The sequence below is a fragment of the Tachysurus vachellii genome, chromosome 13 (genome assembly GCF_030014155.1).
Source record: "Tachysurus vachellii isolate PV-2020 chromosome 13, HZAU_Pvac_v1, whole genome shotgun sequence".
NCBI classification, from domain to species: domain Eukaryota; kingdom Metazoa; phylum Chordata; class Actinopteri; order Siluriformes; family Bagridae; genus Tachysurus; species Tachysurus vachellii.
Window position 1 is genome coordinate 13,992,848 of NC_083472.1, and position 144,179 is coordinate 14,137,026.

A 144,179-nucleotide genomic window follows, 5' to 3' on the forward strand; every position below is an offset into this window, starting at 1 on the left:
GATCTGTTAGACCTTAATACCATTTTAAGTATTGCATTAAATGCTTTGCTGTTAAAAGAAAGGCTGTTTCTCACCCATATATTTTTATCTACACACTAAAATCACATAAAATCTACACATTTTTTTGTATATCATACTGCCATCCATTCACAAGCATTTTTGTACATTATAGCATAATTTTCTGCATATATGTTCTCTTGCTTTATATATAATTCAGAAGTATATAATTTTTGTTTCCAAGCATAAAATTATATACTTCTGAATTATATATAAAGCAAGAGAACATATATGCAGAAAACTATGCTATAATGTACAAAAATGCTTGTGGATGGATGGCAGTATGATATACAAAAAAATGTGTAGATTCCACACCATCATTACATCTTATTTAGTGTTTTAGTCCATCCTTTTTAGTGTGTTATGTGAAAATGAGACTGGCCTATTTTATTTTTTCAATCAATCGGGTTTTTCAGTACTTATTGTTAATAAAAATAAACATTTACCAGCCATTAAGCACTTAATTATGCAGGTCAACAGGAAATTCAATATTGCAAATAAAATATGTACATACTGTTTTACTGTTAAAGACCGTTTTGTGATTTATGAAAAATAAGAATAATGAACAATAATGATCCCCTCCTTGAACCGCCACCTTATTGTGGTGGAGGGGTTTGCGTGCCTGAATGATCCTAGGAGCTATGTTGTCTGGGGCTTTCTGTCCCTGTCCCTGGGGCTTTCTGTCTCCCAAGGCAAACAGGTCCTGGGTGATGGGCCAGACAAAGAGCGGTTCAAATCCCCTTATGATGGAATTAAAATCACGGTCCGTGACGTCGCCTGGTATGGCACAACCGGGGCCCCACCCTGGGGCCAGGCCCGGGGTTGGGGCTTGCATGTGAGCGCCTGGTGGACGGATCTTACCCCACGGGGCCTGGCCGGGCTCAGCCTGAAGGAGTGACGTGGGGCCGATCTCCAGTGGGCCTACCACCTGCAGGAGGAACCGTAAGGGGGTCAGTGCATTGTGGAATGGGTGGCAGTCGAAGGCGGGTGCCTCGGCGACCCAATCCCCAGACACGGAATCTGGCTCTAGGGACATGGAATGTCACCTAGCTGGGGGGAAGGAGCCTGAGCTGGTGCGGGAGGTTGAGAGATAGTTGGGCTCGCCTCCATGCACAGTTTGGGCTCTGGAACCCAACTCCTCGAGAGAGGCTGGACTTTCTACTACTCTGGAGTTGCCCGTGGTGAGAGGAGGCGGGCTGGTGTGGGTTTGCTTATAGCCCCCCAGCTCATGATCGACTTTGTGCTTGTTTCATCTGACCTCTGGCCATATGTCTTGGACACTCGGGTAAAGAGCGGGCGGAGCTGTCAACTGATCACCACCGGGTGGTGAGTTGGATCCGATGGCGGGGGAGGAAGTTGGACAGACTTGGCAGACCCAAACATACTGTGAGGGTCTGCTGGGAATGTTTGGCAGAGTCTGCGGTCAGAGAGATCTTCAAATCCCACCTCCGGCAGAGCTTCAACCAGATCCCGAGGGAGTTTGGAGACATCGAGTCCGAGTGGACCATGTTCTCCACCTCCATTGTCGAGGCGGCCGCTCGGAGCTGTGGCCATAAGGTCTCCGGTGCCTGTTGTGGTGACAATCCCTGAACCCGGTGGTGGACCCTGGAAGTAAGGGAGCTGAAGAAGGAGTCCTATCGAGCCTGGTTGGCTCGGGGGACTCCGAAGACAGCTGATAGGTACCGGAGGGCCAAGTGAGCTTCAGCCCGGGTGGTTGCGGAGGCAAATTTGTGGAGGAAATTCTGGCAAACATCCGGCGCCTCAGGAGGGGGAAGCAGTGCCCTGCACACATTGTTTACAGTGGGAGTGGGAATCTGCTGACTTCGACTGGGGACATCCTCAGACGGTGGAAGGAGTACTTCGAGGATTTCCTCAACCCCACCGACATGTCTTCCACTGAGGAAGTAGAGGCCGAGGGCTCAGTTGTGGACTCGTCGATGCCCCAAGCTGAGGTCACTGAGGTAGTTGAGAAGCTCCTCGGTGGCAAGGCTCCGGGGGTGGATGAGATCCGCCCTGAGTACCTCAAGTCTCTGGATGTTGTGGGCTGTCTTGGTTGACATGCCTCTGCAACATCGCGTGGCGGTTGTGGCATTGCCTCTGGACTGGCAGACTGGGGTGGTGGTCCCTCTGTTTAAGAAGGGGGACCGGAGGGAGTGTTCCAACTACAGGGGGATCACACTCCTCAGCGTTCCCGGAAAAGTCTATGCCAGGGTAGTGGAGATGAGAATTCGGCCGATAGTCGAACCTCGGATTCAGGAGAAACAATGCGGTTTTCGTCCCGGTCATGGAACACTAGACCATCTCTATACCCTCGCAAGGTTGCTGGAGGGTCCATGGGAGTTTGCCCAACCAGTCCACATGTGCTTTGTGGATCTGGAGAAGGCATTCAACTGTGTCCCTCGTGGTGATCTGTGGGGGGTGCTCTGGGAGTATGGGGTCCAGGGCCCTCTAAGGGCTGTCTGGTCCCTATATGACCGGAGCAGGAGTTTGGTTCGCATTGCCGGCAGTAAGTCAGACTTGTTCCCGGTGCATGTTGGACTCCGGCAAGGCTGCCCTTTGTCACCAGTCCTGTTCATTATTTATATGGACAGGATTTCTAGGCGCAGTCTGGGGCTGGAGGGAGTCCGGTTTGTTACCACAGGATTTCGTCTCTGCTTTTTGCAGATGGTCCTGTTGGTTTCATCAAATCAGGACCTTCAGCCTGCACTGGGATGGTTTGCAGCCGAGTGTGAAGTGGCAGGGATGAGAATCAGCACCTGCAAGTCCGAGGCCATGGTTCTCAGCCAGAAAATGGTGCCTTGTCCTCTTCAGGTTGGTGGAGAGCTCCTGCCTCAAGTGGAGGAGTTTAAGTATCTTGGGGTCTTGTTCACAAATGAGGGAAGGATGGAGCGGGAGATCGACAGGCGGATCGGTGTATCCTCTGCAGTGATGCGGTCGATATACCGGTCTGTTTTGGTGAAGAAAGAGCTGAGCCGCAAGGCGAAACTCTCTATTTACCAGTCAATCTACATTCCTACCCTCACCTATGGTCATGAGCTTTGGGTCATGACGGAAAGGACAAGATCCCGGATATAGGCGGCCGAAATGAGTTTCCTCCGTAGGGTGGCCGGGCGCTCCCTTAGAGATAGGGTGAGGAGCTCGGTCACCCGGGAGGAGCTCAGAGTAGAGCTGCTGCTCCTCCACATCGAGAGGAGTCAGCTGAGGTGGCTCGGGCATCTGTTCCGGATGCCTCCTGGACACCTCCGGGGGTGTTCCGGGCATGTCCAACCAGGAGGAGGCACCGGGGAAGACCTAGGACAAGCTGGAGGGACTTTGTCTCTCGGCTGGCCTGGGAACGCCTCGGGATTTGAGGAAGTGTCTGGGGAGAGGAAAGTCTGGGCATCCCTGCTTAGACTGCTGCCCCCGCGACCCGGCCCCGGATAAGCGGTAGAAGATGGATGGATAGATGGAACAATAATGATAGTAAAATGTATTTCACAAAAAATCACTCATTCCAAAAGTAAAAATGTATGTTTCAGGTACTCCTCACATGCATCATTTATTGACCTGCAAATATAAGTACTGTATGGGTGTTTGACTGAAAATGGAATTATACGCTAACATTTTTTCTAAATTCATCTGTGCTACTATCAGGATCTTGCAATATACCTACAAAGCCAGTGCATTCCTGAGTTTCGAAGACATTCATTGAAGTTTTTAAATGTTCTGGCCATCTTGGATTTTCACTATTTTTCAGCCATTTTATGTTACCAGGCACTAAATAAGGATGCTGCCTGCACATGATTATTTGCCAGATGTTTTTTCAGTCCTGCTAAGTCATCCCACCATTGATCCTGTTCCTGCCCTGTTTGGTTTAGTCTCTGAACATACCTGGTTCCTGATTCTGTCTGCCCTATAATACTTCTGCCTGGTTTGACCCTGCCTGGTTTTCTAGTTGCTAGTTTCCTGCCTGCCCTGTACTGCCTAGTTTTTAGTTTTGGATTTTTGGACTGTTTTCTGTGTTTGCCTGTGTTTTCAATTATTGCATTGCCTGAATTATTGAACTGTGTTTTAAGCCAGCTCATATTAAAGATTTTAAATTGAAATTTGATCTGTGTCTTGCATTTAGGTCCTCGCCTGCCACCCCTGACAGTACCATCTGACCAAGACAGGGACCCAGCAGACAGACACTCAGAGCATTTGCACTCTGTCCCAGACTTCTGCCACTCTTGAGAGTCATCTCCAGGACTTAGCTGCTGTAACTCAGCATGTTTCCTGCTGCCACCTCAGCTTTTTCCTCTGCCCTTTTTCCTCTGCTCATCCCAAGCAATTTGCCATTGAACCAGGACTCTGTCGGTCATTTATAATGCAGGGCTCTGTGATCTTCGAGCTCCAGCCAGCGTCCTTTCCATCTGATCATTCTAAGGTCCTCTACGCTATCTCCCTGCTTTCTGGAAAAGACAAGCTCAGACAGCCGCCTGGTTCTCATTCCACACCTTCTCCAGCAAGCTGCGTAAGGTTTTTGCCTAGACAAGCCCAAAGCTTAACGCCACACAGACTTCTGCTAGTTTCAGCGGCTGAGAACCACCAAAAGTGGCTGTCCTAATCTCCTAATCCCATCCCCTCAGGCCCCATCATGTTTGGTTTGCCAGCTAAGGGAAACCAAACATGATGGGGGCCTGAGGGGATGGGATTAGGAAATTAGGACAGCCACTTTTGGTGGTTCTCAGCCGCTGAAACTAGCAGAAGCACTAGCAATCCTGGGCTGGGGAACACACTGCTACACCCACTGCCTCATCTCAACCTCTCCAGACCCTGCTCAAGTTTCTGATATACCCCCTACTGACCTCTCTTCTGTCTCCACCATTTACAATGATCTTGGACAAATCTTCAGTAAGGCCAGGGCTGGATCTCTACCACTGCATCATCTCTACAATTGCACTATTGACCTCCTGCCTGGTTCCATGCCCCCACGGGGTCACCTGTACCACCTGACAGCTCCCGAGATAAAGGCCATGAGCAAGTACATCCAGGAGTCTCGCACTGCCAGAATGATTCAATTCAATTCAAGTTTATTTGTATAGCGCTTTTTACAATGGACATTGTCTCAAAGCAGCATTACAGAACATAAACATAGAACAGAAGATAAACAGGAGTAGTATAAAGAATTAATATAATAAAAATTCAAGATATATATGGTTTTTATCCCCAATGAGCAAGTCTGAGGTGGCTCAGGCAGCAGTGGCAATGTTTATAAACATAACAATAGCATACAAACATATAACAATGTTTATGCGTGGTTAGTGAAAAATGAAATATTTTACATCACTTGAATAAGGCCATAAAACACATACAGAACATTGGTTCACAAGACTTTTGAGAACTGGATCTTGTAGCCTAGAGTTTTTGCTTCAAAATTATGTGAAAATCATCTTGTTTACTCGCTCACAGAAAACAATATATTGATTTAAACTTTCTACGACACTTTTTGTTTGTAAAGGGCATATGCGAGTGGGCGTCAACTATCATGAATATTAATGTGATTCACACATGAGAAGACAAAGGCCAGCATAATGAGCTGCATAATGAGCCTTTCAGGCAGGTATGTGACTGAGAGAGGAGTTACAAGAAAGAATGTGAGGACAAAATAAATGTGTATTTTTTGTTTGTAGTTTATTTAGAATATTTAACTATCACACAAAATCACTTTAGAAGTTAGTAATAACACAGAAGACACAATCAGGAAGCCCACTAACCTACTCTGTCACATAGTACCCAGAATTGAACAGTTATACATCTTTATGCCACTCTAGGAAACAGTTCCTTTTCAGCTAAACACACAAGTGAACATCACATGCCTGGCATTTCCAAGTAGTGTCCTGCCTCTTACCATGCTTTGCTTTGCAAAGCACACAGGTCCGGATTTCATGTTCTGTGTCAATCCTGTGTCTCGGGGGTGTGTACGTGGTTACCTGAATCTCATCAGTTCATTTGCATATGAACAGCGCGCTCAGACGGAGGCGGGAACTCATTATCTATAATGAGGCGAAACAGGAGAAACCGGACCACTCCTTACTTTCATACGGATTACATAAAAATAGATTATTTGTTTTTGACTTGAATTTGTTTATTTAAAAGTAGACATTTCAAGCTTTCTATGCATATATTTATCTTGTATTTGAGGCAAGTATTCGCTGAGATTCGGGTTGTTTTATTTGTGTGTGTGACGAGTGGTGACCGAGACCGAGATGGCAGAGAACGCACTCTGTTTATTTTCTTTATTCTACAAAAGCACAGTGTTTTGTTGTTATTATGTGTGTATACAAATAAAAGTAGACCCTTTACAGATTTGATTGATGTATTGCTCTTGTCTGTACGATCGAAACTGAAAGTGTAATTTAAGTTCTTTTTGGAATTAACAGGAGATTATGCCACAAAACGCGTATACGAGTTCATCGACTCCAGAGGGTTAACTGGTAGTAAACTGGAGGGTTTACCATCTAATTCTACAAAATGGTATCGGTCAGATACTGTAGGTAGGATCTAAACCAACTTAAAGCTTGTCCATGAATGCCTGTGTAATTTTGTAAGCGATCTAGGAGAATGTTGTGATCTATAGTGTCGAATGCAGCACTAAGGTCAAGTAGGACTAATAGTAACATACAGTCTTGGTCCGAAGCTAAGAACAAGTCATTTGTGACTTTCACAAGTACAGTTTCTGTGCTATGATGGGGCCTGAAACCTGATTGACACTCTTTGAAGATATTGTTCTCCTGTAAGAAGGAGCTCAGTTGAACAGACACAACCTTTTCAAGTATTTTAGACATAAACGGAAGGTGTGAAATAGGTCTGTAATTTGATAGGTCATTTGGATCTAAATGAGGTTTTTTGATGAGTGGCCTAATAACTGCCAACTTGAAAGACTTAGGAACGTAACCTAAAGATAGCAAGGAGTTAATAATATAAAGAAGAGGCTCACCAGCTTTATTTAACACTTCTTTCAGTAATTTAGTTGGAATGGGGTCTAGTGAACAAGTTGTTGATTTAGCTGTAGTAATAAGCTTATCTAACTCTTCCTGTCCTGTACTTGCAAAGCAATGTAGTTGTGTGTCAAGTGCATAGGTCACTAACAAGCGGACCACGGTCCGGGTCCGGACCCAGAAGCTGTCCAATCCGGACCCGGACTTACAGCCAAAACAAAAGGTTATGATTTAAAACTTGACGAAGCGCTTCTATTTTAACCAGCACAGCTTTTGTTTTTTCTTTATGGTAGTGGTAGTGGAAACGCACAGACCAATCAAGTCTGTGCATTCCTGAAGTAAACACTGCGACTCAACAGCGCAAGACAGATGAGAGAGAATTAAAGTAAAGTTACACATGAAAGAAAGATAGCGATACATGTAGAAAACAAAAGGAGAGAAACAGACGAGTGAGACGGAGAAAGAGAGAGAAACAGACGAGTGAAACGGAGAAAGGGAGAGAAACAGACGAGTGAAACGGAGACTGATTTCTGTTCGCACTTCACACTTCCCACTTCACCAGTGTGTCTCATATTAAAAGTGACAATGTGAAATGCCATTATGAGACAAAATATAAAGGTTTTGAACAAACATATCCACTCAAATCTGAAGACAGCGTCCCTGAGACAGCTTTCCCAGGTCTGAGGAAAGTAGCCCTATACATCCTGACCATGTTTGGCTCTACATACAACTGCGAGGCAGCTTTCTCTACAATGAACATAATCCAAACTAAATATAGTTCCAGGCTCACTAATGAGCACCTCCACATGTGTATGAGAATGGCCCTGACTCCATTCAAGCCCAGGTTTATCCCTAACCCAAGCCAAGCTAGAGCTCAGTTCTCTCACTCAGATATAAAAGGGAAAGTTAAGCACTTTATTTAAATATACACAATTCTCTTATTTTGAAATGTAGCCCTACTTTTATTTATTTAATGAGAGAACATTATACATGTCTAGAATCATACATATGTTCAGTTCTATGTTACGTGACAATAAATATTGGCAAAAGGTTTTTGAATTGTACTGAATTTATTTGATTTGACAGTCAGGTATTGATTTCTTGCAGAGGTTGATACAAGTACTAGGCTACTTAAATATATATCACACTAACTAGTTGGACATTATGATCTCCCAGACCTTTGCTTCAAGAAATTTTCTCTTATTGGACCTCTTAAAATTTTAGTTGAATACCTCTGGTCTAGAGCCTTAGGTGAGACTGGGTCGCTAGTTGCTCTCATATGTTGAGCGTCACCTATTTTATTCCTGATATTTTATCAGTGAAGAATCTCATAAAATCCTCACTACTGAACTGTGATGGAATAGTGTGTTCAAATTTCTGTTTTTTTGTTAATCTAACCACTGTGCTAAATAAAAACCTGGGATTGTTCTGGTTATTTTCTATGAGTTTGCATGAGCAGCTTTTAGAGCCTGTCTATAGTTGGACATACTTTCCTTATACGCAATTCTAAAAACCTCTAATTTAGTTTTTCTCCACTTTTGCTCGAGGTTACGGGTTTCTCTCTTGAGGGTGTGAGTATGACTATTATACCACGGTGCAAGTGTTTTATCTCTAACCTTCTGTAATCTGATTGGGGCATTGCGAGTGAATATAGTGAATATAGCGCCTATGCTGTTAGTAATTTCATCTAGATCGTCTGTGTTTAAGGGTACAGTAAGAAGTTGAGACAGATCAGGCAGGTTATTTGTGAATCTGTCTTTAGTGGTCGGAATAATAGTTCTACCGAGTCGATAACGTGGTGAGACACAGTTAGTCTGTTCTACAGGTAGTGTGTACATTATGAGGTAAATGTCTGTGATGTCATCACTTTGAGGAATGATATCTATATCAGTGACATCTATTCTGTGTGATATTATTAAATCTAGTGTATGATTACGACAGTGAGTTGCTCTAGTGATGTTTTGTTTAAGCCCGAGTGAGTTTAGTAAGTCCATGAATGTGAGTCCTAACACATCATTTGTGTCATCAACATGAATGTTAAAATCTCCTACAATTAATGCTTTATCAAAGCTAACAATAGGTCAGAAAGAAAATCTGTGAATTCTCTAAGAAAATTGGTGTAGGGCCCTGGGGGTCTGTACATGGTCGCTAGAGCAAGAGACATCAGGGATTTTTTCGTGTGCATGTGCGATAGTGTAACATTAAGGACAAGCACTTCAAAAGAATTAAATCTATACTGTGTTCTCTGGGTAACAGTAAGGTAATCACTAAAGATAGTGGCAACACCACCTCCACGACCAGTCTGACGAGGCTTGTGCTTATAGATATATCCTGATGGTGTAGACTCATTTAGACCGATGTAGTCATTTGGTTTAATCCAAGTTTCGGTAAGGCAGAGTGCAGTAAGGCTATTTTCTGAGATTATTTCATTTACAATAAGTGCTTTGGGTGCAAGTGATCTAATGTTCAGAAGCCAAAACTTTAGGAACTGTTTTTGTTTGTTTCTTTGGCATTTTTCTTGTCTAATTAGAGTAAGATTATTTTGAGAACTTCTCACATAATTACTTTTTAATCTGACTGCTTGGGGAACAGACACAGTTTCTATAGGGTGAGCTATGTGTGCATTTGTGTCAATGTATGAGGTGAAGGATGGCTATTGAAATTTAAATTTAAAGCGTAGTTTACCAGTCAGAAGGTGTGCAGCTCCCTGGAGATGTGGTCCGAGAGGATCTCCGCTCCAACTCTGCTGGGGTGCAGGCCACCAGCGCGGAACAACCTAGGACGCTCCCAGAAAACATTCCAATTATCGATAAAGAGTAGATTCTGAGCCTGACACCATGACTGAAGCCATTCATTAAAAGCAAAAAGTCTACTGAACCTTTCAATTCCTTGCTGGTACATTGGAAGTGGTCCGGACATGATGATCCACGATTCACCTGTCCTCTTCCCTAGCTGGAGCCTTTTTTGTTTTTAGTGAAGAAAGACAAGTCACTCCATCCATGCATGGACTATTGTGGGTTTAATGCCAATAATCAATCTCGACAACACCCTAAACTTTTCCTGCTCACTGAAGGAACATCAACCGTGTCTGTTCCATGCTCCGGCTCCTGCTCCAGAATCATCTTTTCGTGAAAGCTGAGAAGTGTGAGTTCATGTTTCCAGAACTTCCTTCCTGGGATTCATTATCTCATTATCTATTCATTATTCATTATCATTATATTAGTCAGTAGTGTACTGATGGACCCTGATCGGATAAAGGTTGTGAAGGACTGGCCATGTCCAGAGTTACTCAAACAACTCCAGCAATTTCTGGGAAATTCCAATATCTATTGGAGGTTCATCCAGGGCTATAGTTCCATTTCCACCCCTGTACATCATCTCACCCCCACCTTAAAGCTGAACAGTAAAGCTGAAAGTAGCCTTTATCAGACTCAAGGAACTGTTTACCTCTGCTCAGATCCTGACCCTGCCGGAGACTGCCCATGAGTTTATTCTGGACGAGGATGCTTCTGACCTGAGACCCCAAAAACAACATACTCATCCCCGTGCTTTCTACACACAGAGTCTCAGCCCTCCAAGCAGAACTATGCTGTCGATGAGAGGGAACAACTGGCCATCAAGTTTACCTCTAACATTTGGAGAGAATCTTGCCAGCTTCTGGGGCTCACCATCAGCTGGTCATCATGGATCCATCCTCAATATAAAGGACAAACCGTGTAGCTGGATCAGAAACTAGAGATGGTGATTCCCATTCTGTGTGCTGAGCAACCTGCACCCTGGTCCTCCAATTTTGTGTTGGTAGGATATGCCCACACCTTCCTGCCATCATCTGCCATGGGTCTCTCTCCCTTCTCAGCTGCCTATGGTCACCAGGCTCGGCTGTTCTCTAACCAGGAACTGGAGGCCTCTGTCCCCTCCACCATTGCCCTGGTCAAGAGTTGCTGACAATTCTGGAGAAAAGCTTGTATGGGCCTTCTTCAAGGAGATATGCACAGTGGGCATCTCACAAGGGCCATCTGGCACCCCAGTCTGGATCTCATTTGCAGGAAGCTTGTGCCATGCTTTGTCGGGCCATTTCTCATCTCCAAGGTGCTCAACCCAGTGGTGGTCCGACTCAAGCTCCCCAGCGTCCTGCGTATTCACTTCCATGTCTCCAGAATCAAACCTGTTCAAGCATGCTTGCTGGTGATTCTGCCTGCCCTATGATACTTCTGCCTGGTTTGACCCTACCTGGTTTTGTAGTTGCTGTTTCCTGCCTGCCCTGTACTGTCCCGTTTTTGGGTTTGGATTTTTGAACTTTTTTTCACCCTGTATTGCCCTGCTTGCCTGTATTTTGATTACCATACTGTTTTTTCTTTCAGTTTCTGCCTGCTTATTTTTCATATTACTGGACTGCTGCTGATGTTGTTTAATGTCTGCCCTACATTGCCCTGTTTGCCTGTGCTTTTTTAATTATCGGACTGCCTGAATTATCAAACTGTGCCTCCCCTGTTTTAAGCTATCTTAAATTAAATAATTTAATTTTAAATTTGATCTGTGTCTCTTTTTTGAGTCCTCGCCTGCCATTCCTGACAGACATCCTGATGTAGGTTTCTTCTCTACAACATCAAAAGGATTCAACAATTTTCATTTACACAGGATGCTCAGGTGATTTTTCAGTTTCTTGTCATTTCAAGACTGGACTACTATATATACACTCCTGAACAAAGACTTATGACTGGGGGAAACATTCCACATATTTGCATTTTGTGCTGGTGGAATATAATTAGTTTGTTAGAATTGCTACAAAATCTCAAAAGAGGAAAAAGGAGCAAAGGACATAAAAACAGATGTTGCCAATTTATTGAAATCTACACCACTATGAACTAGATGGAAGAAGATGCTGCCTCAGAGCTGACACTATGGGATTACCCATGTCGCCATGCACCGGTCGATGACTGTGCCAGAGGCCATCAAAGAGCATGAGCAGACTGGGAACAGAACATCAGAGTGGGGTCCAAGTCTAGGTTATAGAACTTGATAAAGGTGTATGGAGAGGACCAACAAAACCGCAGCACAAATATCTTCAAGGGGGACACCCCTGGCTAAGGCAATGGACAAGGCTATACCCATAGTAGAGTGAGCATTGATGCTGAGAAGCGAGGCAAGACCACATGCCTCATAGGCCTGAGTAATGGCCTTCACTACCCAGTACGCCAGGCACAGTTTGGAAACTGGATAACCCCGTTCCAGCCTCCAAAACAGATGAAAAGGGTGGAGGAGTTATGCCACGAGCTGGAGCCATGGACATAAGTCCTCTAGGCCCTTAATGGGCAGAGCAAAATGCAGCCCCTCCTGTTCCACCGACTCATGGGGTGGGGGACAGTAGGCCTGTAGGATGAGATACTTCCTAAAATGAAAGAAAAATTTTATATTAAGACCAACAATATATTATTATGAATTTGCACTTTGCATCAACATTAACCTCTGTAGTGTTGTCTTGCTTGTCATGGTCTATTCCCCTGCCCTCTTCTGGCACCTTTAGAGAGAGTTGGTGTCTGCAACAAATTTGTTTTTGAAACGTGGATATATATATATATATATATATATATATATATATATATATATATATATATATATATATATGTGTATATATATGTATGTATATATACGTATATATATATATACATATATATACGTATATATACGTATATATATGTATATATATATATATATATATATATATATATATATATACGTATATATATATATATATATATATATATATATATATATATATATATATATATATATATATATACGTATATATATATATATATATATATATATATACGTATATATATATATATATATATATATATATATATATATATATATATATATATATATATGAAAATACATTTTTTTTTAATTTAGGTCGATGACAAAGTCTCTTAACCCCAAATACCATCCACCATCAAGGGACTATTTAGCCAATCAACTTATTGATGAATATTATATGATAGATATTTGTTATATATATATATATATATATATATATATATATATATTTCCTGTGGGCCCACCACCTGCAGGAGGAACCGTAAGGGGCAGGTGCAATGTGGATTGGGTGGCAGTCGAAGGCGGGGGCCTCGGCGACCCAATCCCCGGACACGGAATCTGGCTCTAGGGACATGGAATGTCACCTCGCTGGGGGCAAAGGAGCCTGAGCTGGTGCGGGAGGTTGAGAGATACTGACTAGAGATAGTTGGGCTTGCCTCCACGCACAGCTTGGGCTCTGGAACCCAACTCCTTGAGAGAGGCTAGACTCTCTACTACTCCGGAGTTTGGAGTTCACCCCGGGGAACGAGAGGGTCGTTTCCCTGCGCCTTCGGGTCGGGCATAGGTCTCTCACTGTTATTTGTGCTTACGGGCCAAATGGCAGTGTAGAGTACCCGACCTTCTTGGCATCTCTGGAAGGGGTGCTGGAAAGTGCTCCGACCGGGGACTCCATCGTTCTACTGGGGGACTTCAACGCTCACGTGGGCAGCGACAGTGAACCTGAACCCGAGTGGTGTTCTGTTATTGGACTTCTGTGCTAGTCACAGTTTGTCCATAACGAACACCATGTTCAAGCATAAGGGTGTCCATCAGTTCACATGGCACCAGGACACCCTAGGTCGGAGGTCGATGATCGACTTTGTGGTTGTTTCATCTGACCTCCGGCCGTATGTCTTGGACACTCGGGTAAAGAGAGGGGCGGAGCTGTCAACTGATCACCACCTGGTGGTGAGTTGGATCCGATGGCGGGGAGGAAGTTGGACAGTCTTGGCAGACCCAAACGTACTGTGAGGGTCTGCTGGGAACGTTTGACAGAGTCTCCAGTCAGAGAGATCTTCAACTCCCACCTCCGGCAGAGCTTCAGATCCCGAGGGAGGTTGGAGACATTGAGTCCGAGTGGACGATGTTCTCCACCTCCATTGTCGACACGACCGCTCGGAGCTGTGGCCGTAAGGTCTCCGTGGTGGCAATCCCCAAACCCGGTGGTGGACCCTGGAAGTAAGGGATGCCATCAAGCTGAAGAAGGAGTCCTATCGAGCCTGGTTGGCTCGGGGGACTCCGGAGGCAGCTGATAGGTATCGGAGGGCCAAGCGAGCTTCAGTCCGGGTGGTTGCGGAGGCAAAAACTCGGGTCTGGGAGGAGTTCGGTGAGGCCATGGAGAAGGATTATCGGTTGGCCTCGAAGAAATTCTGGCAAACCGTCCGGCGCCTCAGGAGGGGGAAGCAGTGCCCTGCGCACACTGTTTACAGTGGGAGTTGGAATCTGCTGACTTCGACTGGGGACATCCTCGGACGGTGGAAGGAGTACTTCGAGGTTCTCCTCAACCCCACCAACATGTCTTCCATTGAGGAAGCAGAGACCGAGGGCTCAGTTGTGGACTCGTCGATCTCCCAAGCTGAGGTCACTGAGGTAGTTGAGAAGCTCCTCAGTGGCAAGGCACTGGGGGTGGATGAGATCCGCCCTGAGTACCTCAAGTCTCTGGATGTTGTGGGGCTGTCTTGGTTGACACGCCTCTGCAATGTTGCGTGGAGGCTGGGGACAGTGCCTCTGGACTGGCAGACTGGGGTGGTGGTCCCTCTGTTTAAGAAGGGGGACCGGAGGGTGTGTTCCAACTACAGGGGGATCACACTTCTCAGCCCCCCGGAAAAGTCTCTGCCAGGGTACTGGAGAGGAGAATTCGGCCGATAGTCGAACCTCGGATTCAGGAGGAACAATGCGGGTTTCGTCCCGGTCGTGGAACACTGGACCATCTCTATACCCTCGCCAGGTTGCTGGAGGGTTCATGGGAGTTTGCCCAACCAGTCCACATGTGCTTTGTGGATCTGGAGAAGGCATTCGACTGTGTCCCTCGTGGTGACCTGTCGTGGAATATGGGGAGTATGGGGTCCGGGGCCCTCTGCTAAGGGCTGTCCTATATGACCGGAGCAGGAGTTTGGTTCGCATTGCCGGCAGTAAGTCAGACTTGTTCCCGGTGCATGTTGGACTCCGGCAGGGCTGCCCTTTGTCACCGGTCCTGTTCATTATCTATATGGACAGGATTTCTAGGCGCAGTCGGGGGCCAGAGGGAGTCCGGTTTGGGGACCACAGGATTTCGTCTCTGTTTTTTGCAGATGATGATGTCCTGTTGGCTTCCTCAAATCAGGACCTTCAGCGTGCACTGGGACGGTTTGCAGCCGAGTGTGAAGCGGCAGGGATGAGAATCAGCACCTCCAAGTCCGAGGCCATGGTTCTCAACCGGAAAAGGGTGGCTTGCCCTCTTCAGGTTGGTAGAGAGCTCCTGCCTCAAGTGGAGGAGTTTAAGAATCTTGGGGTCTTGTTCACGAGTGAGAGAAGGATGGAGCGGGAGATCGACAGGCGGATCGGTGTATCTTCTGCAGTGATGCGGTCGATATACCGGTCTGTTGTGGTGAAGAAAGAGCTGAGCCGCAAGGCGAAGCTCTCTATTTACCAGTCGATCTATGTTCCTACCCTCACCTATGGTCACGAGCTTTGGGTCATGACCGAAAGGACAAGATCCCGGATACAGGTGGCCGAAATGAGTTTCCTCCGCAGGGTGGCTGGGCGCTCCCTTAGAGATAGGGTGCGGAGCTCGGTCACTCGGGAGGAGCTCAGAGTAGAGCCACTGCTCCTCCACATCGAGAGGAGTCAGCTAAGGTGGCTCGGGCATCTGTTCCGGATGCCTCCTGGACGCCTCCCTGGGGAGGTTTTCCAGGCATGTCCAACCGGGAGGAGGCCCCGGGGAAGACCTAGGACACGCTGGAGGGACTATGTCTCTTGGCTGGCCTGGGAACGCCTTGGTATTCCCCCGGAAGAGCTGGAGGAAGTGTCTGGGGAGAGGGAAGTCTGGGCGTCCCTGCTTAGACTGCTGCCCCCGCGACCCGGCCCCGGATAAGCGGTAGAAAATGGATGGATGGATGGATGGATATATTATATATATATATATATATATATATATATATATATATATATATATATATATGTATAGGTTTTTTTTTCAAGCTTTAAAATGAACAAATATCTATCATACATATTTTTTACATCTGTGTGGGGTGGAACACCGGATTAGAAAAGCAGCGCTACATGTCACGTCTACTCGTACCGGCACTCCAGCCCAAGTTTATGCTATTTCATTTCATTTACTTATTACATTAGTAATTTCATTACATATCGGGTACTGCGACTCGAGTCATCCAGGCACATCTTAATCCCTAAATATTCATAATTAATATGATATTTTATTTACAAACGATTAACTTCTCTGTGTTGTTTGAACTTTGAACGCGTCTGCTTACAGCCATTAGGAAACAGCTTTCCTCAAGGTTTGCATGTCTTTTAAATGAGCTTATAATCAAATCAAAATTTTGTGTCTATATTTTTACTTGTATAGCAAATAGCTATATGTAAAATATGTAAAAGCATAATTAATTACATGTATGAGATTTTATTTACAAATGAGTTGAGTGCACAGATGTGTGTAGTAATCCAACAGCATACCTAACCACCTACCTAAACCATGGGGACTCAACTGTGGAAAAGGGATGTAACCCTTTTGCCACAAATCTGGGGACTGCCCTGTGGCACTCTTCAACTCTCTCTGTGGTCATTTTGCCTTTGCTTGCTAGGGTAAAAGGGGTAACCGTCTCTGAAGGACGAGGCGGCGGCAGCGTGGGAAATTGTGAGGATTCCGCATCATTTTGGACATCTAAAATGTAAATTGATATTTTGAGTCACTATGTAATTTATTTATGTTGAAGTACAGTAGTCCTCGTAAGCTTTCATACCTGGTGAAGTGGACATGTTAGGAGCAGTGGTTCTCAAACATTCAAAAACACTGCATGATTTCAGATTTATTCGGTGCTGGAGCAAGGGTTTGATCATATTAGTTGTACAGCCGCCTTTGCAGGATATCATTTTTTCACACGTGTTACACTTTGCTTCATTGTTGTAGCTTTGGAAATGAATCCACACTTTAGACTTTTTTTAGACATGTTTAACAGAAAGCATACCTCAGCACTGCGGTGATTTCTGTGGTAAGCTGCGTTAATTTGGTTGCGTGACTGTAAACAGTGTAAACAATTAATATTCATGAGGTAAGACATGGCTATTTAAAGTGACCACTCCCAGTGCTTTGCCCATCATCGCACTGGAACCGCGAAACTTTCAAAATTCCGTGCGGTTCCGGTTCCTGCTAAAAAACAGAACCGGTTCTGAATTATAAATAAGAACCGGATCTCGGTTCCCAACCCTACAAATCACTGTAAAGTAATGCGACTGACACACAGCTTCAGTAACAAGACATGCACGGTTCTTTACTACTGTAGGTGCTGCAGTGCATATACAAAGTAGGAGGAGTCATAGCATCAACTACGGAGCACTTAAAGAAACACTCCCAAAATGACAATACATTACATCTCCCCTCCTAAGCATGAAACAAAACCATGCTAAAATAATCACTTGTATATATACAGACATTACAAAAATTAGACATTGTGGTGTTTGATCTTTAACTCTGTAATTTGCATAAACTTGCATGTTCACTTAAAAAAAGGGATTTTAACACAGCATGCATGCAATACATTACAATCACCAACTCTTTATAGAGAGGCCAATGCTAGGAACAGAGCCATCTTCAGGGTCAGAAACTTCTCAGAGGCTGACTCCATGGGCTCAATGGGGGCTTTCAGAACCCCCTCCAGGACCACAGAGAGGAAGGAAGCCGCGGTCTACAGGAAGGCCTCAGCTGCCTGACACCACACAGAAAGTGAGAGACCAGAGGGTGCCTACCCAAGGAGGCCCCTAGGACAGGTTCGTGGTTTGCAGCGATGGCGGCCATGTACACCTTTAAAGTAAATGAGGACAGGCCCTGAGAAAAGCAAGACTGCAGGATAAAAAAAAGCCTCAAATTCAGAGCATACAATGTCTTAGTGGAAGGAGCCCTAGGATTCAGTAGAGTCTCTGTCACCTTAGATGAGAGGCCTGCCTCTAGGAACTGGTCCCCCTCAGGGGCCAGACCAAAAGCTTCCACATCTCTGAGCGGGGGTGTAGGATTGCCCCCTAAAGAGGAGATCCTTCCTGAAAGGAACCTCCCATGGAGTGTCATCCAGTAGGGAGACTAGGTCCGTGAACCAAACTCGAGAGGAGCAACTAGGAGAAGGTTGGCTGGGTTGTAGTGCATTCTGGCTAGGACTTGGGGGAGCAGAGCTACCGGGGGAAAGACATACAGACAGAAAATCAGAATTGGAGGGAAAATCACAGCGGACAGTGGGTCGACTCCTTGGAGGCAAAAAGATCCACTTCCGCCTGGCCGAAAATCTGCCAAATTCGCTCCACCACATGGGGGAGGAAACGCCACTCCCCGGGCCTCAGCACCTGCCTTGACAGGAAGTCTGCCTCCCAATTTACATGCCCCAAAATGAAAAAGCTGTCAGCAAAAGTAATCTGGTCTCTGCCCAGAGCAGAATCTGCTGTGCCAACCTGAACAGGGGGCGCAAACGCAGACCGCCCTGATGATTGATATAGGACACCACCGCAGTGCTGTTTGTCCGTACTAAGACATGGCAGCCCCTGAGGTGTGGGAAAAAGTGTTTCAATGCTAGAAACACAGCCTTCATCTCCAGGCAATTCATGTGCCATGAGGCAGACCCTGGGCAGGGTGGCCATCCAAGGTCGCTACCCAGCTCGAAAGCGAGGCATCTGTCGAAAGAGTCCTGCAACGGTGAAGCGACACTAGAGGGACCCAAGGCCAGGAACCGGGGTCTTTTCCACATAAGAAGGGTATGAAGCCCACGGTGTGTAACCCTTATAACCCTGAGGGGATGTCTGTGAGGATGAAAGCGCACACCCCTGACCCAGAGCTGGAATGGATAACATGAAGGCCGAGCACCCTCTGTGCACTGGCAACAGAGAGGCCTCCGCCTAACCAAATAGCTTTCACTGCTGACAAGATGGAAGCCACCTGAGTGGAAGACAGATGTGCCCGCATCATGGTGGAGTACCAAACTACCCCCAGAAAGGTGGTTCTCTGAGAAAGAGAAAGCACATGCTTTTCTGGGTTCAACCTGAGGCCTAGAGACCTCATATGTTCAAGCACAGTATTTTGATGACTGGCCGTCATAGCCTTCGACTGGGCCAGAATTGAGCCAGTTGACCAGGTAATTCAGTACACAGATGCCCTGGAGATGCAACGGTGCCAGGGCAGCATCTATGCACTTTGTAAACGTGCATGGTGAAAAGGAAGAACACAATAACCTGAGGAACTTCCTATGCTCTGGCAGAATGCCTATGTGAAAATAATCCTCTTTGAGGTCGATCGTCACAAACCAGTCCTCGTACCTGATCTGGGACACATTAACCTTGAGCGTGAGCATCTTGAACTTGTAAGTCTTCAGAGTACAGTTCAGAGCCTGCAGGTCCAAAATTGGACGCAGCCCCCTGTCCTTCTTGGGAACAAGGGAATACCGGCTGTAAATGCCGGAGACCCGCTCTGGGAGGGGAACATGCTCTATGGCTCTTTCCTCAGGAGTGAAAGAAGTTCCTCTTGGAGGAACACCACCTGGTGCCTGTCAACGATCGTAGGCAACACACCCTGAAAACGTGGAGGATGGGAGGAGAACTGGATCCTGTACCCTTTTTCTGCAGTATACAAAACCCATCGAGACACCCCCGGTAGAAGTTTCCATGCTGCCAGGTTGTCTGATAGTGGTATCAACCTTGCACAGACCTCCCGGGTGCCCTGAAACAGCACACTGGCAAGTGCTAACCCAGGGAGATCCGTGCAAGGGAGAGGGCAGGCACAGACACTACTGCTCCGAAAAGCCTGAGGCAGCGGGGTGGGCTGTAGGGGGAGGTTTGATGAAAAGGCGCTCCTTCGTAGCCCGCCTGGCTGAGATGATGGACCTAAGGTCCCCTCTCACCTAAAGGGTCTGGGCCTCGGCTGGAAGATGAGGCTGCTTTCTGCGGTGAGGGAGAAAATCCCTGAAAGCCACCGACTGGCATTTCACCTCCTGATGCCTGTCAACGACAGTACTCACTGCGTTGCTGAATAAGCCCTGATGTGAAATCAAGGTGTCCAGGAGAAAGGACTTATCCTTATCTTTAATACCAGTCAAATTGAGCCACAGGTACCTCTCTGTGGCAACCAGCACAGCCATTGAATGGCCTATGGAGCGGGCTGTCTGCTTTGTGGCACGGAGCGCACAGTCGAGCTCTGGCAACATGTCAGCCTGGTAGGCCTGCAAAACTGCCATGGTGTGCAGGCTCGCACTCGCTTGTCCTGCTGCCGTGTAGGTCTTACGCACAAGGTCTGAAGTAGCTCTACAAGGCTTGGTTGGAAGGGCAGGTTTCCTCCATGCGGGCAATTTAGGTGAGAGATAGCCCGCAAGCGTCTCTTCAATCCCAGGCATCGCCCCATACCCATGACTTTCAAGCCCTATAATGCCTGAATAGTCAGACATGGCAGGGGCAAAAAGACACGCTGAAAATGGATTTCCCCTAGACCTCAACCCCTCGGCATGGAGGTCTGGGAAAAATGGCAGCCACCTGCTTGAAGGTAGCCTGCAGCCTGAAGTCAGAAAGCGGTCATCTAGCTTAGAACGGACGACACTTACCTCCTCTTTTGGCATATCTAAATTTAACTTAGACACAGCGCATTTCACCACCTCGAGGAGCTCCTTAAATGCCACTGATTGCATCGGCAGTTCAGAGGGGGAAAGTCCCTCCCGACCCGTGTCGAGCTCCTCAGAGCACGATGCGGAAAGCAGCATACTCTCTTCTGGGTCTGGAGAAATCACAGTGTGAGCACCCGAAACTGAAACTGAGCAAACGGAGTCAGGGGAGAGGGCAAGAGAAAGGGAAATACCCATCTCTTTGCTCTCTTTGCTAACTCAACCTGCGAACCCCATTATCGAAGCTGGCTTGGCAGACACGGGACCCAAACCATGCGCAGCTGTAGCTGAAAATACAGCCAAGTGGGATCGGAGAGTAAGCAGAGGGAATCCCTCACAATGCACACAGCCGGCTACCTTGAGAGCCGACACATACACAGAACGCTTCCTGAAGATAAAGAAACTGGAGTAATGGGACTTGGATGCCCTTATATGGACTTACTGGTGTGTAATAACTTTGTCACGTGTCCTTCCTGAGCCATTAAATTGGCGTGTGTTCACGCAGAGCTTCAGACACAACTTCCTCACAGAAGCATTCCCATAGCATCAGCTCTGATGCAGCGTCGAGTTCCCTCCAAAGGGAACTACATATTGTGTTTACTTGTGTGATCTTTGACTAATATTTAAATTAGTTTAATGATCTTAAACATTCAAGTTTGACAAACATGCAAAAAAATAAAAAATAAAATAAAACCAGGAAGGGGCCAACACTTTTTCAAACAACTATATGCGTATATATTGATCCTGGAGAAAATTCTAGAATATATATATTATGAATAAAGTGCACATGTGTGCAATTGTAGTGCAATATTTGCAACAATTAAAGAGAATTAAAAACAGCAGCAGGAATGAGGAAGAAATAACAACTCTAGATAGATCTCACCTCTTACCATGCTCTCCTGCCAAAATTCTATTCTAAAATGACTTAAGCAAAAACTGCCTTCTACAAAGAAAAATTGAAGGTTCTGCAAAAGATCCTTGTAAATTCTGACAGAAGAGATCATTTTATCCTGCAATCCTAGCACCAATCCAATCCAAATTGCACAGCGTGGACATTGTGTCTTCATTAGTTGATGGTGGCTAAGCAGACTTCACATACGATTGTGTTTTTTTTTTTTTATAATGAAGTTTGTCATTCGCAAAGCTAGATATTCTGAAAACCAGGGTATGGAAGTTTTAAAAAATTGTTTAAATTAGTAGATTAAAAACATAATAATAAATTGTACAAAATCTTGTCATATTTCTTGTAGGTGCACAGTAACAGTAAGTAAGATTTTATTTATTCTCACAAATTGTATAATTATACACAGTTCCCTGCAACCCAGTTTTATAAGCCGTATAGAGATGGATGAATGGATGGATGGATGGAGGGATGTTAATACAATTTTACTGATAGATTCTACATATTGATGCATTCTCATACTTCATGCATGTTTCTCATACTTAATGTGATACTGATACATACGCCAAAGTTAACCTATGACCTTGATATTAATGGACCTTGATTTTAATGGGGCTGTTGTGAATAAGGAAACTGTTCTTTTGGTGAACTTATTAACTGCACAAGCAAAATTATGCTTCTTGAGTCAAAGCATTGAGCAAATTGTATTATGATAAGCTGGAACTCAAATATAATTAGCTACAGAGAATGTTCTTTAAAAACACTAATTTGTGAATTGGAGCCTCATAGAAGTCTCAAATTAGGAACATACATATCCAAAGCAATATACTCATATATGAAAATTTGCAAATGCAGATATAACAATTAATTCATACATGTTGAAGTAATTATACTGACATACGTGTCCTTTAGTGACACATGTTTTTGGATTGCGTAGGAAACCCTTTCACAATCCCACTAAAGGATGTGTCCTAGTTTGCACGGGTTAGTATTGAAAACACAAGATCAACAATTAGAGTTGCTCTTACCTTGAACGCAGGTATCCTTCGAAGTCCCTCAGTCTTCTAACAAAGGTTTTGCTCCAAGTTCTTCTACCTATTCTATTGATTGAATCTTTAGATGAAGGAGGCAGACTTAGACCGTTTTGTCTTTTCAGGATCCTCACAATGGGAGGCCTTGTTTTTATTAAAAGTAGTGTAATACAAATAGATGTGTGTAATATATGTAATGTAAAAGAAAAGAAAATTACAAACAAAATCTCCTTCAAATAGTCAAACAATTCTAAGCCTGCGTTTGTTCTCCTGATGCACCCTCTATAAGAAATAACAGAGTATAACACAATGAGCTTGCCTCAAGGTGAATGCACACTGATAACTAGTTCTAAAACCCTATTTATAAAATTTCTTAGTATGATCTCATAACGGTCATTCTGCTTCTGTCAGCATCCTATCAGGTCTCTCATGATCTCATACCTTTGCAAAACATCCTGAGAAGTCTCCTAAGCTGCACGGCTGACTGTGTGTTCTTATTTGGCTGACACAAAGCTGCTGACACAAAACTTGTGATTTCTTTTTTAAGCTTTCACTGTTACTCTCTATCTTAATATCTAAACATACTAATGAAAATTATATAATATCTTAATCACACAATGGTTACATAAATTCATATATAAAGGTAAATGAAACTTATCATTCTATAAAATGGAAAAGAAAATTCATATAAAGGTAAATGAAACTTATAACAATTCTATAATCTTCTTTCAGCGAGATGATGGGTCTTGATCCAATTGTCTAGGTACAGTGTCTGTTCCTCTTTGGGTTGACTCAGGTTCCTTCTAGGTCTTTTTCTTCACAGTTCTAATCAGATATATTCAATTTCTTTATGTCATATAACAATTTCCCCATTTCTTTTAGCTTCCTTTTTCCTTGCTCTCTGTCTTTGTTGTCTTTTGTTTCGTTTCTCTCTTTTTGCTGCATTAATTTCACTCTGTTTCTTTACAGTATTTGATGAGATTGTCACATAAGGATAACCAGGTGCACGTTGTATGGCAGTTTCATGTAATATGGCAGTTACTCCACTCCTAAAATTTCTATTCACAATGTAATGAAAATCCAGAATTTACAAATATACGTATGTATCTATGAATTATATTTTGCATTTTTGCATCATTGTAATATCTTTTGTGGACACCCATCTTACCAACTGCCAGAGTGAGCTTTCTTTTAAAAAACTGAGCACCATCACTTACTCTTGGCTCATTTCCTGTTTCCTCATATACTTAAACCCTATAATAACATTGCGTCTTCATATCAAATTTCTAGTTACCATGCCTAACAAAACATTCTTCATTGTTTATCATGATTTTCAATTTGAATGCTCATATTTTTGCCCATTATGCCTGTTTTTTGTTCTCAATTTCATATTGTGTATTTGTATTGTTTGCCTGGTTGGACTATTTACTTGTTTGTAGATATCTGCTTTGAACACTACCTACATCTTTCTGCCTAAATATTTGGATTTATATGCTCATCTCCCTCATTAAACCTCTGCACATGGTTTCTCAAGCTGCTTCCTTCTCTAGTCCCTTACAGAATATTTTGCCTACATTGAATCCAGTGGAAGTTTCACAGCTCCAGTCCACTCTTGCTTATCAAAGTGAAGCACTCAGAGGCTATCAGGGACAACTAAAGGACCTAAGAGTGGCCAACAAACACCTTATGCAGTATATCCATTCCCTCCCATCACAGAGGGACAAATCATTAAGATTTGTACCTCCAGATAAATTTGATGAAAATAGAGGGATTGCAGGGGATTTATATCTCAGTTCAAAATCTATTATCCTTGGTCCTATTAGATAGGAGTATGGGGGAAATCAAAGAGGAAGAGCAAACCTACTGGTCCACACCACCACCTTGCTCTCTTTTTACACAGTATATGCCTCAGATGCTATGCTAATGTTTGTCTAATGGTCCATAATTTCCTCAGTGCTGGACACCCAGGAATTCAGAGAACTGTTACTCTGGTTCAGAATGTATTTTGGTGGCCACCATTAGTCCTGGATGTTACTATGTATGTAAAGTCATGTCCAAACTGTGCCCAGTTAAAAACCTCCAGAGAACTTCTATTCCCATTCCTATTCCCAAAGGACCATGCCCCATTTATCTGCCGATTTTGCAAACAACCTACTCAATGTGAATGGGTTTACAACCATGCTGGTACTCATCAACTGATTCTCTAAAGCCTGCAGACCCAATATTCCAATTAATTGTCCACCTACTGATATAAAAACTACTATCGCCCTGTTTCAATATGTTTTCAGAATCTATGGCCTGCCAGAGTACATTGTGTCGGACTGAGGACCACCTCCAGTTTACCTCCAGGGTTTGGCAGGCCTTCTTCTTTAGGCAACATAATATTACTGTGAATTTAACCTCAGGCTATCATCAACAGGCAAATGTTCTTGTAAAAAAGCTGAATCAAAAATAAGACAATATTTAAGGTTGTATTGTATTAAAGAGCAACAAAGATGGAGTGTATGTCCAGAACACCCTCAACCAAAGATGGAGTGCATGCCTAGAACTCCCTCACCCATGCATCCACAGGACTTTTCCCTTCTGAAGTGTGCTGGGCTATCAAACTTAAAGCTCCATTGTTAAGCTGAACCATTTACAGTGCTGGCTCACTACTGTAACTGGTCCAAACATTGCCTGCCCTGAGTATAATGGATCATGAGACTCTTCTCCCATTTCAGACTAAAGGAGCACCTGTTTACATGGTCAAAGCAATCATGGACTTTACTTGGACTTTACATCTTTACTTTAGGACTTTCACCAAGCTCATCCCAATTGTCTGACATTGTGATTCAGAGTGATGCCCCCACAGAAAAATACCTTGAGGGTACACAGTTTACATTGCTTCTTTACAATATATTGCAAGTTACCTTGCCTTACAAAGTGTTCTTCATTGTTTATTGCCTCATGTTTTCGACCATTGTGCCTTTTTTTTTGGATTCTTGTCTTTCACATCACGTATTTGTGTTTGCCTGGTTAGATCATTTGCTTGTTGCCAAATGTCTGCTTTGAACACTGACTGCATCTTTCTGCCTAACAATTTGGATTTGTATGCTCCTCTTACTTATTAAGCTTCTGCACATGGATTCTCAAGCTGCCTACTCATCTGTTCCATTACAATCATACTTTGAAGTTAAATTTATTTATGCTTTTAAGTACCTCAATCTGTGAGGGTAAATTCAGTGTAAATTCAACACTGCTGATACAATCCAAGGTAGAAATGATTGTTCTGCCTCCTCCAACTAGTGATGCCACTCCTCCGCGGTGAGTTTGACGGCAGCAGCTCTCGTTCTCTAATAGCATAGTTCTGTTTGGAGAGGCTGAGGCGACCATAAAAAAATGCACAAGGTTGAGGCTTATTGTCCTTGTGGTTCCTCTGGGACAAGATAGCTCTGATGAAGTAATCAGATGCATCAACCTCTAGTAAAAACTGACACAAGGGGTCTGGCAGGGTTAGGATGGGTGCAGAGGTGAAGAGTTGCATGAGACACAAGCTTGCTCGGCTTCAGGGTTCCAGGTATAGGGTCACAGGGAGGAAGAGAGCTGGTGCAGAGGTCTTGCCATGGAGCTGTAGCTTGGCGATCTCTAAGAACTGCTGGAATTGCCTTCAGTTCAATTTGATTACTCCCTGGTGCCAGGATAAAACCCAGGAAGGTATGCGCTATTTTGAAATTTCTTTGTTTCCATATTTTTGCAAAAGCATCTATGATGCCATAAGGACATTTGGAGTCTGTGTATATAGATACTACTTTTCTCTCAGATAAGTAACATGCTCTGCTGCTTGTGCAGATGTATATGGCAATAATTGTGATTCAACTACTTTGTCAGGCAATTTTACAACCACATTTCCACATAACTACACCCTGTCAGATGGGTTTGAGCATGAAACATCAAAATATATATCAGACTATACAGCACTTTTCAAGGTTGCAAAGCTTTCAGTCATTACATGAGGCCAGACACTGGGTATGTGGTTGAAAAAAGCAAGTACCTAGCTAGACTCATACACTTCTGATAGGTAGCACAGGGAGCACTTTTTTTTTTGCTGAAACAGGGCCACAGTATTCTATTACAGCAATGGAAGAACAAGTAGCACCAGTGTCAACAGGGAAGCAATAGTCTTTGTCATCTACATGCAAAGTTAATTAGTGATTATCATACAGCAAAGTTATTATTGAATGATTGTGCGGTTCATGCAGTGTTCTTTTATTTTGAACTACACCGAAATCATAACTGTTTACTGGCACTTAACTTAAACACTGTTTGATTTTATTTTAAACTGTTCTGTGATGATTGTAGAACCACGAATCCATTATTTCAATCTTTTCAAAGGATGTGAGACTTCAGCACATGTAGTACATGTAAAGTAATTTTGTCAACATTATGCTCACAACAGTAGAGAACTAGTTAAATCAATAAAAGCCGTACAGACTGATATATTTAAACTCCACGCACTAACATTGATCAAAATTATATGAAGTTCCTCTCTAAGAGGAAGAAAGACCCGAATAGATGATATATTAGGGATAAAAATTAGGGATTGGCTCTGCTGGCTTGCTAGTTGATGTTGCCCAGGACACTTTGGCCTTGTCATCGTGACCTGCCAATATCCCTTCATGAGGTCTAGTGTAAAAATAAACCGGAAACTCCCTAGTATTAAGGTTGTCACACAGATAAAAAAAAAAGTTTACACAGACTACTTACCAAAATATGGCAATGGGTTCATCTATCAGCCTAAGCTGATAATGCATTGCATTCTGCAAAGGTAAACTGGACTGTTGTTTGTAAAAAAAATATAGAGGGGAAACCAAGCCTCCCCAATGGTCTGTCCTGGGGAAGAGGAGGTTTTAAATATTTATGTTTGTTTTAGGGGAGGAGGTTGTAGGGAAGTTTAAAGGCAGACCTGAAAAATGGAAATAACTACCAGAAATGTCTTATAAAGGGTGCACATTAATCACTTATAATCTACATCTGCTGGCAGACATATATGTGGTTCTTTTGGGACAAGCTGTACTGGATGCCCCAGTGTGCTCATGCTGTAAACAAAAAAGGAGGGTGGACATGGACTGATACGCCTGCAAAGCAGGACAGTGGCCTTTCATCTGCAGATCATACAAAGTCTTCTCAACAGCTCATCAAATTTTAGCTGGCACTAGCTACATGCACCTTATTACAGAGCATTGAAGGCCTGGACAGGAATCTTTTCTTGATGTAATTGTGTAAAGTTGAATACAAGCATGAAGCCAACGTTCTATCAAAGCCTGTATAAAGTATTAAAAGAACTTTTTCACGCTGCAGAAGGACAATACCCACTCTCTTCACTTGGCTTCTTTAAGAATTGCTGATTCATGGAGCACAAATTGTGTGAATTCTTGAATGTTTATTGAAATGTACTACAAAAACATCCACAACTAGTCCCTTGGAGAATGCAAGGGACTAGTTGACAGGTGGGAGGCAGATTATCTGTTCACGAATATAAAGGACAGACCTGTTTGTCTTGTGTGCGGAGCTAACGTGTCTGTAACGAAAGAATATAACATAAGAAGACACTAATCGAAAAGTTGGATTTTCATTGAATGAAATGATTATTTTTGGTTGTTTTGTTGTTGGTTTTGAAAAAGATCCACTTCAAAAAGGAACTTAAAATGATACAGTGAGAGGCATAATTTATTTTATTTATTTAAATAAGAAATGAACACCACTGATGTGCCTTTAATTTTATGTCTTTTATCAAGCTCTGGTTGTTCCAAATCCTGTGTTCTAAAAAAACTAAAGTTTGTTTCCATATGAAAAAGGTTGAACATTACATATCAGTTGCAGTTAATTTTTCAATAAATATTCAGTTTGGCCCATGACTTTATCTCAGTTTTATATTTTGGCCCACTGTAAATTTGAGTTTGACACCCCTGACATAAGGTCTCGGTGAGACATCACCATATTTCTCCTTCTTGGGCTTCAACCTGTGTCATGCCCCAAGGGAGTTTTGTTCCATCTAGTTCATTAAGCATAGTTCTACACCATGTGGTTTTATAGCAGCTTGGTATTTGGTATTATGGTGGTATCTAACATAGTGTCTTTTTTGGAATCCTCTCAGCTGGAAGCATTGGAACACAGCCCAACCACCTCAGATGGCATTGCTGGAGCATGATGTTGCTTTATTGTCATATCTATACAATAATAACAACAGGAAATAACAGGAAACCCCCTTGACCACAGAAAACAGCACTAGCCACAGGTCCACCAGTTAGGAAATAGAGAGGGAGTGTAAAAAAAAAAATCATTAAATCAAAATCACTTCAAATCATTAATGCAGAGGGAGGCTCATCACGGGAAAAAGGAGGGTAAGATAAATACTTTTTGACCTTGTTTATTAAGACTGATACCCCATCCACATGGTCATGAGGAACCAACTTATCTACAAACCAATGTATTCTGAATGCGTTGGTGGTCAAATTGACCTAAGAGATCTTCTGATAAATAGCATTCTAAGGAACATTTGTGGTTAACATTAGTCTTTGAAAATTAGCAACATCACATGGTAAAGGATAGTTTTGAGGAATATGACATTTAAACTTAACATATGAAAGATCGTCAGATCAAGATGAAAAGGAAAAGGGGTTCACTTTTACTATAAGCAAATTCAAGGCAATGTAAAGTAAATTAAAATGTATGTAAATTTAAAGTATGAAGCGAGTGTGGATGTGTTAATATTTTGTTGACATGGTTGTTTGAGTATTTTATATCCTTGGATTTTTACGTACAACAGTCTCTATAATAATGTGAAAAACAAAAACTTAAAAGGGTCTTTATGATGAAACACCTTGTTGATGAAAGAGCTCATATTAGAATGACCTGGATGGTTTGAACTTACAGGAAGTTTATAGTACCTCAAATAATCACTCTTTACAACACATGTGAGCAGAAAACATGTCAACATGAACAAAAACAAAAAAGTGGATAGGCTAAAGCCATGGACGACCACACCAGGTACAAAGTGGATGGTGAATGTAAATGGATGTATGCTTATTTTAACTTCCATTGTGAATTCACAAATTTGAATCTGAATTCACAAATTTGATTGTATAAAAACTGCTGATTCATTATAACTATATACAATAAATAACTTTTTTTTTGTTTTATCTCATTCACAGGAACTTTTATTAAACTTTTGAGAAGTAGTGTAATAAATCTTCTGCAACAGTGCATATCTAAAAGAACATGAACAAGAAAAATACACAAGAACATCAGTGAGTCACAACTTTATTATAATGTAAGCACAATCAAGATAAACAGAATAGGCCATTTTAATAAATTAGCAAATTATAAATTGTGCCTTTTTTATTTGTCAAAAGATGTCATCACACTAATCAAATGAGCATACCTTATCCCCTTTGCTTGTTGAACCAATAATTAAGGGTTCTATCTGCTGATTCATTAGAATTTTATTGTTGTTAGTCCTAGTAAGAGAAGAAATATACAGTCTTTGCTCAGTAAGAAGCATGCAAGAATTTCTGTGTCAGAAAAAGGGTGCCTCCATGGAGTGAAAAATCAGACACAAATGCAGAGAAGGCAAGTAGCAAGTGTTTCATTAAAAGAAACTCGACTGGCCAAACACAGGGAAACATGAGGGAAGAAGGAAAAAAAAATTATAGAACTACAAAATAAACAAGATACAACAAAACCAAAAACAAGCGCATAAAACAAAAACAAATCCAAGAAACATTTAGGCATGCAACAACAAGGACACTGTAAAAAAAACAGATGCAGGACCACAGGATTAAGAGGGAAGGTAATTGGGAAGACATGAGGAACAGGTGTGCAGAGGTGGGAAGAGGTAAAGTATAGGGTGGGGTAAACACATGTGATAGCAAAACAAATACAAGGACATATGTCAAGTCAAACAAAGCCTGCCAGAAAGTCCCCCTGGTGGTCAGACATGACATAGTCCAAGCCATCAAAGACAATACCCCCCCTCAAGGTGCGGCGAGCGAACACGCCAACCCTGAACCACGCCCAAAAGTCCAAAGAGGTAATAATCCTGGCTAGAATCCTGGCTAGAATCAGGGTGTTTATCCCCCGATGCAGGGATAAAAACAGACCCAAACTGGTTTATTAACTAAAAGACACAAAACAGGAAAAAATACACGACACAAAACGCAACAAGGGACGACAAGGATTCCGCGCCGCCATAGGCACGGCTAAATACACATGACAATTAGACACAAGGAACAGGTGTTCAGAGGTGGGGAGGAAGTGACAAGGGTGGGGCAAACACGTGAAAACACAAAACATTAACAAACGCACAAGGCCAAAGTCCAGGCTGGATCCTGACACAGGGAAGACGGTATAATAAAATCTACGGGTAAAGTATAGGGCGGGACAAACATGTGATAATGAAACAAAATCAAAGACACATGGCATAAGACAAAGAATGCCTGCCAGAAAGTCCCTCTGGTATTCAGGCATGGCATAATCCAAGCCATCCATGACATTCTGTGTTTGTTTACAATTTATATAGTCGTAGTTCCATTTACCCAGCATGCCAACCCCCAAAATGCATGCACATATACAGCACACAAATATAAGTAAATATAAGACACCACAGTGCACAAAATTACATAATACTTTTCCTGCTGGTGCTACAATTATCCATAACCAGACTGTCCACATAGCCTAAATGTCTATCAAACTGTCGTATTTTGTAATGGGCTTTGCAATAAATATGTCCTACTGAAATAACCTCTAAAAACATTTCCTATTCCTTTATTTCCTATGGTACTTTAGTATTAAGTAGAAGAGGAAGGAAAAGCAGAAAGGGTTGGGCTGGTCATAGTCATTCTACTTCTCTCCCTCTTTCTCTCTCCCTCTCTCTCTGATAAATCCACACCCTGTTTGAGATGCATAAGCACAGACATCAGCAAAGACTTCCTTCACACACACGCACAAGCTCACTCTCTCTCCTTCCCTGCTTGTGGAAACAGCCCTTTTGTACCATACGGTAAGGCCTCCTCTATTTATATCATGCTTATAAATCTAAATGAAAATGTGCAAGAAAGAAAAAAAATCATACAATCAGGGACCCAAGATTGCTTTTCCAGGAAAATGCGAATTATTTTAAATTTGGTTGAAAGGCAGACATGAGAGGCAGAGAAAGAGGAATGAATGCAGATGCAGGAGTAGGAGAGTCAGGCAATGAGCAGGTTTTATGCTTTCTGCACTGAGGACAGACTCTGCTATGTATCACACTAGAACTAATGACTACTTCAGCAGGGAAGAGTGAGGGGTGTTACAGAAGAATGTTTGGTGGCATGAATAAAGCAGAATATATAGAGAACAATGGGTTATATTTAAAAAAAAAAAAAAAAAAAAAAAAAAAGAAAGAAAAAGAAAGAGAGAGAGATGCAGAGAGTTAGATAAGTGAGAAGGCATGCATGTGTATAGCATACAATAGCCAAAATCCAGCACAGCTTACTTAGCTTTGTTTATTGTGAAACATATCACAGACCAGAACCACAAAATATATTATTTAATTAATTATTTACTTGAATAATTCCAACCAACATTATGAAAATACTACTTAGAAATATTAACAATTCAAAAGCTTTTTGATTTCCAGTAAAATTTACTATTGGCAATCTATTGACAGCTAGCATGTCCGACAAGCCAGATCTCACAGAGATTGCAAGGTTTGACAAAACCAAGCTGAAGAAGACGGAGACAAAAGAGAAGAACCCTCTGCCCACTAAAGAGAGTGAGTAAATTCCAGAGAACAGCATACAGTATGTCCTTTTGGTTTGGGGTGTGGTAGGGAGCTCTGCTGTAGCATTCTCCCTTCAGCTGAAATGTTTTGTCCATCCTGTCACTTCTCACACGTTAGCTTCCTCAGTTGTAATATACCTCCAATATTGCCCCTTTCATCATGTTTTTTTTTTTCTTCATTCAAGCACCTCTCCTTCTCTAATGTAAGTCTGCACTCTGTATGCACATTCTAGCCCCTTCAACCACATACTCTCATGTCAGCAGATAGATGTCAGTAGAGAGGTAACAGCTCAACTTCTGCCAAAAAAAACATTCCCCAGCAATGCAGCACAGACTCTGGCACATTTCCTAAATATATTTATATAATAGATAATAATTTGTTATAATGTTCCATTACCAAAACTGAAAATGGGGACTGTGACACTGTACTTACTAATTCAGACAAAACTCACTTTGTTTCTCAGCTATTGAACAGGAGAGAAAAGGAGATACAAGCCCCTAACCTGATGGAGAAGAGGAAGGCCAAGCACAACAGATGCACCTTTGATGGCACATTAAATATTATTTAGCTATTATCTATTTATGTTTTCTTTTTAAATTTTAAGGGTATTACTGCCCCTTGTGATGCATGGTTACTATGGTAAAGTCACCTTCAAAAAACAAGAGTAACAGGATAGTGCTTGAACATGGATCTTTTAACAAATTTAATTAATAGCAACTTTCTTAATAAAAATCTTCACGAAATAAAGGCAAAATATGAACACACACAGCGCAATGTGTGGTGACTAATTTTTAAAACCCACAGTAGTAAAATGTGTCAGTAATGTTCTTAAATTATTTATGAACTAATAGACTTGGGAATGTAATATGACAACACTGTCTTATGACTTTTTTTGCAATTTTGGTTGAGTTTGTTAGTCATCTAGTCTTATAGCCTGCTTAGAAATAAGTAAAATCAAACTGTTATACTGAGTGTCACAGCTATTATATTAGTAAGCTGCAGCTGTGTTATAAATTGCCAAAGCATCACCCAAAACAATCTACAATGAACTGCACAATATATGTTTCCAGTAGATATAACAATGGGCAGTTTTGCCTGTGAATATTGCATTTGTTGATAAAAAGCACAAGTCAACATAAAGACCAGAGAGCTGTCAATGGGACAAAATTTGAAGATAAAATCGGAAATTCTGAGCCACTGCATAAGCACTGGACAAAGCCACTTAAATGACAAAATAAAAATAAAGAATAAGGTCGGTCAATGAAAACAGAAAAAGTTAATGGCAAACATTGTGAGAATGTTATGAAGGAAAACCCTAAAACAACAATCAACAGTAAAATCACCAGCAACCTCCACAGAGCAGAGGTGAAAGTATCACAATCTACTTTTCACATAGACTAATATACATTTAAGAGCTAATATAGGCAATAATTAAATTGTGGATTTGATACAAGCATACAATCTCATTGGTCAAGCATGACAGACAAAGTGTCATATTTTGGGCTTGCATGACTCATTCTGGAATGGGCTTGCTAATCTTTATTAATGATGTAACATATGAACGTAGAAGCAGCATGTGTTCCTTTGGTTTGCCAATCTACAGAGAAATGCATCCAATCTATCTGAGAGGAACTTCATCATTTAGCATTGAAAATCACTGTCAACACAACAAAGGGGACTAAAGTGGAAAGTTTTTTATTGGTGAGGTTTCCACTTTGTTGCCAATGAGTTTTCTTTGTCAGCAATAAATGTGGAAGATTTTAGAGTGTACAAGTCGTTAGAAGGTTTTAGATTGTAACAGACCTTAACCCAATTGAGTATGAATTTCACCCCTGAAGGAAAATCTTCACAAAAGAAGAATGAAATATTTTGCTGAAGTCAGTAGGTTGCAGTGGGCTAAACACCTAAATTTTAACAGGTGTCATATTCTAAGTTGCTTGAAAGGAAATTAAAGCTGAAATTCTAAATCAGTGCACAGCAAAAACAAAATAGTTGGTCTTGCCTAAGTAGTTGCTTGTTTTATATAGTGACTTCTAATTAAACTGGCATTTAATTTGATTTTATATGAGGACACAGTGGCAAAACAACTAAAAGGCAAAAATTGGCATTAAATAGAGCTAATTAAAGAAGCCCCCGTTGGCTGGGATTCCACGTCATCAGAGGGCACCCAACTTAGGATCGAACCAGGAACCTTGAACAGGTTACTGTAACCGTAATTCCAAATCAAGCTTTGAGAAGTATTAAATGCTTGGAAATCAATTGCTGCTATATTGAAGTGAAATCTTTTATCTTCTAGTCCCATTATTCTTGAAAGTTACATTCCTAAGGACTCACTCCCAACTTTAATTGCAACTCCTAACATAATACCAAAGCAATAAAGGAAAAACTCTCTTTCAGATGGAGTATTTCCAATACTCTTTGAGTTTGTATGGAAATGTAGATCTTTTACCACAGCATGTTGCCAATGAGTCCAATTTAAAATTTATTAATGAATAACATGTTAAGATATTTAACTTTTTAACATTATATCAGGTTTACAAGATGCAAAGTTGTTTTCCTTTTATACAGGTAGCTTTTTTGTCACATTAACTTCAGGAAGAAAATAAAAGAGGCTGATGAGGGATTAACTGTTCATAATTGCTTTAATGTAAGAAATAACAGGAATTAATTTCCTTATTGGAAAACTAAGACTCCTAAATGTTAAAGATATCTCAGTAAACTTAGTAAACTTCTCCATATCAACAATTACAGGCTTTTCTTTGTTAAAAAGCATGCATTAATCTGTGCATTAAACTAATTTGAGCATTAACCTGTGCTTTTATCTAATCTTAGATTAAATGCAGTGTCCTTCTCACAATTTTGTGTATGAACTGTTGAATAAATAACATTAGAATAAGCACATTAATATGAACATATCAATTTAGGTTGCAGTTGTACCATTTAGAGCCATGCTATTCATAAATAATGAAAGAACAACTAAATGGAGAACCACTGCACAGCTGGATTTGTAAATCACTTGCAAAAATGCCTGCGAAATTATTAAATATAAATACATAATAATAAGCTCTGTACTCTAATTTTATATATATATATATATATAAAAATCATAATCAAAACAAATATTGTATACTGAAAGGCTCACTGAAATTTTAAAATGGTTAAAAAGACCTCTGGTTGAACAACATTTGAGAACCACCATACATTTTCTGCAATCAACATTTGAGTATCTAGTCTAAATAAAATTATAATCCTCTAATACATACCAGAAGTTTAACAATATGTTACTTTTTTATATCAAAAGGAGGGGAGATGGAGGTAGATAACAGTCTTCAGCCATACTTAGAACAATGCAAGTTATGGTTTATACCATGAACATTGCAGGAAATAAATAAATAAATAAAAACTTCTAATGTGCTTCATGTTATTACAAAGACAGTCAAGTAAAGTGCATTTGTCAAAGGCAACAAGTCTACTAGTTTAGTCTCGCTCACAAACCCCCTTATAGATTAACCCAATCATAAGTCTGCTTATTTATTTCAGTCCACACCTTAAGGTTTGCTAATGACTTGTAAGGAATCGCACCTTGGGCCCCTTTGATGCCTGCACTGTGTGTGATGGTTTAATGAACGCGCAGCGAGCATGGCGTCAGAGCTTCAAACACACACTCGGTCGTCTGGGCTCAAGACCCGCGCCAAATTCTCTGCGTTTATCGTGTTTTATTACCCGACTTATCAGACTAAAAGTTCCCGGAAATATTGCCCCGAGAGCGCGCTTAATGGAAAAGATAAAAGACATTGTTTCTAAAACTTACACCATGCCATAATGCTAAAAGTACTAATATGGCAATAACCACGGACGCTTTGCTGTGGTACTCACATGAAGGTAGATTCAAAAATAGATAACTTTTATACAAGTTGCATTTTGGTTGAGCTACAAAGAAGTACTACAATGCACAATACCGTCACTTTCACTTAATTAACCGCACCTGAGGTTCTCGCTGTGTATAGACAAAATGGAAACCTTTTGCCTCAAGGTAAGCTCAGACATCCGTTACTTCTGTTGCGTAGACACGACTAGTTCCCATTGCTATCGCTGTAGATGTCAACCGATAAATCTAAAACGCCTCGGGCGTTACACTGTTATTTCGTAGTTTGTTGCCCCATAAATCCATTCAAAAACGATGGCTTGTCGGCAAAAGTGTTTGCTTGTTACAGCGCAATGGCATCAAAGATCACGGCTTAACAGGTCCTTATGTTTTTTTGACAAGTAGGTGTGGGAGTTTGGGTTTCAGCCGCTATGAGAGCTTGATGTCGCCGATAACCAATTAGTGCGGATTATCCTCACTTGCGCGTCCCACCATTGTTTGAAACGGGCTGAGCCAAGTGGCTCGGGAGCTTATCTATTGTCTGACCATTAAATCAATGCTGTTCTTACAGTGATTTTGATTGGCTCATGATTTGTGGTTTCTGCAATTAATCTTTTCATGAGAGCCGATATGAAGTCACATTTCCATATAGAAATAATTACAAAAGTCATCGAAAGTAGTTAGAAGCTAAATAATTTTGTCGCTGTTATCCATTGGCCATTAATCTATGCACATATTCCTCTATGCCCTATTTAGGTAGCAATATTTTCGGTCGTTGGATCTCCTCTTAGAGATTAGAAATTTCGGTCGTTGGATCTCCTCTTAGAGATTAGAAATTTCAAAACAAGTCGTACTTGGTGGAAAATCTGCTCTATGCAAACAAGGAGAGAAGTCCAACATACAAAACTAAATTCCGGGCTTATAAACGTAAATAGACAATGCACGATACCATACTTTATATTGACTGTTATCAACAGTGAATTATCAATACAAATAGAAATGTAATGTAAATTTAAATATTAGTGTTTCAGAATCGCGCCAGACTGTTCCCCAAGTTATTTTATTGACATCCACGTGACAAAGTTATTTATGTTATTTATGTGGTCCTTAGCGTGCCGTTTTGATTTTTTTTTTTGGCGATTCGTAAATGACAGAAGAGCCATTTAAATGCTATTCACAGGCGTGAGCTAACAGAAATACATTGTAATCTTTAGAATTGAATTCCCAAGTCAATCCTAAAATACCTGTGAAAATTACAGAAATATTTGAATAGTGAGAAATATTGAAAGGCAATGGAATTCGCCCATGATTTTAATGGAAAATGCTAAATCTGAAAATCCGAAGCATGTGCATTGTCTAAGTGGACTACACATCTCCAACAGGCATTATGCCAATTCATGTGCAGATCATTGTACACGTTAACACATCTTAATTGGATATTATCAAGTTTAAATAAATAAATAAATATACAAATAAATATCATTACCATCATTGTCGTTAGTATCAGGAGTAGTAATAGTTACACTGCATAGCATAAATGTTCCCGCGTGGTAAAAGTAGAATATAATCAGGGGCTATTAAGCGTCACTTTGAAGTGCGGCTGCTCCACTGTTTCCTATGTCTGAACAAATCGCCATCGAATCACTAGATTTCACAGTATAACGTCAAAGTTGGGAAAAAGCCTGTAATTCGAATTCGTCGAAAGGTATAAATACCGTGGCCATTCGAGCCCGTCGTCAATTGTTTCTATCTCTTTCTGGATTACTCCATCAGTATTTGAGCCCTGGGTCACTGAAACAGGGCATCCCAAGAGAGTCGGAGGACGCATTGGTAAAAATGGACTTTTGCCAGCTCCTCGCATCTTTGGTCCTGTCTGTATGCTGCCAATTATTGTCCACAGCAGCATGGTACAGTCATATTAATTCTGCCTATTCATGTTAATTTAATATTATATTTACAAATATGTACAAAAAAAATTATCTATACTTTACAAGGAAAATACGAGTTTAATGATCGTTGTTTTATTTTGCGTATTTAGGTCAGTGAATAACTTCCTGATGACAGGACCCAAGGCATATCTTGTGTATGCAAGTAGTGTGCAAGCAGGGGCACAGCGTGGAATTGAGGAGTGTAAATACCAGTTTGCATGGGACAGGTGGAACTGTCCTGAGAGCGAATTGCAACTGTCAACACATAAAGGATTGCGAAGAGGTATGGACAATAATAACCGGCATTATATTAAATATTTTTAAAAAAATGGCTGTATTTTAATAAACACACATTTCTTTCTTTCTTTCTTTCTTTCTTTCTTTCTTTCTTTCTTTCTTTCTTTCTTTCTTTCTTTCTTTCTTTCTGCATTTAGCTACCAAAGAAACGGCTTTTCTACATGCCATAAGTGCTGCTGGAGTTATGTATACATTGACCAAGAACTGCAGCATGGGAGACTTTGATAACTGCGGCTGTGATGACTCAAAAACTGGAAAAATAGGTAAGCTTGATTCGGCCCAAATATTACTGCAGAAAACATACACAGAATAATGAAACACCTGCCTTGTAGTCGAAACGATTCTTATAAGGCTTCTTGTGTGCTTTGTGTGTTTACAGGAGGTCGAGGTTGGATTTGGGGTGGATGCAGTGATAACGCTCACTTTGGTGAGAACATTTCTAAGCAGTTTGTAGATGCGCTGGAAAATGGACACGATTCACGCGCTGCCGTAAACCGTCACAACAACGAGGCTGGCAGACTTGTAAGTCTAAATATATTTGTCTTTTGTAAATATAAATAACCATTTGTTTTTATGCATTACTAGAAGGTATGTTATTAATCAATTCTAACGCGTACGATGACATCTTGCCTGATTATATTATATTATATTATATTATATTATATTATATTATATTATATTACATTATATTACATTATATTGCACATTCAGGCTATCAAATCGACAATGAAGAGATCATGCAAGTGTCACGGCGTGTCCGGAAGTTGCAGCGTTCAGACGTGCTGGATGCAACTGTCTGACTTCAGGGAGGTTGGCAACTACCTGAAAATCAAATACGACCAAGCACAGAAGCTTGAGTTGGACCAGCGACGCATGCGCACTGGGAACAGCGCCGAGAACCGTGGCGCGATCTCAGACACGTTCAACAGCATTGCGCGCAGCGAGCTCATACACCTGGAGGACTCCCCAAATTACTGTATGAAAAACCTGAGCCTCGGACTGCACGGAACTGAAGGCAGGGAGTGTTTGCAGAGTGGTAATAATTTGTCGCAGTTTGAAAAGCGAAGCTGCAGAAGGCTATGCCACGAGTGTGGCCTTAAAGTAGAGGAAAAAATGATAGAAATAGTGAGTAGCTGTAACTGCAAATTCCACTGGTGCTGTACGGTGAAGTGTGAGAAATGCACACAATTCGTAAAAAAATACATTTGTGCAAAAAGGAATAAGAGCAGTCGGTTACGTAACGGTTCCCGAAGGAGGCAACGTGTAGGAAGTTAACCTTCCCTTGTCCATCTGTAATATCCAAAGTGTATATTTGTACATATTGACATTATTTTAAAGCTGACATCAAGAAAATGGTATTCCTAACTCGTAAAAAAAACTCACTTTCCTTGGCTAACTAATTTTCAGTACTTATGTTCTATATGTGCACTTTTATTCTTAATATCAGATCACAGATTGTTTGCTAAACCTTAAAAACGTGTTCCTTATTTTGAACACAAAGTTGCTTGACTGAGTGTTTACTGCACCTGGGGTTAAATGTATTTGTTTCATTTTATCTTTAAGTGTGTACCATATTTTAACTCAGAAAGCATTAAATATTTCGGACATATGTTTGGGTGTGTTTTTTCCCTCTGACCTACAAAAAGTTTACTGTAGGAAAAGTGTATTGGCGCGCGGTGTAAACCTTCTTCAGGGTCCCTGGATCAATGCATTACTATCAATTACCATGCACTGCTGCCCGCAGAGAGAAATAAACACGTTGATATTGATATCCTTTGAAGTTCACTAGAGGCGTTTCCTCCACTCCGACGGCAGCTGTGGACCAATAGTATGTCAGGAATTCTGTAACAAAAGGTGACCCCCATCAGACACGATGTGGATTGTATAAATTTCTAAATCCTGTTTCAACTGATAGAACAGATCATCATTTTCTCAGACAACTACGTGATCTTGAAAAAAATGGCTTCCCCCTTTTTCTGGGCCTCAATATTCCTTATTTATCACAAAACCCTCTTAGGACACACATGGTAAGAACAGAGAAAAGCAAAAGATTATAGTTTATTGCAGTAATACAGCGAATAATGCTTCTAACATTGTTTGACTTCTTTCTTCTCCTTTATAGGCTTGTAAACAATTTGCTCATGACTGGACCAAAAGTAAGTAAAAATCTTATGTCTAATGTCATTCTTTACTATAATAAGAGTTGTGCTTTACTTCAAACTCTTAATGATGAAGTGTCTTTTCAATTATGCAAAAAAAAATTACATTCTCTACAACGCTTGATTAGCAATATTTGGTATAACGTGTTCTTTAAGACGTCTTGTTTTTCTTTTATCGACAGGCTTATTTAAGCTACACGAGCAGTGTTCTCGCCGGAGCCCAAAACGGAATGCAGGAGTGCAAGCACCAGTTTGCGTGGGACAGGTGGAACTGCCCGGAGAGCACGTTTCACCTCTCAACTCACAGACGGCTCAGAAGTGGTAAGATGCCAAATGTATAGAACGGCTGTGCCTTTACATCGTTGTTACTTAACGTTAGGCCAGGCGTAACTTTAACTTGATTTCATGTGTATTCTTGTAGCGACGAGAGAGACCTCGTTTGTCCATGCGATAAGCGCAGCTGGTGTCATGTATACTTTAACCAGAAACTGCAGCCTGGGGGACTTGGACAACTGCGGATGTGACAACTCAAGAAATGGTAAAATTGGTAAGAATAATTACAAATATAACATAATTCACTATTTGTACACGTATAGTTCAATCCAACATTTACATACATGTAGTTTTTATCACTTTGATCAATCAAATGATCTAGCAATTGTCTGAGGTTCTGAAACTCATTGGCTAATCAACACTTATCTTAGGGGGCCGTGGATGGCTTTGGGGAGGTTGCAGTGATAACGTGGATTTCGGAGAGAGGATCTCCAAGCAATATGTGGACGCGTTCGAGACTGGACAGGACGCCCGTGCTGCTGTCAATCTTCATAACAATGCAGCAGGTCGTCTGGTACGTTTTTAATCTTGATTATAATTGTGGGAAAAAAGAATGTTCTAAAAAATAGAAATATTATAATTGTTATAGCCAGCTGACAGCTAATGAGTTCTGTGTTACAGGCAGTAAAATCGACTATGAAAAGGATCTGCCGCTGCCACGGCATGTCGGAGAGCTGCGCGATGCAGACGTGCTGGATGCAGCTGGCCGAGTTCCGTGAGGTGGGCAATTACCTGAAAGTAAAGCACGATCAAGCACACAAACTTGAGCTGGACAAACGGCGCATGCGTGCGGGGAATAGCGCCGATAACCGCGGAGGCGCTATTACGGACGCGTTCAGCAATATCGCACGCTCGGAACTTATCTATTTAGAGGATTCCCCTGATTACTGCGCAAAAAACTTGAGCCTCGGACTTCACGGCACGGAAGGCAGGGAGTGTTTGCAGAGTGGAAAGAATCTGTCGCAGTGGGAAAAGCACAGCTGCCGAAGACTGTGTCACGAATGCGGTCTGCGCGTCGAGGAGATCCGCACCGAGACAGTGAGCAGCTGCAACTGCAAGTTCCACTGGTGTTGCACGGTGAAGTGCGAGAACTGTACGCAGGTTATAGTAAAGTACGTTTGTGCACGGAGACAAAGTGGCCAGGGTCATAACCGACGCAGATTTCGAGGACCAAAATGAATGCGACAATGTTTGGGAATTCATTTGCAACAGACTTCCCTGCACTTCTCTGTAATATTCTTTCTACCTTTTGTACATACCATAAAATGTTATTTAAATATTATAATAAATTAATGAAACAAATAATGTATTTTCTGTTTTACTCTTAAAGGTAGATGACTATATATCAAATATATTTATATTCGGATTTAAGTTATAATTCAATTCAATTCAAGTTTATTTGTATAGCGCTTTTTACAATGGACATTGTCTCAAAGCAGCTTAAGTTATAACGAAGTGCACTTCACTTTAACCATGGTACGAAAATGCATCCCCAAGAGGAAAAGCATACCTGTAAGCAGAGCTTTCCAAATTTACAAAGGTAAAGAAGGAATTTCTGGATAAAAAGCCAACAAGAGGGCTCAGTGAGTAATACACTACGGAACACACTTTGAGAAGATTAACGTGTCACACTTTACACATCGCCCTGGGCGTTCTTCTACGCTGACTTAGCGTAAGGTTACTTTGATATGCAGACAGCACAGGACAATATGCATTCCACTGTAGAATAGGCACTAAGGCGCGTTGTCTATAGTCGCTCTTAAAAAAACGCAATGGATCAGTTTGTGGACATTTCACGGGCTTATGTGAAAAAGCAAAAGTGCTATAACTAGTAGTTAATATTTCATAAACAAAAACGACTCTTTGCCTTAAAGTGAGCTATGAGGGGAAAAAAAAGCTAATTATGACATTGATTTACATTAAACTTATCTTTGGGATTTACCCCTAACTAATACATAACTAATCTCTTTTGCTCAGTGGGACGTGCCATAAATCTGCTGACCCGCCTGACCAGATAAGTGATGCTATGCTGGAATCACTGGGGGTCTGAATCCTGAGGAGACTGTGACAGTGGAAAGGGAATTTGATAGGATGTTTTGTGTTTCCTTTTAACATTGGTACTCCAGTGATCTAATATTAAAGATTTGCAATCACTAAAACATCAATGATAATGGTCTTATGCTGGCATTGTTTTGCACATTCATGACAGATTTATTGGTATTAACTATCTAAAAGTTAAAGCATACAGACACTTTGTCCCTTATATAAACTTTCTGTGAGGCTTCTATAGAGTTTCATGAGACACTGGTAAAACTGGGGGTTTTTCACCTTTGATTAAGTAAGTATTAATAGGTAATCAAACATATTTATGATGCTACTATTATTCTCACTGACTTATCATCATTTATCCCTGAAGGGGTTTTAAAATCAGAGACAAAAACAATCAATGCAAAGTTAATTTCTTCCAATGTCTTCTTTCTTTTCACACAAATTTACCAGGTTGTCAAATAGTTCTTCCTCACAGTTTGCCTGTTTTGCCTTTAGGGATACCATGTTTTCCCAGGCTGTCCTGCTGTGCTATAATGAATGAGGAACAAAATGGCCATCTTTCTAAATACAGTGCCAGGTTGTTATTCAAGTTAGCCACAGCCACCCAGAACACCTCCTCCCTTTCTCTCAATGGCCATTCATATGGGTAGAATTAGACTGTGATCTCTGTAAAGCCCTTTGGTTTTCCCCCTCTTCAAAACGCCAGCATGGAGGGTAAGCCCAGTCTGTTCCATTCCACAAAAGGCCCATTTCCTTTATGCTTAAGGCCTCCACATGCGCATGACAAAGATACACAGTGCTTCATTGCTTCATCAGAAACCACTGCTGTGGCAAGCATACCCTCAAATGAAGTAGTGACAACTTATTCCACAGTATTTATTGTTCACCACAAGTCAGCAAGGTCTGAGTCAAATTCATATTAACTGATTAACAAGCAAGAGAGTTTAGATTTATACAAGCAATGTTTTAAGATAAGCTGTAACGTAAATGGGTTTAGATTTATATTATTTTTACAATTATGCATTTGTTTTAGGAAGTTCAAATCAAATATATGTAAAAAATAAAATTAATAAAATAAACAAGAACATATATTCTTAAACACAATATTTGGAAAATAAAAATGAAATTAAATGGATATGACAAATTAAATAATTTTATTTACGTGAGTACATGACAATATAATGTAGTATCATTGACATGTTGTTTTCCTCAGATCTATGAGACAAGACCCTCCCTTCTTTATGGCCTCTTTGTGGCTAAAGAGTGATGCAGCAGCCTTGTGCAAAACCCCCTACAGTTGCAGTTTTATTCAGTGGGAGTCCTGCTGGCCTGGAGGTGAGTGATGAGCCTCCTCACAACTCTCACCTTGGTGAGAGGACAGGATGGGCTTAGCAGCTGGCCCATAGTTTCGTTCCCACTGGGAATTTTCACCAATTTTTATTTGGTATAGGCCATGCATAATAGAATGATTAAGGGCTGAAGAGTCACTATCTTATATATACAAATATCTAACCTATTCTTCAAGGTTGAAACCCTTACTTTCTTTTTAAATATTTACCACCATATGTCATGGTAAATTTCCTTTATACATTAATTGCACATAGTATATTAACATAAACACAGTATTAAAATTGAAAAAAAAAAATAATAAATTATTTTAAAATACTGATGTAACCAATAATAAAAAAAAAGTGGTGGATGTATTTTATTATGATGCTCGTTCAAATGTTTGACTGTATACAATAACTAAATTCAAGAAAAATAATACTTACAAAAACTTAAAAAATATTCTGAAGTGTTTGAATTGTAGTACATTCCTTTTTTTCACAATTTTTCCTTGCAGACGTTGCTACCAGTTTATTTATAAAATATGAATGTACATGATATTTGACATTTGACAGTCCAACATATATGTACATAAATATTGTGTTAAAGACTTCAGGCCTGTTATATTTGTCAGCTAAAACAGGCCAGGACCCATGGTGGGAGGTTTTTCTTTTTAAATAATCAATATTTGATTGATTTATTCTACCAATAAAAAGACTTTAGGCCAATTAACACCAACAGCTTTGTACATTTATGGCATTTTCGCAGACACCCTTATCCAGAGTGACTTACATTTTATTTGAATTTATTCCAGTGACCAACTGTGGGTTAAGGGCCTTGCTCAGGGGTCCAGCAGTGGCAGCTTGGTGGACCTGGGATTTGAGAAAAAGAATCTAGACCAAGACATGGTGAAACAAATGAGCTTAAATAAGTTGACCAATAAATTGGGGGCAATGTGTGTGTACTTTTGTAATGGGGTGGGTAAAGGGAGGGTCAACATTAGCAATCAACAGAATAAAGCTGTCTGTATTATAATAATGGACAGTAAAAGCAGAAACAGCAACCAGGTATTTTGTGATGGCGCAATCATTTTAAGTGGAAAACTTCAAACCACTTCTCTCTTTTTTTTTTGATAGCCTCTGGCATCAGGAGTACATGTAGTTATTAAGATATTTATATGGGGATATCAGCTAGGCCCACAAACCATTGAATTGTGCCAACCATGAGCTGTCCTTAGGCTAGTTCTTTATATAATAATAAAAGTATACACACTGTTTGCAATATTGTCTAGAAAAGTCAGAGTGAGAAGTGTCTTAAGACTAATTGCTATTTTAATATTTTGTAATAAGATTAAAATGACATTTAGCATAATATAGAAAGCTACAACGATTTTCTCAGTAGCAGTGTAACAGTAGCAATAGAATTACTAATACTGCCTTGATGACTATTAAAATATTCCTGTCCCAACTGGTTTTCATAATACCATGAATTCAGCCATGCAATTGTCACAATGTTCCCACCACACATATATCTTTGTGGTCACACAAACTTGTCACTGAAGTAAAGTGTCTGTTGCAAGGAAGGGCAATAGTTAATCCTATTCGTCTAGCAAGATTTCATTGAATAAAAATGGATGGACACTCTTCCCTTCTGATTTGTTAATCCTTTTGTTGTTGTATGATATTTTTATTTAAATAAATCAGTCCTAATCAAAAAACCTACAACATTCCTTGACTGCTCAACACTCTAATAGCTTAAACAGAGTGGCACATAATTAAGTGTCATCCCCGGAGGGCAGTAACTTTTTCCATTATGTGCCATGTCTCAGTACGTGAGTGACACGACCTTATCCACACCTTTACAAGAGCTGAACCAGAGTAGTGCTAAAAGGTGTGTACGGATGTCATGGATGGCTTGGACTATTTCCTGCTGGTGCACCAAGGGGCGTTCCAGCAGGGGTTTGTTTGTCTTGTGCCATGTGTCTTTGTTTTTGATTTGTGCTCACATGCTTTGGTTTATCCTCGCTGCTACTGCCATTCCTGACAGGATCTTTTACAAATTTCAAGATTTATTCTTACATATCAGCTTTAACTAAAAAAGTAATTTTGTTATAGTTACACCATTAAAAGAAGAAACAGAAAAGGAGTATTTGAAGCTATCTAGCAAATTATGTATGAAGTCATTTTGTCAAAAGTAACTGTAAACCAGTTAAAAAGTGTGTTATGGTAACTGATGCATCTTGTTTATGACTAAATATAATTACTTTTTGGAGATTGACATTAGTTAGATTAACCACTTCTGCACTGACATGAACAAACTTAACTTATGAATTAATTTATTGTCAATAGCAATTAGCTATTTTAGTTTCTTGTTATGCACCATAAGTGCTAATAGGCTTCTAAGTGTTCCACTATAATATTTCTGAGTACTGGGAAAAGAAATTACGTGCCCTTAAACACCCCATCCCAGATCCCATAACACATAACAGGCTAGTGGTGCTGCCAGCTGTTATCTTCCACTGCTTCATTATTACTTAAAATGATTTGTTTGAACATTTTGTGAATACTGTTGTGATAATTTCTTAAAACAGCTTACCTATTCTTTTGCAACAGTGGTGACAATTGATAATTGGTTCCTTCCATTTATTATCACTTACAAAAGTTTACATCAAGAAAAGTATTTATTTACTGATTAACATTAGTCCTGATAACTGTATTCTAGAAAAAATGCCTTTTGCATTACTTAAAGCAGTTGCATTTGCAGTCCAGCAAAAATCTCACAACTTAATGAATTCTAAAGTGCTTGAGAGTGAGCAGCACATAGTTTTTGCATAGCAAACATGTTGTTCTTCATTGTTGCATGTCATGTAATGTCTACAATAAGTTCATCCCTCAGCTCATGTTCATAAAGAACTAGTTGGAAACCATGTTAGCTGACATGCAGAAATGACTTGTCATGCTCCACATGTGCCCAAGATGTTTTTCTTCAGTAAGTTTCCTGAAACCTCATGGCTGGGAAACATTTCCTCATCAACTCTGGTCCACAAATCCACCCACTCAAGAAACACACACACACACACACACACACACACACACACACACACACACACATATATATATATATATATATATATATATATATATATATATATATATATATATATATATATATATATATATATATATATATATGGTTATTGTTGTAACAATAAGCCACACCTCCAAGTTTCTGTGCCTGAACCTGCTTCCAGCATTTCTCACAACCTTCAAAACTGTAAAACTGCTATTTTACTGTTAATTTATATTTTCCTATTCACAAAAGACATTGTGTCAGATATAGGCCCCCATTTCATTTACCAGCTATGGAAAGTGTTCATGAAAAAATTGAGAGCTTCTTTTAGTCTCACCTCAGCATATCATCCAAGTATATCAACCAGTCAACCAAGGCACTGACCATAACTAATGGGTTGGAAAAACCATAAATTCATTAGCTACCCCATGTATTTGGCCATATTGTTTCATACACAAAATGAAGTGTATGAAAAACAAAGGGTGAGGATTTTGATCTGAAGAACACCATCCCAACTGTATAGCAATGATGAGGCAGCAGGGGGTGTTTGCTAAAAAAGGGACCAGTGCACTTTAGAAAATACATGGTATCATGAGAAAGAATGATTATTTACCTATACTGAAGCATCAAGTCAAGACAACAGACAGACAGTTAAATCTTACACAACTCGGTTTTCCTAAGTGTAAATCAAAAGTTGTAACAAAATGTCTAAAAACTTGTGAAAGTACTGGAGTGACCCTCACAAAGCACTGAAAAGCCACCTCCATTTGTCCATTCTGGGGTATACTTCACAACTACCAGTTTCTTCCAAATTTTAAGGAGTGCAATTGAATCAAAATGGCTGAGCACAGCATCAGAATAAACAAAGTGGCACTTTAAGTATTTGCTTTAGAGCCATCAACATGCAGACATATTCACGTGTTAGATCTAAAAAATTCATTGTACACTTCATTAGTAAATGTCAACAAATACTAGCAAAATCTGCACCAGTTGGAGCATGTTATGTTTCAACACACATATCAAAGGAAATATTTTTGCTCTGCCTGGTTATTGCCTTATTGTTTTATTTTGTCAGTTAAACCCTATTTGCATTTGGATCCAAAAATTTCCACTTCACAACATAACCGTTCCTTAACAGCTTAATTTCAAGTCAATATTACTGTTCAACAAATGCAATAGTCCAAAATTCCAAAGCGGTGCAGATAGAAACAGCTATGGGACCATACATAAAACGCAACACCAAAATAGCATAATACCATAAAAAAAAGAATAATTGTCCTGGTGTGGTATTAGTGTAGCACTTATCTACAAAACCACAAGATGGCAGTATTGTCTCATGAATTTGTGCATGCTTAAGTCCAGCATGCTCGTGACCCAAAGTGAAACTATGAAATATTTAAAATAAATTCAGAGATGTTTAGTATTTGTATTTTTGCTTAATTAATAGAAGAGATAAAGCATTTTAAACTTTCACCTTGTCTACAAATCAGTTATCATGGTCAATATCACAAGCGTGTTTACATTTAAGGACCCTATAAAACAACAGAGAATATTCAAGATATTGAGCATTTCTTCGTTTTAAATATTTAAAAATTTGAAAACTTTTGAAATCTGTTTGTTTCCTATTTTAATTGTCCAAATTTAATTGTCACAAGCTTGGAAAAATCATTTCAGTTTAATAACAATAATGTAAATAATGTAAAATAATACATTTATTGACACTTCAGTACAATACAACAAAATCGTGCATGGAACAAAATAAAGGGATACATTAACAAAATATAAGCAGTTATTTGTAAAGAAAATGGTGCATTCAAATGCAGCTGTAGCAGAAATGTCAGTCTGAACCCTATCTTTCAAAAGCTTTCAGCCACTACCAAATTATTATATACAGTCAAACCAAACATACTATTCTTTTTTAAAGAACTTGTCATGGTACATGGAACATATCAAAACAACTATTAAAATATAGTATTACAACTTTTACATATAAATTATCCCAACTATAGTATATAACAAGTTACATTTATAAGTCTGTAATTTTATAGCTAGTGCATTTAAATGCACATTTAATTTCTTTTAATACCATTACCCCTTTACTCCACCAATTCTGGAGATATTAACCCTGCTGGGTCTTCTACACCAGAAAGCAGACATGCCATCTTATCAGGGTGTGTAACACAAACAGTTAAATTAAACTGCAGCAACTGAGTCTTCACTGGAAGAAAAGAAGGAAAAATAGTTAAAAGTTAATCAAAGGTAATCAAAAAAACATAATGCGACAATGTGTCTGATTCAACTTAACTGTAATAACTGTAGGGTAAAAGCAAACAAAAAGTTTGTATTTGTAAAATAAGGTGTACACAATGTAAAAATCTACATTGTGGTGCTGTGTAATAGCAAACCATTGGATTTGGCAGCATGTTGTTTAGCTTTCTGTCTCATCCATTAAGTTATGTGCCATATTTTAAAAATTTGCCTCCTATTTAACTTTCCTCTTTTTCACAGCTAAACTTTACAACCGATAGTCATCAGCAGATTTTAATCAGGGACTGAGCACTTTTTTCAGAAGTTGCGCCCAAAGCAGTTTGCCAACCTGTGACCTGTGCTGTATCTGATCACCTAAAAATTTACTACCCCTAGGGTAAACACTGTCAATTTCTTACCACGCCTTTTTTTAAGTCAAGCTGTGTCCTCTTTTGCAAGTTACCACACCCAATGCGACACACTCATTGCAATGATATCATTGCAAAATTGCAAAACACTCAAACCAAACTTTAAGCTTTTTTTGTAACACAATGATAGTTTGAACAACAGTTGTCAAAGTCAGTGTAAACCTGCATCACATGCATGCATGTGTCATTACTAAAACATCTTTTAACACATTTTTAATTATAAGAAGGCACTTATGTACAGTTCCATTGATAAAGGTTAAAAAAACTATTCCTACATATTGAGTGCATCAATTAAATATAAACACCTCAAACAGACCAGAGCTTTGTGGACTTCATGGTATGCAAATAACCTATCATTTATTTATCTGTCTGTTCTGTTTAAAAGAAATGAAGTCTAAATGATAGTTTTGTTCAGAAATTGGTTTATAAAGATTGGCTATAGGCTAGAAACATTTAAATGTTCAATTACAATCATTTGTTATAAATTTTAGACGAATATCAAATGTTAGCATATTTAGTTCCACAATTAAATAGGTCTGGTGGTTATTCGGCTTAGTCACCATTAAAAACTGCATTTGTGTTTAACGTGTTATCAAATTAAGAATGTTGTTGATGTTGTGCTTTCGGCTGCTCCCTGTTCTGGGTCAGGTTATCAAATTATGCAAATTACTGAATTTCTATATTTCATACCTTCCAACTGATCCAAAGTCTCAGAAATAGTATCCAGCTGCATCAGTATGTCATCCAGATCAGCATTGGTAGCAGAGAGCACAGTACCTGTGGACACTTCCATTTTCTCCATCTGGAAGAAAAAAAAAAAAACAAATATTTAGTAAATGTTTTTAAATGTCACAAAAACAAACAACCCTCACACCGCTATCACAATAAAACTCCACTTGGCCCAGTCTGACATTCTATACATAGTGTCATAGATATGTGTTCTATAGAATATAAACCATAAGATAATTATAAACCAATTATTTTGGCAAAAAAATTAAAACGTACCTATGCCACAAAATTATAAACCACACTGAAATTATTTTTCATTCTGTTTTTTTTTTATTATTGATATCAGTAACAAACAGATGTCAATCAAACCTGCATGTGTTTAACAATATTATAATAGCAGATTAAATCGAAATATTTAAAATATTACAAACATCGTCTACTCAATGGGTGTTTTTTGGTTTGCAACTGTAGATTGGTCAACTAGTTTGCCTCCAGAGCAGCAGATAACAGCTTTACACTGGACGAATTCGTTCTCCAGCCTCTTGATGGACTTTGAGAGCTGAGGGTCAGTCCTCAGCACCACCATGTCGTACGCCATCCAAGTTAGATTCACTGGGAGCGGACAAGTGAAATCCGTTACTACGCTGAAAGGATCTTTCTGTCACAAAACACTACCAGCTTCTCATTTGCTGTATATGTGTTACCTGAAATGTTCTCCATCTGCTCGGTCATTCTGTCTAAATCTTTACCGAGTTCAAATGTTTCACGACCAAAATCTTCGCCAGCATTAGCATCGTCAGCCATCTAGAAACCGATATAGCATGCTAACAAAGTTAGGGAGAGCTAACCGAAAACCGCAATATCCAGCCATATATACGTACATCTTTTATACAAGGACCAAATTAAAGCTTGTGTGTCGCTACGAGTTATCCCTAATAAATAAACAGTCTAAAATTGTCTGGTAAATTGACCGACTCGATTACTACTTACGTATTTGCTAACCAAAATCTACCTAGCAACCGTTATAGGTTATCGCAAACAGTTCGATTGTTAGCTCCGATACCTGCTAATAATATTCGATATTTTCGATATTTAGATAACCTGTTTATCTGTCTCGACATTGCTTAAGTACAGATAAGAGTATATACAATTCGCAGTAATAAGTTAATCACCTTGCTAAAGTTACTTTCGGTGGTTTAATTCAAACGCGAGTTTTTTGAACGCCTACTAAGGTCTGAAGTGTTTTTTTGTTGTTGTTGTTGTTGTTTTTTTAATACACCGAGGGAACGCAAAGCCCCCATGAAGCACGCGCATAGATTTAATGAGAGCAGAAACGTTCTGTTGCGTTCACAGTAAATGTGCTGACAATAAAAAAAGTGAATAAGTCAATTAATAATTTTTTGGTGAAAATGGGTAAAAAAGTTAGTGGTTGTTCCTTTAATCATTAACTGTATACATAAATCATAAACTATTAGCCTCCACTGTGTGTGTGTGTGTGTGTGTGTGTGTGTTCATGTTTGTGTGTGTTCCTGTGTTTGTGTGTGCCTGTGTTTGTGTGTGCGTGTGTTCGTGTGTGCCTGTCTGACCTGCTTTCCCAAACACAGTCAGAGCTGGGCAAAGCCCATAACATAACAGTAAGACAATCAGAAAATCTCAAACATTTATTTATTAATTCAGCCAAAGATTAGGATAGCTGAAACATAATAAGGGCAGTGGTCACTTAAATGGTTAAGGCTCTGGGTTGTTGATTGGAAGGTCAAGTACAGGCATTCACAAACTGGGATACCCTGTGCTCTGACCCTAACTTCCTAAGCTGGGATATGCTTTAATGTGTTTAAATGTATATGCAATGTATATAATTTTTTAAGATCTACCACCGAGCTGGATTTTCCCACCATACAAATCAACAAAATGTCTAGTTTTGTTATATGAAAAGCCTACATTGCCTGCCCTCCAAAACAAATGTTAAAAGAGAAATTCTATGTAGACTTTATAAAAAAAGAAAAAAAAAGAAAGCTGATATAATGAAAAGCTAAAAGAGTTCTCTTACCTGCTGTGTTTAGGGCTTACTGTGGGTGCTTTTTCTTGATTGCACAAAGAAAATCTGTTAACACTTTAGCATGTAAACTGTAGACAGAGATATTTTTGCTAACCTAAGCTCTTTAATACTAGTCAGCTTTTTAATAAAACTATAATATGCTAGGTAAGTATTTATGCCTGTTTGTTTGCATTTACATTTTTTGCATGAATATAATCTTTTCATTTGTATTGAAAGTGGGATCATACTAAAATTATTATTCCAACACATTTTTAATATTTGGCTACATTTCTCCACATTAATTTATTAAATGATCTATCTATCTATCTATCTATCTATCTATCTATCTATCTATCTATCTATCTATCTATCTATCTATCTATATGTCTGTCTGTCTGTCTGTCTGTCTGTCTGTCTGTCTGTCCATCCATCTGTCTATTTGTTTGTTTGTCTGCCTATCTATCTATACCTATCTACCTCCTCTCATGCTTTGTCTCACTTGTTATATACTATTTTAGTCCTTGTTTCATTATTTCCAAAGCAGTACGCACACATGAATCATCAGAAGGATCCAAAAGCATATAAAGTACTGTATGTAGTAAACACTATAAAACAAATAATGTATGCATGTTTAAAAGCATTCTGCAAATATTTAAATGAGTCCTTTATCTGACAAAATGCCTGACTAAAGAGTGAAAACAGTCATATATCTAGAAAGAGAAAGTAACCAATAAGAAGAAAGATGGGAGGTGCCAGGTATGCATGAATAAAACAGGTGTGACAGGTGACAGAACTGACAAGAGTGCAAGGGCAAACAATGTCAGAGTGAAGAACGATATTAGACCTCTCAACTACAAATCTGTTTTTAAAAGAAAAGAAAGAAGGACCATAGAAGAAGCAGTGTTTAACATCTGGAGCCACCTGATCCATTTGAATCCAGATAGGAGAATCCTATGAAACAATAATTATGACATCTTATGAACAAGGTCAGTCTCCAACTCGATGTGGTCCACAGTTTCCAAGCTTGGGACAGGAGCCTCCAGAGCTGAGCCTTTACAGCGATAATTACTATCCTCCTCCATCATTGCCAAGTCCACAGAGGGCAAACCCTTCCTCATATGATATTGGGGAATATGCAACTCCATCTTCTAACCCATACCTGTGGTTCAGTGGTACCGGGATCAACACTTCTGCATATCTGGGTGGTGCAGCAGGTCCTGCTGTTCCATCCTTTGTGCCACAGCACTATGGCATGCAGCGGCCCTACCTTGGACAGGGAGGTCCTGGGGGTGCTAGTGGAGAACTGGGTTGGTTCTCCATACCTTCTCAGGAGGACCTAATCAAGCTGGTCAGACCACCCTACTCATACTCTGCACTCATTGCAATGGCAATACATGGGGCCCCAGACCGGCGCCTTACTCTGAGTCAGATTTACCAGTATGTAGCAGAAAATTTTCCTTTCTACAATAAGAGCAAAGCTGGATGGCAGAACTCAATTCGCCACAACCTATCACTGAATGATTGTTTCAAGAAAGTTCCTCGGGATGAAGATGATCCTGGTAAGAACTCTTGAGTGTGTTTTTCATTTTAATTTCCTAAGCACTTTTGAATATATGCGGGTAAGGATTTCTAGGAGGTAATTTGCTTGGTATCACATTCCAGACAAATTAATGTCAAATTATTCTCTCTTACTTTTAAGGTAAAGGTAATTACTGGACCCTTGATCCAAACTGTGAAAAGATGTTTGACAATGGCAACTTCAGGCGCAAGAGGAAGAGAAAGTCTGACAGTCTTGTTGGAGAGGGCAGCGCTGGAGGAACTAGTATCTCAGAGGCAGGAGATGGAAGTGGGAGCCCCAAAAATGCAACGCTTGACATTTCAGCTTCACCTGAGAGAGCTCCAGCCATTGGTCCCCCCCCTTGCCTGAGCAACTTTCTGACAGAAATGTCTGGGTTATCAGCTGGATCAGTGGAGGTGGGTGGAGAGCCCATTAATCGCCCCATTCCTCTCAGCATGCCAGTGGATGGCACACAAAGAGCAGCCCAAACATCAGGTTTCAGCTCCTACTCCCCTAGTTCTACAGTCCCTGAGTGGGTATCTCCTCTCCCACCACCTCCTCCCATCTCCCCCTCAGGATCTCATGCCAATTTAGGCTATAGCAACCCTGCTCTAAATCAGTTCAGTGGCCATTTCTATTCTGGCTTGAACTCAACTGGCATTCTGTATCCCCGAGAGGGCACAGAGGTGTGATAGAACTGGACAAAAGTCAACAGTCAATAAAAAAATCTACATAGTGAACTGCAGGAATAGACTGGTGAGAGAAAAAAAGCTTCACATACACTTAATACCAGTTGACTGGTTTTGGTTGAATGGCGAAATGGCCCTGTGAGTGTGAGATTACAGCAGATTCCCACAGGAACAGCTTACTCAGCATCATGATCTGCATGATACTAACAAAGGCCACCAGCAGCTTCAGTCTGAGGTCTGTTGCTGACATTATGCCATTCCATCCAACAATCTTTGCTGATCATATCACTAACTGTGAGCATTTGTACTAAAACTGAACATGGCTTAAAAAAGTCTTTATCCAGCAGAGTAAACTTAGAGAAAGTGCATGGGGTGCAACATTCTCTATTGTACACCTGTAATTTGATCCTTTCAGTTTTTTACACATTGCCATGTATGTTTGCTTAATGGAAAGTTGTGATGTCTTTTTACTTCTAATGGTGTGAGTAAATGCTGTACAGAGTTTTGTGTGCCTCCTGTTACTTTTTTAAATAAAAATGTAATGCATTAACTATGCAATACTTAATCAACTGATAAGTTAAGCTTATTAATAATAAACCTAACTGATTTCCCAGACTTTAAATTTTAAATATTTTATTTATTTGAATTAATTGTTAGTTATAAAATGTATACTTACTGGAAAGCATATTTAACTTTAAATGTGAAATGCAGTAATATGTTAATTTGCTATCATGACATAAATATAATATAACGTTGTTTAAAGTGGATTAGAATAGAAAAAACATTATCAGACATGACCAGATAGCAAAAAATATATATAGCTGACTATTTTTTTACCTCTTGATTTTTACCTCTTGAAAGATTGTAATTAAAGCATTTAGTTTTAGAAAATTGTTTAGACAAAAGAACATTAACTGATCTGCAACATTTTTATATGGCCAAAAAGATAGATAAATACTTTAAGGGAGTATATGTCCTCTTATAAAGAACAATAAAGATGTTCTTCCAAAGATCACATACTTTAACAGATTAAAAAAAATTAAATACAAACTAATTTATCTAGTAATTCATAATAAATTACTAATTAAATGGACAATTTGGTTAAACTAATTAAACCTCAAAGTTTCTGTCGTCAATATTCAGTAATAAAATAGTTATAGTTAATAGTTAATAGTAATAAATAAGTATCAACTTTATATTCCTGTTGTAATGTAACACATTTCATGACATAAAAAATACACAATTTCCTAATATTTAACAAGCGTATACTAGGCCTCCTTTCCTGAGTGCCTGACTTCACACAATCTTCAATTGGATGTTCAGCAAGCAAATATAAGTTTGATTGTTCTGGTGTCATATATATATACTTTTGGCCATATATTGTATTAATTATAGGTTTCTCACAAATTTGGGATATTTACATTATTTAAAAAAATAAAAAGGTACAGGTGCTGTTGAATTTTTAATTCAATTAAGTAATTTATAATAATTTCAGTAAGTTATCTTATACGTAAACAGTGTAGCTAGGCACTAGTCACCAGGAATTTTTATATATTACATAGTATAGGGTTTTGCAGGGCACCAAAAATCAGGCTTGTTTTTAAAGCAGGTAAGTGTGACTCATTACTATGCAATTGTAGCAAAAAAGATGAAAGCAAACAATGTAATACATACAAAATTTAAAGTGTAAAAGCTGTAACATAAAGTGTAGAGACACTTTTTTTTTTTTTTTGGGCTGACTTGAAAGTATGAAGTACAGTTTTCTGTTTGATATCACTCTTCCTTCTGGTAAAGCTGATATTCTGCTTACATTTTCTCTATGCCATAATTACCTGGGCATAAACTAGTGGTCATGATTCTACATGTTCCCTGTGGTTAACGTAAAAGAAAATCAATTGATAGAGTCAGCAAAATTAAACCGCAGTGAAGTCACCAATAATAAGAATATCTGGCAGATTACAGAAATTTCACCTGTTTGGTGTGTTTACAACCTGCATCCTTCACCATAATGCCTTAAGGACATTATTTACCCGTAAACATAGGCAGTACTCTTGCAACTGAAGGGAAAAGTAAAGACGTTGATCATAGCGAGCGTTCTTCTCAGAGAACCTGAATGTAGTTTTAAAAAAGGCCTGGAGCACATACAGGAGAACTGATTAGCAGATATTATTCTAACCTGTATGCATGACAAAGAGCTTAGATTATTCACTTTCACTGAGTCGTTGAGATTACTAACAGATAAAATGTCTAATCATTTGGGTGTCTGTGACTGTCAGTCATTAGGTGTCAGCAAATGCAAAAGGGTTTCTTCAAGAAACTGATCTGTGCTAAGACTCATCACATCAGATCATATAGCAACTGTTTTGCATAACAGATCATAACATACCTGTTACTCAGTAGCACAACAGCAGGAGACTGATAATATGACTGATTTGTGGCTCCTGTTTAGCTCAGAGCTGCAAATGGCAAGAGTGAGATGGTTATCATCAAGCACTGTTTTGATGGAAAAAACAAATGCTTTGAGGACATGGAAAGAGAACAGTTCTCTCTTAAGAATATGTGCCAATTCAAATGGAAGTTGTTTTTGTCTGAACATGCAGAGCTACTGTCATTGGCACATGATTTATCTTAACTTGCCAACTTCAATGATACTTAATTGTCGTTTAGCACTTTCTTTGACTTAAGGTGCCAAAAGTGATAATGGATATGAATGTACCACCACTGTCAGACACTAATTTACAAAACGTTGTTGTAACCTGTAGCCCATCACAAACTGTTTTCACACAATGCAAATTTCCAACTGTTTAACACAAATCTATACCATGGTTTTATTATCATTCTGCTTCTTGTTCTTTGTGTTGTCTGTTACAAATTTGGGCTCTTCCATGCAAGCCATAATTCAGAACTTTGGACTCTTATAAATGCCTGCTGACATTTCATAAAAATGTATGCTTAAGTCTTAATTAAGTCTCAATTATTAAGCAATCTTTTTAACACAGCTCAAAGATTCACTCTGTAAAATAATCTGTAAGACTATATGATAATGAAATAAGTTAAAATATCATTAAGGGCCCCAGCATTCATTCCTTGATTCTTTGAGCTTTCCAATGCCGTAGGGGTGGAGAATCATTGCTAAACATGATTAAATCTATAAATCTCCAACTAGACCTGCTGCCTGTAAATAGTGCACACACACATGCACGCACGCATGCACACACGCACACACACACACACACACACACAGTAAATGCACTAAGATATTAGTACATTCAGAAAATGAAGATTACATTAATATAAATGATTTAGAAGTAACATGAGTATATTTTTGTAGCTAAAAGTATTTACTGTCATAGATCTGAGTGCAGTGTGGCGACAAAATTATGTAATTTTTGAGAACTTAAGATTGATTTGTATTTACCGGTCTAAATTGTACCAAAAACATGCACATCATTACACAACACGCAAATGTCTGGACTGTTGACACAAGGCAGGTTGAGTCCATGGATTCATGCTGTTGGCACCAAATTCTAACATCGATGTGCCTCATCAGAGATCAAGCTTCATCAAACCAGGCTACATTTTTAACTGTTAGGTTTAGTGAGCCATTACCCACTGCTGTCTCAGCCATCTGTTCTTGGCTAAAAGCGGCTAAACCATCCACTTCATGGTTCGACATTTTGTGCATCCTGTGATGCTTTTCTGTTTACTACAATTGTACAGAGTGGTTATCTGAGGTACTGAGGAGTTTGGCCATTCTTCATTGACCGCTCTCATTAACAAGGCATTAGAAGTTATAGAAAACTCAAAGCATCCCCTTTGGCATCAACAGTTATTATGCAGTTAAAAAATGACTGAGATTGCTTTTTTTTATCTGATGGGCCGTAGCTGCATGATTTTATGCTGTGCACTGCTGGCATATGATTGGCTGATTAGAAAATTGCATGAATGCATAGGTGTACATGTGTTCTATTGTGTTCAGTGAGTGTATGAAACAACCATGAAGTCTCCCTTACTCCTATTCTGTTGGATTGAAAAATCTTCAAATATACAAAAAGTTAACTACAATATATCCATGGTCTTTTTAAAAAGATTGAAACTGTTGATTTGATTATGTTATAGTGTCATTCATGTCACAGGCATACATGTTGACACTATAAACTCCAAAAAGACAGGTCCAAGTTAAATACAAGATAGAGAACTAGGAGAGCAGAGGGACCCATGAGTGAAATTGACTTGATATTGTTTAATTACATTTAATACAACATTTTATGTTGTTTCAACAATTTTTTAAAAATAATTTTAGTCGCAATAACAATTTTGCTTTGTATTACATCACCATAATATAACCCAAATTGCCATGCTGCCAAAACAACACCAAACAGGGCCACACGCTGCAGTGTTATGAGTAAAACAGTATTGGCCTTTTAGTTGTGTTTACTAAACTCAGATTGAGAACTCCAGGAAGAGATGATGGAAGAGGCAGGCCTTCTAGTTCCAGTGTTCTGTTGTCTGTAAATACTTGCGCACGCTTCAGACACATTACGTGAGGAAGTGTTGAACAACTTTAACTTTGCCATCAGCCCCTGCCCCCTCCATTCACTCATGTTTTCATTGCATTATTCATATTTGTAACATGATTCTAACTAAGATATGCCAAAGTACAAGAAACAATATAGTTTTAATACAATACTATATCGCCCCGAATAAACTGTAGTCATATCACAAAGACAATCATCATAAATCTATAATTTTAACATAATACAGAAGCACAACTAAATCACATAAATCATATACTAGAATATATTACACAAATTATGATGATTGTGAAAACATCATATTGACAATAGAACAATAAACTGTATATTTTCTAGGAACCACAAAGCTCTTATCTCCAAAATCTACAGCTCATTTCATGAGCTGTATGAAATATACATATATATATATATATATATTTTTTTTTTTTTTTTTTTTTTCAATAAAATATGAAGTGGGAGTCTGGAGAACTTCTGGAATCATTCCTGGTGTTTTCTCATGATCTTTAGATGCATAGAACAAAATTCAAGCTTAGCTGAACAGTCTAAATTTACAAAAGGATAAATAAAAATTAGCACATGCACTTTCCCTTTAATCCCCTATTCAAGTTTCTTATAAAAATAAAAAGTTTAAAAATAAAAAATAAAAAATATAAAGTTTCACGTTATTTGCTTGTATATCTCAGCAGTCTGACTGTGTGACATGCTTTTAAATAATATTTAGGTAAATAGTGATGGGAGTCAACAACAGGCTACTACGAATTATTCTATTGTTTCACTCTAAAATATTTGATATGTCAAAATGGTACAAACAAAAGCATGTGGCAAAGTTTTTTTTTTTATAATCAAAAAACAATTTTAGGAGTTGGTTACAGTAAATTTGCACTTGGAGTGAGCAGTGTAAATTTCCTTGTGATGGGCTCAGCAAAAGTGTGCTCATATGTACTATTATGTTCCCTTACTGTGGATATACTGAGGATTTACTTTTTAAGTGTTGACATAAAGATGATTTTCAAATCTCAACTCCAGAAATATACATTTGACTAAAAATGTCCCTGCTGTGCCTCCCTGTGGTTGAAAATGTGTGATGGGTGACAAACTGTGTCTTAGTATACATCTTATATGCCTATATATGTATATGTCTTAAAATGAGCTCTTGGTTTGAATATAATTGTAAAAGGTTTCCAAAGACAATGTTTTTAGGTTTTCATATTCATGTAAAATCATAATCATATCATAAGGTATGGTTTAGTTCTGGTTGTGCATCATATTTTACTAATAATAATTATTTCCTTTATTTGAACCTGACTAGAGTTTATTCAGGAATAAGTCTTATTTACAAGAATTTTAAAAACATATTTTTATTGCACTTGGATCCTTACTGAATCTGCAGTCTTTGTTAAAATCACATTAGCAATAAGAGTTAGGCAGTGAGGGATACATAAACAAAATAAAAGTACTACTTTTGTGTTCAAAGCACAGATTAAACACAGTTCAACTGTGTTTACATTTTGAGCAGGATCAAAAGCTACCGGTAGTTCATAAGTTGAAGTGTAAGTGGGCCTAAAGTAAACTTTGTGAGGAGACGGCAGGGGAATAGGACTGTTAAGATTCACTGGACTGTGACTTAGGCATGCACGGTCGGGAATTTCCATGGTAACATGTAGCATGCTTTAAATATATTCAATCAAATTAGCTCATTAGTCATTATGCTTGAACTATGTCTCCAGGGAACAGACTAACAGACTTTGTTGTCATATTTGGTTTTTATATGCTTTATCCCACATCGTTCTTGTCTTGCAATCTTCATCTCTCCTCTAGCATTTGATTTTGATGGCATTTAATATGCAGGTATCCAGAAAATGCCTGCTGAACAAAACACACTCTGAGGGGAATAGACATGAGGGGACTGTATGATCTAGTTGTGCTTCTGTATTATGTTAAACTTATAGATTTATAATGATTGTCTTTGTGATATGACTACATGTTATTCAGGGTGATATAGTATTGTATTAAAATGTCTATACATGAGACAATAGACATGAGGGGAATAGGCCCTCAAAGTTACATGACCAGAATTTTGAGACACCTCTCTCTCTCTCTCTCTCTCTCTCTCTCTCTCTCTCTCTCTCTCTCTTTCTTTCTTTCTTTCATAATTTTTGTAGTTCTCTATTTAGTCACTTTTAATTCAGAAAATTATTCAAGGAATATTGAATGTCCTAACGTACAGTTAATTTTTGGCCTGAAAATTGCTGCAAGACCTAAATGTTGTCATCATATCAATACTCTGGATCAATAATTATTACTCTGATTCTGGATATGGAATATTTGACCTTTGACCAACTTCCATCTGTAACTGTATATGCATAGCTTTATTTGGTATGATTCTTTATTGATCTAAAAAAATGGGACACTAAAATCTACAACGTGCAATTAATACCTAGTGTGAAAAACACACTGCAATCTGCAATGTCAGCCTTCAAATACTATTTATGTACCCTACCGTAGGCTTAAAATCTCTGGCCACACAGTGTCAGTATCATACTAACGAACACAACTAAACATACCACAGAAGAAATCGAAATGCTCTCGAACCAATCAGATCGCAGGTTGCCTTTTAAAACCGGGGAACTTGAAGTCAAAACATACACGTTAGTAACTGAACAAAAACAAAGTGCTTATGCAAGAAGTCGATATATAACTATTTGGTTGGTAAGTTGACAGTCCCATTTGTCACACGCTAATCAAAAAATGTTGGGTGAAAATCTAAATTACTTGGTTGTTGAGTTTGTAGTAAGCAATAAACCGTCAGGTGGCCAGTCAGAGAGTTTGTTTACATTTCTGCTAATATGCTAATTGCTAATGTTAGCTAATAACTCATTCTCCATTCGTGATTCCGCTTCTCGGGATTTGGTAAGCTTAATAATTTCCGTCACTATATGAATATAACTGCAAAATATGTTTAATAGTTTTAGGGGAACATTTTTACGAAGAGAATCTTCATCATCCTGTGTTTCTTCCGGTGTCACTTCCTAATGTCACTGCGAAAGTGATGGGAAGTTCGGTTCTTTTCCGCGAACCGGTTCTTTCGGACAGTTCGTTTTAATGAACCAGTTCAATAATCCAGTTCACCATTTCTTTTACGTCCTGATGTAAAGACGTAAATTCATTCATCCCGCCGCTGCCGGCAGATATTAATACAATCAATTTAACACATTTGAAAAGTTCTTTTTAATCATAACTTTAGTTGAATACGTTTCTTACATTTAAGTTTTGCAACTAAAACACCCAGTACAGGCATTGATGTGCAAACGTGGGTGTTTTACGTGTCTTAAAGATATAAAGTTAATAAACTAAACATCAACTTACAAAAACTTAAAAAAAAAAAAAAAAAGCATAATTTTGAAATGTTTCTTTCGCTCCATCAGTTGTCTAAAAAACTAATGCAACTGAGTTAAACACTCATACGTTAAGACATTAAATCATAACCGTTTACATTTGTTGCTGTATCAGTTCAGTGATTTACGCATGCGCAGTAACAACAGCTCATCGGTTCTCAGTATGTTGGACGCGTCCGAAAGAAAGTTCTCAGTTCAGTGTACTGATGATTCGCTGTATCAGTTCAGTGATTCATGCATGTGCAGTATCAACAGCTCGAGCTCACAGTTCTCTCAGCACAACATGTCTCAGTTCAGTGTACAGGAGTTACATATACTCCGGGATATTAGTTTATTTAGAGCCGGACCGACTGTCAGGCATGACCGAACGCGAACTGTTTAGAACGAATCAGTCCTTTTTGATGAACTGGTTCATCCAGTTCACTAAAAAGAACCGGTTCAAAAGAACGATTCGTTCACGAACTGCCCACCACTACACTGCGACCAACAATCTGTCCTAATCGGATCCTCTGAAATGTATCGGCTTACAGAAGATATTAAACTCTGACTAATGACTCAAACAATTTAGTGTATTAGTTGCTTGTTGACATAACTCTTATATGTAGCGATGTACCGCCTTCCATCACAGAATCTGTCCTAAAGTGTTTTTTTGTTTTTTTTTCCTGCTCCAACACACCTGTTTCAACACGGGGAAGAAGATTAATGCGCTGAATGTGACTCACACAGGTGTGTTGAAGCAGGGAAAACATGCAGATGTGCATGATGGAGGTTACTCCACAATCCAGATGGGAAACCTGTGTATTAGACTGTGAAAATGTTTCTGTTCTAGAGAGTCAGAGGCCATGGATATTAAGGTGTACCTTGATCAAGAAAACGGCACACTCGCCGCTCCATCCATAAAATCACGCCAGAGGCTTCAGTCTGCTCCTGGTGAGCTGGACCAATTTTACACTAACTTGACTTTGATGAAACATGCTTTTTTCAACAGTCTATATATCTTTGTTTATAGAGCGTCTCCTAAAAACTCCACTGAAGACATGGCTTGGAGTGCCTGTGCATTCAGGCCGCAAAGCTTTGGGAACAGTTAATAAAATTGTATCCACACCAACAACCTCTCATAAAGGTGATGTGCTGAATAAACCCCTTGCAGCCCAGGTTGGTTATTAAAATATAATTTACTTAATCTTTATTGATTCCGGAGTGATTACCAATTCCATTTATTTATTTGTTTGTTTGTTTTTTGTTATAGCAATGTAAAGTGGCTTCTCAGGCGGTTGGTGAGGACTATCCAGAGATTGAGAAGTGCTTTCCATATGACCCGAGTGGTAGGTCTTTTCCAGAATTTAAATTTGAACAGTAAGTAAAGTCACAAGCATGTATGACTCTAAAGTGCTTTTAACCAACATACACTAGCAGCCCTCTGGTACTGCACGCTAAATGCTGCATCCATTTCTGCAAGTTCAGCCTGAAAGCATCTGAATATTTGACTCCTAATATTTCTTCCATTTGACATCCTGATGTTTCTTGGATGTTAAATGCATAATGTTCACTTGGTTCCTATGAGTTTTTGTCAGTTCTTAATGATTTAATTTTCAGTTGGTCACTATTTTTCTAGATTGTTCTTAATATTCTATGAATGACCTCAAACAGGATCCAACACATCAGTTCTTGGCTATAACATTTCTAAATTTACTTCAAGTATGTAAATTTTTCATAGTAAAAATAATGTGGTAACTCATACACAGACCAGTGTTGCAATACAGGCAAAGCTGTTCTCTTTAAAATAACTTAACTGATTGTATTAAGAGTTAGTGTATATGAATCATGAGCAGCAATTTGTTACCTAAGACATAAGTGATTTAAAAGTCATTATGCAATCACTATTTCAGAATGTTATGCCTGTAAACACTCATGAATGGCCATCTTGAACCATCTACAGACTTTGAAGACTACTGTGTACCAGAAGAAGTCTGCCTCAGCCGGTTTTCTTTGGCTGGATTGGGAAAACAGCAGTGGCCTCTAAATGTGCTTGAAGAGGATTTTGGTATGATTGAACCATGTTTACCACCATCTCCTCTCAAGATGCCTTCAGGTATCCTAACCTGCTAACAGATTTGTCTAAATAACTACATATTCATGATAATCATTTGTAAACTAAATGATGTTTCTTTATATAGTTCACTGCAGAGATGACCTGGAAGCATTTCTAGAAACCATCAGTGAACTGACTGTTTGTTTGCCACCCGAATGTGACTCATGATGCTAAAAGTTTTACTTTTTTTATACCAAACTTGTTTTTAGAATAAAGTTTTCTTTTTTTGAAATATATAGATGTTTATGTATCTTTGCTGTCTTTTCTAGTTTTGTTGGATTATATACCTGAAATGCATCAGTTTATCAGGTTTTTCCTAAGTTTAAGGTCTGAGTATAGTACAGTAAAGAACATTATAGTTGACTTGGGCACCTTCATTTGATATGGAAATTCTACAGTACGTACCACTGCTAAAATAACCAAAAAATGTGGACTGGAAAACTGATTTTCAGTGTGAAATCATGATGTATAACAAGTGTTGTAGTACACAACTCAATCTTTTTGGTAAGAGTCTATAAGCATGGCACATCTTTCATAAACCTCCTAAGTATTCAATGTAATGTTTTGTAAACTTTTATACTCTACTATATTATTCTCAACAAGGAAAGTCTCATTCATGTTTTGTAAGCTTTTTGCAGGCTATGGTTTCAGCAGCCAGTAGATGTGAAGACAATCCTGCAGAAACAGCCTTATCTTTATTTGGGGTTAATCAGAATAAGTGTGTCAGACTACTTTTGAACATGAGGTTTTCAAAGGGATGCAACCAGGCTATTGTAACTTTTTGTATGATTTTAATTTCACATTGTGGCTGGAAAACATTGACAAAAACCTTACCCTTTTAACAGGTGTTGTATATCCATGTGTATAACTGGTGTGCAAAAGTTGAATACAAAGCTTAAACACAGACTTTCAATATACCTTTAAATGATAAGCAAAGCATGGAACTTCCACAGTCTCATCTCAAGTCTGAAGGTAGGGACCTTCAGCAGTATCCTCTTATAACTGAATATAAAGCACTGGGAATTTCTCATTTACTTTTTGTTAGTAATGAGTAGTTAATACTTGCCTCTGGAGTAAACATACATGATTAAAACAGTGGAATCACACCCAAAAGAACCTGTATTTTAGAGCAATTTATTATGAATGACATGGAAGTAGAATAAGGAACAGTCCATAAAGTGCCATTGTTATTCCTGTTGAAATTGTAGTCTTGGAAACAAAGTGAGAAATGTGAAAATATCTGTAAATGTCTTGTTAGTGTTGCAGCCTAAATTAAGGTACAATATAATTAGCACCATTTTTTTTTTACAAATACAAAACATAAATGAAGACAGCAGTCATCTGAAAGGAGAATAAGTAAATGCAAAATTCATGTGATTTTACACAGCTTTCTTCATTATGCTCATTAACCAACATACCACCCTTACTACCACTTTCTAAGAACAATCAACTCCCACTTTCATATTCAACATTTAATGTAAATAGCCTGTGAAGCATCAAACTTAAAGGAAAATATTTCTGTTTCTCTCCTATGATAATGTTCGTATTGCCAGTGCTGCACATAAAGGATGCTGCGGATTTTTGTGTTCAGGTGCACAAAAAAGTCCAGGAAATCTTCAGCACTTCCCTTTTTTAGATTCCCATTCCTGAAACAAAAGCCACATAATTTGTGTCTCAAAGAATGGTAATGAGTCATGCATCTTTTGTAATAAAATTGCAAATATAACAAGAATTTAATTTATCTCTGTGATTATACAAATTTATATTGGACACTTCTCTCAGAACTCTAAAAAAAAAAAAGATTCTACTGATTAACTATTTATATTAAAATCCAGTTGGAATCTGGGTGTAAATATAATCTCACTTTACAGATGCAACAAGCTGCATGTGTTGCATTGTTTGATTAATACAGATTAAATTACGTTACAGAAAAAAGGTTTGTTTACCTTGGCTTTCTGCATAACGTTTCCCTTTGTAGATGCATAGATGGATAGGGGGCGCTTTCTCATTTCAGAGGCACAGTTGACAGGAATTAATGACTCGGTGTATTGTACCTCAGTTCTTGGAGCCTTTTTTATAAAATTATCAGTTAGAGCAGGTAGATTTGACATAATTCTGAAGGTAGTGCAGTTTAGACAGTGTTTGTGTTTTTGTACCTTGCCTAATGGTTTGGTGACTACAGATGCTCCTAAAGCTCCACCAACAAGAGATTTTCTCAGATTCTCTTTAACCTGGATGAGTTTAAGTTCCAAGTCAACACGCTCACTTTCCTTTATTTGGCACCTCTCCTCCAGCTGGGCCACACATTCCTCAAGTACCAACCGTTGTTTATCTACACCAAATACACTATTATTATTACATCTTCAGGGGAAAAAGATATTAACAGTCATTGGAAATGTGCATACAGTGGCACTGTCTTTCTTATTAACTAAAAGTAGTAATAAAACTTAAAGTCTCAAATTCAGCATAAATCATGTCAACAGAATGAGATGGCCTTAGTTAAACTAGTTAGTTACCTCTCACCCGAGTAAAAGCTTTAAAAAAGTTTTTGTTTGCTTTCCAAGTATACTTTGTAACTCTGTTTACTACAGCCAGAAGATGGAGCTACAGATTCAGTTTCCATTCCATTTCTAGGAGGAAACATATTTATTTATAAATATAAACAGGTTCTGTAATTTCAGAATGTTTCTATCCATTGAAATTGTAATATTCCCCAACTCTGCTTTATTAAACTATAAATCTGTAAGCTACACAAAACCACAAATAAAATAGTTGCACGTGTTGTGATTTGTTGAGGTAAAGCAAAGCTTAAATTATTTGTTCACCTGTTGCCACCTTCATTCTCTCTTTGGCTTCTCGTTTTTCCTTTCGCAGCAACACGAGTGCATTCCTGATGTGATCTTTCTCTTTTTCCAACTCCTCTTTCTCACTCAGGTAGCGGCGTGCATCCTCCTCAGCCCGTGTCTTCCCATACCTTCCATACTGATTCGCGTCTGAAAGGTAAAAGGCCAGATCTCAGGTTGCAGACAAGTGTGGGAGAAGGGAAAAGTGACAATGCTGTGGCAATGATGAGGGTGTTAATGGCAAAGACACAGGGTGGGGAAAGCCATATATCAGACTCAAGTGCCTTATAAATCTCAGGTTGCATCATTTGCCTGGGCCATGCTGGAGAGGTCTTTGAAGTGACAGTGTGGGAATGCTCTCTGACTGCTTTGAAAAATGGTGAGAACAAGAAGCTTTGAGTATGCTTGTTAAAATTCCCTAGGTCCAGGCATTTTAGCATATATTGCACCCTTTAGTTTGTCACCCTTTGCTGACCATGAGAGAGCTGAAACCTCCAGGAACATACACCAATACTTTAATAACATTGGCAATTATATACAATATATAACAACTATCCAAAACAATCACTGAGAATGTAAACTCACAAATTTCATAAAAATAATAGAGCAGTACATAGATAGTTGATATGACTCACTAGAGCCGTGGCGCTTAACGGTGATCTGTGGCTTGGCCATACTTCTGTCGCTACTAGCAGACCGGCGCTTTAATAAATATCCATTCTTCAGCCTCTCATTCTCCTGCTGTATGACAAATCAGAAAAGAAAATTGTCAATGATTATGATTTTAAGAGCAGTCTTTGGTGTAGTGAAAATTAGGAACTTGGCTGTTTCTGTCGAAAAGTTCAGCAGCCATCACATGCATGCACATGTTCAGGGGAGATTGAGGGCATATAAGATGGGTGTTCTTTTCTTCTTTTTTTATACATCTAATTTCTATTTTTTCTTGGAAAAACAGGTAACTGGTTTCATATTTTGATATATGCCTGAGCTGTGCTGTGAGACCTCAGTCAGCTGCAGACAGGGAGGGATGGTATATGGTTTCATACACTTCAAAGAGAATTCTCTGCCTACAATCATGCTCAATATAACATTTTACACACCTGCGTGTCCTCATAAGGCACCTCATCATAAGTGCTCGACTCTGTGGAGGTAGCCCATCTGAACAGAAATGAAAAATTAAGCACTCAGTGAATGACAGTTTCCAACAATTCATCAATGATTCATTGAATCTATTTACATGTTTTTTGGTTACTCACAGAAAAGAGTTACGGGCAGCTGTACGAATATTGGCGATGGTCTCCACATCCACGTAGTCATAATGCAAGCACTCTGGATCAGCAGAACCACTTTCTGCTAGAAGAACTCCTAGCCAACGGCCCATTTCTTCTGAGCAGCTTGCCTGACACAATAAATAACTGACAAATGAACCTCAGACCTTTCCTGAAAGTGATAATATGAGATGGTTCAAATAAAAGTATTTGCCTCCAGGAACTCTCTGTACCTCCAACACTGCCACCTCAGTGCCACCTCTTAGTATTCTGAGTGCGAAGGGGTGCTTGGGCCCAAGGCCTGGCACCACTTCACAGCCACGTAGGATAATAGAGGTGTGTGGGCTCCGCCATACATCAACTTTCTCCTGGTGAAGGTGGAGTGAGCCGCATCTTACACGGCACCACTGTTCCTTCCAGCACTTGTTCACCAAAACACTCAGAGAGCCTGCCAGAAACACATAATATATAAAGCAAAGATGTGTATACAAACACAACTTAATGGTTTTATACCCCATTACTATTCTCTGCTTACCCAAAACAGTGTGTTATTTTATTAAATGACGTTATTTCCTCAAAAACTGTCAGTACTCTCTAAGGACTTTAATGAGCCTAATAACCTGTTGCCATTCTACATTTTATTGTTAAATAGTATTTTTTGATTTTTTTCTTACTTTTGGCTCTATGCTTTTGTATTTCTACAGGATCAAAGTGTACTCATATACACATAGTTCCTAAAAAGATAACGCTGATATGCACAAGATTATCCCTAGTTATCAAAGGTCAAGCACAGTGTGGAGAATTGAATCATAACTGAATGAATTTCAGTAATACAGCAGCTATGAATAGTTTAACAGGAATAACTGAGTCTTCTTACCACAACGAGGGTCCTCATCCAGTGATGAGGACTGCAAATCTCCAGGTAGAGGTGGCTTCCTTTTGGAAAAGCTAATGATCCTAGTAATCTTGCGCCCTGCTGCTCTGCTCATCGTGCCTGTTAATTCTGACAGAGCAACCCGCTTTGGCTTGCCTAAATAAATTGATAATGTTATCAAGAGGAAAAATTTAATGATGCTGTAAAAAAAATTATAATTTATACAGAGCTCTTGGGATGTACATATACATCTGAAGCAACCCCTCAAATTGAAGCAAGTAAAGTAATACCATTCTAAGTGTTACCAGAAGCTATTTAATCATACTATGTATATGTATAATTTAAAAGTTGAAAATAATAGAAGTAAAATTTAATTGCAGAGTTTTTAAAGAAAGAGCAACTTACCATTCTCCCGGCTATCTCGGCTACCTTCTCCGTTAGGGATGCTATCTGAATCTGAAGCATGTTTCTCACCCGACAATCTCTAAAAGGCAAAATCATGTCATGTTAAATGCACACTAGTTAAACTACACTCATCAGGAACAAGCACAAGCAAACTCAAATGTCTCATCTCAGTGTGTCTAGAAAAAATTGTCTTTGACTGAGAAAGAGAGACGGTAAAAAATAATGCATGGCTGAAGGCTACAGTAGTGAATCAGCTAAAGAGATTGTTAACTGGGGTGCAAAATAATAGCGCTATCTTCCATACTTTGATATTTTATACTTCCTATACTCTCAAACATGTACATAGGGACATAAACGCTCTCTGCCACCCGCATTAACTCTGTATGGAATCTTCTGAGCAGTTAACCTCCCAGCCACTGTCACCTTACACACCAACACACAACATTGAATTTAACATTAGAGCTCTAACTGCACACATTCTCATATTCTTGAACACAATAAAATGTTGAATATTAGATGTAATATTGACAATAAAATGTTTAGGCTGCTATAAACAAGAATAGATCTTATAGAGAAAGGTTGTTATTCGATTGTTTATGGTGGTTTCAATAAAATCATGATTCGGAAGATATTGCATAACTAAGACAAATAACTCTTAGGACTTCATTGTTATTCTTTGGGTGTGGTTCTTAGCCAGGACTGTGAAAAAAATTGAATAAACAATGTATACACCAAAAGCCAAATCAAAGCTTATTGAAGCACACTAGAACCCTACCTTGTAGAAGTCCTTTTCTGGCTCTTTTTCCCTTTTTCTTGGGATCATTGGAGAAGCTGAGATGTCTAAAGTATTCCCCAGACTGCTTACTTCATGCACCACCTACATCCCCACACAGAGAAGCAGCACATCAGCAGATTTAGGATATGAATTGATTTGGCTACAGATGAGGAGTCTCCACCAAAGGAATCCTTTCTTGTGCAATATTATTTCTGGCCTGCATTCAGCATATTATGCTGTATGTGTATTATTAATACACAGTTAAACACAGTTCCGATTGTATGACCTGAAAAGTCCTTTTTAATGACATGAAGAAAAACATGCTCACCCGCAGCCACTTTTCAGCCTGTTCTTTGCTTTGTACAGCCAACACCAGAGCCTCTCCACCTGGCAGAGAGAAGCGAAGCTCGTGCTTCTTCTTCCTTCCATCCTTAGGCACATATATGACATTGCACAGATTAAGCGGCAGGTCCATATAGGGAGATTGGTCTTTGGAGCTTTTGTAACACTGGAAAGAGAAACCAGCAATGTCACAGTTCAATAAATCAATAAGTGTACATAAAGCAGCATCCAACACAAAAACCATGCCAAAATGCTACAATAGCTCATAAAAAAAGATCACAGGATTAGGTTTCTCGACTGACTTTGCAATATCCTAAAATAGTCAATATAAGCTAGCAGTAATCATTAGTGCTAACTGGAATTTCAGTTAAAGTATTACACAAGCAAAGTTCAGCATTTCCTACCTGAAGTCTGTTCTCACGAATAACTGTTAGTTGTTTGGCCCACTGACCGAAGCGCTTCTTCTTCAGCAAAAAGGCACAGATTCGGCAATCCCTTACAGGGGCCATGGAGTTCTCCTCTGAGGGCCACTTGTGAGTTAGACGCTGATTTCTTTCCTCCTCCTCTTCATCATATGACTCATAGGAGCTGCTCAGAGCATCTGAATCATTATCTGGAAATCAAATATTTATAATCAGAAAACAATCTATTATCGATAAATACATGCTCCAAACTTATGAATGTAAATGTAGTTTTGTGAGGAAAAAATGTCTGGAGTGAGTCACAAGGTTGGAGGGAATATAGTTAATAAGAAAATTCAGTTTTAATTTCTAAGCCATTCCTGTGTAGGGGAGGCTTGTCTCAAACATTGCTTGTAAACATTTTCTGGCTACCAGAAAAGTACAGTACAAGACACACTAATGTCTATAGACTCATTACAAATCAGTAAAACAAATTTCATTTTTAAAAAACTAAATAACTTTGAAGACTGCACTAGATGTTAAAACTGGGATAGGTTTTAAATAATTATAGATAGTTATAGATAGTGTTTTATTGAGAATAAACAGATAATCCACAATTACATGAGTTTTTGCGCTGCCGGTTCATGCTGACATTGTGACAGTTGTTGTCTGTGTCTTCATAGTATCCATCCTCAATAGAGTTAGGAGGACTGGAGCTACCTAGATTACAGAGAAATTAAGTGGTAAAAAAAAAGTGTTACACTTAAAAGGTAATGAAATGGTATTAACCCAGTATATGGTGTATATGTACTGCTTAATGAATATAATTACAAATTGCTACCTAGATTTACCATTAGTTCATGCATTCAAGAAACTACATGACCTAAACCATATGACTGATAATGTTTATTTAATTTCATGCAATATTTCTGGGTAAGCAAAACTCACTGCGGCTGGTTATGTATTCTGGCACAGTACCAGGGCTAAGAGGTACAGCCTCCTCATAGTAGTCCTCTGGAGGTGGTGTGGTAGGTAGTGGAGGTGCTGAATCGGGTGTAATCTAGTCAAAAAGCAAGGGGCAATAATTCTACCAGAAGCATTTACATTTCCAACATTTAGCAGACACCCTTCTCACAACCTTCTGCTTCAATTACAACAAAAAACAATAGGTTACTTTCGTAACCCCGGTTCTCTGAAACATCGAGTGGAGAGATCCACCTATGGGAAGGGCATCCGTACCTGACCTCTGCAGAAGCATCCAATTGCACCAAGTCTGGCTTGACAGACAGGAGCGCGTGCCCAATGGCAGGTAAGGTAACGCCCCTTACCCGAGTGCATAATGCACCTGCATGCGCTACCTTTCCTCAGTGAGCATATTCGCTTCTCGTGCAGCAAACAGGGCAAACTTGGTGGATCTCTCCACTCGATGTTTCAGAGAACCGGGGTTACGAAAGTAACCTATTGTTCTCTTTCATCATCTCGTGTTCGAGATCCACCTATCGGAGATATAGACAACTCCCCGGTTGCCCAATACACTCACAGCGAGGCCCTGTAAGCCAGAGGACGGCCAAAAAGGTGGTGCTCGGCACGTCACAAAGCAGCAGACATAACATACTGCGCGGGGCAAAAAACCCAGCAATGAAGAAAAAGAAAAACACGACATGTGGTAACACGCATGTTAGAACCCCGCTGATGTCCAACAAGCGGGCTGCCTGCAGGAAAAGGAACATGTTTATAAACATGTGAATGGACCAACCTGGGTGTCCGGAGAGGGGAAGACTATATGCTCGAAACATGCATAACCAGGCCGGGCAGACGGGGTTGAAAGGAGTGCGGGCCTAGAAGCACGTGGCTACGAAGAGACCTGGTGACCGGCAGGGAGCGGCATGCACCCTTCATAAATCTACGGATAAGGGTGTGCTGTCCCACCGCAGCGATAGCCGCTAAATAGACCTTGATCATCGAAAAGGTTCTGCCATGATCAATAAGGTCCTGCAAAAAGCCCAGAATATCAGGGACTGAGCACAGATATGAAACTAGCTGGTGCTCCTTGCACCACTCCTCAAACACATGCCATTTGCAATCATAGAGAGAGAACTAGTGGAAGAGGCCCTGGCACTCTGAATTGTGGCAATAACACAAGGGGGAAGCCCCAGAGTGCTTAAATTCGCCCTCTCACAGGCCAGGCCCAGAGAGCCACCCTGTCTGGGTGAGGATGAAAGATTTCCCCGTTCGCTTGGGCCAGGAGGTCCGTGCGCAATAGGAGGAGCCAAGGCTCTGCATATGGAAGAGGAATTATCTCCGCTAGCCAAGGTGCCTTGGGCCACCTGGGAGCTATGAGGATCAGAGACAAACCCTGCACAGTGGCCCTGGCCAGGGTCGGGGATATCAGGCAGAGTGGAGGGAAAGCATAGAGCAGCGCGCTGGGTCACAGATGAGCCAGAGCGTCCACGCCGAGGGGGGCGCCCTCGTCCCGAAGCGAGAAGAACATAGGACAGTGGGCGAACCTCTCCCAATGCAGCCTCACTATCTGAGGGTGGAGCCGCCACTCTCCGTAGAGCGGGTTCCCCCTCAACAAAAGGTCTGCACCCCTGTTCAACAAGCCCGGGACGTGAGTCGCCCGTAACGACAGGAAATGCCGTGTGCTCCATACCAACAGCCTGTGAGCCAGAGCGTGAAGATTGGAGGAGCGCATGCCGCCTTGACGGTTGATATGTGCTACAGCTGTCATATTGTCGCAGCGCACCAGCACATGCTGAAATGCTGTAGAGCTTTCAACACAGTGAGGAGCTCCAAGTAATTTATATGGGCTGAATGAAGTGAGTTCAGCCACACAACGTTCACTGATCTGCCCTCTTGTGTGGCTCCCCACCCTGTCAAGGAGGCATCTGTCGTCACCACTTTCCGCAGCATGATCGCCCCGAGAGGGGTCCCATGTGCGTAAAACTCCGCAGCTCTCCAGTGGTGCAACGCGGCCATGCACGGGCACGTCACCGTGACATAGCGGCAAAGATTGAAGGGACAAAATCCACTTCATGAAAGCCCTCATTCTCAGAAGACCTAGAGGCAAGACATGGACAGCCGAAGCCATAAGACCCTGTAATCTGAGACATGTGCGATACTGTATCCGCGGTCCTTCCCTGAACGGCGAGAGACAGTTCATGAATGAAGAAATGCGCTTCCGTGACAGGTGCGTGCGCATTGTAATGGAATTCAGCTCCAAACCCAAGAATATGACCTCCTGAGTGGGGAGTGAAATAGTTTTTTTTTCACATTGACCCTGAAAATAGTGAGAGTAAAACCCCTGACCGGGGATACAACTCGAATCGCTCCCTGTGACCATCGGCCCTTCGGGGAAATGGTTGTCGGCCAGTAGCAAATCCTCAAACGGGGAAGGACACATGTCGGCCCAGTCAGAAGAAGTCGCACCGCAGGAGGCCCCCGGGTGCGCAGCGGCATCGCCTTCTTCCCCCTCCGAGTCGGACAGCTCTAAGTCGACACACTGGGAAGTGGCCGTTTTGAGCCTGCGCAGGAGCGCAGGAGCTTTTTTGGGAGCGCCAGGCAATGGCTACAGTTCTCCAGGAGGTCAACAGCTTCTTGCGCATGCTTGAGACCCGTGCAGACAACGCAGAAGGGACGGGAATCCCTCACAGTGATGAGTGCAGCGCACACGGCCGGGCAGTCTTTAGAAAGCGCCATAGAAAAAAAGGCAAAAAAAAGAATAAAGGAGGGGGTGCGAGCGTGGGCGGCTCGTGAAGCTAACCTGGCTGAGGACGAGTATGTCCGGCGGAGGCTGATCAAATGATATGTCCTCCTGAAGACAAAAAGTGCAGTCCAAAAAACCAGGGAGATGTGAGGTAGGATAGCAGAAGTCACGAGAACGAATGTTAACTGAGGAAAGGTAGCGCGTGCAGGTGCATTATGCACTCGGGTAAGGGGCGTTACTGTACCTTACCTGCCATTGGGCACGCGCTCCTGACTGTCAAGCCAGACTTGGTGCAATTGGATGCTTCTGCAGAGGTCAGGTACGGATGCCCTTCCCATAGGTGGATCTCGAACATGAGATGATGAAAGAGAACCACCTGCTTCAATTACAACAAAGTCATGATGTAATCACAACTTAATTTACAGCAAAGTCTGTCTCTCGGTTGAGGTAACCACGTTTTGCTGGTCAGCAGAATTCATAATGACAAAAGTCCTAATAGGTGCTTTTCATTGTTTTCACTATACATTTTATTTCTGCAAAACATCCACAGAACATGATACTGATATGAGATGCATAAATACTCTTACTCTTTTTAGTTACTTTTATTCATTTTACTCTGAATTGTGCTTTTTCCAACATTGAAAGGATTTCAACCACAATAAAGCTTTACAAACAATTTTTTTTTAAATTAGATTTAGCAAAAAAGAAAATATTTGTTGCTCAAGATGGCTCATGTTCTTGAGCATTTTATATTACTTTTACAAAAGTGGCTCAAAGTGAATTACTGAAATTGTCTCTAGAAGAGTGCCAAATGCTGAAGCAAAATAAAAAAAGAAGGTGGCATCTTACAGGTTTAGATGTAGACTGGTTTGATTGGATTGGGTCTTTCTTCTGTTCTTCTACTTCTACTTTCAGCTCACTAAGATTGCAGTCTGTTAAAGGAATATGTACAAATTTTACTGCATAATAATGTCATCAACAGTGAATGCTGAGTCAAATGCACATCAATGCAAATTTTATTTACCAAAGTTCTCAAAAAGGGCTTCCACAAAGCTAGTGCCATTTCTGCAGACAGAGGTGTTCACGTACATGTATTCTGGTCCAGTGACTAAAAATATTGTAAAAGGAGACAAAAGAAAAGCGTGATTTAACTTAATCAAATGAAAACAAATGTGCCATTTTCAGATAATAAAAACACTTAATTTTGTTTAATTTGTTTTTGGGTGCAACTTTTTATAAAAGTTAAATTAAATAATGAAAATAGGGCCGTATCCTGATCTAATGGAAACTAATTTAGATCATTTTACAGATAATGAGCTTCCCTTATTTTTGACCTTCCCATTTAATCTATATAAACTTACCAGGGAGATGGCCTATGGCAACATTAACAGATCTGAAGGAATATCTGGCAAGTGCTCTCTTGCATGATCACTCCATACATGTGACGTCTTCTGTGTTCTTTACATGTCTGTGGTATAACTTATGGGCTAGCTCGACATAGATTGGGTAGCTATGAGGTGGCTATACAGAAGTACTTTTTCATTTAAAAAAAAAAGAAAGAAAAAAAACAAACACACAGATCATCTAAATTAAAATATAGAATGTGCAAAAATGTGTTATGATCATCCCTTTGAGCATAATTCTAAAAGATATGTTTGGTACAAAAAAAAAAAAATCATCATCCTCATCAACCAAAGAACACCTTAGGGTTGCTTCCCTTCAACTGGGTCTGTGATTCTAGTCAACATAGTGGAAATCATGGCTTAAACACCAATCTATTTTAACACAACACCTGCATGCCTCTTTTAGACTGACTCAAGGCACAAATCCAAGTCAATAAATATATGTCTTCAGAAGAAGATTGTCAATCTTTGGAATGGACCAGTCAGAGCCCAGATTTAAATCCTATCAAAAACCTGGGCACAGGAAATCACGTTTTGATAAATCTTGGTCATTCTTGAAGGTAAGCGTGAAATTAAATTAGATGTGCTAAGCTAGTAGACTCTTACCCAAAAAGGCTGAATGCTGTTTTACAAGCAAAAGGTGCTTTACCTAAGCATAAGTTAAGGGGTATGTATGCCAGGTTATGGCTTTTTCTCAATAAAACATATATGTCTATTGTATTAGTTTCTGTCACAATAAATGCAGGAAAAGTTTTGACATTATTATCTTAGATTCATATTTTTAATTAAAAAACTGCCATTTTGACAGGTATATGTAGACCTTTCACCCACTGTATGTCTGGCTATAAGCTGAACAATCGTATTTAAATGTGTTATATAAAGAGTCCATTAATGTGAAAGATTAATGTCTTTTCTTATTAAAATATAACCTTTTTGTTGTGTTCTCTATTCACCAATAACCACCTGAGGGTTTCAGCTGTTTTAGGAGGTTCTTCACAGCTCGTTTCTTCTCCTCCGTAGCAGAGCTCAGGGTCTCATGGTCTAGCAGCTTGAGCAACACATTCAGTTCAGTCACCAAGAGTTCCATCACTAAGGGGCAAAGTTCAGGGTAAGAGTCATGGGTTAATTAGTCTGCAAACATTTAATAACCTCAGTAAACCAAAGTAAAACAGCTCTCTGTGGAAAACTAGTGACTCAGAATTAACCCTTGTATGGTGTACGTATTTTTGTTACTCAGCCAGTGTTTGTGGGTCTGGTGGACCCGCTGCATTTTTGGGTTTTAATTCAACACAATCAAAAATTTTATGTTAAAATACTCTACAGATGTTTACTTCATCCCAATTACAAGCAATATAAACAGCATATATGGTTAATATTTGCCCTTTACCTTTATTACATCACATTTTTTAATTAAAGTGCTACTTGTTTTTTGTTTGTTTTTTAATAAAATGTAATAAAAAAGAAAATCAAATTTAAATCAAGTTATGAGTGGAAAAAAAAAATCAACAAATTTACAAGGAAGCAAAGTTTTTCAAAACTACTGATGTTTATGAAAATGGGTCCCACAGACCCGAACACCATAGAAGGGTTAATATACTCTCACAGTACTAAAGGCTGTCTAATTTTTAAGTGCTTTCTGTGCTGGAGTGAGGTGAAGATGCACAGTTCACTGTTAACTCTATATTCCAAAAGAGTACTTCAATATGGTCATTGGAAAGTTATACACAAGGTTATTTGGCTCCTAACTTTTAACATGCTTCAAACCTAGAACCCAATAGAGATCCAAAGCTCTGTTCAAGATCTTAGTGGTATTGACGTTTTTCCTGCTAGTAACAAAAACCTTTCCCCATATGGAGGCAAAAGGAAACACTTTTCACAAGAAGCTAGTCATTCTCAAAACTCAAAAAAAAAAAAAATTTTAAAAATACATACCGCAAAAAATAAAAAAAATAAAAACTCCTGAGCTCATAATTGTAAGGGGTGTCATAGTGCTTGCATGAGATAAAGAATGGGAAGAATTTTGGAGAGAGACGCCTGATCTGTTTCCATCATACAGCTGCACACTGGACTGATTAAACTGATTAAAAAACTGAAAGAACAAACATGATGATAGGCAGCATTCTTTTATTTTCCCTAGTGTTACATTTGATCTAACATTACTTGCTGTTGACACCAACCTTGTAGAAAAAAATATATTTGTAAAGTTCAGAACACAAGTCCTTTCAAGTCCAGTGAACTAACATCAGTTTTCTCCAAGGGAAAGGTGAAGTGTTTACAAACCACACAAACAAATTATGCTGCATCCACACCCTTTTGCCTGAATTTATTTATTAGAAATATGGTCACTAAAACTGTCACAGTCCATAGATTACAATAGCTCACAGAAAGCCTTTGTTTGTTGTTGCCTCACCTATTGCAAAACACTGCTCTTCCTTCCATCGTCCCCTTTAGCTGCCTTCAGGGTAGATTCCCACTTGTGTGTATGTAATGCGAAAGTGTGTATTTCAATGTTTAAACCTTCCCATTCAGGCTTGTTGGCCTAAGGCCTATGTATTCACAAAACTAATAGTCTACTTTGACTGCCCTGAAGATGAACTCTATCAGGACATATGACTTTTGAAATGGGTTACGTTCAGGTTAATTTACACAGAGGGGCAAAAGTTGACCTGGTTACAGAGACATTCTAAGATTTTCATTAAAAAAGGATCTTCTGAGGCTAGTTACCACCAGCTTAAACAACACCAAAGCAGTGGATGCATATGATACACATAGCTATATTTCTCAGTAGGAGAGATCAAACATACTGAGCTTTTCTCTTCTTTTTACTCAGCTTTTAACTTTATCTTCAGCTGCACCTGTGGAGAGTCACTTTCTGGGCCAAAGAAAACACAAGACTGCATGTGCCCTCTCCTCCCAAAAGCTACACATGTGGTCTTCTCTGATAATATACTACATCAAAAACACTGTACTGAGAACACAGAAACGGACACCAAAGCTTCAAATCAAGTCCAGATAATTCACAAAGTTTGTTGATTGGACAGGAGTTTGCTGTTTTCTTTCATACAATCCAGAATGTTCTCTGTTAGTCAGTGTCATTGAGTTCTGAGGGAAACAACTGATTATCATTTTGTCTTTTTCACGCTCATTCAAAGAACATTGCTAGCTGCCCTATACAAGCTGTGCTGACAAATTTAACTTTAGAATAGAAGGCTGTGTTTCAGGAAGGAAAATGTGATTTCCCCACAGCTGACCAAGTGCTCTGGTACTCTCAGACTTGTACAATAGCTGAAGAACCTGAGCACATTCCACACCTTTCTAAATGCTGCGTTCAACAACTTTCACCTAAAAAAAACAGAGGCAGCAAAATCGAAATAGCAATTCACTTGCTAGTGAGAACCACAGAGAACAACCCAAGAATGCAATAAACAACTACAGTAGGTGAAACATTCTATATTTGCTATGCTTACACATGCATAAATAGTGTAACCTCAAACTGGGTTGGCTCAAACTACAGTAGTAGAAACAACTTTATATTAGAAGACATTTAGTTACATGCAAGACCCTAACATGTAGTACATCAGTCCTAGTACTGATTAATACTAATACTGGAATAATGAAACATACCATTTATTGTAGAGTCAGCCAGACCCACCATCTTCTACCAAACTGAAGAAAGTCACACAATCATCCAGAATGACACTGTAAATTAAATATTACTAGACAAAATAACTGCAAACTGCACTAGGGTCAGACACTAATTGTAGGTGTGTTGCTATCACCTTTCTTTCTTACAGTTCCTCCCACTCTCCCACTCCCTCTCTTCCTCTGATTCAAAGATGTCTGAGGATAGCAAACAGGGGAATTTACCCTCCCTATTTGCTCTGATGTATCTGTAGGGGGAGGGTGTGTGTGTGCTTAGCCAGGGGAGGCACACAATCCCCCATTTGCAATCCTAATGGATCAGGAACCTAAGACAAACCTTGTGTAAACATGCACACCTCCCCCTCAAGACTAAATAATAGTTCTGAGCTATGCCTGATCAGCTAGAAATGCCTTTCATTTATGTGTTAATACGGTCGTTATTTTATACCCTATTCAGAATGCCACTATATCCCTGAACTTTCTGAGTAGGGGGCAAGGTGGTTGTTAGTGTCTGGGATTATTATTATTGGATTACCCATGCCACAATGCACTCAGTCGAATGTAATGCATGAGCCACCAGCCTACAAAGAGTAACCTCAAGACTACCTAGCATGATTAGACATGTCAAATATTTCAGGGCACACTCATGCTTGTGGCTCACCATATGTACACACTAGCAAGCACACTCTCAGATAATCTCTTTCTATCAGTGGCTCCATCTCTTTACTTTTAAAAGCATGACATCAGACACTTTTCCAGCTCTTTACACAGTTAAATATTCCTGATGGCATGTTCAGATCTGTCTTGTTGTAGGTACATATGAGACACTGTAAGATAATGCAAATAACAGTCAGACAGTAGATAACTACCACTCTTATATAAATATGCTCTTCTGCATACCTCGGTTGTAACAAGTGGTTATTTGAGTTACTGTTGCCTTTCTATCAGCTCGAACCAGTCTGGCCATTCTCCTCTGACCTCTGGCATCAACAAGGCATTTATGCCCACAGAACTGTCGCTCACTGGATATTTTCTCTTTTTCGGACCATTCTCTGTAAACCCTAGAGATGGTTGCGCGTGAAAATCCCAGTAGATCAGCAGTTTCTGAAATACTCAGACCAGCCCGTCTGGCACCAACATCCATGCCACGTTCAAAGTCACTTAAATCACCTTTCTTCCCCATTCTGACGCTCGGTTTGAACTGCAGCAGATCGTCTTGACCATGTCTACATACCTAAATGCACTGAGTTTCTGCCATGTGATTGGCTGATTAGAAATTTGCGTTAACAAGCAGTTGGACAGGTGTACCTAATAAAGTGGCCGGTTAGTGTACTTACTAGGGCAAATTTCTTAGTGAAGAGAATTATTCCTTTTCCAAAAAAGACATTCAGCATGAACAAATCTTTGAATTGTAATTAGTCCATTACATAAAACAAACTTTAGATATTGTTCAATATTATGTAAACTGGTGTTTATTATCATACTAGAGCTGCATGGTAACTGAACACTACACTTTACCCCAACTGACATACACTGATCAGTATTACATTGAAGAAGAATTTTCTCCCATAACCTCATCAGGGATGTCTTCTCAAACACACAATGTCACAAGTGTCACATCAAAAGAACAAGGCCTACTGTAATGAAATCCAAAAACAATCCAGCCCAGGAGATGAACCCAACAGCTGCAGTCCATCCATATTAAAAACCACTAAATGAAGGCTCAAAGCTGAGTGTTGGGTTTCTCCGTGTAATCCCCCATAGCTTTCCCTCATAGCGCATCAGATTTCTGAGATGACACCTTGTTTTATTGCTCCAAAGTCAATAACGAGGATCCAAAATGGGATCCCCCATCAAATACGAGAATGCTACTGCATAACAGATGTTTTGGCTGTTGCAGAATATTTGCTTTTCCCCCTAATCTGATGTGTGCCTCCATATGATGGACATAACAAAGCAGTGATAACCATCAATATCATGTGACATCAATTTGGATGCTAGGACGTTTAGTCACATTTTACTTACAAAACTATCAGGAACATGTCACTCTGACTCATCCAGGTAACAAATAAAGCTACAATGTTGTTTTTAGATGGGACTGATACTATGGTCAAACTTGCTAGATAGACTGATAGCATTTAGTTGTAACTGAAAATTGTAATTGTAACTCTAACTTTATAATCTTACTAACTATACAACACAAAATATATCATACTGAATTCATATCATGTTCAAATCAACAGCATCCATCAGACTGGTAGTCAGGCCATGCACAGCTCCAAAGAAGCTGTTGTCACACTGTAATTCCCAAAGAGAAATTATATAAATAAAACTTTATTATTTAGATATTTTGACATAAAATCTTCACAGAAAATCTTCTGAACCGAGATGTTATTTGTAGGGATATAGGGTTTTGATACATTTTTGTTTAATATTATTCTTAGGTTTTGCTTTTCAAAAAAAATTTTTGAGGTTGAATAAATTATAGTCCACATAACCATAGTATCACAGGGTGAATAATAATCAGAGCAGCATTAAAGTGGTATTTGTTCTCTGCTTTTCTTCCACTTCCAGAAACATGTAAGAGGATTTGCTGTAGAGCGTAAGGCTACATTTGCTATAATTGGTAGAACTTGTATTGTATTGTGTATTGTCAGGAACTTTATTGCTCAGAGATATGAAGAAAAACCCAAAAGCTATATCACGGGACATGCATGCCCCTGCATGAACAAGAACAATCAGAAATACTAAACAAGAAAGACTTTCAGAGCTTAGGTTTTCAAAATTGAACCAAGTTTGAATCCAAAAAAGTTGTAAAATAATATCCTTTGGCAAAAAAAAAAAAACACATCATCACCACTAATCCTTCATACTAACAATCAAGTATAAATGAATACTTGATACCAGTATACTCTTGAGACAAATATGAGGTCATTTGTCCAGCAAACTTAAGCTGCACCAGCAAATTGTCCAGACCCCAACCCCAGCTGAGATGCTATGATGTGAACTTGTGAGTTGAGTTGTGCATAAACAAATTACTTAAAACATCAACGAACTAATCCAATGTTGTATTGTGGGCTAATATTTCCCCCGAAACAATGTAAGGCCGAAAAAGAAAACCGCTACTTCAATTTATTGTTGCTAATTGAATTATAGGGGATCAGCATATCTGTGACTTCCTGTCCATGGAAACAGTAAATTAGTTTAACTTTGAAGGCTGCTTTATGGCTCAGATTTGGCTGCATAAACCTTTCTAAAATGGCACAATTACATCAATACATTATTAGCAACACTATACCCATTCAGGGTAGACTATTTTGCTCTTTGCTCTCAAAACAGCCTCAGTTCATCATGGCATGGATTCTGCTAGATGCTGGAAACATTCTACTGAAATTCTGCTCCATGCTGATATGAGTGCATCAAACAATTCCTTCAGATTTTCCAGGTGCACTTTCACACTGCCAATCTCCCATTTCAAATGTTCACATCACAAAACTGTTCTAGCAGATTTATCTGGTGACTGGGAAGGCCATTGAAGAACAGTGAACACATTGCCATATTCATGGAATCAGAATGAGATGACTTTTTGAAATGATGCATTTATTGCTGTTTGCATTTCATGCTGTTGGTATCACTGTATGAGCTGATACAAGTCCGTCTCAAAAGGAAGATTTTGGAGATTTTTCTAATTTTTCTCGTTTTGTGAGAGCCTGTGCCCACTTTCATGGTTACTAAGGCTTACTATTACTATTAAGGCTACTATTGCTAGTAGAAGGCCTCATTGTGGTTGGAGATACAAATTTCATCCCATTTATACGTACATGTGCTGTGGCAGAATTATGAGCATGATCCTTCCTCTTACCTGTTTGCACCATGATTACAAATAGTTATTATATTGCACAGTATAGATATATTGTGGATAAAACTAAAGAGATGGTTGTGGACTTCAGGAGAGCACGGAGTGACTACTCTCCGCTGAACATCGACGGATCATCTGTGGAGATCGTCAAGAGCACCAAATTTCTTGGTGTTCATCTAGCGGAGAACCTCACCTGGTCACTCCACACCAGCGCCATCACCAGGAAAGCCCAGCAGCGTCTCTACTTCCTACGAAGGCTGAGGAAGGCACATCTCCCTCCCCCCATCCTGACCATGTTCTACAGAGGGACCATTGAGAGCATCCTGAGCAGCTGCATCACTGTCTGGTTCGGGAACTGCACCATCCCAGAACGCAAGACCCTGCAGCGGATTGTGAGGACAGCGGAGAAGATCATTGGGGTCTCTCTTCCCTCTATCACAGTCACTTACACCACACGCTGCATCCGCAAAGCCAACAGCATTGTGGATGACCCCACACACCCCTCACACACACTCTTCACCCTCCTGCCATCTGGAAAAAGGTACCGAAGCATTCGGGCCCTCACGACCAGACTGTGTAACAGTTTCTTCCCACAAGCCATCAGACTTCTCAACAACTGAAATGTACTGTACTGAGCACAACATACACATCATCTGTATGGACTGCATAGACCCTCACAAAACACACACACTGACACAACATACTGTTTACATGCTGCTTACAATCCAGCAAACTGTTTACATGCTGTTTTGCACACCTTGTCTGCTGTTTTTTGCACAAACTGTCCCAACATTTCAGCCGTTTTTGCACATACTGAACAATAACTCAGCCATTTCGCACATACTATATTAACACATACAGTATTAACACTGGTCGGTCGGCGCTGTTTCTGTGACTGTTTACTATTTATTGTCTTTTGTGTACTGCATTTTTTGTACTGTACTCTTCCTCATTAACCTTCATCGGTATAAACACCCTCAAATTGGAAGTTGGTATAAACTTGCTTGCATAGCAGTTGTCAAGGGGCGGCACAGGACTAAGCAATGAATAGCAAAAATTCATATCGAGGATGCAAGCATGTAAGGAAAAATAATCCTTATAGGAGACATTAACAATTCATTATTCAGTCAGTAGTGAGGGTCTTGGTAGTAGTATTAAGAAATACAAATACAACACTTCATGTAAGACACAATCATAAAAGGCACCTTTTTAGAAAGGTTAATTTTTTACAATGCTTGCAAGTCCCAAACCTTGCCTTGGTCAGAGTTCATGGGCAATTTTATCCAGAACTGCCAAGGATCACAACCACACCACAGAATGATTAAATTGAAGTGTGGTACGATTCTCACACACACTTTCCATCAAGTGTTACACCGTGAAATGTGTAAATGAAAGGTTGATTGCATTCACTTATATACCACTGCACTGTATTCTGGATTTAGATGCTGGTTCTGATGGAAAGGTGTCAGAATACACAGTGCATCACAGTTTGTTGTGAATGGGGCAGTGTAGCTGCAGACCAGTCAGGGTGTCCATGCTGAAACCTGTCCAACTCCAAAAGCAGCAAAAATGGGCATGTTTGAATCACAACTAGACTGCGGAGCAATGGAAAAAGGTGGCCTGATCTGATGAATCACTTTTATTAACATCATGTGGATAACTGGGTAAACCAGGATGCACTATGGGAAGAAGGCAAGCCGGTGAAGGCAGTGTGATGCTTTGGGCAATGTTCTGCTGGTAAACCTTGGGACCTGCCATCCATATGGATGTTACTTTTACACATACCACCTTCCTAAGTATTGTTGCAGACCAGGTACACTCCTTCATGGAAACAGTATTCGCTTATGGCTGTGGCCTCATTCAGCAGGATAATGTGCCCTGCCACAAAACACAAATGGTTCAGGAATGGTTTGAGGAGCACAACAACGAGTTTAAGGTATTTAATTGGCCTTCAAATTCCCCAGATCTCAATCCAATCGAATATCTGTGGGATATGAAGAACAAACAAGTCAGATCCATGGAGGCCCCACCTCGCAACTTACAGGAATTAAAGGATCTGTTGCTAACATCTTGGTGCCAGATATCACAGCACACCTTCAGGGGACTAGTGGAGTCCATGCCTCAATGGGTCAGGGCTGTTTTCGCAGCAAAAGTGGGGATTAACACAACATTACAAAGATGGTCATAATGTTATGCCTGAACAGTTTACATATACTGTACACTCTGTGCGTGTGTGTAATAGATCTTAAAATTTGTACATACATATTTTTTCTATTTTCTTGCCTAGGTATGTACATATGTTAAGAGATATCAGCTGGTGATGAAGGAATGTAGAATTTAGGGATCCTAGAACTAGTGCTTTTAGGTTTTCAGTGTTTAGTGGCACTGGGGCCTTCAGGTTCCAGAATTTAGTGACCCATCTATCAGCTATGAGTCAGCTATCCCTAGACAAAAAGAGCTTTCATTCAGTCAGTCTAATTAATATTTCATATTGTCCAAACCCCTATGAGTTCACTCTGCAACTATGCCTTATATTGGCCGTTGCTTCTTCCACTGTGAAAAACTTCAGTGTTCCACTGACAGTATTAAGTCTGTACAGAGTCATTTAACATTGTGGCTGCACAAAGACTGGAGGTTCTGTCTGGAAATATACACAGAAAATAGCTCAAAGGGAGTGTGTGTTCAGCAAAGTCAGAGAAAGCAGAATTCCCCTCACTAGGGTGCAGTCTTGACCCTTACCCTCTACTAATATATCAGCTCAGAGAGGAAGCTTCTGCTGAGAAGAAATGTCTAGAAAGTGTCCAGGCCATAGCAGCTATGCAATGAGCCAAACACTTCACAGAAAAATTCATAAATCATTTGTGTAGTTCATACAAGGCTCAAAGTTACCAGGCACTTATAAAGTCAGCATGTTTCCTCTAGCCTCACCTTCAAATACACCCTTAAAATGATGTTTAAGTGAATCATTGTTCCTCAGTGTAGCCTTACATATCAGCCTGTCTGAAACAGTATTGATAAATCACATGAGATATGCTGACCCGCCCTGCAGCTGCAGGCCTATTGTGGACTTTATTATCCAGTTAGGCTGAACAAGAGCTTGAAGCAAAAGTATAACCTGATTTAAAAAAGTGCTGATGCTTTTAGTCCACTGCGCTCTTGGTTTGCAGAGTATCAGAGGGCAGAGTATCACTGTGACAGAAGTGTGGGCATGTTAGCACAATCAGAACTTACTGAAGGTGTGGTAAGGGATTTACATATTGGCACAGTTGGCATGTGTAATAGACAAAGCTATCAAAAGCAAAATAGAAGATCACAGTATAGCACCCAAAATATAACAAAGCTGCTCAGTTTTATAAACAACAAATGATAGGATTCAAACAACTTTTGTTGTACCTCAGTTGACTTTTTCAAATCAATCTTAATTTAAGTGTATTAAGGCCAAATGCCTTAGTGCAGAATGCTTTTTGCTGAGCTGCAGACCTGACATGCTTGCAAGAATTGTGACAGGCCCAGTCTTGCAGCTAGTTCAATACAGAAATCACACTTTCTTTTAGTGCTACATTCAAGAAAACACCAGACATTCAATCACTCCCTGTCTAAATAAAAGATAGCAGATTTAAGACTAAAGCAGTAGTCTTCACATTTGATTCACATGTCATTAGGAAATTTACAAGAGAAAATATCTTTGTTCTTAACCCAGATAAGCTCTTCCATATGCTGAAAAAAAGACCAAGGAAACAATAAACATGATTCAGAACTGCTTTTACAAATAAAAAGACAATCCCACACTTTAAATAGCTCCATAGGGAGAGCCTTTCCCCTTTACGCCAACCTGATACACTCATGTAAGCCACTCACTATGAACCTCACATGCTGTTATCTATCCTGCTTGGATATCTGCTACTAGTTGTTTAATGATTCACACTTAATTTAGTTTCTTAACTAGAAAAGTAAAACAAACAAGATAAGATATATGCAGTGACCCTGCTGTTAGTGGTAGTACAAATGAATTTAACTCAAATTCACCTGAAACCAAAAACAAGTAGTTCTAACAAAACCCTTCAAACTATTTAAAAGAAAAAAGAAAAAAAAGGAAATAGGCCCCAGTTCCCTATGAAAATAATCAATGTGGCAACAGGATTGTTTAAAAGTAAAGGCTGGAATAACATGCATGCTCCCTTGGGGACTTTTTTCTTTCTCTCTCTCTAGTCTTCATATAAACAGACTCACTCTATCAAAGAAAATGAACTAGCTAGGCTAGGCTGAATTCCAGAGAAAGAATGCTTGACAGTACCTACAGTACATGTGACAGTTTTTTCTGTCTTCATGTGAGGAGTGTTTTCCATTGTGTCTAATTGCCATTGGACAGAAAAATATGATTTATTGTCTGAAAGGAAGTATAGGTTTCTGTCCAAGGTTCAAAAATTTGATTTATAAAAATGCACTGGAAAAAACCCCACAAAGTTTTAATATGTTGGTTTTACTTTGCCTGAGGCAAATATCCCTTTTTGGAACTAATAGCAAAAGCAAAAATCTTTACACTGTGAATTTTCTTTTTTTTTGCCCAATCTCTGTTTATGCTAACTGTATTTTCAAAGTGAGCAAGGTGCTTTATGCAGAAATGCATAAGAGACAACCACAGCTGGGGGGCACGGTGGCTTAGTGGTTAGCACGTTCGCCTCACACCTCCAGAGTCGGGGTTGCGTGTGTGAAGTTGCGTGTGTTCTCCCCGTGCCTCGGGGTTTCCTCCCCCGGTCCAAAGACATGCATGGTAGGTTGATTGGCATCTCTGGAAAATTGTCCCTAGTGAGTGAATGAGAGTGTGTGTGTGTGCCCTGCGATGGGTTGGCACTCCGTCCAGGGTGTATCCTGCCTTGATGCCCAATGACGCCTGAGATAGGCACAGGCTCCCCGTGACCCGAGGTAGTTCGGATAAGCGGTAGAAGATAAATGAATGAACAACCACAGCTGATTAGGAGGAAAACCTTGCCCTCTATTCTTTCTAATTGGATTTCTGAGACCTCACGCCACCTGTTAAAACGATTTTGCAATTGCAACCACAAATCACGCTCTGTGTGGCAGGTTAACTATAGCTACAGTCTACTCACCTTTCTCATCGTTTCCCTCCATGTATGGAGCGTCATCTGAATATCCTTGAGTTTTCTAACTTGTGCATTTTCTTCCACGCGCGCAGTCACTATGACATTACTAGCTTTCAACCCAAACATCCCCATTGTGAATATTTGAGCTTCCCATCTCCGCGGCTCCTGGGTCCTAGTGCATAGTTTTGGCCGTTCTGAATACCATCTGGCGCCTGTGTTTTCTTAAATAATAAGTGTATTTATTCATCTTTACTTATATTACATATACGCCCCTTAGCTTAAAATCGCAATATTTATAAATAATTATTTAGAGAATGGTTCAATAGGATTTATTTTACAAATGATTCTTGGTATTAATTAGTGACATGCCTAATATAAGCAGACCAACATAAATGCAGCAATAAGTAAGCGATGAATAAATAAATAAAATAAATATATATTTTTATATTTTTTTTTATCAACCTCATAATAAAATACAAAATACAAAAATGTGTGATTAAGTCGTTTTTATGCTGATATATAGTACACTTTTTGTTCGCTGGCCAATCCATGGGTGAAAATTATGTCTTATGCTCCCTAAACCACTCACTATTCACTATTTGTGCTAGCCTGGCATTGTCATCTTGGAATATGCCCATGTTATCAGAAACAAAAATCCACTGGTGGAAAAACCTGGTCATTCTGCATATTCAGGTAGTGAGCTGACCTTATTTTTTAAGGCACATTGCATTGCTGAACCTAGACCTGACCAACTGAAGCAACTGCAGTCACTGCATCACCTCTCTACTTACTCTGATGCACACAAGACTCTAGAACATAGTATATTTGGAGTTGTTAGACTACACAAACATTTTTCCATTGCTCCAGAGTCCAAAACTTCTATGACTACACAGTTGTAATGAAATTTCATTTACACAACTTTTACGTTATCTCCTATCACAATCTCAGTTCACAACTATATTTCCAGGTTTTAAAAATGCATTAATTATGCATTGTCTTTGCTTGAAACAGGCCAATAATTTTACCTTTCTAAAACAGAGTAACATCATTTCCACAACCACAGAATATATCTTCTGACATGGTTGATTAAGAAATGAAAAACTAAGTTGTTGCTAGTTGAAACACTGCAGTAAATACCCAATAGAAGCCTCTTACCTAATTTAACTAATAGTGTTGTTAAATCCACTTTGCCTGTTTCAGTATTTCAGAAGCAGCTGATAACCTGGAATTTAAGGTAACATGACCTCTATAGGATAGTGTTATCTTTTTTACTGTATTTCTACCTCAATGAGTGTGCTTTCTTCAATAATGTAAATTGGGCTTACGGCTAGTGTGACGTGAAGCATCTTTGAATTGCACCCCACCAATATATAATTCATTGTTTGTTGTCAGTCCTGTTCATTTAACTGAATTCATACTTGTTTGCAGCTCCTTGTGGGTATTCCCACTAGAGGGTAGAGACACAGCATACTTCTTTCTTTATACTTGGGTCTTCCTCGTAGTTCTTCGTAGCTATACTGAATGGGTAACACCTTAAAATATGTTTACTCTCAACTACTCAGTATACAAAGCTTAGTATGTGATTAGGATTGTAGGGCATTGCAGCTGTAGGAGCGAGCACAAACACACAAAGTAGGCTGAGTGAACCAATGCAAGCTTTATTCATAATTCTATTGGGTGCACAAGGGGGGGGGTGGGGGGGGGGTTGAAGCAACGTAACATAGCAGTGCAGGGTACAGAATCAGTAGTGGAGGTAGTGACTTCCTGGGACCAAGAAGGAAGAAGTGGCCTTGGGTCGCCATGGAGCTGGGACAAGACAGGACCCACAGAAGCAGCATTGCCAGGAGTCGGCCACAGAGGAAGGGTTTTTTGTCAGCTGGGGCGAGACAGAAATACAGTGTCTCACAGAATTGACTAGACCCCTCGCATTTTTGTAAATATTTTATTATATCTTTTCATGTGACAACACTGTTATTACCTTTAGTTAAGACAGAGTTAAAACTGTTCTTTTGTTTTCCCCACACGAGACACTTAACTAATCACCTTTGGGTGGTAACTTATGGGGTAAAATCACAACCAGCTGGTTGTTTCCCACAAAAGCACCTTCTGCCATGTTTTATTCCTTACTCATTCTATTTTTATTTCACAGACAGTCAAAAAAAAAAAAAAAACATTTCACTGCACATTATGCTGTGTATAGGTGTGTATGTGACCAAGAAATAAATAAATTTGACATTAGTTGAGTATTTAATTATTATTTGTGTAAGTGTTGCTGGCCTACTGGTTGTCCAGATGCAGGATCACACACTCTCATTGCCATGGCTAGGGTTTAATTCGTGGGGAGGGAGCCAACACAGCCGCTGAAAAGTTAGCTCCCAAGCCCGATAAAATGAGAGAATTGCGTCAGGAAATTCATCCGGCATAAAAAAAATTGTGCCAAATCTAATATTCTGACCACTTGATCTGCTGTGGTGACCTCGAACAGGGAGCAGCCGAAAGAAGCAATGCAGTGGTCAGATGAGTCACAACGTCTTGGTCATGATCACCATTGGTGAAAAATGAGTTCTTTAAAATATGGTAGTTCATGGGCTCTTGTGAAGGTGTTATCATGAATTCTAATAAGTACTAACATATTTTATCCCAAAACCTGGTTTCTGTTGCCAGGAGTTTCAGACTTGATCAAAGCATGGACTATATTTCCAAATCAACATAGAAATAGTTAAACAACAGTTAATTAAGTCATTTTTTGCAATCACTATATGAGACAATAACTTGACAATAAAAATGGAGAAGTTCACCAAAAACCTCTTCAAGTGTTTCCAAACCTTTTATATATTACAATGAGATTTGGAGCTGTTTGCACCTTGCATAATTAGACCTCATTCTGAGTGAAAAACATAAGTTATGTAATAAATTGACATACAAGCCTAAGCATGCAATTTATGCACTGTGCACACAACAGCATTTAAGTGAATAATTAAGCGTGTTACATTGCCCATACAAATGCATTTGAGGCAGGATTACACAACAAATGAGAAGTTGGGGCTACAAAAGGGTGGAGAAATGGAAAATGTGGCTGATATATTACATATATATTTCACTTGATATGCAGTTTTGGGTTAGCTAGTTAATGTTATCCAGGTGCTGAATGCTGCTAGGTGTTCTTTTATTCATTCTCATAGTTTTCATAAGGGTGGCTCAGTAGAGTCTTACAGCGCCTGATTCGATCCTGAGCTTGAGTTATCATCTGTGTGGAGATACACATTTTCTCCCAATGTTCACATGGCATTCTTCTGTTTTCTGGTTTCCTTCCACTGTCCTAAAATATGTTGGTAGGTTTATTGACTACACTGAGCTGCCCTAAAGTGTAAATGTGTGTGCATGGTGACCTGTAATGGAATTTGGCATCTCACCAAGGCTATATACAGTATCTCACAGAAGTGAGTACACCCCTCACATTTTTGTAAATATTTTATTATACCTTTTCATGTGACAACACTGAGAAAATGACACTTTGCTACAAGGTAAAGTAGTGAGTGTATAACTTGTACTGAGTGTACAACTCATATACATTATATAATAAATAACTCAACACACAGTCATTAATGTCTAAACTGCTAACCACAAATGTGAATACACCCCTAAGTGAAAATTGGGCCCAATTAGCCATTTTCTCTCCCCTATGTCATGACTCGTTAGTGTTACAAGGTCTCAGGTGTGAATAAATGGTGTGTTAAATTTCTCAGGTGTGTTAAATTTGGTGTTATCGCTCTCACTCTCTCATACTGGTCACTAGAAGTTCAACAACGCACCTCGTGGCAAAGAACTTATTTTATAAAGAATAATTGTTGCTCTATATAAAGATGGCGTAGGCTATAAGAGGATTGCCAAGAACCTAAAACTGAGCTGCAGCACGGTGGCCAAGACCATACATAGCGGTTTATGATGGGTTTGACTCAGAACAGGCCTCACCTTAGTTGACCAAATACTAAGTGCACGTGGTCAGCGTCATATCCAGAGGTGTGTTTGGGAAATAGATATATGAATGCTGCCAGTATTGCTGCAGAGGTTGAAGGGGTGGGGGGTCAGCCTGTCAGTTTTCAGACCATACGCCACACACTGCATCAAATTGGTCTGTATGGCTATCATCCAGGATTACTGGAACCATGTCCTGTGGTCTGATGAGCCAAGATAAACTTAATTGGTTCAGATGGTGTCAAGTGTGTGTGGCGGCAACCAGGTGAGGAGTACAAAGACAAGTGTGTCTTGTCTACAGTCAAGCATGGTGGTGGGAGTGTCATGGTCTGGGGCTGCATGAGTGCTGCCGGCACTGGGGAGCTACAGTTCATTGAGGGAACCATGAAGGCCAACATGTACTGTGACATACTGAAGCAGAGCATGATCCGCTCCCTTTGGAGACTGGGGACAGATAATGGTGGCCACACAAAATATTGACATTTTGGGCACGATTTAGACATTTTTAATTAGGGGTGTACTCACTTTTCTGTCAAACAGTTTAGACTTTAATGGCTGTGTGTTAAGTTATTTTGAGGTGACAGCAAATTTACACTGTTATACAAGCTGCACACTCACTACTTTACACTGTAGCAAAGTGTCATTTCTTCAGTGTTGTCACATGAAAAGCTATAATAAAATATTTACAAAAATGTGAGGTGTGTACTCACTTCTGTGAGATACTGTATCTACCTCATGCCCAGTGTTCTGGGATAGTAAACCGATCCACTGCAACCCTAACCAGGATAAGGTAGTTACTAAGATGATTACATGAATGAACGAAGGACTGATTGAATGAATAAATGACAGCATTTAGTAGGCAGTACTAGGAGCAGTTTGATGATGGCCTCCAATCTAACTAAATTTATCCATTCATTTCAGATGCAACATGAGAAAGCTTGTTTTTTACAGTGCATCTTGATCTCTAGGACAGCCAAAACAAATATTAATTGAAATTATGCCATTTTGTATCATTTTGAAACCAATACTATATATAAATTGCACTACATAAAAAAAGTAATGTATTTTTGTATTATTGTATCAATATTATTCAAAATATTGAAAAAAGCCATCATTTTAGAGGGCACTACATTAACTATAGTATTGTGAACCCTGGTAACCAACAATGTGGATGAGCTGGCTGTGTTAGTAGGTTCTGGGGAAACAGTGGCATTTATTGCAAATAATGTGTCATATGTCACAATGTGATATTGGCATTTGTTTCACAACACTCCTCTTGGTCATCCGGGGTTAACAGAACTACAGTTAAAAAACTAACTTGCCTGTGTTTTGAATCTCAAAGTTAATTTCTTCTTTACAGTGGCAAACAAATTCAAAAATAGACCAGTAAACCAACTTTATTTAAATATAAGGTAGCTACATAACTTGTTGAAACTGCTGACAAATAAAGTTAACTAGATAGTTAGCTATAGTGTTTAAAAAAGAAAGAATAAAAAATATGTTCGCTCTCCTACTGATTACTCTTAAGTTGGTATAACACATACCAGTGGCCAAATAAAAAATACCAAACAAATAAACAAACATACAAACAAAAAACATCCAACAGGAGCAAAGGTGTAAAACAAAGAAAGCTTTCATCTGGTGGTTTGTGTGGTCCAAATCTAGCATAATCTGCACAATTTATACAATTATCCTGGTGTAATACACTCCACTGTTAGGTCCCAATTAAGTGCGCTAGAGGTAAATTATTTGTTTCTTATGAGAGATGTATCCTTGAGTAAAATAACATTCCTGGAGACCCAAGTGATTGTCCAAAACTGCTAACCATGCTTGAAATGTGAATAAATGTGGCATAACACCTTAACGCTATAAACACAAACTCTACAACTGAGATTGATGCTCAAAAAATGTCACATGCCTTGTTTTAAAAAGAGACACATTTAATTGTCAGTAAACAGACACTCTGTTATCACCAGAGAAATAAAATAGTAAAAAGAGAACCTTAAACATTGCACCATAAACCCTTATATTTCTTCTGATGTATTTTAATGCTTTGCTAGTGCATGTGAATATTCCTTAAATTAGCCTATAAACAAATGACCTAGCCACTGATAATTACTGCTACCATTACAAAACTCTTAAGGATGACTCAACACATTGTTTAGACTATGGTTACTAAATAACCATATTTGTTGAAAGACATTCAGTGTTTAAGCCTAGGACTTACTTTGAATCATCTATAGCATGGGTAGAATTCAATCCCTAATTTTTCTGTTCATCAAACAAAGTACTGAAACTTTGGTTTTCATTTCATGGAAAAGTTAGCATGTTTCCATTAACCTTAATTATTATTCAATTATGTATTTTCATAAGTAAGTTGTAAGTTAAAAATGGTCCATAAAGTGAAACAAGATATTAGTTTACAAGTGTAGTATACAAGAAAGAAACAACAACAAAAAAATCTTAGCTTATCTTATTAATATAGTGTCTACATTCTAGTCACTCTGCTGGTGCATATGTTAACACAAAATATAAGGCAAAACTCCCAACTTTTTACATTTGATTCTCTATTTTTGTCATTAAGAAATGAGCAAAATCTATTAAATCAACGAGAATCTAACATGACATCTAGCTTTCCTCTTTATTTTCGACTGCTGCTCTCTTTTGTTATTTCCAACACTTAGTGATCTTGGCCTGGTTAATACTACATATGTGCCTGGCACATGTTCAGCAGCACAAGGATTTGCTGTTGTTCACTTGGCCAGAAAAGGGTAGCATCTTTTTAGTTGGTTCTGGACAGGTGGCTCTATTTATTTTCTGTAGGGAGCAGGAGCATTTAGAATAGCCTAGCCTGTTTCTTCATCTCATTCCTCTTCCACAGTGCCAGTCGGTCAAACTCAGCCATGGTCATACCAAAGACCTGGTAAAACTCCTCAGGAGAGAGATGCCTCTAAAAGACACATGGGATTACAAATGTTTGTGTTAAAATATTGTGTGAGTCCCTGTAAAATACTGAATTCATATGGCATAGATATTCACAGTATAGGCTTTGTATCCACTGCAACCTTATCCATAATAGTTTTTTACTATAGATGAATGAATATTATTATGTTATATTATAATATATTGTGTAAATAATTTAATGACTCACTTCCAGTCTTGCTCTATCGACGTCTTTTGGCAGCCTATTGCGCCCCCTGGTGGTCACAATTAGTGCCTCATATGGGTAAACCTGTAGGAGGAGTTGCATAGGTAGGTAAGATGGGTCATTATATCCAATGCATGCCCTTTTGGCCTAGAAAGTTGAATTTTTTAATGCAAACAGCCTTGTTAAATTTGGGTTAAAATTTGTTAAAAACACAGTGGTTATCATAAGTACCTATAACCTATGAACTAAGTACTATTGTTCATCATATAAGCTACGGCTGTCAATTCTTTACTGCGATTTACACAAATATTTTAAATTAAATCAAATTTATTCACATACAGTAGTTTGACACTTGCAAATCAAGTGGCATCAAATTGGATTGAGAGTAGAGTAGATTTTTACTATATGCATTTTTACACATTTTAATACATACAAATTATGCTGAGTATCATAAAATATTGCATATAGTAATAAAATAATTTAACTGAGCTTTAAGAATATTAATTTGATTATCTTTGATGTTTTGGTATTATTGTTAAGTTATTAAGTTTATTATTAAAACCTGTTTAACAGAGGTGACTGAAAGGAAACAAGACAGATGACAGCAATAATACAGGATATAGCTGTTTATAATAATGCCTATGCTGTAAATATACATTTTTCTATGTATGTACATTAATTCCTGACGTTAATAATGTACATTAATACAGGTTAGATAAATATTTGCCTCCTATTTACAGGCACTGCATTTGGAACTTTTCCATTTTTTGTAGGTCTTTCTGTTTCCCACCCTTTGTCCATGTTTTTTTTTTCTCATTTTAGTTAAGCACATTCATTCATTCATTCATCTTCTACTGCTTATCCGAACTACCTCGGGTCACGGGGAGCCTGTGCCTATCTCAGGCGTCATCGGGCATCAAGGCAGGATACACCCTGGACGGAGTGCCAACCCATCGCAGGGCACACACACACACATTCACTCACGCAATCACACACTAGGGACAATTTTCCAGAGATGCCAATCAACCTACCATGCATGTCTTTGGACCGGGGGAGGAAACCGGAGTACCCGGAGGAAACCCCCGAGGCACGGGGAGAACATGCAAACTCCACACACACAAGGTGGAGGCGGGAATCGAACCCCGACCCTGGAGGTGTGAGGCGAACGTGCTAACCACTAAGCCACCGTGTCCCCCTAGTTAAGCACATATTTACACAAAATGTTATTATAACTAAAAATATTTTTATCTTCTTACAGATCTTAGGTAAGTAGGTAAGTATATGATTAATATACTTACATGATAATATGATTTGTATTTTATATCAGCATTGATGAGACCAGGGAAGAAATTACTAGGCATGAATCCCCATGTCTTTATGACAGGAAAACGTGATTTCCACATTCTCTTTAATTTTTATTTCACTTTTAAAAAGCTGGATGTTGCTTTAAGCTCATCCTGTGGAAATACTGCAATTTACCTCTTTTTTGGTTTCTGATCAGAACTACTGCTTACAGCTTGCGTCTGTTTTATGTTTTATTTTTTAGGACTCACCTTGTACTCTGCAGAAAAATCAGAAAAATAACATGCAAGAGAAAAGAAACACTCTGTTAGCTGTTGTTTGTCATGGAATGTTGTGTAGATTGGAATGACATTAAAATTAATTTAATTTATCTCCATAGATAACACCACAGCAACTAACCTCTGATTCCCCAGTTGACCTCATTGCCACTGTCATACTGGAAGTAGTCTGTGTTTTGTTGCTGTAAAACAAACATTATTATCAGACAATCGAGGTCATCGAGGACTTCATAAAGTTTTAAATATTTGCCAACCAGCAGTTGTTTTTATTCACTTGCTGTAATGTATTACCCTGTGTAGTCCATTTCTTCCATACCCTGGCAAAGAGGCTGATTTTGATATATACTCTAGAAAAGATACAAAGAAAATAGCATAAAATAAACAAAATGACATGCAGCTCAGCAGGAGTTTGTCTTAATGCAAGTGGGCAGATAATCAAAAAAGGTAATGCCAATTTCAGATCTCTTCCAGATCTTACACGCAACTCTTAATTAAGCTTGCAACTCCCATATTCCCAAAAGGGTGCCCTATATGAACACTTACACTGAGATATTTACATATGACCTGCTTGCATTCTAATAATCTCCAATTAAATTCTTGCTACTTCAAGCCTAATTTTAATTAAACAGATATGGAGGGAAGATGCGTGAAGTTGCTCACCTGTTTCAGCTGGATAGAGTGCCTGTGAAGCTGAAAAAAAAAGAACACAGAAATGTGGTACTTCACCATGGTCTCTATACCAGTTTGAAATGCAATTCATCCAGATCATACTGTAATGACAAAGACAAAACAATTCCATTCATATAAAAGTTTTGCGTGGTTGCAAATTAAACTCAATTTTCATCTTAAGCTACTCTGCATAGACAAGACTGATTTTGTATGGAGGTCACACCCACTATTCCCATTACTAAATAAGATAGCTTTGCTCAGCAAATAATAGAACAAACACAGTATTGTATACATATACATAGTAGCTACTTATCATCTTGGTATTCTTTTGAATGAAAGTCTAGACAAAGAAAAGTAGTGGCTTAAGAAGAAGCATATTAGAAGCACATAGAGGTCCTGGAGTGGCCTAGCCAGTCTCCAGACTTTATTCCCATGGAAAATGTGTAGAGGTTTGAGTTGCCGATCGTCAGCCTGGAATCCTCAATCACTTGGAGAGGATCTGCAAAGAGGAGTGGGGCAAAATCCCTCCTGAGATGTGTGGAAACCTGGTGGTCAACTATAAGAAACGTCTGACCTCTGTGATTGCCAACAATGTTTTGCCACCAAGTACTAAGTCATGGTTTGCGAAGGGGTCAAATAATTTTTTCACTCATTAAACTGCAAGTCAATTTATAACTTTTTTGAAATGCATTTTTCTGGATTTTTTTGTTGTTATTCTGTTAAAATAAACCTACCATTAAAAGTCTAGACTGATCATTAAATTTCTTTGTCAGTGCGCAAACATACAAACTCAGTAGGGGATCAAATACTTATTTCCCCTCACTGTATGGACTGAATGTGAGTTCTGGGCTGGATATTCCGCTTACCCTGGAAACGTGTGAATGCAAAACATTGCCTTTCCTTTCCTGGCATAGCGATTGCCACATGGGAACTATATGGCCTACCAGACAGGTTGTGAAAATGATCTCTCCCACATTACTGCACCCATAGAAACATCTTCTTGTTGGTCCTCCTGTTTTCATTAAGCTTGCCTTGTCATGGCATGACCAAGTGTCCACCCGTATAAATAGTTAGGTAGGCTGGGCTCATTAGCCCTGGGTGCCAGCCAGGACATCTCTCAATGAGGTTGAAAAAAGAAACAGTACACACTTGCCTCCCTGGCACATAAGAGCCATCACAACCACACTGAATACAGCAGACATTGGAACCGACTGGTTGCCCATGAAGTCTGAAGGCTAAATGTACTGTAGACATCACTGCTCTCGTCAAATCTGCCTCCCAGAGGAAGGCAGCCTTCAAAACAAGGTACATGTTACACCCGTTAGCAAGCAAGACATGCAAACCAGAGAATGAATGATGTCTTTCTACAGTTGTCTTTATAGTTAGAAATTCCATTGCCAACAAAGTTGAAAAGCTACCAACAGGTCACTAATACCATATTACGTCCATGCATCTCCCATATTTAAAAATGCAGCATTTCATACTCTTCATTGTGCACACCCTAAAGGATACATTTTATATTTATCTGTGCAACCTTGTGTAGCACACCCCCACAGATGTCAAGGTTATTATCCTTGGTGACTTCAATGACAGAACAAGCCAAGTTTCAGAAGCCAAGAATGGACTGTCTTGCAAAAATGGTATTGGAAATTTGCAAAAATCGGTATTGGGTCCAGCACTACAAACAAACTTGACATGAGTTCTTTGTCTGCTAATGGATAACAAGGCAAGCTTCCACAGGATCTCTGTGATTTGGTCATCATCACCCTGTACAAGAACAATGGAAGTCAGACTGCTCCCATAGTTGAGGGACAACTCAGTTTTGCAGGTACACAAAAATCCCTGCAAGAGTACTCCTCAAGAGACTGGTACCACCATTGCAGACAAACTCCTCCCAGAGAGCCTGTGTAGTCTTAGAATTAATAAGAGCACCAAAGACATAGTTTTAGTTCTCAGACAGCTCCAAGAAAAATACAGGGAAAAAACAATAGACTACTCATGATGTTTGGTGACCTTACCAAAGTGTCTCTCAACACTGTATACAGAACAAAAGAGGATCCCGTGAACCTCACCACAACGAAGAGGAAAAAATTTATAATACACATAATAGTTAATCCAATTACACCCAGGTGAGTGTGACAAGACACGTGACAGAAAACACAATGTCGGAATGCTCCCTAATGTTTGCCAGTGAATGTCTAAGCAGAAATCCAAGGCCAAGTCTGACACAGCAAAGACCTCTCAGAGCACTTTCCCATAAGCAATGGCGTAAAGCCTCACATCAAATCTCTTCAAGATCTTCTTCAACATAATGCCATAATGGCCACAGTAGACCTTGATGATGAGGATGGTGTCTGATACTGCACCAATGGCAGCCTGTTTAATTTGACAAAGGGTTAAGTGATCTTGATTTTGCTTTTGGCTTTTGAATTTTGGTATTACCTGATTTTTGTTGACCAAATTTACATACGGAAAATGACATGGTTCAGGAGTCATGACATCATTTTGGGAAGGGGAAAAAGAGAGAGTGAGAAATGCAGAGGGTAAAGGTAAAAATTCTGCTGTTTTGTGCACTTTCCCATGAGGCTCACAGAAATAGAAATGAGGAATGGGTCGCATATGCATGTGAGGAGAAAGCAACAGAGTGAGACACAAAGGAGGTGCAGACAGTGTGTTGGGAAAGGGAGACAAAGAAAACAATAGAGAGGCAGTGATAGAAAGGGAAGCAGACTAAAAGAGTGCACATATGTGGAGATGGGTTTGGCTTCTGAATTTCTACTTGTAAGAGAGACACTTTAAACCTGCACTGCAGTAACACTGCTCTGCTCACAAACATAAAGTATCATGCATTTACTTTAATGTGTCACAGTTTCACAGATGTAATGAGATCCAGTACGAGTCTAGTACCATAACATTAACTATAACACCATGAGCTGCATTCTGCTGTGACTAGAATATTATTACAACTGATAATCTACAAACTGCCCTGCATGTGTTTTATTTCTGCTGGTTCTCCCCTGAGTGTGCTTGTGGCTAGAGATGAGACCTTCAGGGAGAATTGGGCTTTTTCCACAACAATGGAAATCAACTACAATGGTGTAACTCAAAACATTTGTGAAATATGAGGTGCTGCATTTTATTTGAATGCTAATATCTTCTCAGAGGCACTCCTTGTGAAGCCAGAATGTCTATTTAAATGTCTATTAGTAGTCTGTGACGTTTGCAGAACTTTCATTAGAACTAAGAGGCTAAATAACTTCTGAACTATATTACTTATACAGATACCTGGATTTTAAGACACCAGCAGTACTTACTGCCATTGATGCTGTTGTTGTAGCTGGCAGTGTGCAGAGTCTCCTTGCTCCCAGCCCGGGAGTTCCGTGTGCTGCCCCAGGGATCGTTGCCATAAGAACCAGAGCGGGCTTTCATCTCTTCCTTTAGGATCATCCTGCCAATCCCACCCTGTATCTAAAAAGGTGATAGAATTCATTTTCATGCTACAGTTGGAGAGAAAAACACTATAAAGCTACCACAGAGTTCAATTCTGACAATGTTTAAAAACATGATTTATAGAATGTAGTATATGCTTCAAATATTGTTGGAATAAGACAGCACAAGACAGACATAAAGAGTTTCATACTCTTTGAAGACCAAAATTCCACCCATCTTCCTCTCCCCCTGATGAGAATCTTCTTCGTGGAATACGTAAAGCTGTGTGAGAGGGAAGAGATGTTAAAAGTCTGGATGTAAGATTCAAGTAGCTTATACAGAAATGCTTTTGGTTAAATAAGTGAAACAGACTGTGTGTATACATGAGATAAAACAAACTCCTGTTCATCACTATGTCTCACTATACCCAGCATTTAAATTTAAGTTGATTTCAAACAGTGAATCATACTCTGCAAGTATAAAAGTATAATCTCTTTATACTATAAAACTGTGGTCCTCTGAACTTTGTACACTACTGGCAAAGATAAACTGAGCCACTTTTCAATAAAAATGTTTGACATTTGATATTGCATCTGCTATTCATATTTGCCGAGCTTTTACACATTTAAAGTTAATTCACACTAGTAGCATTTCTAGAGAATTTGTAGATGCAGATGTGCCAATACACGTGCACAACAGATATGCTTTTATTTTAAGCAATGTTTTAAGCATCAGAATGAATGCAAGTTATACATAAACTCAAATAAATGCATTCACTAAACTTTATTTAAAATTATAATCTACAACGACTTTAGGATTCTGCATGATATTCTATCATGGAAACTAGACACAGAAAAATAAAAAAGACACATACATGGCATTTGCACAACATATCTTTCATGAATTCCGGGGTTACAAAGTAACTAATAAAAAAACATACTTAACCCAAATTTAATTCAAATTCATGTAAACCATATGTTTGATTTTCAGTTTAGTATAGCAGCAAATGCTAGCCAAGCACATATTTGGTTACCTACATTTAGGGGAGCCAGGATTTTGGAAGTAATCAGACTGGGAGTGCTGGTAGTGCTCGGGTGAGTAAGCTGTTGAGAATCTAGACGACTGGAGGATATCTTCACTGGTCTTGCTCTTTGTAGCTGCGTCATGATTGTCTGCACAGAGAGAGAAGAGTAGAACATAGATCATCAGAATAAATCTATGTATGTTCCATCAATAAAATATACTATCCTGACAAACCAGATGGACAAGAAAAAGCAGACTATATCAGAAAAAACGCATTATTCGATCCTGAGTGAAGAATGGCCCCAATTCCAAAAGCTTAAGTGAATACATTTAGCTAAATTGACCACTGTTCATGCTAAGCTGCTCTGACAAATTATCCCAGCATATTATTAGACAATGGAAGAAAATAGCTGAATGGCTTTTTAATGTTTACTCAAGACTAATAACTCTTTGTTTATTCTTATTAGTATAAAGCAACCGAATAAAAGACATCAACAAATTATACTGACAATTGTGACTTTACACATACACACAAAAAACAATGGTAGAAGGATGGACAAGCATAATATAATGACAGAGAAAAGTACAGACAGGTGCAGTATGTGGGGTAAACTGAAGGGTAATTTATACTTACAGGGTACATGGTTGATTGAGGAAAGTGCATCAGTATGTAGTATGGAGGGAATATTAATATGACCAAAAAATTAAAAAGGAAAAACAGAAAAAGGGAATTATTTGCAACCTATCAGAAACATTTGGTAAGAGGTAAGTTTGTACCCAAATGATGACGAAAGAAACAGAAGTAAAACAGAATAATCTCTGATATGTATTTAGCATACAGTAAATATGATAATGGAAGGAACTTTTCTGTTTCACAAATCTGTTTCTGTCATCTGCCCTCCATATGGGTAACAAACACTTTTGTATGAGGAATTCATTACAGGCTTGTGATGAAATAGATCTTTTTCTATAGTATTGTATCTTCTCATTAGCATTCATGCTTTTCTGCACATGTATGTTGGTGTATCCATCTGTGTGTGGGCAGCTAGCTTGGTCCACAATACAAGATTAATAAAATCCTAACCAATTTTAAAAATGTAAAAAAAAACAAACCCTAATATAATAACTTATTCTTGAATTATTTTTGTTCTAGGTTGATTCAGTCATACTACAAGATTTGTCAGCATAAAACACCTTACACTTTCATATAATGCTCAAGTCAGTCACGACCAACAGTAGACACTCTTGAAATCCAGAATCTCACAACATTTCCCATGAACAAAAGAGACTTAAGACCAACACATGCAAGGTGGATGATAGGATAGCTTGGATCTCACTGGTTATCGGTTCACATGAGAAAATAGAATTATGATATAATGAAAATATCATCCTTTTTGTAAAAAATAACAAAAATGAACTAAAATGATTAACAATAATAAAAAAGAACATAACAGACTTCAAAATTAAAAACAATACGAAATCTGTAAACATTTTATATGTAATGCTGAACTTTAATAGTGACTGAAAATAGAAATAATGCAATGTACACTTTCCCATCATTACTATTTGCCACTAAAAAAATGAACAAGTATTGAACAGCCTTCTATTTGAAACCAAAAGGATGGCCTCTTACTTCGTCTATGTGTCATAGTACCATAGAACCTGGTTTCAGTAGAAGGTCAAGTACATTTTAATAAACTTCAGGAGCTTAGAATAATTTCTGGATAAAAAAAATCTTTCTTCTGGCATGCCATAATTTTGTTACTTGTCAAACTATCCTCAATGTGCATGTGGACAAAATACACTTCTATGCCCTTCCTGGCAGGTTAATTAGCTCTGTTTGAAAGTTCTTAATTATTGCCATAAGATTAGGTACAGTAATTTTTACTAAATTAAATAGCTACTGCCTAATTTATGATGGTCAACGCACATTTGTCTCAATTGTGTGTTCTCTAAGGTTCCCTATGTTGTTGAATTAGGCCTCCTTATAGTTGTACCTCAGTAAATATAAAGTCATGGGTGACTGCTTAAGAGTTCCTAAACCCTAAAAAACTGTGACTTACTAACTATACACTGTCTACTTTATTAGGTACACCTGGATATCCAGTTATCTAATTAACCAATCTGGCAGCAGCACAATGCAAATAAAATCAAGGTCAATGTTCACATCAAACATCAGAATGGGAAATGTGATCTTTCTCTCTCACTCTCTCTCCCTCCCTCTCTCTCTCTCTCTCTCTCTCTCTCTCTCTCACACACACACACACACAAAACATTATGTGAAAAACAAAAAGCATCCTGTGTGCAGATCTGTAGCCTAAAGCACCTTAATAATGAGAGATAAAAAGATAATGACTAGACTCATCTGAGCTGACTGGAAGTCTATACTAGTTCAAATAAGTCTCAAAATATGAGGTGGAGAACAAAAGACCACATCAGATACCACTCCTCAAGAACAGGAATCTGAGACTATCATAACTTGAAGACTTCCAAAAAATAGACAGTTAAATTCTGGAAAAAGTCTAGGTGATTTTTTTTATCTTCAACTGTCCAGTGTCGATAGCCCTGTCCCTATGATATTCTCAGATTCCTGTTTTTTGCTGATAGGAGTAGAACCCAATGTGGACTTCTGTTGTTGTAGTCCACCCAACTCAATATCGATGTCTTCTGTTTACTGAAATGCTTTTCTGCCCACCATGGTTGTAAAAACTGATTTTTTAAAGTAACTATATCATTCCTGGCAGCACAAAATAATATGGACATTTTCTGACCTGATCTGAAATCTTGATATTAAGACATTATTTTGATGCAGACTTCTATTCTATTCTATTCTATTCTATTCTATTCTATTCTATTTTACATTCACATTTTATGCATTTAAACTTAAATCCAGCTGAATTATGACACACAATATACAGATCAGCTAGTAACATCTGACCAACGGATTTTACTGATTTTATCTAAAAGGTGGCTGCAACATCATAAATTATGATGTTGTATGATAGTACCAACTTAAGCATCATACCGAACCATCATAAAGGTACGGGATGTGGCTGGTTAACGTCAATGTCAAAAAGAAGTGAGCAGCCTCTGAAAACAACATCTACATAGAATGTGCCTCTAACATCCCGAAGTGCTTTGATCTTTTTTAATAGTTGATTAAAATCAGTTAAACTTTTGAATGCATAGCCATGCAATCAATGGATAACCATCTAACTTTCTGCATAAACTCTTGATTATCAAGGTGTATTGGTCTTAAATCTTAATAAAATTTCACAAGCCTGTACTGACAATGCACATTTACACCATGCACAAACTTACGCTGGAAAAATTTACTATGTAAGCTCTACACACACAAGAATACATACAGTCAGGTGACTAATTAAAGGAAAATCAAAGTGTCTTACTAAGGAGTTGGGGCACCAAAACATTCCAAATTATCTTTAGAGGCACACATTCTATATGTCTCTGGAACTGTACTGGAGATATGTACACCATCTTTCCAAAATATATTGTCGTAGTTGGTGTTTTGATAGTGGTAGAGAGTGCAGTGTAATACAGCAGCCCAAAATCTCTCATAAGTTTTTAATTGGGGTGAGATTAAATAAGCCATAGCACATGATCTACATAATTTATATACTCATTAAACCATTTAGCAAACTCTCTTGACCAGTGGATGAGGCAGAATCATCCTGAAAAAGACCACTTGCATCAGGACAGGAATGTTTCAGCATAGGGTAAGGCAATGAATCAGAATAACTTTGTGTTACAGTTACCCTTCCCTCTAAGGGGCTAAGTGGATGAACACTTTGGTAGCAAAATGCCACCAACATAAGAGTTATCATTTGTCTTTGTCCCTTTAATTTGTCACCCATCTGTACACACTCTACAGAGTGTCATGCAAATAAGAGGGAACAATGCATTGTTACTGCTGTTCAAAGAAAATAGGTTCACAATTTTTTGGAAACTTAAAGAAGACCATAATAATTCAAACTGAGACAGAAAAGGCCATGTTTTTATATTGGACAAAATATTTACTTTGCTTACATTATATTAATAGAAAAATCATTCTATAAATCAGTCTAAGGCTTACTCTCCTACAAAAAGCACTTTTTAAGTCGGTTTTGTGGTCAGTTGCAGTTGCCAGTATACTCAGTTCAAGTCAATCCAATATTCAATGTATGTTAAAGAAGGAAAGCTAACCTCTGTATTGTACTAACTATCTCTGCTTTAAACTCACTTTACTACTTTGTTAAAATGCATCCTAGTTTTCAACTAAAAGATATTTAACACAAATCAGGCACACATTTCCAAATGGCTGACAACCAAGACAGAGGAAAGCTGTGGGCTGAGAACACTACCGTGTCTCTTATAGATGGGAGGCTTCCGGTAGATGTTAGGCTCTCCTGTTGCTGAGAATAAAAAGAGAAGTGAGAGTTGAAACAAAGAGGACAGACTGAGGAGGAAAAGGAAAAGAAACAGGATTTAAGATTATGTGCGTTCCCTCTGAATATTTTTTGTTTTCAGAAAGAACTTGTTTGCTGAGGACAGCTGAGAAAAGAGCCATATCAGTGGGTGCTTAATAGCATTCTGGTTCAGCATGATGAATAAAAAGGTAAAAAGCTGTAAATGATGTTAAAGCCACTGTCAACTTATTTTCATAAATTGCTTCACTTCATGCAAAACTGCATGTACACAATATCCTATGATTCAAGACAAATGCATTGGGGAAACTCTGCTTTGTCATTGTACAGGCTTTTCTAACATTTTTGTAAATTATAATTAAATTGAAGTTATGGGTATATATTTCTTGAATCTACCACTGGACATGCTTATTGAATGACAGATCTTCAGAATCACAAAGATTTCATTACATTATCACTGTTATAACTATTATAACTGTTGGCAGGGGCTTTAAAAGCAGTGATGTAGCTTTGTAGCATACCTGGCACATGGAAATGCTTCGGTGCTTGATTTGTAGTGGGTGTACTGGACCTGGCCTCCAGCTGTGGATAATAGGGTGAACTCCTGCCACTTTCAGTGCCTGTGTCAAACCCCCAGCCAATGAGAGTGACAGAAGCAGAGCATGAATGAAAAAATCACCCCACTCTCTTTTCACTTTACTCTTAAACACCCTATAGCAGCACAGAGCCAGCATATCTCTCTGCTCACAAAAATAACCTGGGATAGTGTGGTATGCATTTCAGTAAAGGCAGGAAAGCTGTGTCTCATATAGCAAAATAAACAGAAAAGGCAACATGCAATGGAATGTTTGTTATTTGTTTCAACGCCATCCATGTATCATCCATGTATTGCTGATTGACAATTCCAGGAGAAATAATTAACATGCTTATCCTGTTTTCTGCAACAATAATTCATGCACATTTCCTTCAAGATGCAGGTTGTATATTTGATATATACAGGAGCTTTCTATAGAGACTTACCATATCTATAGTAGTGCTGTGGGGACCGGGGCAGCACAGGAGACATGCTCTGTCTGCTGTAGGTAGGAGAATCAATATAGCCGGGACTGGAGGATCTCCGCTGCCTTAGATCCACACTATCATACATGTCCTGCCCAAACAAAGTGAGAAAGCAGGGTATGCTGATTACTTCATATTAATATGGAGTGTATTTGAGATTATTCTGTATTAGTAAACATAAGAAAATTTAAGGCAAGTTTATTACCTGAGAATAAGGGGATAGTGTCCCCAGTGACTGTGGAGGTCAGGAGAAAGAGGACAAAAAAATCATACAGACAATGAGATAAAATCACCTGCTAAATGTTAATATTATTTTGTCAGACTGGTTTTCTTTAGATATTCTTTTGTGTATAAATACCTAGCTAATACTTACACTTACATCTCCTCATCAATAAATAACATGTGTGTTGCACTGCAGACTCAATTTCTCACTCACATCAGAAAATTTGGTGGTGAGAACAAAATCTTCAGTAGATAGAAGGAGCATTCATCACCAGCATGAAAGTAGTAAAGGCTACTGCAAGGCTTTGTCTTTGATGTACTCAAATACTGAAATTCTTCTGCTGAAGATGCATAGTTGTCAAGAACAGATGCTCTCCACACTCACAACATCCAAGTTATGAATTATTTTAAAATGAACCATTTTGGAAAGTGCTGACAAAAATCTACAGCAACAGTTATAAGAAAATAGTTTTAGATATGCATTCATAATACAGAAACTACATACTTAAAATAATAAGTGATATCTCTAATCAATATTTTGATAATTTTTGATAATTTAGCCAATTCCTACCCTCCACTTTGGTCTCTCCTATCACATAAAAGCTATATTCCTCTGAAACACATGAAGTCAGCCAAACATATCTTTTTGAAGTGCTGCTCATGCAACGTCGGGGCAGCTAACACACTTGGAAAGTGCTATCTACCATACACATGCACTCACAGACACCCATGATTGGCTAGCATCACTGTAATTGATGTGGGAGAGAGTATGTCTCCCTCCCTGACAGCATGGCAAATTCTGGCCTCTTGGTCCTATGGATGGCTGTGGCATTATCAAGATTTGCATAGTAATTGAATTTCGTCTTGCAATCTCCTCGTCTTGCAATCTTTAACCTTTCATATTGGGCATAATAGGATGTTGGATGAACCATTATCTGTTCTAAATTTAAGAAATCAGTGCATGCCAAGTGTCACATACTTAAAAAGAATTCTCTACACAAAGATATGGTGAATCAGATTCCACAGATATGAGTGAAAAGAACACATGCATTTATCAACTTTGCCTTTGTGGTAATCAGCAAGCACTGAACAGGCACACAGACGAGACACAGGCATGTTGGGAACACAGGGCCAGGCTCTGAAAGCTAAACTAGTTTGGGTTAGCTGGTCTACACATACGCGTGTCATGCTGGAGAGAGACACAGCACTAGTGCCACTAGGGCAGTACCTCGCCGAAGCTGAGGCGCTCTAGCCTGTCGTCCGAGTGGAACCTGTAATATGGCTCATAGGATAAGAATTCAGGCCTCTGCAGATCGTAAATGGCCTTAACCTTAGGCAATGCGGCCAGATCTTTGTACTCTAGGATCTCATTCTCCACTCTAGCCTGAGGAAAGGGACACAGGACAGACATACACACAGACATACACATACTCACACATATCAAAATGCAATGAGAACAACACAAATGCTAATGTCAAAAACAACATTGCGCTTCATTGTAGTAGTGAGTCTGAAAGTTCTATAAGCTCTCACTCCTCATGACGCCACCAATGTTTTTTCCCCACATAGCAAATAAAGAACACCAAACTCAAATCGTGGTTGTGATTAGCATGACATAATCCAAAAAAATTTAAAATATGCCACAAATATATCTGGCGTAAATATTGCATTTCCATCACACAAATGTGGGGGCTGATTGTCTATGTTACTTTTCAATCTTAGCCATCTTCTATAGCAAGCTGAGCTGCTAATTCTTCAAAATATTTTCATGTCATTTTATGCTAGATTTTACATCCAGTTCTGTTCACAGCTTCCTATACAAATACGCCATTAAATGTATTTAGAATATCCAATCTTCCCTATCTTGAAGGCAGTTGTCAAGTATTTATAGAAATAAATATATTTAAGGGGCTGCTTGAGATCCTTCCTGACTGTATTTGTCGTTACATTTTTGGTATAGGAGAATGATACAAAGACTAAACTCAAAATTGCTTCACATTTTAATGACCAGTCATATTTAAAATCATCTTCCTTTTACCTTGATACCTACAAGCTAAAATGACCTAAGCATGTAAAAATCATTAAAAAAAACATTAAATATAAAGTTTTGTTACTTTTAGCATTACAAAATATTGTTTGCACATGATTTAAAGATGTACATCTTTGTACTGTACTGAAATTCTAAAATAAACATGAAAATTCCTACACTGGAAAAACAGCAATTATACACTTACACAAATGACTCGGCTTGGTGAACTGATGCTGGAACCTGGGGGGGAGATGGATGTCTCTGACATGCGCCTCACTCTGAGCTTCCTCTCTACTCGAGCCGCCTGCTTACATGTAGGATGCCACACTTCAGAACCTGAGAAGGTCAAATCACATCCTGACTTTGTGTCACTGCTGTCACTCAATTAACTTTATGCAGAACATCTCAACCAATTTAAGTTTGATTTTGAATAGAGAAAGAGAATTTATTGTTGTTTATTGCAGCTGTAACATAAGTGAGGACAGAAAGAACATTAAATCTAACTATAGACCAGTAAAATGCACAGCATTTCGTACACTAATAAATGTACCATTGTAATTGTTGGCAAATCGCTCTGGTATAAGTTGAATAACACTAGACTGTTCTATTATACAAAAATAATGCAATCCGCTTGCATGTCATCCTGCATTACTCCCTTTTTGAGATGCATTATTTTTTAAAGAAAAGCACAGTCTGTCGTGTTATTCCTTACTTAGAACCTCCAAGGAAAAAATTATGTAAATTATGTCAATGATAGTCTAGAAGGGAAAAAACTGAATAATATATTATTTAGCAGATTTTATGACCATGAACAGGAGAAGTCTAGCATCAGCTACAGCTTTTCACCTTACTAATAATATATGTGATGTTATGATTTTATGATTATAGGTCAAGTTAAAGGTTTTGCTACAGTATAAGAAAATCTTTCTCACACAGGAAATTTCTCACTCAGGATAGGATGATAATTATGATAATTATTTAAGGACCAGGAAAAAATCCATAGACCCTTCTAGTTTTTAACATACTGTAGTGTAAGAGAAAAAATCTCTAATGTATGCTAACTGATGACATTTTTGTGGTCTTTTAATTAGTTTAAACTCTTGACTGTTTCCTCACCTGTCAGGTACATCTCCTCTCCTTCCGTAAACATCATCTGACACCGTGCACAGCGAGCACACGTAGGGTGATAGTGCTTCCCTCCAGCCTGGAGACAGTAAGAGTAACAGAATAATAGCACCGATTCCTTCACTTACTTATTATTCAAATAATACTTCTAATAATTCTATTAAATGTTAATTTAAAAAGTGCTGTAAAGATTGCAATAAACCTTGTTATAATTCACTGACTAAATTTCAGAATTTGTCTGTCAAAGGCCCTCCTTTTGATTATGGTTTCAATAGTGACACACATCATGTGCTTATAATTGAAATAACACAAATGTGTTCAGGATACCTTAATGTATCCTTGATTAGGATCCTCTGTTTATACCTTGCTTTTACTTTGTGGCACTGCAAAGTCAATAAAGTGCAATTTATTGTTGTTAAGTACAAGCTTTGTTTACCAAGTTCAGTGTGTCAGCTTCCTGGTTTTGACCCTCATGTAGTGCATGAACCTTTGTTCTGAATATGGATTGCCCTTGCTTGATTTTGACTGTCTTTTGGCCCTTCAAAACTTCATTAGAGACATCATTACAACTGTTAGACATGCTCTAATAAAGCACATAGTGAGTTTAAACATTATTAACCTACTTACTTACCATTTCATTTAGTCATTTAGTGTAAAAAAAAAAACAGTTACATTTTCTGTTCAATATTTTTCCATCTAAGACTTATAATCAATACAGTGGCATTGCAAGCACATTTGTATACAGAATCAGAATTATACTTTATTGGACAAGTATACTTCAATATACAGTAACATTTTTAGTTGTTGCACTATTGTTATATTATAGTAAGATAACAAGGAAAAAGGCATAGAGCATGCTGGTAAGATAACATGTTTGCTATGAATAGAGCCACAGTATTAGTGCACTAATATCTGCCAGAAATGTTTCTTGACAGGTAACTTAGGATATTGCTAGAAATACAATGTATTTATAGGCTTAAGAGAATTTCCTCTTTTTTCCTTTCTATGATTGGTTTATGTAGTGTTTTATAATAACAGAAAAAACAATCTATAGGTGCTACAGCCAGTGAAGGTTCAGCAGAGCTGTGCTGAGTTTGACAAAGAAAATGCAGAAAATATAACTAAATAAAGCTACTTCACTAAAATATGGAATAGTGCCTTGTTCATTACAAGGCAATGCAGTTTCAGATTATTTTTTAAAGCTTGATTTTTTTAGATTAGATTTCCATCTAATAGCTAGTATTTTGATTATTCTCCTTTCTTATACCACAGAATGATCACTACAGTATATGAGCATTGCTGCTTCATCAGGCAATCACATTAAGGGTTAATCGGCTGATAGTAGCTAAAAGACAAGCTGGCGCAATCCAGGCTAGATTCTTCTGTTCAGAGAAATCAGAGAAATGTCCAAATTCTTACATATTGTAGCTGTAAATTAAATCCACTGGAGCACATAGTGACACCAAATCATTCCCTTTTTCTGCAGTGTTTTTCTCCCTCAATGCTTTCTCACCATGTTCACACATTCAATATACTCCTTCCGCCTCTTTATCTCTTTGTCAATCTCTGCCTCATTAACTCTCTCTGTTTTTTCCTTTCTGAACTCCTCTCCCCTGCGTCCTTTTGGTGTTCTCTGTTTATAGTAATGCCAATAAATGCCTGTTGAGAGCTGTGCTTTAAAAAGCAATTCTTATCCCACTGTTTCTCTAGACTCCTACATTCATCTCTTTATATTTAGTTTTTGATCTTTTTATAGACTTGTCCTGCCTCAGGTCAAGTCCAGGTCAGTTTGAATATTTTATTTGTTCCTGAATAAATGCCGGAACTATTATATGCATTGTTTAGAAAAATTGAAGGAGGAAAAAAAAGATGAGATGAGAGTCAACATCTGTGGATGTCACAACATTGTGGTACTCAGTGTTACATACAGACTTGGGCATGAATACTCCCCAAAAATGTTTAATTAAAATTAGTTTAAATTGTAACGGAAGCATCAAAAACTTCTCAAAAAGCATAAAAAACAGAGGCAAAATTATTTTATGACCTTAGATGCTTATTTTGGACTACTAATACATGGTTTGCCAAGGTTGATTTATAAGATTTGCCCTTCACAGAGCACTGACCTTGGTGCCTGACCTCACTAATGCACAAATCCCCAAGCAAGTCCAATATCAAGTGGAAAGCCTTGATCAAGTGGATTCAGCGGATTCAGCGCTAGCTGGTTAGACAAGTTTGTTGGCTAGTTAACAAGCAAATGTTTCACTTTATTTCTGAGATTAAGTACCTGTAAACAGTATTAAAGGTAGTACGCTCATTTCCATTTTAGCAAGCTAGCTGACCTGCCTACTTTAAAGAATACCATGTTAATCTTCTGATTAACTGTGAAATACATGTAAATTGCTTCACTAAAAGCAAATGATACCTATAAACCTCATCAGAATACAGTAATTGCAATCATTGTCCATCAGACTCCATTGACCAAGTTATCACCCAATGGTTTAAAAAAACAACCAATAAACATACTTAGTTTAAGAAAGTAAATGTGCTATATGAGGGGTGAATGCCACAAACCTGTAAAGCACGCTGAGTGATAGCTAACAAGGTGGAAACTAGTGGACATTTGCCTGATTTCCCAGCATTTCCCCCAGATTTTTTTGGGCTATCACACCTACCTCTAGTACTTGTCCACTGATGTATCTGCTGCAGGTCTCACATTTTATTCCAAACTGGGTGTGGTAATCTGACTCACAGTATGGGATCCCATCTCTGAATGAAACATTAATTCACATTACGCACAATTATTAAACAGACAAATATGGACAAATATACCACACTAAAACTACCTGTAGTCAGACATCTTCCTTTAGCTCTTATGCAGTTATGATCAAAGATATATGACTTCCAAAAAATAGCATAACATCACAAAGCGTCTTTTGTACAACTCCCCATAACATCCCAAATCTTCTGATATAAACCTTCCCATGACAGATCAAAGACCTAGTTGTAAAAAACAACTACTGTGCAATAAAGACAAGGTTTTATTTCCTGGAAATTGTGCAGTAAAATGGTTAAAACATGGCTAATTTTTATGTGCTCTCAGATTTGAACATAAAACAGAGAATTCTGGAATGGCCAAGTCAAAGCCCAGATCTAAATCCTACTGATATCCTGTGAGTTAAACAGACTGTGCATGCAGGAAACCCAAAGAATTCTGCATTGAAGAGTGGTATAAACTTTCTTCCAGTTGATACAAGAAAGGTTTCATTTAGGTTATTTCAGCCAAAGGCAGAAACACTAGCTATTAGGCCATATGGTGTCCTAACTTTTACTTAGTTGAAATACTCATTTTGTTGATTTCTTCTAATAAGATGTTTCTACAGGTAAAAATTAAAACAATGTAAGAAATTGACATGTTGACATTTCTTAATAAAGAATGTAATATGAAATGAGGTGTCCTAATTTTTTCACATGACTGTATAAACTTTGGTTTGCTTAAGTAAAGCATTAACACTATGAGTGAAAAGTGCATGCTCACTTGCTTATGTACTCTCCAGTGAGCACAATTCCGCAGGTCTGGCACTTAAAGCAGCTGACGTGCCACTGTTTCTCCAGTGCCAGAAGAGATTGGCCATGCTTGATTTCCTCTTTACAGCCTGCACAGTCTAGAGAGACAGAGAGAGAGAGAGAGAGAGAGAGAGAGAGAGAGAGAGAGAGAGAGAGAGAGAGGGAGAGAGAGAGAGAGAGAGAGAGAGAATTGGAATTTCGACTGTCTAGAAATTCATGTGATGAATCTGTGAAATATGGTGTCAATCATCAAAGCTGACTGATATAATGTCTTGTGGTACTCACATATGCACACAGACACACACTGTGAAATATAATACAACAATATAAGAAATAACTGTGAGGGTCTATGATGCAAAAGTGTAAGAAGGCACTTGTACTGAAAAGTCAGCTGATCATTTGTTTTCATGTGGACATTTGCAGTTATTTTTGGATGTCGTAACCCACACCACTCTCTTTTACACATTCCCAAATGTCAGTCCCTTTCATACCACAGCCTTATATCTCTTTAATATCCATCTCCTACTGTCATTTTCAGTCTACCTGTATTTACTGCAGTTAATAAGTTCATGGGGCCATGAAATAAAAGACAAGACCAACAAAAACTAGACATATGCAACCAAAGAAGCCTGCTAATAGACCAGAGATTAAGTCTTACTTTACCTCCTATAATCTTGGTAAACAACTCTCTCTCTCTCTCTCTCTCTCTCTCTCTCTCACTCTCTCACTCTCTCACTCACTCACACACGCCTTGAAAGACTCCAGAGACTTGTATGTGCTATTAAAGTATAACAATCCATAAATCCATTGGGGTTGTAAATCTATAATACAAGATTGCTGATACCAATAAATTAAGATTTAACATTCAATTAATTGAGTGCAATCATCTTTATTTATAAAAACAGCAACACACATGCAAATATTTACACATGCAGTGAAACACCAACATTAAACGTGTGTGTGAGTGTGTGTGTCTGAAGTATACCACAAGGACAATTTATGAACTGCACTGAAGACACTTCATTCATAAAACACTTTATTGTTTAGAGTGGAACTTACGACTGGGTCCATGAATCCTAATCGGCTCACTTGAAGCAACAAGCTTGAGGGAGCACTGTTGGCAAACACACTCCTTACCACTGAATGTCACTCTGTCTCCAATTGGAAAGGGTTTTCTACAATGGAATAAAAGAGAAAATAAGAAAAAATCAGAAAACCTAAGCATCAATATATTAACAGCACAAAATCTGCATATTTTAAATGTATAAGAATGCCAAAGAGCGCATTATACATAACAGGTAATTGATTATAACAGAACAGTATATTTTTGGATTCAGCAGCAGATGTATTATGAAACAGTTTGATTTAACACCTGTACTTTAACACTTCTTGTGAATTACAGTTACCAGAACCATACGAAACTTTGATAGCATCTTAGGGGCCCAAGAGGAGCTTCTAAAAGCAGAGCACTGGGGGTCAGATGACATTTCAGTTCAAAAAGATGAAACCTTATACTCTTTGAGTCATATAAATAGTCATATCACTGACTTGCACAGGACAGTGACAAGCTCTGCTTAAAAACGTTAGTGGTTGCAATTACAGTATTTATGGGATAAAAATAGTCATAAACACTGAAACCCAGTGGCTTGTCCAGAATGAAAGACACAAGCAGAACATTTGGCAACCTGACCAAGTTTTACTGATGTTGGCCCCTGCCAAAAACAACAGCACAAAAAACACGGGTATCAGATGCCTCTTTCAGAGCAGTGTCTGTGTGTAATTAATAAGGCTATAATAATTCACCACTTCCAGCTTCATCTACACTGTAATCAAGCTGACTGAAAGATACTTCACCAGAGACAAATCTTATTAGAGACACACCCCCACATTTCAATTATATTTACACTCAGTCATGACCTGAACATCAAGTTAATCACTGAGCAGAAAATATTGTCAGTTGGTATAAATGAAATGCTCAGATTTGTTTTTCTGAAGTACTATTATTATACCTTCAAAACATGAGCCCACATCGTATAATGTAATGACTCTATTGACAATATTACTGAATAATCATTTAAAAACAGTGGACCAGGAAACTGAACTGACTTGCACATTAAGACACAAATCTGTGAAATAATCCCATTAGTCATTCTAGTAGTTCAATGGCACTGGTTCAAATCCCAGAGGTACAACAGTGTAGATAGCAAGCCTGATCCTCTTATGTGCTTTCAGCAGTTTTATTTTATTCTTAGCAGATTATTTTACACTATATACCAAATTTTACATCTATTGCTGTACAAATAGTGGGATTTTCATGTATTACACAAATGTGTCCCTGTGTAAATGTGCATATGGACAAGCATATAGGTGAATGTAGGTTTTCCTGTGAACACTTTAGGTTGACCTTGTCATTAACTGCAGTGCCAGTCTCTCAGCTAAATGCTGAAATATCAGGTTTTTAATCATGTAAAATATTCATTATGTTTAAATATTTAATGAACATTGATTCTTTTTGTCCTGCCACACTATTTCATAACAGATTGTTATGAACTAAAACAAGTTATGGACATTATACATGCAACATCTGCCAATTTAAATGAATGTCTTGAATAGAATAAAACAGAGGTCTTTGAAATGTCTAAGAGAAACAAAATTTTGGTCAGCTGCATTACAACATTGTTACATCCTTCCTTCTGAGCCCAGGACCTAGAATTACAGGATCACTGGAAAACTACAGCTTAGAATGGCAGCTTTTTCTCATGATGTAGTGAGCTGTCATGCTGCCTGATACTGCATGGCATGCCTGATAAGAGTTTTGTAGGCTACTCCCAGCAGAAACACCCTGCTGAGCTATTTTGCTACCACTGGCATTGGGATTTGTGAAGCAATTCCAGTCTTTCTTGGCAAATAGATTTTTCTCTCAGAGTTTATTCATCAAATGCTAATTTGTCCCTCATTGGTAAAGGGAAGAAAAGGAGGAAATAAGTGATTTATATTCCTTTACAACCAGGCTGTACAACAGGAAATAAGGAAGCAGGAATAAATAGTCAAGTTTCCAGGATTTCTGAGAAAGCATAAAATAAATCCTCATAACCCTCCTTCACTTGTTCCATTCAGGAAGCAGTTGCTTATATAGGAAGCAGTTCTGAATAGCACTGTTGCACTTTTTTGTTTTTCATTTTATAAACAATATAAACAGTTATTTTTTTTGGGGGTGGGGCGGTATTTGAATTCTGCCTTATTAAGTGCAAAATTGAAGGCACAAAGCTTTGCTTTGGTGGAGGCAATCATGTTGTTTTATAGATAATCAATAATCAGCCTCAATATCAGAATCGATGGATCAAAATAAACCTATTTGCGAATAATTATTTAAAGTTGATACCTCAAAAGTTTATGAAATCAAAGTTTTCATAATTGGCAAGTACAAACTGGTGGGAAAATAATGAAAAAAAATAAAATAAAATAAAACAATGCATTTTCTGTCTTCCTAAAAATATTTTTGTTATAATTTTTATTCAGACAATGGTGATTTGTGTGTGAAAGTGTAAAAGGTTTGTTAGTTAAATCTGTCAAGCATTTGGACGCAAGTGCAGAGCGTACTGAAATCCACATTACAATATACAGAACCTGGTAGAATCAGTCAGAAAGAGTCAAATACAAGCATTTGGAGAAATACAGATAATAGAAAAAATATTAAAAATTCTAAAATTAATCATTAGTATAGTTTACTAAAACAGTAATAGTTATGGCCCAACAAGGAAAAGTAAAAAAAGCAGCATTTTTAAATACTCTAGCACAGGTGTAACATCACTCATCACTCATTAACCAATGACTTATTAAGGGTTTAGTCTGGAATGAACATAAACATTTACCATTGTAACTAAAATGGTATTGTAGTTACATCAGCTAAACATTTTTTATAGGATAAAACCAAAAAGCAGTACTTTGGTACTAACTTATTAACTTTTTATTTATTTTCTTCTCTTGAAAGACCCACCTACAGACACTGCAAACAAAGCACTTTGGGTGATATGTGTGGCCCAGCGCTGATACCACCTCTCCTGTGATGAAGTCCCCACAGCTTTCACACTTTGTGCCATACAGACGCTGGTAATCTGCTGTGCATATGTACTCGCCCTTCTTCTGGAAAAATCCGGAACGAGCCAAATTACAGCCACACACTGCCAAGAAGAAAGTGCAAGATTTACAATAGAGCAGCAACACAGAACATTAGAAACTATGTAAGACCCCTACCTGCAATTTTAAGAATTATAGAAATGTTGTCTGGTCCATTTTAGTTTTTGTTCATAGTAAAGAATTTTGTGCATTTTTTCTAAATGCTGTCAAGTTGTAAATGTAATTGTTAATGCTCAATCCATTACACAGTTGAGGTTCTAGGATATTGTTCTTTTTAATAATGCTGCAAACATGTGCTTGTCATTCCAAGTTCCAATATAAAACCAGAAACCTCTAGTTATTTTCATGTGGAGCTCTTATAATAGATACATTTGTTCAGCTATTAAACAGACAGAAACTAGTTTTGTTATATATTTTTTTCCAAGCTGAAAATAAAGAGAATAGCAGAAACACAAAAGCCCTGTTGTACGTGTTAACTATATAAAACCATAAGACTGATGTTTTATCTCAAACCATTGACTTCAACTTATTATCTGGGGATATGAAGCCCTTTCTGGAAGAAATATCTTATTGCAACCAACAAGCATGCCTCACTTTCATTAAATAAATTCAGAGACCTGAACATCCATCTAGACAAGCTACAAGCTGTCTAATGCTGCTGGCATTAGTCAGCCAAAAACATGTTTGTATGTTTTATGCCATTGTAATTGTGTTAATTTCTTATTAAAGTAATTTTTGATGCTTAGTTTCCGAATTCACTGATTGGTCTCAAAATCGCTTATTCTCTTGTAAAAAGCAGTAACCCCTACACCCAGGATTATCAAATTGTGGTTTTTCTCTGGCCCCAACTAATCCTCCAAAACATTTCCAATTACATTAAAATTAAATAGAATCTATAAAAAAATAGTCAAATGTATTATTAAATATATTAAATACTTTCTCACAATGGGGATTGCTGATTTTCCATATACAAGTGACCTCATCAGAGAAGGACCACAGAACAAAAAATATGTGAATAGTCAAATTTGCTATAGAAAACAAAGAAAAATAAAGTAAGGTATAAGAATGTACAGTCATGTGAAAAAAAAATTAGGACACCCCATGAAATCCTGTGTTTTTTTAAATAGTTAAAAATATTAACAACAAATAAAACAAAGAAAGGTCTTTAGGTTTTAAATGATCTGTAAAATTTAATTTTTAAAAAATGTTATTTCAGTTGAGGAAAGAAGTAAGGACACCCCTACATTTATTTATACTTAAAATCGGAAAAAAAAAACTACAGATATTTAATCTTAATTGTTGAAGTGACGGTAAACACCAAGATCGGTGAGATCCAAAGAGCTCTCTGAGGCTGATTTCCCACTGAAATCTTGTGGGGCTTTTGGAGACGGCATGCAAGAAACCCCTCTAACATCACACAGCTGAAAGAATTCTTCATGGAGGAGTGGTGGAAACTTTCTTCCAGTTGATGTTTGAAACTGTTATTGCAGCCAAGTGGGAAATATACTAGCTGTTAGGTCATAGGGTGTCCTAACATTTTTCTCAGTTGAAATAGTTTTGTTGATTTATTTTGTTTAATAAGTGAAAAGATATTTTGTTGTTGTTACAAGCAATACCATCAATTTCATCTACAGGTACAAATTAAGTCAATATCAGAAATTGACATGTTAACATTTCTTAATAAAGAACTTAAGATCTAATGGTGTATCCTAATTTTTTCACATAACTGCATGTGGTAGTAAATTTCACTTCTATAAAGACAGTTCTGCTGGTACATGACAGTAGGGTTGCTAATAGTACTAAAATCATTGCTTATGCATGCTAAAATTCATATCTGCAATACATCTCGGCATGCATTTATGTTGTACATTTATTCATTTCCACTTCTACCTATTTCAATAAATAAATAAATAAATTAACAAAAAACAAAAAATCTTCCCTATAATCTGCCTTTAATCTGTCAGTCAACTCAGAGAATTACCTGATAGATCCCAAATAGTCTGGCTTCACAAGCATCCAGTCCACTCAGGCTACCCTGTTGATTGTTGAGGGTACCAAAAGATAGTTACCTATGTTTAGACCATTTAATCGGATTGTAGGCATTTAAGCATTTCCAAGGCAATTCTGTACACCATTTTACTGGTTTAAAATAATTAGCTCTGCCTGCCCGGTTCTTGCTTTACAGACATCTCATGCTTGGATAAAGGATCATAACATTCAAGAACACTGATTATTTCCTCCACATTACAAGAATCCACTTTCACACCTCTACAATTGCTCAAAACTATGGAAAAGCTCACCAAGGTCTCCGTAGTCTTTGGCAGTGTATGTTCAAATAAAGTTATTTCCTATGCTGTGTATGTACAACTGTGCCATTGTTTTGTGGTTAGTTATATGTGGCTGGCATGGAATTTGTCACACAAAGAATTTCAAATAGTTAGAAGATTTAAACACACTATTCACGATGATGAACCTTGTTCCGAATGAAGTTATTAATGAAAAATCAGAACTATAATGTTCCAACCTCAACAATTCATTGCAGCAAACTCTCAGAAACTAAAACATTTTAAAAGACAAATAGCTTACATCAATTTCCAGCATGTTTATACTGACATACTATAACTGATCTTATTGCACTGATACAGTGTTTTGTCACATTCTTCATGAACAGCCTGGGTTTTATGTACAAAACAGTACATAAGAAGGCTGGAGTACAAGTGCTAAGTTGGCAAAACAATGGCAAAATTGCAAGTACAGTAGATATAGTCCTCATATCCTCATATGAGTAAATTAGCAGTAGTTTTGCATGTAGTTTATTTTCAAACTCTCAAATTCAGGTGAAAATAAACTACTGTACATGCAAAACTACTGCTAATTTACTCATATGAGGATATGAGGACTGTATCTACTGTACTTGCAAATTTTTTAACCAGTGCTGTATAGACAATGCTTTTGAATTGTCAACATTAGGTTTAAATTCATTCCCATCTACATGATTTATTGATTACAACAAATGTACTTATATGAGACCATTTTATAATAATAATACTGGTTAATTGGGCTGTATTTGTTACATAGATCTGGCAACACTGGCCATACCATATACCGTATGTCAGGAACCCATAAATAATTTTTCTTCTCACCTATAACATGGATATTTAACACTTTAAACAGTGTTTACGATTAAACTGTTTACGATTAAATCCAAAATCAACCACAAACATTTATGTATTTAAACATTGCACATTCATGCATTTAATCATTTGGAAGCAGCACAATGCAGAAAATCATGATACAGGGCAAAAGCTTCAGTTAATAATCATATCAAACATCAGAATAGGAAAAAAGTAATTTCTGTAGCTTTAACCAAGGCATGAATGTTGGCACCAAAGGGGCTGGTTTCAGTTTTTTAAAAACTGCTGATCTCCTGGGATTTTCCAAGACCACAGTATGTTTCAAAATATTTTGCAACCAGCCAATTTTTCCAGTAAGTAAATTAATTAAATTGCAAAGAAGCTATATTAATGCCTTATACATAGTTTAATTGTTCTTTTATGAGTCTTTAATTAATAAGTACTTTTGTAATAAGATTTTTTAACACTGTTACTGAACTTGAATTTCCTATTTTGTGCTTAACTTCTTTTACAGCTACTCAGTACACTTCTACTGCATATTTAGAAACCAGTATCAAGTGCAGTTAAGATACAGCCTTAGTAACTGAATATTAGATTCAGATGCACTGCAACCATATTTTGAAGCTGCATCATTTGTGTTTACATGCTTTGTTTGTTTATATCCTGATATGTAACTATGATAAAAAATCGTGAACCCTACTGTGAAGGCCTTTTGCTTTGATTAAAGTATGCATATGCAAATAAAATGAATTGAATTAAAAATAATTGATCTTTAATCACTCAAGATTTTTTTCTGGCTACATTTGTTCATCTAAGATAAAAAACAAATTTGCAGTTTTGGCTATAAAGGATTCTTATGTCTGTGGAACGACAAAATCAAGGCAGCCGTCTTCAACATTCTGTATAAGTCCCAAGAGAAAAGCATCCGTGCACTAGATTCTCAAAGGTCCTGCTATGATCACAAGAACCCAATATCCAAGAGTAGCAGCAGTGCAGATTATCAAACAGACACATTATCTGTCTCTCACACACACACCACTTTCAGGTTTTTTTTTTTCAGGTCTCCTGAGATGTTTTCTTTGCTTGATGTAGACCAATAATTTGACCCTTTTGAAAGAGAGTAATATCTTTTCTATGACCACAGGATATGTCCGCTGCCATAGGTGTTTAAGAAATGAAAATCTACTCGCTGTATCAGTTAGAGTTAAATAACTTGTTGCCAGCTGAAGCATATTCATTAATGCAGAAATTATCCAATGGAAAGCTCTTACCTATGGCTTAGTTGTATCCAGGTGGTAGAAAGGACAACAAATAATTCACATTTTACATGTATTAATTTTAATTATTGTTCCAGTATTGATAACTAAATTTCTGTAAAGGAGTTCATTGGCTAAAGGCAGCTATGGGAGGACAAAACTCTTCCAGGGTGCCATGGGTAACCGAAACTTTATACAGAAACAGCAGGGTCCCATACAAAAGTTAGTTATTTGTGTTGCTTTCTTGGTAAATAACATGTACATAGTAAGAATTACACTAAAAACTCCTAAAGGTGAATGCAAAATGTATGTAATGACCAACACAATCTGTATAACCAGATATACTGTTCAGTAAATCACCTATACAGCTAAAGCTTTCAAAAAGAGTAGGAACATTCTCATTTTTGCAAATAACTGATGCTAACATGGTATAGGTATTTTTACTGTTTTGATAATTAGGTCAGATATAACTAAAAACAACATAAGCAACAACACAGAAATCAGAAAACTAATTCCTATAACCATAGCAATTCATATTGTTGTTTTTAGCAAGCACTGACAGAATTAGTAAAATAAAAAGTGGCTTACATTTCTATTTCTGCCATACCCACTAATTTATATGTCTGGGTAAATAAATCATATGTGTGGCCTGCCCTCTCTTTTTAAATGTTAAATATTTCACAGTCAACCACAAGTAAAATGGAAAACAGTTTGACTGCATACTTTTATATGCTGTAGCAACTTTATTCTGTAATTCTGTTATTTAACAGTACAAATAATCAAATTGAAAGCTGCCCTGTTCTCCACAACACTTACTAGCTCTGCCTACCTACCTACCTACCTACCGACCTACCTACCTGCCTGCCTACTGGCCTGCCTACCTACCTACCTACCTACCTACCTACCTCCCTCCATCCATCCAGCCATCTAGCCATCCATCCATCCATCCATCCATCCATCCATCCATCCTTGTTTTAGATTTTTGTCATAGATCTACAGTGTGAATAAACAGCGTGTGTATATGAAAAATAGCAACAATATTCTCAAAAGATCTGTCATCTTTCAAGGTAGTAAACTGTCTATTCACAAGTGACATTTTAACCTTCTGTCACTTTGCTCTGTCTCTTTGTGGGGCACACAGCAAGTGAACAGTTACTGCTGGATCTCCCAACATACAGTTACCAAGTGTTTGGAACTTTACAAACCATATAACATTATACTACCATCAAACCGCCAACAGTAAAATACAGCTGATTGGTAGACATAGGGTTTTTCTTGGGATATGCGGATCAGCTTGGGAATGGTTCGCTTCCTACCTGGAAGGACGCTCATATCAGGTAACATGGAGGGGAGTGACATCTGCTCCACGCAGACTCTCCACTGGCGTCCCACAAGGCTCAGTACTTGGTCCTCTTCTTTTCTCCCTGTATACTCACTCTCTTGGTGAAGTTATTTCCTCACATGGGTTCTCTTACCACTGCTATGCTGATGATACACAACTTATCTTCTCTTTCCCACCCGCAGATGCCACAGCTTCTGACCGGATCTCTGCATGTCTGGCAGAAATTTCATCATGGATGACTGCTCATCAGTTAAAGCTTAATCCTAGCAAAACTGAGCTGCTCTTCATCCCAGGTGATTCATCCCCAGGTCATGATCTTGCTATATCCTTGCACAACGATCTGATCTCCCCTTCAGCCACAGCTCGCAACCTTGGGGTAACCATGGACAATCAACTGTCCTTTTCCTCTCATGTTGCTAATGTGACTCGCTCATGTCGGTTTCTTCTCTACAACATTAGAAGGATTCGACCATTTCTGTCCACACAGGCTGCTCAGGTACTTGTTCAGTCTCTTGTCATTTCTAGACTGGATTACTGCAATGCACTGCTGGCAGGTCTACCTATGAACGCAATCCGTCCTCTGCAAATGATCCAAAATGCAGCTGCCCGGCTTGTTTTCAACCTGCCAAAGTTCTCTCATACCACCCCGCTGCTGCGATCCCTCCACTGGCTTCCGGTAGCTGCACGCATCAGATTCAAAACACTGATGCTGGCCTACAAAGCCAAAAATGGACCAGCTCCCTCTTACCTCAAAGCCCTCATCACTCCTCGCACTGCACCCCGCACCCTCCGATCTACCAGCACTGCTAGACTGGTTCCACCATCTCTCAGGGTAAGAGGCAAGTATACTACAAGACTCTTCTCTGTACTGGCACCAAGGTGGTGGAACGAACTTCCCCTAGAGGTCCGGACAGCTGAGTCACTGGCTATTTTCAAGCGGCGGTTGAAGACCTACTTATGCAGGAAACACTTCAACTAGCACTTCTTTCATTATCTTTTGCATTTTAAAAAAAAAAAAAAAAAAAAAAAAAAAAAAAAAAAAACACCTTTGACACTTTCATTGTAACTTTGAACAAATGTTTTAAACTCATGGTATCTTAAGTATGTAACTTAGTGATCCAGCATTAATGTATTCAATGTTAGAGATTTAAGCACTTATGTACGTCGCTCTGGATAAGGGCGTCTGCCAAATGCTGTAAATGTAAATGTAAATGTTTTATAGTAACCACCAGCTACTTTGGTGTGAACTTATCATTAAAATGATTTTTAGATACATTAATACTTAGATAATTAAGTATTACATTTTTACATTATGTTGTAGGCCTCTTTAATCCTTTTCAACAGGAACAGTTGCCTCTTTCAACCAAAAAAAGGCATTTTGACTATTTTATTCATCCCTACCTCAGTTAATTAAGCAGATATAGGATAAGGTTAAAGTTAAAGTTCACGTCAAACAGAAAGGAAGCTGAGAAACAGAAACAGAAATGCCAAGATGCTTTTCTTCTTATGTTTTTGTACACAGACACACACACACAGACACACACGTCTGTGTGTGTGTACAAAAACATAAGTAGAAACACATCTCAGCATGCAGAAACCATCAAACATTTTGGTGGTTGGGCTACAACATCAAAAGTCCACATGAGGTTTCATTCCTGTCAGCCAAGAACAAGAGTCTGAATCATGGGCAAAAACTTACCCTTATCTGGACAGCTGAAGGTCAGAAAAAAAATCATGTGGTCTTTTTCTAGTCTTCACCTGTTTAGTTTGGGTGACCCTGTGCCCATAATAGCTTCCGATTATTGTTCTTGGCTGACAGGAATTAGTTCATCAGGTTTTGAACTACAGTACTTAAACCAGCCCACCTGGCACCAACAACCATTACAGAATTAAAGTCATACATATAACACTTTTTTGATATCTCTTTTTGAACATTAAATGAAACCCTTGACCTGCATCCGCATTTTTTTGCACTGTGCTGCTACCATGACTGGCCGATTGGATAAAGGCGTAGAGGAGCAACTGTCTGGGAGGAAACTTGAGTCGCAGTTCCAACATGGTGGCTCTAGGAGCCTGTGGCAGGGACTAAGGAACATCACGGACTATAGAACACCAGCTTCTAGAATGGGGAATGCGGATGCTTTTCTGGCAGACAAGCTAAACATCTTTTACGCTCGCTTCAAGGCTGCAGCTAACCACGCTAGACAAACAGCATGCTCGCTTGCATCAAGATTGTAAAGGATCTCAGGCATCCCAACAATGGACTCTTTTCTTTGTTGCGTTCAGGGAATGAGGAGAAGCTTCTTCCCACAGGCCATTCGGAGTTTAAACCAGGAAACACCCAGGATCTAGTACTGGACCTCTCTCTCCATCTTCACTGTTTTTCTGCACACCTTTTTCGCACTATGACACTTTAACTCTGGACTGTCTCTTTAACTCTGGACTTGCACAGCACAGTGCCACTTTATACACTCTATACACAACATACTGCACATACATACTTTAAGGACAATCATTAAAAACCATACACATATATGTATATGTTTATGTATATACATAATTTTTTTTCACATATATTTTCATATTTTCATATTTTATATAGTTTTTTATATAGTTTATACTTTTATTTATCTGTATCCTTTTGGTTTTGGTTTTTACTCTTTATCCCTAATTGCATTCCATTTATGCTTAAATACTGGACAGAAGCAAAAAGCATTTCACTGCATGTCGTACCCTGTATGTATGTGTATGTGACAAATAAAATTTGATTTGATTTGATTTGTACTGGTGTACCTATTCAATTAAAATACTGGTGAATGTTCACTGATAGATTTATTTCACTTTTTAAGTTTCAAGTGAGAAAATTAAAGCATGAAATTTACAAATGTATTATGGCAGGATGGGTCAGTTAATATTAGATTGTGTTACAACTGTCACAAATTCCAGATTTGCATTTGCAAGTCATCACTATATTTGCATTTTTAGAATATAGCAAATTTTTTATAGAGGGATTTATTTATCTATTATGTATCACATATTCCTGTCCATTTTAACTTCATTTAGCTAAAAAAAACTTGTCTAAAAATGCTTGTTCTGGTCAAACCCATCCCAACTAACCTGTATCAACCAAAGTAAAAGGAGACATATGCCCAGATGGGTAGATCTGATCATCGGGGCATGCATGCCCCCACTTGAATTGTTCAATAAAGAACTTCCCTGCATACACATCTATGACTGTACTGTAATCATTCTTAGTGTCATTCAATTTGCTCATTTGTAAACATTAAATATTTGCTTACCTGGTGGCATAATCATGTAGTGATCTATATAGACAACATATAATGTGTCTCTCTGCACACAGTGTGTGCACTTGTTTTATTCTCTTCTTTTAAGTTTCCTAAACAATCAACATGAACATTCAGAACAGTACGTATGGTGTGGTGTATAAAGCTTTTCAGTCCTGAATATTACTGCACGATATAACAACTGATGTTTCTAGACAAATATTCACAGCTGGTACAATATTTTGATGTTAGCATTTAACACATTTTTCTGTCAATTACAGAATAATAGAGATCATTTTTACCTTTTATATTTACTAATTGAGTTGATCTGTATCAGTAAGTGCTAATTGACTGCTTTGTTTCATTTCCTTCATGTCACGAAATTTCTTTATCTTCTTCTGATTGTAATCTGTGGTACTTAAGACTTTACACTCATTTATTTTTAAAAGCAGACAAACCTGGAAACCTTCAGAGAATTTGTTTCTCTCAATTAGAAAGACCAGATATGAAAGACTGAATAGAATTTAATAAAAAAGAGTAGTGTGTAAAACATAACTACTCAGTACTGATTAAATGAAATTACCTACATCACAATAGAAGCTATAAAATAGCTCACACATTTCCATTTTATAAACACTAGGAAAAGCTCACACAACAGCATATGCAAAGGGAAGACGGTGTCTACCACATCGATGCTATCATGCTGCCAAGTCCCTCAACTCTGGGAGAATTTCTCCCCAGCAACCACTGCATGGGCTTAATGATTGGACAAGCACATGTTTCCATAGCTACTGGAAGCTGTTCATCCTGTTCACTTTCCCCCTCCACCACAGTGCCAGACAAGTCAGAAAAAAAAGCATTCTGTATATTTCACCTAAGGACGTTTCTGTCTTAATGCTAAATCAGCAATCACATTGCATTTTTTGTTTAGTTATTTTTCAGATTAGATCAGACATGCAAAAAAGGACAAAAAATCTCATTGTTTACTTTTATTCCTTTTTATAAAAGATCACAATTACCTGTAATCAATCTATCTATCTATCTATCTATCTATCTATCTATCTATCTATCTATCTATCTATCTATCTATCTATCTATCTATCTATCTATCTATCTATCTATCTATCTATCTATCTATCTATCTATCTATCTATCTATCTATCTATCTATCTATCTATCGTGTTTCTCTATACTACTAATGTATGGTTAATTTGGAATCCACCCAAGACACTCAGACACATATACACACACGCTACATTCAGACTCTACTTGTGGAAAAATGGAGAACACATCTAAGGCTACAGAAAGCTACATGACTAACAGCAGAATAGAAGCCCCATGATTGAGACACACCACCCAGGGTGGAAAGAGTGGAAGCTAAATAAGTTTAATTTTGCTGTATTGTTTTTGTTTTGTTTTATGCTGTTATAAGAATCTAAATGGATCACACATTAAGTTTCACTTAAGTTTCAATTTAAACATGTAATGTTTTAATAATTTAAAAACGGAAACCTAGGCTACACATTCAAGAAATGCTTATTTGTGCTGCAAAATGTATCATCAATCAGTCCCTACAATGGTTTTGGAGCATAACATAAGGGGGAGAGAGAGAGAGAGAGAGAGAGAGAGAGAGAGAGAGAGAGAGAGAGAGAGAGAGAGAGAGAGAGAGAGAGAGAGAGAGAGCGAGAGAGAGAGAGAGAGAGAGAGAGAGAGAGAGAGAGAGAGAGAGAGAGAGAGAGAGAGAGAGAGAGAGAGAGAGAGAGAGAGAGAGAGAGAGAGAGAGAGAGAGAGAGAGAGAGAGAGAGAGAGAGAGAGAGAGAGAGAGAGAGAGAGAGAGAGAGAGAGAGAGAGAGAGAGAGAGAGAGAGAGAGAGAGGGGGAGGGAGAGAGAGAGAGAGAGAGAGAGAGAGAGAGAGAGAGAGAGAGAGACAGACAGAGAGAGAGAGAGAGAGAGCACATTTTCTGATACTTAAATTTAGTCTGAGTAAGAAAATTATTATTTTTAAAATATTGGAATGAGAAAAGAAAAAATGCAAATATGTCATAAGACACCATGTCAGAATAGTTGAAAATCCAGTTCAAGCTTCACCCTGACTACACTCTCATTTCTATCCTCTATACTATAGGCTCTCATTTCTAGCATGATAAAATACCGATTTTTGAACAGAGTGGAAATAAAATATTAATCATATGAAGCCAAAAGTCTTCTTTTTGATGTGGCAGAGGTACATCTGAAATTTTACAGTTTATAGCTGCACTTAAACAACTGTTTATTAACTTGGAGATCACAGAACAGCTCAACCACTTTGCACAAAATCATGGAAATGTGCAGATGGAAAATCCCAAATATCAGCCAAGAACATCAGGCTGCTTGTGGTATAAAGAGAGGTTAGTAAGGGATGTTTAAATCCAGCATTTTCCACTCAACTTCATTTTGTCCTTTTTTTCCTTAAAGATGTTTTTAAAGCTTTCATGCCACCAGATTCATTTTGATTCCAATTACAATAGTGTGCTAATTCACTGCATGTAATGATCTTAAATTGTTTTAAATAAGAAGCAAATCACAGTCATTAATTATTATCTCTTTCAATTCAAGGGAACTTAATTACCTTTAATTCAGTGCTTTTAACATACAGAATGTACAAAAAGGAGGCAAAAAAGTGTGGAGAGACATGGAGAATAAGAGAAATACAAGAGAAGAGCAGCGGTTCAAAGCAGAAAACATGACTTCTAAGCTTCACTAAATCCTAGTCAGTTTCCCTCATATATTCGTGGGCTGATACTCTTTACCCTGAAGCTAATACCTACTAATATAGCAGTTTGTCCAACAGGAAAATCCACCGCTTGACAAATATATAATTTTAGCTCAATAAATAATACAACAAAATTTGTCAAATTTAGTTACACACCAATTCTTTCTGTTGTGGTAAACACAAAACATACAGCAGAACAGTCACTTTGGGCTTAATGGGTTCTACTACTCTACAAAATTTGCACTGTGCAGAATCACACAAATGAAACCAGGGAACCTGGAGAAAACCACTCTGACATTGTGAGTCATGCAAAACACTGCACAAAAACAGAATTTAAATACAGTGTTTAAACATCAGTGTGCTTCCCTTAATGTAAGTCCATATGGTGGCAATCTGCATATAGATTTGTCTATAATAGGAGAGGGGGATTGGGGACAAAGTGGAGGATTAATTAGTGAATGGCTTCACCGGGCCAGATTGTGATCCCTAACTCACCCATGTCCTTCCAAGCTTTGGGGATTTGGGTAAGAGTACCTTCACTGTCACTGTTTCAGTGGTTGACCTTCTTTAGACCACTTTTGATAGGTACTATTCACTACATGCTGGGAACACCTGACACAATCTGAGGATGCTCCGGCCCAGCTGTTTGGCCATCACAAATTAGCTTTTGTCAAAATCGCTCAGGTCGTAACACTTGCCTATTTTCCCTGCTTCCAACACATCAAATTAAAGAGCTGAATGTTCACTTCACAATATATTCCATCCCTTGACGGGTGCCATTGTAGTGAGATAATCAATGCTGTTCTCTTTACCCGTCAGTGGTTTTAATATTATGGTCAGTTGGCAGAGATATATAAAATGTCCAATCCATGAAGACCATAGACATAACGAACCTGCTGCAGAAGATCCTTACCAGATACCACAGCACACCTTCAGAGGTCTTATGCCTTGAAGCCATAGATGTGTATTTTATTTATGTTTTTTAGATATGGATTGAATCAGCAAGTCTGTTTTGTCAAAGTTATGAACTATTCACTGATGAATAGTTCATAACTTTGACCCCCTCTTAATCCCCATGTCTGCAACTAATTACCAATGACATTAAGATGTTTACCCTTTGCCTGCCTCGTATGTCTAAATGTTGGCTAGTCTTGTGTTGGTTACCAAAAACTCCTACTGACACGAGACAGCTGAAGACTGTATGAAGAGCATTTTTCTTATCTGCAGCTGTCAATTTTAGGTGAGCCTGTGCCCACTGTAGCCTCAGATTCCTCTTCTGAGCTGACTGGACTGAAAAGGTTGCCCAGTCACTTTTCTCATCAAAAAATCTTGTCTTTGAAAACAGCATGACACTAAATCCATGTGTAACATATTTGTCTACACCCTATGGCCTTAGCTTATCTGTCTAATAATTTGTCTACAGAGATTTGCCTGGTGAATTTCCATGGTGTAGGGACAAAGGCAACCCACTGAAGCCAGGGTCCCTGCTATAAAGAATTGAGAGTATCTTCACATCTTGATAAGATTGTGGCCTCCTATCCAATCGGGACACAACGATTTGCTACATGCACCTTCTCTTTACCCACTTACTTCTTTTCTAAGTTTTGATATAGAATGTTCCCATTGGTGATTATGCTCCAGTAGGTTTGATGTTGTTGCGAATAACCTCCAACCAGGGTGCCCCTTCACACAGTTACCCCAGCAACCATTCAAATGCAGTGTCAGCATGGAAAAAGCAATTTGGAGCAGACACTGGAACATATGGCCAGCCATACAAAACAACAGCTAACAAAACCACAATAAAAGAAGTTGTAATCTACCAACTAATTCCCAATTTGATTGTTTTCATACTTAACCAAATATATATTGAATAACATTACATTGGACAAAATTCAACCTGAGGAACATTTTATTTTAGGTGATCTGAAGGCTTTAAAAATGTCAGTGTGCATTATTCTCATTCATGAGATAGGTCTTATTCAGTTTCAAAATTTTTGAATTCTTGACCACTACAAAAACCAAAATAAAATAATGTTATGGCTGAGACTATGGAGCATCACCATGCTGGTGTGTGGCAGGGGGAAGAGCAGATGATCTCATTATTCAACAGGTCCCTGCTTCAGACAGCCTGGGAGACAAGACACAAACAAACACTATGGCAGTCCCAGGAGCACAGCCAAGGGTAAAATTGTTATTTAAACATCTACTCACTCAAAGTAAAGAGCTAATAAGTTGCAAGTATTGTATTATCTTATAAAGATTTACAATCAGTGGCTAAATAAAAACTGTGAAAGTGCATTATAACCTGCAATACCTGTAGCTAATAAAAGCTGCCTTTGAGGTTAAAAAAAAGGGGGGGGACTTGTTTGTTTGGCTCAGTTTCTCTAATAAACACTCTCTAATAGACATTTTGAACATCGCAAACTGAGAGTAACAAACTGAATTAAGAATTCAATTACTTTTTCAGTTGCTGTGTTATTTGCACTCACATCCTACGTAAACAGATAACAGTGGGGGATCCTCAACATGTGAATTAGTCTATTTGTGCAGACCCCCGAAAATCTTTATGCTGGTTTTATCATTGTTTACTGATTCTTATGCATGACATGTTTTTTTAATATAAATTTTGCAAAGGTTTTCCTGTAAAAAAAAAAAAAAAAGATATATGGTAAAGGTTAATAGGACAATTGCAAATAGGGGACCAAACATAAGGGTTAATAAAACACTTAAAAGCATACAGTACAGTAACAACTCCTTACCTTGGCAGGTGAAACATTTAACATGGAAGTGGATGCTCTGCACTCGCACAACCTCTCCTTTACACACCTCTCTGCAGCGAAAGCAGCAGATAGGTCCAGTGCTGCACTCGCTGCCATAACAGCTCAGCTGATGAGGTACTGCTGGGAACAATATAGATGCCACACTAAGTAACTTCTTGAAAAATTTAAGGTTAAAGAAGAAAAGGTACTAAAGGAAAAGACTCATGTGTGTCTTTAAGGCCTTGGCTAGTACAATAAGTGTGAGATTTTGGGCCTGAGGCAAAAATCTTTTTCTCCTTTGTTATATTAATGAAAAAAGATTCTGTGCTGATTTCTATTCTATTAAAATGCATCACAGGCACTCAAACCTTCTGCCAATTATCAATTATTGTGAAACCACATGTCTAATAGTGCTTTGATAAATACCCTGCTTTATCCTGTTGTAGAATTAACTTTGTGTATTTCGACATAAAAAATATAACAAATTACTGTAATGAATTGGTGTTCTATCCAATGCATTCCAGCCTTGTCCCCATGTTACAGTGAAAGGCTCCCAATCTACTGTGACCCTGACCCGGATAAGCAGGAAGAAAAACTGAGGACGGAAAGAAAACCAGCTTAGTGTCTTAGTGAGGTACTGTGCTACGAATAGATGGCAAAACAGGGTGCTATGGAATAGATTCTATATCTACATCTCTGGAACAACTGGAGGGGTGCAAACCATTCTGCCAAAAAGATATGTCCTCTCACTGGCATTCATCTGGGTTATGATCAGGTGTTTGAGTAGGCCATAGCATCACATTTACCCCATTTTCAGACAATCATTAAGAAGCCCTTCTAAAAGCCCACTACTGAAACAAACCATGTGTTATGCTCAACAAAACATTTGGCAAATTTCAACCTTTTGAAAAACACTACATTCCAATGACTCCACTGAACAATGACCCATTAATATGGTTATGCTCCCACAGAGACTCCTGCCCACATTAGGAATATACTTCTGGCAGAATCTTAGCCTGGACTCCTGCCCACATTGTTTTCTGATTTCTGTATGTGACCCATCTGTGACAATGTTAGTCAATTACTCACAAATACCACACAAATATGGACTGCTTTAATGGGTGAGAGAAGTCACAATGCTCTATAATTGTCTCTAAGTGCTACATTCATTATTGTAACATAAGTCATATAGGTATAAATTTCCTTTTATTTCCAAGTTAATCTGATACATTAATTTATTAAATATTAATTATTAATTCAATAATTAATTAATAGAAAATATTGCATATTAATTAATCGGCCAGATGCAGTTTAGGTTTTCTATAGCCTTATGTTCTTTATATACGCTTTTGTATATATTGGAATACTACACCTTATGTTTTATGGCTGTTGGTTTAAAAAAAAAAACTATATTTCAAGAATAATGTTGCAATGTTTGGAGAATAAAGTCATAATATTTTGCAAAAAAAATGGACTATTTAGAAAATAAAGTCATAATACTATGACAAAAATTGTTTGTGAGCTGAGATGAGGAAGAATTTGGTGAAGTTATATGTCTTTTTCTGAATCAGAAAATCACAGGTTTCAGACCGATTGATGATTACATTTGTCTTCATGTAGATTTGTATGAATGCTGAAAAGATTGCATTCTGATTGTGGCAGAGCTGAGTGCCTCTGACAATGAGGGAGTGTCATGCCTGGTATCCCATAGAGTGGACACATTAATGTATTGCTGTACCATACAGGCTCTAATAGATTTTAGAACTTATAGGGTTTTAGAACTTTTCTTATTTGATTGGACATTTTTTAATTAAATTTTCCACTGTAGTAGGATATATGTTAAAGAATATGTTAAGAATGAAATTAATATTAACATAAACAAGTTCATCAATACACTTCTTTATAAAGTATGGTAATTAGGCAGTGAAAATTAACAACAATTATGCAATGTAATAGCTCTCTAAGCTGATTTTATTGAGTGACACAAGGCATGTGATCTCAAAATAAATGGCATAATGTAAGAATAGGAAACGTCTTATTAAAAAAAGAGTTCTAAATCTTTTCTATTGAATAAAATAATTTGTTCGACAAATTAAGATCTGCCTTAGCATCTTTATAATTTATGCTCTCAATGTGTGTTCAAGAAACTATAAAAGATGAAGCCACTTCAGATAAGTAAGTTTAGGACTTTGGTAAAGAAGACCAATATTTAGCACAGGGCCACTGACTACCAGCCCAAGGTGTAAGGTGATAACCACTGAGCTTAAAGGACTGTAGCTATTTCTGCACTGAGCTGAGAAGACTCCAAGAAGATTACAGTCACAGAGGATTATATGAGATTGAAAGAGACACACAGCCAGACATGAAAGGGTGCATTGTAAACAAGGCAGAGCAGATTTAACTGTGTGTGCTTTATATAAAATCATGCAAAAAACATATGGCTAACTGCGTGTTCATGAAACTGTCTTAAGATTTTTATGAATAGGATACAGGAAATGTTTGCCTCTTAGTTTTCACCAGGAGTTTGTACATACCGATGGAAACACATAGAAAAGTAGAGAAGAATTGTTTCAATAAAAATAGGATTTCTGTGGCAGAATTGAAACCCATTCTCTCAATGATCACTCAAACCAGCTGACTCAAGGTCTGACAGAACGAGTTATGAGCTGTTAGATCAATGACTAGGCTTTTATTTTTATTTAATGACTATAAGTTTATTCATGGTTTGCTATTGACTTTAAAAGCAGTTGTTCAATGGGACTGACTTACCATACAGTCATACAGTAAAATATGGTTGGGAATACTGTATGTAAACAAATTAAACCTGTCAAATTCACTTTGCAACCTATACCCAGTATTAGGGCTATTCTACAAGGCAGTGTATTATGACATGAAACAGTCTCTAATCCACAGTTAGCCACATGCAATTCAAATCCCTCTGTCCATTTCCTACTGCATAATGGTCCTTTAAAATTAGAGTCTTCTGGACATTGTAGTCTGATGGCTAATTACAGACATGATTTATAAAATCCTACCCAAAATGAGTAAAATGTTTTTGATGTTACATCTAGTGCCCTCCAAAAGCTGGAACGGTCAATTCATTTTTTAAATTGCTTTTGCTATACACTGAAATCATTTGAAAACCTTTGAAAATGAAAACCTGAAAACCTTTTGGTATCTTATTTAGGAGGTGAAATGCTGAACTGTTGGTTCTGGTTGATTTGTCCAGTTTCAACCTTCCACTTTTTTTGCCTGATGAAATCTTTTGTTATATGGTTTGTGTGTTCTTTCTAAATATATTTCTCTGTAAATTGTCAGACAGAATGTTTATGTCGACTTCTAAATGTATTCTGCTGCTACCAGTAGATAATTCTTACTCCCCACTTTGGCTTCTATATTTCTGCTCTCAAAGACTTCTTTGAATGGTGGATTTTGGTACCTTCACCCATGCCTTTGGAGGTTGCTTGTGATGTCACTGCCTGTAGATTTTGGTTTTTTTTTTTGCAGCTCTCATAATTTTTCTGTTCTCAACTACTGTTGTTTCTTTTTCAAAACATTTTAATAGTGCATAGTGCCTATGCAAATGGCTTTTCACAGCTTCAAAATGGTGTGATTTTCACCCATATTCAGCTTTCTGGTCTTCAGTAAAGTTTATCCTTCTTACCAAAAAACGTCTTCACAGAAAGAACTCAGGGCTCTGATCTATTGTGTAATATTTTTCAGTGTATGGCAAAAACAATTAACCTTGCCATTCCAGTATATTTGGAGGGGAGTGTATAAACTTAAAAATGAAGGATTAAATGTTCTATCACATTAAAATGGGAAACTGTAACATAAAGCACTATCAAGACAAGTCTGTGACATTCCAGGAAAAGAAAAGAAAAGCTTATTATTATTATAACTTATAAAAGAATAAGTTATTATTCAATAAGTATCTTCTTAGGACGAGCTGTGTTAACTGTGCTTATCAACTGTGTCAGATGTGTTTTGTGCATGGATTGCATGCAATAACACTTTGAAATGACCTTCTCAGTTAATAGGGCTTGCAATTAAGTGAGTTTAATTGTTATACCCACAGCATTGCAAACATTTCTACTTAATAACATTTCTGAAAAAAAATTAACTAGAATGAAAGAAAGAAACTGGTTATGACAAAAGAAATTTGCAGGTAACTGTGCTGCATTTCTCGCATTCAGGTCATCATTCTAAATGTAGTGAAACAAAATGTTGTGTATGTGTGTTGTTTGTGATTGCTGAGTGGCAGGTATGAGAACTTGTGTCATATTCATGCTTATGGAGATACATATGAATGGTGGTTACACAGACATTCTCTTATTATAACACATAATAATAATAATAATAATAATAATAATAATAATAATAATAATAATAATAATAATAATAATAATAATAAACAGAAAAGCTTAAAGTTAATGTTATATGTGAAATAAATAACTCAATGTTTGCAAGTACTGCATTGGTTTGTCCATTGTTTTCAAGTTTGGCTTAAAAACTTGTTTGTTAAGAAGCATAAATTGTTTGTATAATGTGAGTATTTCATTATTTATTTATTTATCTATTTATCTATTTTATTTATTTAATTTTTTTCTTCACAAAATAATGTTTCACCTGCTGTGTATAAAAAGCTTCGCTGAGCTGTGAGGGAGGGAGTTTGAATCTTCGACTTATTTAGCAAAGAAAGACAGGTGAAGCAGAGAGCTAAGATTTGTCATTAATATAACCATTTGTCTATGGCATAAATAATATAAAATCAAAGTAGTAGGCTGCACAGACCAAAATCACTGGACCAAGAAGAGCTTTTCATTTGTTAGAATATTCCCTCTTTTTTGTTGCTACAATCGAAAGGCCTGGCACATTTAATTTTCATTAAGTCACAGTCACTTCAACTTCTTTTTAGAGGGAAAATGCATTAACTAGAGTAAATCTGGCAGGTGTGCTCTGGATCTGCTGCATAAACAGATACCATGTTCTCTAGTGTGTAATATGCCAGGCCATACCCTAATCAGCTAAGAATGGAATTAAGCATCTCATTATAAAAAGATGACTTGGGTCATCAGAGCAAAAAGCCAAACAGAATAGTAGAATAGTATCATTCCATACAAATACAAAAGTATATTTGGTTACTCTACCCTTTGGAGGTAGAAAGGGTGTCTTTTGAATGAATGAAACATTGTAGAGAGACTATCCTGAAAAAAATCAGATTTTTCTAGATAAAGAAAATGACAACTAAGTTAAAAATCCTCTGAAACAAACCGCCATTAATAATTAGTTCATTAATAACAATTTCTGCCTCCTTCTAGCATGGGAGAGATAAATGGTAAATCAGTGTCTCATTGACATGTGTCTTTAACTGTGGCATGGTTGTTAGTGCCAGAAGGGATGGTTTGAGTAGTTCAGAAATGCAGGACTCCTGGACTCACAAACAACAGCTTCTGGAGTTAACAAGATCATTCTTAAAATTATAATAATTTACTTTTACAGATCCTTTTTTTAAGGTAGCCCCTAAACATGGTACATGTGACACTAAAGTAGAAAAAGTTCTAAGATTAAAATAATAATAATAATAATAATAATAATAATAATAATAATAATAATAATAATAATAAAAGTATGGCAAAATGAAACCGGGGAGAAAACTCAAATACAGTTAACGAAAGCTACTAATGATGTATACTTTTCTTGCTCCCCAAAATCCCTCAGTTTATAGATTACTTCTTGTTATTCCTTTAGAGAAAGTTCATCACTCTGCAGTCTTCACACTGCAGAATGAACGCAAAGTGGGTACTCACCGCTCATTGTGCTGAGAAAATCAACATCCAATAATCCTGGGCAGTGTTTCAGCAATATTCTAGTCCAAGTTCGATAAAAGCACACGGTATGATAAGATTAACCCCGATTAAGGGTTAAACAAACAAACAAAAACCTCAGCATTTTCTATGTAAGTTGACATCCAGTCCTGTAGAAATGGAAAGACCGGGCTGTCCCCGCACTGACTAAAGCGATTTCAGCAAGCCATGTCTCCCTGTGACAGCGTTTCGTTTGTATTAAAGACAACAAACGGGCTACAATCGCCTAGTCGCGTTCCACGCAGCAGTGTTGTTATTCGCGCTGGTCACGCGCTGTAGTGGAGACAGACAGCGTACATTAGTGGGAGATGCTGCTGAGAGTGATCGCCCTCATCTCGGGCGGAGTGACGTCACACCGCACATTGGCGCTGTATAGTGGGAATGAGGAGAGCGGTGTGTGTTTCCTCAGCAGCGCCTGCAGAATGAACAGAATTACTGTGGTGCATGAAGAGCGCCGCACACCAACGTGAAGGAGGGTTGGGTTTTTGCTCGCCACTCCCAAGCATCCTTTACATACACAGCGCCCCCTCCTGCGCTGCTCGAATATATACATGCAAACATATATATATATTCATATTCATATGCATATTTTTCAGTTATGGAAGATAGAAAGCAGCATTCTGAAGCAATAAAATGGTCAGATTTGCTCCACAAGAGTGACTGATACAGTGCAAATGAACAAGTCTAAGTTTTGTAATAGACTAACCCTATAAACGATGAAAGTAATATAATACTGTCTAATAATACACTTTTATAAATAGAAATAAATACATATATAAATGTAGAACTAAATGTATATTTATAATATTTATAACACTCTAATATATAAAATAAACATAATAATATAAAAAGTAATGAGTTTACACTAAATTTAACCTTTCAGTTATCTTCAAATATTTCTTATTTATTTAGTAAGAGTGGTAATTTAATTTAGCAGAGTATTGTTTGGAGTAATAAAATAATCTGCCTCTTATGGATTTATTTTAACTTGTATTATAAGCAGTATTTATAGACCTTATGCAAGGGGACAAAAAAAAACATGTCTCGGTCTTTCTGCTTTCTTGATTTCTTTATAGTTTTTGCATTGGTTGTATGCAGAAATTGCGCTGTAATATGTAAGTTATTTAGCTTTAGTTTATGAAATGTTAATGTGTGGAATTGTGTGTTAAATAACTTACTGTATATGTATTCAGCATACCTACTTGCAAGAATGTTTGAAGCATGTTTGAAGTACAGTGTGGATGCAGGTTGTCATGTCATTCATGTGGGAGCCACACCTGATTGCACCTGTTTAATCAGTTGATGAATGAAAATCTGCCACTACACCAGACTTTCCTAGATATGATTGCTGACTTCTGGTTTAAACCAACCTAACTGTACAATTTGATACGATATTTCATCTATCACAGGTGTGTTCAATCTTTTTTCAAAGGGGCAGAAATAGACCTGATCAAATATGATAAGGGCTGTTTATTTATACCTGCACTGATCAGCCACAACATTAATGTACTGACAAGTGAATTGAATAAATTTTATTATCTCAATATGGTTATTCATTCATTCAACTTCTACCGCTTATCCGAACTACCTCGGGTCACGGGGAGCCTGTGCCTATCTCAGGCGTCATCGGGCATCAAGGCAGGATACACCCTGGACGGAGTGCCAACCCATCGCAGGGCGCACACACACACACACACTCATTCACTCACGCAATCACACACTAGGGACAATTTTCCAGAGATGCCAATCAACCTACCATGCATGTCTTTGGACCGGAAACTGGAGTACCCGGAGGAAACCCCCGAGGCACGGGGAGAACATGCAAACTCCACACACACACAAGGTGGAGGCGGGAATCGAACCCCGACCCTGGAGGTGTGAGGCGAACGTGCTAACCACTACGCCACCGTGCCCCCCCAATACGGTTATATCGTTTGTTTTATATAAGCATCATACCAAAAAATATTGTGCAATACAAAATGCTTCCCTACTCCTGATGTATAACATGTATTGTACAATGAAGTCATTAATGACTTTGCATTCATGTTTTTTGGTCAATTTCTCTTTTTTTAATTGTTATTTTATGCATGTATGGTTACAAATAGTTTTTTTATTATTTCATTATTGTATTGTATCACTGTATTCTTCAGTAAAAGAATTTCACCATATGCAATGTTAATGCATCCTTATTTCCCCACTGGATATTTCACCTAGGGCATCAAGTATGCCAGAACTGCAACTGCATTCCTCTATATAGCTTGTATACACTGGAACAAGGGCCATGATGCAACATATAACAGACTACATAAAGTGCAGTACAGTAAATATACAGTAAGCTAAAAAATGCAGAACATGGGATGTAAACTATTTTGTAGTGTAGTTGCAATAGGTATATTTGTAGCAGCAATATGATTAGCATTCCATTAAGTGTCCGTAAATACAGTGTGCATTGGTATTGAGTCTGGATTAGGGGTTTGACTCATTGGAAGGCAGCAGGGTTTTGAGGTCAGATACTGTGCACCTATCCATCTATCCATCCCTTTCCCTATCTTCTTGGCTAGGCAGTGGTGTTGAGATTCCAGGTGATGTCCTCTGTCATGTGTTCAGTCCTCTGTTATGTTTACACCAAGAAACTTGAAACTTCTGACTCTTTCCATAGTTGTTTTGTTGATGTGCAATGGTGTGTGGTTTACTCTAATCCTCCTAAAGTTGACAATTATCTATTTAGTCTTATCAATTTTAAAATTTAGTTTGTTGTCTATACACCATTCTGGGTTCACCACCTCTCTGTATGCTAATTCATCATTGTTGATGATGAGGCCCACAACTGCAGTGTCATCAGTGTTTTAAACTGTATTTTGCACAATCATGAGTCAGCAGAGTAAACAGCAGTGGACTGGGCACATAAACCCTGAGGATTGACTCATTGAGTACATTGTGCTACCGAAGCCAATCCGTATGGACTGGTATCTGACAGGCAGAAAATCTAGAATGCAGATGCAGAGGGGGTTAGTAAGACCAGCAGGTTCATATATCTTATCTGTTGTTATGAAATTATTTTCTTGAATGCTGAAACCTAGGAACAGCATTGTGTAAAAGTATGCTGCCCACTCAAAATGCGGATTTTTCAAAATTTTACTTTTGTGATATAAATAACAAACAAATTTGAATAACAGTCACTAGAAGACTTACACAATAATTAAACAAAGTGCAATAAACTCTATTATGTTTTCTGAATTACAGAACAGTTTTAAAACTAAACATGCCTGGATTTCTTTGCAGCAAAGTCATTAATGACTGCATCAAATGACAAATTCTGATAAACATTATTATTGATGCTGATGACAGTCCAGTGAGATGCTCTTGGGCCATGGTAGACCTCAAGGGTTTAATCAGCATGAGCTTTGAAAAGCTCCTCTCTACAGCGTGGCAATGCATAGTTAATCATGATGCAAAAACATGACACGTTGTCAAATCTTATGATTTTTGTTGATATCAATTTTATCAGTACTAAAATTGTATTAACTGGTAGAAATCATTGTGAAGGAGCGCATGATGGTCTCAAGTGGGTGCACGTCCGACCAAACCTGTCTA

At 38.4% G+C, this 144,179-nt stretch overlaps 8 protein-coding genes across 12 annotated transcripts; 5 read left to right on the top strand and 3 right to left on the bottom strand.

The window, feature by feature from the left end:
* Positions 1-31,597: 31,597 nt before the first annotated feature.
* tmsb2 (thymosin beta 2) lies at positions 31,598-33,214 on the top strand. The gene is made up of 3 exons (XM_060885331.1): positions 31,598-31,688; positions 32,337-32,441; positions 32,914-33,214. The coding sequence occupies exons 2-3, from the start codon at positions 32,342-32,344 to the stop codon at positions 32,949-32,951; spliced, it is 138 nt and encodes a 45-aa protein (XP_060741314.1). The 5' UTR covers positions 31,598-31,688; positions 32,337-32,341; the 3' UTR covers positions 32,952-33,214.
* A 2,775-nt stretch (positions 33,215-35,989) lies between these two features.
* wnt8a (wingless-type MMTV integration site family, member 8a) lies at positions 35,990-40,227 on the top strand. The gene is made up of 6 exons (XM_060885122.1): positions 35,990-36,483; positions 38,089-38,222; positions 38,354-38,526; positions 38,678-38,803; positions 38,920-39,062; positions 39,252-40,227. Exons 1-6 carry the CDS (start codon positions 36,463-36,465, stop codon positions 39,813-39,815), a joined length of 1,161 nt encoding a protein of 386 aa, XP_060741105.1. The 5' UTR covers positions 35,990-36,462; the 3' UTR covers positions 39,816-40,227.
* Positions 40,228-40,499: 272 nt separating this feature from the next.
* LOC132855959 (protein Wnt-8) lies at positions 40,500-42,211 on the top strand. The gene is made up of 6 exons (XM_060885263.1): positions 40,500-40,567; positions 40,663-40,696; positions 40,882-41,020; positions 41,121-41,246; positions 41,404-41,546; positions 41,654-42,211. Exons 1-6 carry the CDS (start codon positions 40,500-40,502, stop codon positions 42,209-42,211), a joined length of 1,068 nt encoding a protein of 355 aa, XP_060741246.1.
* Positions 42,212-51,316: 9,105 nt separating this feature from the next.
* On the bottom strand, positions 51,317-52,074 carry syce3 (synaptonemal complex central element protein 3). The gene is made up of 3 exons (XM_060886047.1): positions 52,053-52,074; positions 51,585-51,684; positions 51,317-51,492 (listed from the first exon to the last, which is right to left on the bottom strand). The coding sequence occupies exons 2-3, from the start codon at positions 51,682-51,684 to the stop codon at positions 51,317-51,319; spliced, it is 276 nt and encodes a 91-aa protein (XP_060742030.1). The 5' UTR covers positions 52,053-52,074.
* A 1,658-nt stretch (positions 52,075-53,732) lies between these two features.
* foxi3b (forkhead box I3b) lies at positions 53,733-55,671 on the top strand. The gene is made up of 2 exons (XM_060885080.1): positions 53,733-54,477; positions 54,618-55,671. Exons 1-2 carry the CDS (start codon positions 53,886-53,888, stop codon positions 55,166-55,168), a joined length of 1,143 nt encoding a protein of 380 aa, XP_060741063.1. The 5' UTR covers positions 53,733-53,885; the 3' UTR covers positions 55,169-55,671.
* A 6,604-nt stretch (positions 55,672-62,275) lies between these two features.
* Positions 62,276-65,423, top strand: pttg1 (PTTG1 regulator of sister chromatid separation, securin). Of its 2 annotated transcripts, none has more exons than XM_060885566.1 (6): positions 62,276-62,409; positions 63,925-64,025; positions 64,105-64,250; positions 64,345-64,420; positions 65,035-65,187; positions 65,273-65,423. In XM_060885566.1, the coding sequence occupies exons 2-6, from the start codon at positions 63,938-63,940 to the stop codon at positions 65,353-65,355; spliced, it is 546 nt and encodes a 181-aa protein (XP_060741549.1). In that variant the 5' UTR covers positions 62,276-62,409; positions 63,925-63,937; the 3' UTR covers positions 65,356-65,423. The 2 variants fall into 2 exon arrangements, with proteins under 2 accessions (XP_060741549.1, XP_060741550.1); XM_060885567.1 differs by lacking the exon at positions 62,276-62,409 and adding an exon at positions 63,797-63,821.
* Positions 65,424-66,305: 882 nt separating this feature from the next.
* On the bottom strand, positions 66,306-89,960 carry afap1l1a (actin filament associated protein 1-like 1a). Of its 4 annotated transcripts, XM_060885564.1 has the most exons (19): positions 80,829-80,973; positions 78,168-78,293; positions 76,826-76,909; positions 76,651-76,733; positions 73,044-73,155; positions 72,717-72,815; positions 72,099-72,307; positions 71,681-71,860; positions 71,353-71,454; positions 70,578-70,656; positions 70,176-70,328; positions 69,532-69,746; positions 69,287-69,429; positions 69,131-69,188; positions 68,666-68,771; positions 68,013-68,180; positions 67,344-67,519; positions 67,134-67,256; positions 66,306-66,833 (listed from the first exon to the last, which is right to left on the bottom strand). In XM_060885564.1, the coding sequence occupies exons 1-19, from the start codon at positions 80,857-80,859 to the stop codon at positions 66,804-66,806; spliced, it is 2,277 nt and encodes a 758-aa protein (XP_060741547.1). In that variant the 5' UTR covers positions 80,860-80,973; the 3' UTR covers positions 66,306-66,803. The 4 variants fall into 4 exon arrangements, with proteins under 4 accessions (XP_060741547.1, XP_060741546.1, XP_060741545.1 ...); XM_060885563.1 differs by lacking the exon at positions 80,829-80,973 and adding an exon at positions 89,814-89,960 and having other exon boundaries at positions 67,134-67,519; XM_060885562.1 differs by having other exon boundaries at positions 67,134-67,519.
* Positions 89,961-95,163: 5,203 nt separating this feature from the next.
* On the bottom strand, positions 95,164-140,983 carry ablim3 (actin binding LIM protein family, member 3). Its single transcript, XM_060885736.1, has 22 exons — positions 140,529-140,983; positions 134,719-134,859; positions 120,052-120,235; positions 117,114-117,229; positions 116,026-116,152; positions 115,163-115,256; positions 112,482-112,569; positions 111,571-111,701; positions 110,565-110,720; positions 109,320-109,349; positions 109,076-109,205; positions 108,577-108,675; positions 107,993-108,043; positions 103,646-103,780; positions 102,820-102,890; positions 102,494-102,647; positions 99,171-99,200; positions 98,802-98,857; positions 98,632-98,692; positions 98,484-98,491; positions 96,934-97,014; positions 95,164-96,732 (listed from the first exon to the last, which is right to left on the bottom strand). Exons 1-22 carry the CDS (start codon positions 140,533-140,535, stop codon positions 96,619-96,621), a joined length of 2,064 nt encoding a protein of 687 aa, XP_060741719.1. The 5' UTR covers positions 140,536-140,983; the 3' UTR covers positions 95,164-96,618.
* Between the last annotated feature and the right edge of the window lie 3,196 nt (positions 140,984-144,179).

What these genes read in the sequence shown, in the direction of transcription:
- tmsb2 (XM_060885331.1), top strand. Translation starts at nt 32,342, where the DNA reads ATGTCCGACAAGCCAGATCTCACAGAGATTGCAAGGTTTGACAAAACC. An exon ending in CCCTCTGCCCACTAAAGAGA is followed by an intron (nt 32,442 to 32,913) that starts GTGAGTAAATTC and finishes TTTGTTTCTCAG; the next exon opens with CTATTGAACAGGAGAGAAAA.
- syce3 (XM_060886047.1), bottom strand. Translation starts at nt 51,684, where the DNA reads ATGGCTGACGATGCTAATGCTGGCGAAGATTTTGGTCGTGAAACATTT. An exon ending in GCAGATGGAGAACATTTCAG is followed by an intron (nt 51,493 to 51,584) that starts GTAACACATATA and finishes GTCCGCTCCCAG; the next exon opens with TGAATCTAACTTGGATGGCG.
- ablim3 (XM_060885736.1), bottom strand. An exon ending in TAAATGTTTCACCTGCCAAG is followed by an intron (nt 120,236 to 134,718) that starts GTAAGGAGTTGT and finishes TCTTCTTGGCAG; the next exon opens with TGTGTGGCTGTAATTTGGCT. An exon ending in AGCGCCTCAGCTTCGGCGAG is followed by an intron (nt 109,350 to 110,564) that starts GTACTGCCCTAG and finishes TGACCTCCACAG; the next exon opens with TCACTGGGGACACTATCCCC.
- LOC132855959 (XM_060885263.1), top strand. Translation starts at nt 40,500, where the DNA reads ATGGCTTCCCCCTTTTTCTGGGCCTCAATATTCCTTATTTATCACAAA. An exon ending in TGCTCATGACTGGACCAAAA is followed by an intron (nt 40,697 to 40,881) that starts GTAAGTAAAAAT and finishes TTTTATCGACAG; the next exon opens with GCTTATTTAAGCTACACGAG. An exon ending in CTCAAGAAATGGTAAAATTG is followed by an intron (nt 41,247 to 41,403) that starts GTAAGAATAATT and finishes CACTTATCTTAG; the next exon opens with GGGGCCGTGGATGGCTTTGG.
- afap1l1a (XM_060885562.1), bottom strand. Translation starts at nt 80,859, where the DNA reads ATGGTGGGTCTGGCTGACTCTACAATAAATG. An exon ending in AGCCCTTTTTGAGAACTTTG is followed by an intron (nt 76,734 to 76,825) that starts GTAAATAAAATT and finishes TTCCTTTAACAG; the next exon opens with ACTGCAATCTTAGTGAGCTG. An exon ending in CAGAAAAGGACTTCTACAAG is followed by an intron (nt 70,657 to 71,352) that starts GTAGGGTTCTAG and finishes TTTGCCTTTTAG; the next exon opens with AGATTGTCGGGTGAGAAACA.
- wnt8a (XM_060885122.1), top strand. Translation starts at nt 36,463, where the DNA reads ATGGAAACCTTTTGCCTCAAG. An exon ending in TTATTGTCCACAGCAGCATG is followed by an intron (nt 38,223 to 38,353) that starts GTACAGTCATAT and finishes TTGCGTATTTAG; the next exon opens with GTCAGTGAATAACTTCCTGA. An exon ending in CTCAAAAACTGGAAAAATAG is followed by an intron (nt 38,804 to 38,919) that starts GTAAGCTTGATT and finishes GTGTGTTTACAG; the next exon opens with GAGGTCGAGGTTGGATTTGG.
- foxi3b (XM_060885080.1), top strand. Translation starts at nt 53,886, where the DNA reads ATGACATCTTATGAACAAGGTCAGTCTCCAACTCGATGTGGTCCACAG. An exon ending in TCGGGATGAAGATGATCCTG is followed by an intron (nt 54,478 to 54,617) that starts GTAAGAACTCTT and finishes CTTACTTTTAAG; the next exon opens with GTAAAGGTAATTACTGGACC.
- pttg1 (XM_060885566.1), top strand. Translation starts at nt 63,938, where the DNA reads ATGGATATTAAGGTGTACCTTGATCAAGAAAACGGCACACTCGCCGCT. An exon ending in GAGGCTTCAGTCTGCTCCTG is followed by an intron (nt 64,026 to 64,104) that starts GTGAGCTGGACC and finishes CTTTGTTTATAG; the next exon opens with AGCGTCTCCTAAAAACTCCA. An exon ending in ATAAACCCCTTGCAGCCCAG is followed by an intron (nt 64,251 to 64,344) that starts GTTGGTTATTAA and finishes TTTTTGTTATAG; the next exon opens with CAATGTAAAGTGGCTTCTCA.